Raw genomic sequence first — 141,701 nt, 5'->3', positions numbered from 1 at the left:
GACTTATGTCAAGCCAAGTCTTATGAAGTAAAAATATAAGTAGCTGGCCCGTGCATTTCTTAAGTGTCCATGTCCAAGGGACGTGGTAGAGCCTTCTTAATAACAATGGTGAAATTCCATTCCAAATATGGTAAAGATCAGTAATGAGCCAACCATTTGTATTGTTTTCAGGCACAGTATGGTGTGTTTGTCAAAATGGTAGAGTAGCCTGATAATCTGTTTTCAGGGGCCTGAAGTCCTAAGTAGGAAGGAAAGAAGACACAGATAACAAGACTGGCCTCTGGAGGAAGAACTTAACAGAAGCTCCAAGATCTTCAGAGGAGGAACCAAGACAACCAGTCCCCAACACTGTTCCACCAACCCTAAGGAGAAAGAAGCTGTAAGGACAAAAATGAAAAACAAGATTCCCTCTTAAATTTGAACACTTGAGGCCCAGGCAGCACCACATAAATGTTCCCTTCACACAACTTCATGGTAGGGAGGCATCTGAGACCATGACCCAAACACCATCCTGCTGAGAGCTTGGTGTGACCCCTCATGTATGAACGCCATGGCCAACACCAGCAGTTGGATGCACAGCTGAACACTGTCCCCTGTCACCTCGACTCTGCCAGGCCCAGGTGTTGGACTAAATGAATCAGAGTCACTTGACGACAGCCACAGAAGGCTGCAGGAGGAAGAATCACAGCCCGCTCCTCTCAGAAAAATGAAACTAGCCAAATTAGGGAAAGTGCTCTGCCCAGAAAAGCAGTGAGAACGTCAGTGTGGGAAATACATGAGAGATCGTCTTGGCTGCTGGAACTTGATAGAAGGTGACAGACTACCAGCAAGGCTTTGTAAGGGTCCACATGCTTGCCTGGTATCCCGGGTTTGTTTCTGTTGCTGTGACAAAACAACTCAGGGAGCGAAAGGACCTATTTGCGTTATATCTCCAGGTCTCAGTTTCTCATTGGGGACATCATGGCTTGAATTCAAGCAGGAACTTGAAGCAGAAACCATGGAGAGACACTGCTCACTGGCTTTCTTTTGGCTCACACATAAGCTCAACCTTGCTAGCTTCTTATACCATCAGGGACTACCTTCCTAGGGAATGGTGCCACTCACAGTGGGCTGGGCCCTCCTACAGTTATCAATCAAGCCAATCTCCCACAGGCTTGCCCACAGGTCAGTCAATCTGGGCAGTCCCTTAGTTGAGACTCCCTTCTCAAGTCACTTTAAGCTGTCTGAAACTGACAGTTAAAGCTACTTAGGACATGACACATAGGCACTGTTTCAGAGCTAGGATAATTTGAGTTACATGTGTATTTTTCCATGGCAAGAATGTTCCTACATGAAAAATAAAAATCTGAAGCCATGACACTTTACGTGCCACTGAGGAAGGAGTGGCGGTTTGGGGGCGCATCACCCATAGGCTCCGGTGTTTGACTCCTAGTTATTGGCAATGTTTGGGAGGTTTCAGAGGAAGTGTGTCACTAGAGGCAGGCTTTGAGGTTTCATGGCTCACCTTCCTTCAAGTTTGTTCTGCTTTGTGCTTGTGGTAAAAAGATGTGATCTCTCAGATTCCTGCTCCTGCTGCTATGGCTCCCCCACATTCTGGACTCTCCCTCTAGAATCAAAGTCAAAAATAAACCTTTCTTCTAGAAACTTCCTTGATTACAATGTTTCATCATAACAACAGGAAAGCAACTAATACAGAAGTAGATGATATTTCCATACAGAAGATATGAAACACAGGCATAGGATCATAGTAGACATCTGCAATACCTACATAAGCAAAGGCAATCAAGAAACACGATGCCACCTAGATACTCGATAGTCTTGACATTTTTGAGGTAGCTGCTGAGGTAACATGCTACAGTCTTTCACAGGAAACTTTTTTTAAGAAGGGGAAAGAGTTTAGTCTAAAAAAAAAAAGAATAAAAGTACATCTTAGCCAATACACAGCTGTAGCATGAATCTTAAATGGTCTTATTAATAAAAACAAACCTGGAGCCAGGTATTGGGGTGAATACTGGAAGGTCAGAGAAGCAGAACAAGCCACAGCCACCTCACCTCACCAATCCCTCAGCTGATCCTGTTTCCTCAGACTGGAAGCCTCTGAGTCCTCATCCAAATAGATCTCAGCTGAACTGCTGCTCAAAAACCTAAAAGCTTAACCAGCTCTAGTTCCTGGTTTTCAGGCCTTATATACCTTTCTGCTTTCTGCCATCATTTCCTGGGATTAAAGGCGTGAGTCACCATGCCTGGCTGTTTCCAGTGTGGCTTTGAACTCTCAGAGATCCAGATGGATCTCTGCCTTCAGAATGCTAGGATTAAAGGTGTGTGCCACCATTTTCTGGCCTCTGTATCTAGTGGCTGTTCTGTTCTCTGACCCCAGATAAGTTTATTAGGGTGCACAATATTTTGGGGAACACAATATCACCACACACAGTCCTTGCCAGCCATTTGCTGTCATATCAGGTAGTGTTACGGAACGAGATAGACGTGCAGCAGGGGCCTTTGTTTAACCAGCATAATCATACACATAAGCAACAAACTGTCACTTGTCACAGTCGCAGTGATGATGTCATTAGGAACTTTTCAGTTCCACTATAATCTGGTGAAACCGCTGTCACACACTGACTGAAAGTTCACCATGCAGGGTATGACTGTAGAATTCCAAGATGCCCTTATTTTATTTAATTTTTAAAAGTTATTAAGCTTCCACTATGCACCAGATACTAATTGTGATGGGTACAACAATGAACCACAAAATCATGAATTCTACTCTAGCAAGGGGATTGGGGACGGACAAGCCCTCACCACTAACTGAGAAGCTATTGATAGCTAACGGATTCTGGGGGAAGGAGCAACCATTTTTCCTTAAGAGTGTGTGTTACTCTGATAGGTTGACCTCACTCCAGTGGTTGGTCTCATATCCAGAAGTATCTGGACAGGGCAAATTAGACTTGGTGGACTGTCTTCAAAACCAGGACACAAAGTTGGAAGGGGTGGGTTGAATCTGGAAGAAGTTAGGGGAGGAATGGAGGAAATAAGATCAAAATATATCACATGAAACTCTCTTCTAAGTGCATGTTCACGTGTGTGGTTGAAGACAGTCCCTGATACGGGCTGTGGAAACGCAGCAATCTGACTTGGGCTGCCTCAGGAGATGCAACAAGACATCAAATTTACTAAACCACAACCAGCCAGTCATAACAACAAAGCCTCCAGCTGTGTGAGCCTGATCTGTGTGAGCCTCAGTTCTGTCAGGATCCGGAGCCTTGCATTTTAGCTGTTTATACCTTCAGAATTGCTCATTTCCCAATGTACTGAAATTTTTATTAGCAAATTTTTCTCCAGTATCATTTTTTTCTTCAAGCCTCGTAAAAATTTATTGCATTTTGTATTAATAAAGCAGTCTAGTTCTTTGGTACTGTTTGCTTTTTTATCCTTTTAGTGAGATCAGTTTGGGTTTTTTAATAGAAAGCTTGTCTCTCACAGAAATCTAGAGTTATCTTGTCTTTCCCTCTATTAGGGTCCAAACTACATTCATTTTTTTTCTTAATTTTTCTAAGGATTACAATATACATCATCAACTTATCATAATTTGCTTGACAATGGCAATAAATGGCCAGTAACTTTGTAACATACACATTTCTACTTTCTCCTGTTGGTCTAATGCTGATATCATTGCATACATCCATGTATGTCGCCAACCCAAAAAAATAACAGTATAACTACTACCTCGTTAACCTTTTAAAAAATGAAGGAGACCTGGGGAGATGGCTATGAGGTCAAGTGCTTACCACACACTCATGACTGAGGTTCAGATTCCTAGAAGCCACATAAATAACTGTTGAGCTGGCATGGCATCCCACCTGCCACCCCAGGCCTTGAAAAGTAGAGACAAAGACAGAGGATCCGTGGAGGGAGCTGGCTAACTACTCACTGAAGCAGTGACTCTGGGTTCAAGTGAGAGACCATGCCTACAATCAGGAGGAGGAGAGCAATCAACTGAAAAAGGTATCTGACATCAACCTCTGGCCTCCACATGCACTCACACACATATGCATGTGTATCTGCACATGTACACACACGTGAAAACGTGCATGCACATACATCACACACACACGTAAAAGAAAGGAGGCAAGGAAGGGGAGATGATGGAAGAGACGGGAGAAGGAAGGAAGGAAAGAGCTGATGTTGGGTGAACTTTTCCTGAGGAGATGAACAAGTGTCTTTGACACCAGATAAAGCTCCAACAACAGAGCAGAGAAGAAACTCCTTCAAGTCCATCTTGGTAAACTAATGCCTCTTATTGGGGTTTCTTACAGGAGCCTTGCCAGGGTTACTTACCAGTGGCTACACCACTGAAGCTGATAACTTTATCTATCCTCAGGAGGGATTACAACATACCATTTACAAGTATTTTGATGAGACAGGCCTTCTCTATCTTACTTTTTGTTTTTTTATTTTACAAATATATGAATATACATACATGCATATGCATGTATGTATATATGTTTCTCCTTATAAGCCTTCCTCTCCCTTAATGATGGAAAGTTAATGGGTCCAATCTTATGCAAGTCTGCTGCAGGCAGTCACGGCTTCTGAAAGTTTCAGAGGACAAGGGCTGTGTCATGCCCAGAGGTCAGCATTCTACAAGAGTAAATAATGGCCACAGGGGCAGTCTTCCTATTTACAGTCAGTGTTTCTCTGCTCTTTTTCCTTCCTGTGATGTGAAATCATCATTTGCATTCATCTCCTCTCAGTCTGAAGTCCTGAACTTCAGAATTTCATAGGGAATTTCTATCTTTATCTAGAAAAGTCTTCTATTCTTCCCTGCCTGTTGAATGATGATTTTGCTGAATACAATAATCTTGGTTGAGACTATGAGCATACTGACTATTCTACTGCTTCTAGACTCTGCATTTTTATGAGACAACAAGTCCTGGACACACAGTTTCTCCACATATAGAATAAGTCACTTACTACTTCAGTTTTTAAATTTTCCATTGTCATTGGCCTAGGTATGAAACTCTTCTTGGAATCCATTGATCTTCCTGGACATGCATATGAAGGTTTTTCATCAAATGTGTGACATTTATAATTTTTTTTCAAAGAAATTCTCTCTCTCTCTCTCTCTCTCTCTCTCTCTCTCTCTCTCTCTCTCTCTCTCTCTTGTGTGTGTGTATGTCTTATTCCTCTTGTAATTCTTATTACAAGTATGGCAATAAGAATTTCCTGATTTTTCAATTAATTTACGTTGTTCTGGTTACAAGTAAATCAATGGCTTCCCTAACCTCCCAAAGTCTTCTGTTCATGCCATCTAGAATATTCTCCACTTAGTTGCTGTGTTTTCCAGATCTAGAGTTTCCATTTGGCTCTTTTGTTGTAGTTCTTATTCCCTTTTTAAATTTCTCATTTGTTGCATCATTGTGACCATATTTTCTTTTGTGTCTTTTAATATGGCTTGTTTTAATTAGCCAAACACATTTAGAATTGATGCTTTGTCTGCCAAATTCAAAATCATAGCCTTGCATTAAGTTCCTAATGAGTGCTTATTTTTGTGTATATGAATGTCACTGTCCTGTTTTACATAAGTGTCATATTTCTATTGAAAGATAGACATTTTATATAATGTAATTTGGCAATTGATTGATTTTTAAAGCCATATATGTATGCAGAACTGCAGGATCTGACTCCCACAGTAGATACAGCTGCTGCTGTTTCTACTCAGATCTGAAATTGAGGTTTTTAAATAAATTTTCCCACTTTCCTAATCATAGCTCATGAATGTGTCACTAATAGCTTAGGAATCAGCTAATGATTTGGGCAGATGTTTACACCTCAGACCCCCAAAACACTTCCATTATTCTCTGATAAATCTGTCTGTGTGTTCAGAGAGATTCAGAGTTCAACCAGTTCTCTGGTGTGCCTGGGTCTTCTGTTTCCACTAAACTCTTTGCCATCTCTTCCAGAATGCATGTGCATAACTCGTAGCTCCCAGGTCAGGAATGTCTGGGAAGTTTATTGAGCACTGCATGCTTCTCTAACTCCCAAGATTGCCTTGAATTTTGGGGTAGCCCACCACTTTCATCAAATGGAACCAGAACCTGTGTGTGTGTGTGTGTGTGTGTGTGTGTGTGTGTGTGTGTGTGTGTGTGTTTGCCACTTCTTCATGATAAAGCACTGTGGGTTTTTGCCAAGTTGTGTTTTCCTCCCCAGAAAGCAAGCCTACTTGTGTTCATGACTTGGCTACTGTCATAAAATGACCACTATCATCTACCAGCCTGGGTAAGGGGAAGCATGGGAGTTGACATATGCCCACAGTTCTTACCTAAAATTCACGTACATTTTTCAAGAATAAATACCTCTCAGCTATTGCCTGTTTGGGGTCAATTTCCATGTCCCCAAAATGTATGTTATTGAAATTTTCATCTGATTTCCTAATTGATGGTTTTGCAGAGAGAGGATTCACTAACATCTTCACACAGTTAACTCACTTCTATACTGTGGCTTCCTAGGATCTCTCCCTAGGGTAATGAGAGGATAGTTCATTGTCCTGTTGACATTTGACTTGCCATGTTTCCTGGTTTACCTGATACTATACTAACAGAGGCTTCCAGTGATGACTTGACTTGGTCATTGCTTTCCTGTCACCCATCATCAAAAGAACAATTGGATTGGGAAATGACTGGTCCTCAAATAAAAAAGTATGGAGCAGATCTACATTCAGTATTCACCTGGCCTAGTTCAGGTCATTTCAGCCTAGTACCAACTGAACCCTACTGGTCTATAAATACAAGACTAAGAAACTAAATATTTGTTATTATGGGCATCTGAGAGTTGAGGCATTGTTGCCTACCCATCAACACTAGCTTACATAGTTGTCTAATGTAGGTGATGTACTATATAGTCTGTTCCACTTTAGCAATAAAATAATATAAACCCTTCCAATAGATCCTGGCTAAGTGATTCTGTCTAGATTACAAGTATCATCATTTGCCTTAAGATAACAAAACACTTAGTATGGATTTATCCATATTATTATGAGAGGAGAAGAAGATGGAAGGTGACTTAAATAATCATTTGCCTCTGAGAGTTATTGACAGTAAGTGAAAAAAAATCTAATTGTGTCTTTTGTAACGCTGATACACCAAGTTTCGATCCATCTGTGAGTTTCTCTGCTACACTAGTATTACAAATCAAAGGTTCACAAGGACATGCTCTAAACTCCTGCTCTTCTCATATAAACCCCTATTCTCTGTCTTTTACACCTAAAATACTAAATACAGAATGAGACATCTTAGAACTCCTTGCTCGCTATTAAATAGCTATTTGTAATGCAATGTCTATGGCTCAGAATAGATGTCTGTGTGTTAGGGACAATACTACCTCACATGTAAAGATGTTAACTTAAAAATCCGATCTCTCCTCCACACTGTAAGGGCCATTGTCAGTCTCAGCATTGAGCCGGTCTTTCTACTGATGCGCGGCTGGACTGTGTGTACACAGAGAATAGAGTCAGCAGGACACTCGGGGAGCTATTGTATAAGGAAGCTGATGTCGGGAAAATCACAAGCAAGGCGAGCAGGATAAATGCCGTCAGAACATACCGAAGCCCAGCAGCAAGCAGGGCAGAGGAGGTTTGGGCTGCTGGGCAATAGCAGCGGTGTACAAAACAGCCTCAGCTCTGAACGATGCAGGTGAAGAGATGAACAATAGACGACACCTGCCAACCCCAGGTCGAATTTCATACAGGTGTCGTTCAGCTTACGTGTGCCTATGAAGCCATCCTTGAGCTTAACAGCTGCGGCTTGTGCCCACACCATCGTCTTAAAGAAACAGATGCCACAGAATAATTCCAGCTGAGCCTATTAATCCTTTATATATTTTATATGATTTTCCCCACCACTGTATGTATGAAGTATAATGTCATTTGAAAATGTCCCAGGCTGCAAATAATAGATTAGTCTTCTGGCAGCCATAGATATCTCACCCATAACAACTAATCCAGGAGTCAAAAAGATCTCTGCCCTACAAGGAAACCAGCTGTGATAAAGGACAGCAGCATTATCTACAGAAGAAGCAGAACGAGCTACCGTGGGCCTGGTGACCTACAATTCTGTAAAAGCCTACAGACGTCACAAGCTGCCTGTCTGCCTCCTCTGGAAAATGGTCAGGTTTACTCAACTCATAAGGGGCATCCATGCTGCCCTGGAAAGAGCATACAGGAATCCCTCCGAAGTAACTGCAAATCATGAGGGAGACAGCCAGATTGCCAGTCATAAATACCCATCAGCCAGAGGCCTTTGCTATGAGATTGACAGCCCTACATGGGTCACTAACTCACACGTTATCAATAAAACACAACAATAAGAAATCGTGCATCAAAATTATGATGCTGGCTTATCAAAATGGCTATATTAAATTGCTCTCTGATTGAGATTAAAAATTATAACATCCTTAAGTGGACCTTCCCATACACATACAGTAACATCTTAGTATTTAAATGTGCCTGGAAAATATAATGTAAAATACTTCATTCGCAGTGACTCTCAATCACCACAGACTAATAAAAATATAAGTCAGAAGTGGTGGTGCACACTTTTAATCTTAGCATTCAGGAGGTAGAGACAGGAGACTCCCTTTGAGTTCAAGGTGGGCCTGGTCTATATAACTAGTACCAGACCAATCATAGTTACATGGGGATAACCTGTCTCACAATAAATAAACAAGCATATGCTGGTGTATGTGGGTGTCACAAATGGAAGTTACACATGTAATCTCTGATTTTTCTAGTAGCCACACTCAAAGGTATTTTAAGAGAGCAAAATTAATTACATTAACAAGTAAAATAGTAAAAAGAAATTAGCATTTAAATTAATTTATATCATGAAAATATTGTTTTTATTGAGAATAATTTTTGTACACTATATTCTGACCATGATTCCCCTCCCTCATTTCCTCCCAGGCCCTCTCTACATCTTCACCCATCCAACTCCATGCCTTCTTTCTCTCTCTCCTTAGAAAACAAACAGGCAAATAAATAAACCAGAGTAAAAAATTTTAAAATCACAAGAAATACACACACAAAAAAAAAAAACCTATAAAAACACAAAATTGGAGAGCATAATATATAAGCAATAGGCCAGTAAGGAAAAAAATACCCAAATGAAGCAATCTGAGGGAGAAAAAAAAAACTCTAAAAATCCCATTGACTTAATTTTGTGTTTCCATTTACTGCTGGGATAGGCCTGCCCTTAAGTGTGGTTTGTGTATCCACTGAGACTCTGTTGGAGAAAACTAGGTTTTCTTTACGAGTAGTTATCATTACAGAGAGCTTCTTGGTTAGAGATGGGGGCTTGTGTCCACTTCCCCTCTCAGTACTGGGACCTCATCTGCCTTGGACCTGTGCATGCTGCCCGTCTCCATGAGTTCATGGTTCATCAGTCCTGTTGTGTCTGGAAGATCTTATTTACTGGGTGTCTTCATAACCCCTCGACTCTTACAATGATTCTGCCTCCTCTTCCGCAGAGTCCCTGAGCCCTGAGGAGAGGGATTTGATGGAGACATCCCGTGTAGGAGCGAGTGTTCCAAGGTCTCTCACTCTCTGCACATGACCAGTTGTGGATCTCTGTATTAATTCCTATCTATGGCAATATTACTTTGACATTTGATAAGCAATACAGTTATTGGTGAGACACTCTTAAATTGTTTTATTTATGCTAAGTATATGACATCTTATGTGTGTTTTATGATCCAGCACATCTCAATGAGTACTGAACATATTTCAAGTGCTCAACGGGCATATTTGGCTAACGACTACCATGCTGGACACACCAAGTATCAAGAAATAAGGCTTTACTGAATAACTGAGATTAATGAAATATGTAATTGCTGCTTTCATATCCAATATTCAGAACCACAGGAAGAAATGCAGATGCCACAGATGTTTATAGAGTGATCTCCCAAAGCTCTTTAGGCTTGAATGAAAGAATTCAATGTGTCTGAAAACCATTAGCAAGGGGAAAGGTTACTACCAATTTCTTGACAGAGGAAATGAAGAGATCTGAACTCTTACAAATTTTAAACTCACAAAGAAACTTTCTTAGAAAAATTTTTTCTTAAGCCTTCCAAAATGAGGTGTAGCCTTTGATACCCAGGTCCTTTTATAATTGGAGAGGAGGCAGGAGAGTTGCAAGCACTTAAGCCAATTAGATAGTCTCCTCTGGCCTTTATTAGCATATCAGTTCAATCCTCAAACATGTAACACAAAAACAGCTGAACTATCCAAGATGGACGTTTCAATCTATGTTAGAACACAGAAAGAACCACCTAAGCAATCATTCTATGAAAGTTAAAAGTGCAGCTCCATCCCTATTTTTATGCCACATGTCCAGTAACTTAAGGTGTTTGATCATTTTTAAGATTTATTTTATTTTTAATTAATGTATGTGGCTGTGGTGGGCATGGGCATGTGAGTGCAGGTCCCAATGGTTACATAAAATGTTATGGAAATTTGAGATCAAAGTTTGCTAATTCTGTTATAAATTGGATATGTATAACTAAAGTCACGTGTAGATTTCGTTGCGTTTGTTCATTTTCTAAAATAGACAAGGGGTGGGGATTCAACTCAGGTGGCAGAGTGCTTGCCTAGCATTCACAAAGCACTGTGTTCGCCTCAGCACTGCTTTGGTGCCTGGGGACACAATCTAGCATTCCAGCACTTGGGAGGTGGAGGCAGGAGGATCAGAGGTTTATATAGGCCCTTGGCTACATAGTGAGTTTAAGGACAGCTTACATGAGACCCTAAAATAAAGTAAAAATTAAAATAAAACAAATATGAATGTAAAGCTTTACTAATACAAAATTAAAATTAAACTTTATATGCAAAAAATAGGAAATACAAAGAACATATTTCTTAGATGAGTGTGTTTTTGCCTTAGTCTAATTCAGATCTTGAGTCATTAGAATATTTTTTTAAAGTCAAAACAGAACTCTAGTCTTAGGATAATGTGGATTGGTGCAACAGGAAATTCTCAAATATTGAGTCCTAAGAAAAAGATGGAAAAGTAATCATAGATTCTGACAATATCATGCTGTGAATAGCTTGTGCCAAGGGGAAAAATGAAAAATGCTGGTAAGGATGGAGAGCAAAGGGACCCATACACTTCTGGAAGGAATGTAAGTTGGTAGAGCCATTATCAAGAACAGCATGGGAGTTCCTTTAGAAAAGCTAAACATAGACCTACCATATCATCCAACAATCCCACTCTAGGTATATACCAAAAGAAAATGAAATTAGTACATTAAAAAGTTGGAATTCCTAACCTTATTGCAGCACTATTGACAACAGCCAGGGCATGAAATGATCTACATGTCTATCAATAGACAAATGAAATTGCAGCCTATCAATACAGCAGGACATTATTGAGCTAATAATGATATGTGAAGACCTATTACAAGTGACTGGGACTGGAAGGTGTTGATGTTAAATGAAATAAGCCAGGTACAAAAAGACAAATATTGCACACTCTGTCTCATAGTAAATACCAAAATAAAGTGTGATAGACAGAAAGACAGGCAGGCAGACAGATAGATCCAGATAGATACACAGACAGACAGATAGAGGTCCAGTGGTAGATAGGAATAACTTGTAGCATTCTACAACACAGTAGGCTGACAGTAGTTCACCACAGACTAGCATACATTCCATGAAGGGCTAGAAGATAGGAGCCCAGAGTGTCCAATGTCAAGGGAGGATAAAGAGATGGAAATATAAATTACCCAAATTTGATCACTGCACAACACATATATTGACATATTACTCTACACCCCGTAAAAATATACACTCTTCATATGCTAACTGAAAAAAACAGCTACTAAAGGACAGAGAGGTTGAGCAGGTAGGGTCATGAGGGACAGTGCTTTGGGGACAGGGGGCTCACTGCTGTAGAAAACAAAGGCCTTAGAAAAGGAAAGGTAATGAGGATGGAGCCCACAAGACCATTAGGAAATTCTATTTGTCACAAATACATATTTTTAAATAAATGAATTTTTAATAAATTATGAATCCTTACATATATTTCTGATGATTTTTAAAATTTTTCCAAAGATTAAATATCTTTTCATATTTCTCCACAACTCTCACAATCTAATGTTTTTACTTTTCATCATATATTAAATGTACACTATGAGTTTCATTGTGACATTTTCACACACGTATATAATGTATTTTGATCCTATTCCTGCCCCACCACTCACTCTTGTCCCCCGCCCATCCCAACTGGTATCTCTCTCTTCCTAACTAGTCCCCTTTTGCTTTTAATTTTCTCCCTTTGGGAACCCAATGAGTTTAGTTAGTTAGTTAGTTAGTTAGTTAGTTAGTTAGTTAGTTAGTTTAGTTATTTGCAAGGGTGTGTGCAACCAGAAATGTCTCTCTCTCCTCCAGCAAGTATTAACTACCTATAGATCGTTAAGGAGAGGCCCCTCCTCCCTTCCCAGGTGGATATAGACAGTTAAATCCTGTGTAACCCTTACACAGGTAAGCGCAGCTGCTGGGAGTTCCAGAGTACAGTGGCCATGTCATACCACACCAGTTAAGGAGATAACTCAGTGGATAGAGGAACTTGCTGGCCAAGCCTAGAGAAGTGAGCTTGATACCTGGAGACCACGTAAAGGTGGAAGGAGAGAACTGACCTTCACGTGTGCACTGGGGCACACACACAACCACAATAATAGTGATGAAAAGATATATGTCAACTCTGTGACATGGGTCCTTTTTTGATGTCTGAATTCAAGATTCTACCATCTTCTGTTAGGTCTCAAACCTGGGACGGGTGGCTGAGGCGCCCATCTAACATGTCAAAGCAAACCTGGCAGTCAGGTTCTCCTGCATCCCGCAGCCCCTGCCTGTTCCAGGGGCCTCCTGGCTGGCATACTCCACCCCTACCCTAAACTTTTCAGCCCAGAGGCTGGGAGGCCCTTCCCCCAGCTGCCCTACTCTACATAATCCAAGCACTTCGGTTACACCCCCACTCTCTTCTGGGCCTCCTTGCTGCTGCACCTGATTCTGCTCCTTCCCCTCCCCTCTCCTCACATGGCTCAGGGTCATGTCCACTCAGGAGTCTCCCAGATGTCCCTGCCTCTGGCTGCCTAGGCTCTCCCATCTATCCACAATAAACTTTCTCCTCCACCATACCTAGGAGCAGTCATGTCCTCTCCATTTTTATTTCTTTTTTTTTTCTCATTCATCTTCCAAAGCAGCAGAGGCAATGCCTACGGTACCAGCGCACCAGAACAAGTTTTCAGAATCCAGAACTCGTATTGCTTTCCCTCCCCCCTGCCCCCTCACCGTCGTAGCAGACAGGCATCTGAAGGGAAATGGGAGTGGGTGATGCAGAAGTCAACTCACACTAAGGCACAAAGTAAACATCAAACGGGCGTTCTATTGATCCACAGTGAGAAATATAACACCCTGTACAAGAAATAGCCACATTAGCCAGATCAAAACTTTTTTTTTTTTTGCGCATGTAGTCCAACCACATGGAAATCAAAAGCCAGATTTATGAAAATAGGTTCAAAACAACAGGAAAGATAAATCAGAATGCAAATGTATTGTTTCCCAAAAATGTGCTTGTTCTGTGAGATATTTTCACATATCTTTCAACAACAGCAAAAGGTTCAGTAATGAAATAAATTTGAGAAATGCTGGATTAATCCAAGTTAAATGGCTTTGATAATTGCACATTGACTTTGGCCTGTAGTTCATTGCGAATCTCCAAGGATTCACACAGGCTTTTCTGGATTGCATGGCTCCCATCTTTTCTATAGAATATTGACCAATCTTATGAAATAAGGTTATTCTACACACTCAGTTCCAGGGTCACTGAAAAGTCTTTAGCACAGTGTGTATTCTTCCCACTCCTTGTGGGGCTGTATCAGTTTTTCTGCAGTCACTATGGAGATACACCTGACATGAACAACTTAAGATTTACTTTATCTCACGGTTTCAGATAAAGTGCCAGACCATCATGGTGGGGAGAACATGGCAGGGTAAGGCAGCTCACATCATGTCAGACAGCAAGCAGGGAAAGAAGAGAATTCTCCAGCTTACAGGATGGGGCCATCTACATCCACGGTGGGTATTCTCCCCTCAGTTAACCATCTGTGTAAATCCTGCCACCAGCACCCACTGGTGCATCTCATCAGCCTCCCGAGTGACTCTCCATGCAGTAAAAGTTGACAATAAACGTTAACCACATGTATATAATTGCTATGACAATAGAGTGTTCAAGGTCTAACATTTGAGTCTGCCCATCACCCTTGAGTGTTTGTGTGCTACCAATATGAATCTTGTTTTCTGGTTTTTCTCTCATTCAACTTGATTTCAGCAGTAATTAAGACATTAAGCAGGTTATGGTCTAGGTTTGCTTTCCAACAAATAATCTCATCTTTTAAAAATTATTTTAAATACATTATTATGTCATGTGTTGGTTTTCAAAGGTGACTCTAGCCGGTGATGGTAGTACACATTTGTAATCTTATCACTTGGAAGGTAGAGGCAGAAGGATCATGAGTTCAAGGCTACCTAACTATGTAATGCATTTGAAGCCACCTTGGGTCACATGAAATCTTGTCTCTGAAACAATCAAGTAATAGGAATCTCAATGGGACGCTCAATGGTGCTGCCCTATTTTAAATTTTTAAAGTCCTACCACAGTAATGTGCCACTCAATCTAGAAAATTGTCTGTCTATTAATACTCATATTCCAAGTGTGCTGGATAGTTTTATGTCAACTTGACATAAGTTAAAGTCATCTGAGAAGAGGGAACCTCAATTACAAAAATGTCTCCATAAGATCAGACTGCAGGCAAGCCTGAAGGGCATTTTCTTAATTAGTGATTGATGTGGGAGAGACCAGCACATTGTGGATGTGGTGCCATCCCTGGGCTGGTGGTCCCAGGTTCTATAAATAAGCAGGCTGAGCAAGCCACATAAAGCAAGCCAGTAAGCAGCACCCCTCCATGGCCTCTGCATCAGCTCCTGCCTCCAGGTTCCTGCTCTGTTTGAGTTCCTGTCCTGACTTCCTCTGATGATGGACAGTGATGTGGAAGTGGAAGTGGAAGTGAAATAAACCCTTCCCTCCCCAACTTGCTTTTTGGTCATGGTGTTTCATTACAGCAATAGAAACCCTAACTAAGACACCAAGGATACGTTATATGGTGCCACAAAAGGAAACTTGCAGAGATCATCAAGGAGTGGAGATGCTGTGCTGCCCTGGTCCAGGTGGGCTCAGTGTAATTGCAAAGGGGCTGGTGAGTGAAAGGACGGCCAGAGACTCAGAGTCACAAAAGACCAGATGGTGGAATCAGAGGTCACAGTGATGCAACCGGCAAGTGGTAGAGCTCATAAGCCAAGGAATGTGGGTTGCCTCTACTAGCTAGATAAGTTAAAGAAAGGGCTAATTCCCTGAAGTCTCCAGAAGGAAGGCAGCCTACTAACACCCCAACTTAGGACCCAGGAAACCCACTGCAAACTTTTGACCTTCCAAACTACAGGATGATAAATCTGTGTTGTTTTAGAACACCAGCTGTTCTGATTTGTTTATTTGATCATCTGGTTTTGGTGCAAAGATGAAACCCAGAGTCTTCTGCATTTGTGCTATACGATCATTACCTAAAGCAAAAATGGAAAATGAACATAGTAACCACAATTGTCCCCTCTTCACCTACTCTCTAGCCATCGTAACCCAATATATGACCCCCTAGGACCCACTGATATTCTAACCCACAGTATCTGTGGTGGGATATTCATACACTGTGTAAAGAAGGAGTTGCTGTGATTGGTGTAATAAAAAGCTGAACAGCCAATAGCTAGGCAGGAGAGATAGGTGGGACTTCTGGGCAGAGAGAGGAAGAGGATAATTGAGACACAACAAGAGACACCAGGGAGATGTGGGGATTTAGACATATAGAATGAAAGAAAGATTTAAAAAAAGCCACATGGTAAAATATAAATTAATATAAGGAGATTTAATTTAAGTTATAAAACTGGTTAGGAACAAGCCTAAGCTATAGGCTGAGCTTTCATAATTAATAATAAGTCTCTGTGCTGTTATTTGTGGACTGGTGACCCAAAGGAAAGCCCGACTACATCTATTCATCCTCTAAAACCATTAGAATATACATGAATCTTCTTTATAGTGTCCTGGAAACTTTAAAGACTCTGAGGACTTTAAATAAACATGAAACCAATCACTGAGTGTCCCAGAAAGAGATCAGCAAAGCAAGGAAAGGGAGGATATTAGCTGAATGTAATAACAAATTGAGGTGTTAGGGTCCTCAGGAGTATGAATTGAGTAGAACTGACCTATCAAATTTACAAGACTTGATATAAATCAAAATGTCAATTTTAATTTGAGTATGGGACATATCTTTCCAGTGATTAAAGTATCTTTGTCTACAAGCCAGGAAGGCTTCTTAGTATCAGATCATCTGATAGACTTAATTAAATAAGCCCAAAGCTACTCAAGTCAGGACAAAAGTAGCAAAGTAAATAATCTGGTATCCTGGTCAGATCCCACCAATGCCTGCCAACTTTACCACCCTTCAGAGATAGCTTTTTTTTTTTTTTTTTTCATTTAGAAAATCTCACCATGGGCTAGTTTTAGCCTTCATCTCATTTGATCCAGTGGAGATACTATCTAGGGATCTAGCAGGTGGGTCTGTGCCATGTGGCAGATGAGCTAGCTCAGACAGATTATAATTCTCTTTGAGATAGCAAGTATAAAACATGGGGGGGGGCAATTAAAAGCTGTAAAATATATAAGCAATGTTTTCAGCAGAAATAGTCATTGTGATAAATGCAGAATATAGTAAGTTTTGCAATATGGTTCACACCAGGTGGGAAGAGAAGCCACTGTAGAAGCTTTGAATGTGCACCTTGCAGCCTCGTGGACAGAAAGACCACAGCTGGGTTCCAGAGGACAGTCACCTCCCAATTCTCCATGAGACCTATAGACTTGGTTCTCCTGCCTGCCTTCTTTCCGCGAGTATTTTAATAACAAATACCACGCATTGAAGTAAACTGTAAAAGATTCCTGTTTCTATGGACAATAAGTTGATCCATTTATCTCTACTCCAGGAAAGCTAGACGAAAGTTCAGCAGCTGTGATGGTGATTTTGTGAGACACATTGACTGAGCCGAGACACTGACAGCAGGAAAGCATGGTTTCCAAGTGTGTCTGCGGAGGCGCTGCTGGATGACTTCAGCAGCTCTGTCATCAGACTGAAGGAGGAACTCGCCCAGACAGGTGAGCTTCCGCCAGTCCTCGGGTCCACATGGACACCTCTTCTCTCTCCTTGAGCTGAAATAGCCAACTTCTCCCACCCCTGACGCGGGAGCCCCTGGTTCTTACCCTTCAGACTGCACCAGTCCCAAGCCTCTGCTTCCATCTGGGAGGGACGTCACAGGCTATCCTCTTCTCGGGTCTTCAAGGTGCTCCAGTGTGTGGGTGAGGTAACTGTTGGATCATGGGATTCCTCTACCTCCAGAACCATATGAACCGATTCTCTAGATAAATATCTTGTTATAATCTGTATATGCCCTATTGGCTTTGCTGTCCTGGAGAACTGTGATCAGGTTATAATTCCATAGAGAAGACATATTATCTGAAGACCAATGTGCTCCTCGGGTCGCCTGGCTACATCCTAGATTCTCTGGATAATGCTAAGGATTATAAAGATGCCATTTTATGAATTTTGTTTCCTGAGTTCAGCACCATATAATAATGACAATCAACAAGATCCATGTGCCCAAACAGGAGGGCAGACAAATGGTCACTCCAACACTCTAACCTCAATACCAGATGACACTATTCAGCTTGCCCATCTGTTTCCTGGAATGGTTTGGTTATACCTTAAAAAATTCGGAACTACAATAAAACTAAAAATATATCAAATTTAAAGGTTTTTTTTGTGTGTTCATTTTTTGTTTTTATTAAATAAATCAGTTGAGGACTGGAGACAGAGCTTCACTGGCAGTCTGACTCATTCCTGAGCATCAGAAAGAGGGGGAGAGGGAGACAGAAGGAGACAGAGGGAGAGAATGGGAGGTGGAGAGAGGGGGTAAGGAAAGAATGGGAGAGGGAGAGAGGATGTGTGTGTTAGTCAGTCAACAGAGTGAAAAGGCAATATACGAAATGGAGAGAAAAATTCAAATCATTTATCTATTGAGGATGTAATGTTCAAAGCATCTGAGGAATTCATACTTGGGAGGGAGACTTGGAAGGATCAGGAGTTCAAGGTCATCTCCAGCTACACAGTGAGTTCAAGGTCAGTCCTACATGAGATCCTAACTTAACAGGATAAATAAACACAAACAAAACCAACACATTGGTAAAAGCCTGGGGAGAGGGCTCAGTGGGTAAAGTACTTGCTGTATAAATATGAGGGCCTGAGCTTGGATACACGGCACCTGTGTGAAAAGCCAGGCATGCTGGCATTCACCTGGCACACCAGTACTGACTGGTAGACATAGGAAGGTCCAGGGGACTGGCTGGCCAGCCAGCCTAACCAACTGGTAAGCTCCTCAGTGAGGGACAGTCTCAAAAGATGAGTTGGACAGCAAAAGAGGACATCGACTGTGGACCTTTGTACTCCCAAAGTACACAGGCACACAAACCTGCACACATATACACCACACATACATATACGGACACACAAAATAAATAAATAAATAAATAAATAAATAAATAAATAAATTTGAAAGATTTGTTAAAGATTTGAATAAATATTTCTCCAAGCACTTGTAAAGACATTAAACATCACTGTATACATCACTGTATATACTTCACAAGGAGGCAGGAGAGACAGCTCCGTGGTTAAGAGCAATTGCTGCTCTTGCAGAAGACTGGAGTTTGTGTCTTGACACTCACTGGGGCAGCTCACCACTAGGGGATCTGAACCCTATTCTGACCTCTCTGGGTACCCATAAACATGTAAATACACACACAAGTCAAATAAATTAAACAAGAACAAAATGAGGGAGTATGTCCTTCCTCCTAAGAGAGTTACTAGTGAAAAGAAAGGGATGGGTATGTGGAACTAGGCATACATGTGTGTTGCTGTGGGGGCATAAAACGATGCAGCTCTTATGGAAAAGTATGGTGTTTCCAAAACATACAAGCCAGCAGCACCACTATTGGTTATATATCTAAAAGAATTGAAAGTAGGCTTTCTCTTAAAAAGAAAAGAGAGAGAGAGACATTTGTCACCTGGGCTCAGATTTATACCCAACTGCCAACAAGTAGGAACAACGAAACTGTCCCCTGATGATAGATGGATGAGTGAACAACAGGTGGTACTGCAGACCACGGAACAGCTTGGCAAACACCACAGCACGGGGGACTCTTAAGGACATTAGGCTACATGAAATGATACAGAAGGCCAGTTCTGTATCATTTTATTTACCTGGGTATGCAGCATTGTCAAAGTAAACAGATGAAGCACAGAAGGGTGGGTTAGGTATGGAGAGCCGGGGAAGGATGAGGAGTGAGTGGGTGGGTAGAGAGCTTCAGTTCTGTACTGTGGAGCGCTCTGAGCGTCAATAAACCGTAGACCCACATTCAAAAATTTTAAAGCCAAAGAAAGCAATGGGACACCACGGTACCTTCTAACCCTATTCCCAGTCACATGACTTGTCCAATGCTGACTCTTGATTAACCCTTGAGGTGCACACATTTTAGGGGGGCTGGCCTCACCCACTGTGTGTGCAGTTTGAGTTTTACATTCACGAGTTAATCTTATTTTCTTCATCCCACATGACACACTTCATTGCCCCTTTCTGTGCCAACATCAACATCTTCCTTATTTCACCCCTGTTCATAAAAAGCTGCAAGATTTAAGGTGAAGTACACAGTAAACTTCAGGCAGAAGTAGGATTATAATATACAAATCTAGGCATCTTTCATCAAATATGGTGTTATTTATATTCAAAGGAGGAATAAGAAATCCAGAAGGCTCAAGGAATTCGCTAACCTTCTTAAAATATTCCACAAATAGTGACCATATGCGAGGCCAGAAGTGGTGGGCAGTGGGTTGAAGCAATGGCCACGGTGTTTCCAGGGAAAGAGAGCGAACTCTTAACACCGAGAAAACTATGATGGTAGAACCCGGAAGGTGCTGTGACTCCCACAATGAGAAGAAATCCTACCCAGGGGAGAGGGAGGGCAGTATGGTAGAACAGGACAGCAAGAGGGCACTATCAAACAGCCGCGGGCCCTCTGATGCCGGCGCAGGGCTGCCGCGTTGCCCCCGCCCTGGCTTAAGGGCGGCTTCAGAGGGTGCAGAAGACTCTGAACTTCAAGGCATTGTTTCTAACTGGGAAGAAAGGGCTGAATGCTGTTCTTGGATGGCACCTGGACAGGGTTCAGTTTGCCCCACTTTCTTGTCACAGGAAGCAGGCTGCCCTAAAAATCCTTTAGAACAGTCATTCTTTTTGTAATAGTTAGCAAAAGAATCTTTTTTTTTAAATGAAAAAAAAAATTTTTTTTGAGGAACATCAATATATAAAAATAGTTGAAAGCCTATCGGCTCTGAAACAGCTCAGAGCTTGAACACATGGTGTCTCCCACTGCGTTCCATCCCCCACGGCAGCCTCTGCCACCTCTCTGTGGAGCTACTGGGATTGCTGGGACACTGTGTGACAGCAGCTACCTCAGAAGGCCAGGCAGGCTGCCTGTGAGAACCAGAGCATAAATGCCAGGCAAATGTAAAAAAATAAAACCACACGTCATTCGACAACCTGAAAAAAAAAACCTATCAAATGAGTGGGTCCCTGGGAAACCCCAAGTGTCAAGAGCATCCTTAAGTTCCACGCCATCAGTCTGCTGCTGGAAAAATCCTTACTGAGAGGTACCCAAGGGACCATGTGGTGCTATGAAACAGCTTCCAGACTCCTAAGCCCAGAACTTACGTCACCCATCTATGTGCTGGCTCTGAGACCCTGAGAAAATATTTTCAGTTCTCTGTGCCCCAACTTTCTCACCAGGAAGACGAGGATAGTCATTTCCTGACACACTTTACACGGTTATGAAGATTGAATAAAAGAATGGGTCAAAGTCATATATGAACTGTCAAGCTCTGGGCCTGACTCAGGGCTTAAGAGCTGATCTTGAGAAACCTAAGTTTAGTTCCCAGCACCCATGTAGGTCAGCTCACAACCATGTATATCTCCAGCTACAAGGGATTCCACACCCTCTCCTGGCCTCTGTGGGCATCTGCACTCATATGCACATACCCCAACATAAATACACACAAGTACACACAATTAGAAATAAAATAAATTTCTAAAAAGCAACTTGTAAAGGTCTGCATGCTTGAAAGTTGTTTCTATAAAAACCTATGAGCTAGGCATGGTGGTACAAACCTTGAATCCTTGAACTTGTTGTGAGTTCAAGACCAGCCTGGTCTATATAACAAGTTCCAGGCCAGCCAAGGCTACATAATGAGATCCTGTCAAAAGCAAAAAGAATCTGCCTTGTAGTTGAGCATCTCACTCTTTCACTCACTCTGAACAATACCCAGGCAGCTACTGCATGACAAAATAATTGAAAAGATTTGCATGTGACTTTTCAGTATCCAACAAGCAAGGCAACAGCAAGCATACAAATGGCAGCCCATGCCCCTGAGCATGGTGAGACCCAGCACACCTCCAGGGGCTCCTCCCCACTCTCGCCTGCCCTAGCATGCCATGTGGTCTTCTCGCGTGTCCATTCCTCCCATAACTGCTACCCTCGCTATTATCTCCCCATTGCTGAGGCCTTCGGGATCCCCAGGCTGTGGCTCTCCGTAGAAAATTCTAGAGCCAACTGATCAAGTCACGCATGACAACTAGTTCCAACTTTCACTACTAACTAGACTTTGGCAGCATTATGTAAAGACAGAAATGTTCTGTTTAAAGATACCCTACAAACTTCAAATGCATTATGGTAGAAGAGCATTACCTGGTGCATATCAGGCCGTAGGTTCAATTCTCAGCACCAGAAAAAAAAATAAGCAAAATAAAAAATGCTCTCTCACCCGTTACAATACAGGTTCTCTGGATGAATGCATGCTAAGTTAAAGGTTAGGGATGTGGCTCAGTTGGTGAGCCCTTACCTAGCATGAACATGCCCTGGATTCAGTCCCCAGCTCAACATCAATCTGGTATGGTGGTACATGCCTAGAACCTACACCCAGGAGGTGGAGGCAGGAGGATCAGAAGTTCTAGGTCATCTTCAGCTATGTGGCCAGTTTGAGGCCAGGCTAGAATACGTGAGACCATGCATTTTGTCTCACAATGCATCTTATACCTAACTCACATCACTGAGGGACACACACTGTAGACAGAGCATGGTTTGGGTGCTGCAGCTCAGCTCACCACTGCTGTCCATGTTGCCCTCCAGAACATCAGTAGCCTTGGGAAAGCTGATGACGGGAAATGTACTTTATACTGATGCTTACGGTGTTAGCGCCAGTTAAAGGCAAGAACAGTCTGTCTACATTCCATGGGAGGGAGGCATAAGCCACATGCAGCTCTCAAGCCCTTGAAATGTTCCTGGTGTCCCTGAGTAATTAATCTAATGATGGACTTAGCTTTTAAATAGTCACAGGTGACTGCTAGGGAACGGTTCTGAAGGGGTGGCCATGCTTGATCTCGTTGATGAAACTGAAAAAATGTACTTGTTAAATGTATCTGGGGCCAGTGAGATGGGCCAGCAGGGAAAGGAACTTGCTGCGAACTTGATGAGTTCTGGGACACATGGGAGATGGGGAGAGAGCCATATCCTACTGATTGGGGCCTCTCTGACCTCTGGCTTCCACTCACTCACTGGGGCCCATGCACCCACACACATTCACACACCATGATAAATAAATAAATAAATAAATAAATAAATAAATAAATAAATAAATATAAATAAATAATGGATGGATGGATAGGTAGATAAGTAGATAGATAGATAGATAGATAGATAGATAGATAGATAGATAGATAGATAGATAAATGAAAATCTAAGTGTAACTGTGTCATTTTCCACACACAAATTCATTGTTAAATAATGTTACCATGTCCACATGATCTTGACAAGAGCGAACTGAGGGTTCAGTCCTAATCCAATGAGTCTCTATGAGCTCATTTGTCAGTTGTGGAAGTTGTGAGCAGGCACTCAGCTTGGGCTAGAAGACCAGACCGAGCACACAGCTGTGGGATGCAGCACTGTGAGCAGATAAAACTTAGGATGAGTTGAATCTGACACCAATTAATGATGTGCATAATAACTATGGCTTTCACAATAATTAGTTATAAAGGGTAAGTCTTTCTCCCAAATTACTAAAATTAGCATAACTTTTACACTGTTTGTTCTCTGGTGTTATCAACTGCATCTATACCCCCGGGTTCCTGGATTCTTTGTCAGTGTTCACACACTGCCCACCCCAGCCCCACTAGAAGGGTAGAGTCCCGCTCTCAGGCTCCGGCTGCATATTGTCCTGGTTGTTCCTTCTCACCTAGCACAGCCCAAGATGTGTTTCCTGCTCCTGGCTATGCTACTGAGACATAACCACTTTCTGTCTCACTGAGGTAGGCCAGGGTAAGGATTCCCTTTGAAGAATGTGTCTGCCCCTTCCGGGCAGACCGTCATGTAGCTCCTCACTTCCTGTACACAGTTTGGGGTCAGGCATATCCTAATAAGTGGTGAGATAAACAAGGTGACTTACTCCAGTCAACTTAGACCTGTCATTGGATGAATCTGCCCTATCAAGGGGGAAAGCCTTTTCAACCATCTCATGTATATTCATGATGGGGCATACCTGTTTAAAACTATGGGATGCATGGCCCACACATAAGCAGAATATCCAAAGTTATATAACAACCTATCAATCATGGCAAGGATCTACTCTATCCCCAACCCTGGGATCAGCTTCTCTCTCCACCTAAACTTATAAGAACCCCCAAAGAACTCAGGGATCTTCAGCCATGTGCTTTCAGAGGTCCAGTCCATTCTCTGGAGTGTGCTGTGTACACTCTGACTGGTTGTAAATCTCTACTTCCACTACTGTCCTATGCCTTGTCCAATGCATTGTTTGAAACACAAAGAACCTAAACAACCCTTAGAAGACACCCCTAAAACCCCACTGGAAATGTCACTGGGCATGTCACTGAACATGGCAATGGTCATTGCTCTCTTCCCAGGACAATCCGGTAACTGTGGATAGACAGCCCTACCCAACTACTGTATATCAAACCAGGTCAGGGAGAGGAGAAAGCTGAGAGCTGACGCAGCCACTGGGGATATGCAGAGGACTTGTTAAAAGTAAATTTAATAATGAACATCTTGCAGAGAAGGAGAATGAGTGAAAATAAAAACAAAAGCATGCTAGGTAAGAGTGCCTATACTTGGGCAGAATTGGAGTCCTCCTCCCGAGGGCACCTGGCAGAAGCCATGGCCTCAGGCAGCTATGCTGAGCTGAGCAGAACAGTCCTTGGCAATGTGCTTCTTGGGGCTCTATCTCTGAGACTGTGTTGACATGAAGAACTAAATTAGCTAATACGGTCCATCGGAAGAGGAAAATCATGAGCAAAAGGTCCCTGGAAATCAGCAGCAAAGACGGGGAGGGGCAAGGCTTGAAGCCCTAGGGAAAAGAAACCTCATTGTTTTCCTAGGCATGGGGGTAGAGGGAGGCTACACAGGTCCTGCTATATTTAGAGCAGGCAGTAATTTTTATTTTATTTGTTTGTTTGTTTGTTTGTTTTGCAGTAGTGAGACTGAACCTAAGTCACCCCGGCACAGGGCTACGCGTCCACTTCTTTCTAACAACTTTTCATTTTGAGACCGAGTCACACTAAGCTGCACAAGCTGGATATGAATTTGCTCTGTAGCCCAAGCAGGTCTTCAACTCTCCTGCCTCAGCTTCTTCTCCATAGCTGGGATTATGCATCTGCACCAGCAGGAAACAGTAACTTCTGTGGCATATGCTGTGATATGTATTTGGCCCGTTTAAGCTGGGCTGGCCTCCAGCCTAGCTGACAGGATTTTGGGGTGAGGAGGTCCGGTGAGGAGGCTAACTGAACCATGCAGTTCCTCACTGGAGTTTCTCCATCAGGGGTCGAGATCTCCTCCTCAAGCTATGCTTCTGAGTCCATGCTGCCTGGTTCTGCTTGATTACTTCAAAGCCCCGGTTAGGGAGGAGCACACAGGGACTTTTACTGACCACAATCTTCTCTCTGCAGGGAGCCTTCCCATCTTCAGTTTACAGTGTGACTCAGAAATGGAAGACCAGTGACCACACTCACCCAGGGCTTTATATAAACTGAGCTACATATCTACACACACACACACACACACACACACACACACACACACCCCTTACAGATTCTCAGCCATCACAGTACATGCTGCTTCTCCAAATCCAGTTTTGCATCACAGTCATGTCCTCCTCTGGAACTCTCCGAAGCCTCTCCTTCCCTTGAATCCGGACACACGAGGCGAGTCACTAAGTGCTTGGCCTCTCCTCTCCTTCATGCCTGCCTTCACATACTTCATTTGGTTATAAATGACAGGATGCGGCTTTCCCCTGTGCTGACGTGATGAGTATCCAGGAGCCCAGACATGGCATCTTTCTCTCTGCACTTCTGTACATGTTCTCCCGCTCTTCCTCCCCCCATCACCCCAGCCCACAGCAGGGCTGCTACCCAGCCTTTGACATCGTTTTCCTTCCTACATCTGGCTTGGATAGAAGCGTCATCTCTTGGTCTAGACTCAGTAGAGATGGAAGAACACCTGGCCCGGCTTGAGCCAGAATCAAGCTTTGGTTGAATCCCAGGTTTTCACAGAACAAAGATGTATAGTGGGGGAGGCTGGTAGAGGGCATCTGGTAGGGTATAGAGGCTGACCGTTCTCAGGAAGAGGGTCCTGAGCTGAGCAGACATTGGAAACACGTGTATTGCCGTACCCTGCTTCGCTGTAGCCCATAGACCTTGGGAGTGGATGAGCATTACCAGAGTTGAGAAAAATGCAGGCACAGGGGCCGAGGTGTAGTTTCACCTATACCTGTCTCCAGTACTTCCAACTGGCGAAGACAAATGGAAGCTATACACAACAGCTCTTTCTGGCCACATAACACGGGGAAACTGAGTCACAATTGCTTTTAAACTATTTTTATTCCTCTCAAGTCAGGAGATTCCTTGGGAAGGAGATGCCACCAATGATAAAGTCCTGGAAGAGAGAAGTTACCGCATGCCTCCTTGCTCTAAGGGGATCTCAGAAAAGGTGCCAGGGAGTGGCACACAGGGGAACCGGCCTTGGAGAATGTATGAGGACGAGCTGTGCTTACGTCCCACCAGGTTCCTCTCCTAAAGCATAAGAGGTAAAATAATCAGAATCCCTGCTGCAGTCAGCATTGTAGTTCCCTTCTTTAGACGATGGCAGAGAAAGCAGGGACCCGAGAGCCGCGGGTGAAGCTCCCCTCAGAAAGGCCCTGGCGTAAAGCAATTCTGAGCTGCCTCTTCTGTGGTACACCCTTTGTGACTAAGAAGACACCAATGCAGAAGCCTTTCTGTGGGAAAACTTTAAATAAAGAGGAGCCTTATCTCCTAGGAAACCAATTCACTCCTCCTCATTCTCTGTGCAAAAAAGATGGCCAGCTTCCCCTTCTCCCATCCTCAACCCCATTACCATTTCCTTGTTCGAACACTTTACAGTCCAACAAAGCAAGCATTCTCAGGGAGTATATGCTTTATGATGATGAATAGTATCCAGCCAGGGTCCAACACGGCTTCCAAATGCATAATCCATTTGAAAAGATATTTGGGATATAGGAAAACAGACAGCTGCAGAGTCATCTTTCAGATTGACAAGGAGTCCGGGCTGTGAATAGGAAGACAGCTGGGGCCTATGTAACGCTGTTTTCCATTGGGTGGAATTTAGAAAACACATCTCTATTACAAAGCATCTGGTTCCTTGTATCACTATAAGCAATTTTGCCAATGTCATGACCTCGAGGCACGGTGCCCTACAGAAGCATTCATCCGCTTACGTGCTCCATGTGAGTTTAGACAGACACTAGGTGGGGCACGAAGGGAAGAGAAGAAGAGACCATCTAAGAAGCTCACAGTGTAGGAGAGGAGGCAGACACGTGGATGGACAGTGTATCCTCTAAAGAGATGAATGAAAGGTTTGTTGAAGGCACAATGGGGGGTCGGAATTACCAGGTGGGATGAGGGACCCATGAAGAGAGGATCTTGAGGACTGAAGAGCAGGTGGAAGGTGGGGAGAGGGCTCTGTCAGGAAAGGGTTTACCATGAGAGCACAGGAACCCAAGCTTGATTTCTAGACCCCACGGGAAAATGCCGGCATGCTGGCAAGTGCTTGCAATCCCGGTGCTCAAGAGGCAGAGATGGGCGTGTCCCTGGGGTTCCCTGGCCGGCCATCTGGGCACATCTGGTGAGCTGAAAGCCAGTGACAGACCCTGTTTCCAATAAACAAAGTAGACAGCACCAGAGGAAAGACGTCTTTTCCACACCTGGACAAAAGCCCATGCAATGATATAGAATGTGAGATCACTGTCCATGCTGTAGTTGAATGTGGGATGTCCCTCTGGGCTTATGTTTGAACACTAGGTCCCCATGTGGTGATGCCCTTTCAGGAAGTTGTAGATTTTTAGGAGGTGGAGCCTTGTTGGAGGACACAGGTCAATCAGGGCAAGCCTTAAGGTTTTACAACTTAATTCCTGTTAGTTTTCTTCTTCCAGACTGTGGGCCTTTCTCACTCCTTCAGCCATACTTCCCACCATAATGTACAGACTGTGTCATCTTGAACATAAATCACAATAAGCTCATTCCACATCAGTTGCTTCTTATCCACATTTGATCACAGCAACAAGTAACTAACAGTCATTCAACAAGTCCGGTGCATACATCCGAAAGCCCAGCACTTGGAAGCCTGAGGCAAGGGGACCACAAATTCATGCTGGACCACAAAATGAGGACTTTCCTCAAAGATCAACCCATCAAAATAAGACTGTCACTAAGGAGACAGGAGAGACGACAGGTGACTGGAGAAGGACGCTCTCATTTCATGAAGGACATGGCTTGTCTGTTCCCAGAACTCTGCATTTGTTTTTTTAAATGTGTGTGCTCAAGTACCTGCAGAGGCCAGAAGGGGGCACTGGATCCCCTAAAGCTGGATCATAGATGGTTGTAAGGGACCTAATGTGGGTGCTGAGAATTGAACCTGGGTCCTCTGAAAGAGTAGCCAGTGCTCTTGATCACTGAGCCATCTCTCCAATCCAGTTGGATTTTTTTTTTCTGTTTTTTGAGACAGGGTTTCTTTATGTAGCCTGGGCTGTCCTAGAACTAGCTCTGTAGACCAGGCTGGCGTCAAATTCACAGACATCTGGACATCTGCCTGCCTCAGCCTCCCGAGTGCTGGTCCTCAGGGCTGTCCTTACCCTGTGTTCTCTCTCTACTGTGTTGAACTAGTTGGAAACCTGGGACTGGGTTTCCCGATGTTTCATCTGCTACATTCTAGTTTGATGTTCACCAGTTTGGAATCCAGATTCCAAAAGCAGAAAGAGGTCAAATCCCGTGGTCATTCTTCCCATGGAGGCAAGCAGATGTGTGAGCGTCGAGTCGTATTAGCTTGTTCTCATTTGGCTGTGTCTGAAGCATCCATATTTCGTGCACCAGCATCTATGGCATCCACAGTGACTTTCCAAGGGCTTAACCTGGGCTGCAGCAGCTGCTTCCTGTGTCCCCAGAAAGCTACTCTCAAGGTTTAGAGCTACTGGCCAAGTTCAAGCTTTTCCTGACCTTCAGTCTTCCGCAGGCTGTGGAAAGCGCACACACATGTACACACGGATACACACTTTCTGAGGTTTCATAAACGATGTTTAACAATACTGTCCTAAAACATTTCTGTGGTTCTGTTCACCTAATCTAGACTCTGAGTGGGGGCATTTTAGAACTGGACTCTTGTGGTTTTTGTTTAAAAAGAGAGAGAGGGAGGGAGAGAGAGAGGAGAGAGAGAAAGAGAATTGAAGAGCTAGGAAAGCAGGAGATGGGTTATTTCAATAATCAATGGAGCATTGGTGAAGCCCGTAGTTAAGATGGCGGTAATGAGAATGGAAGAGAGAGTGATGGAGAGATATTTGAGGTGTGTGGCCACTCAGAAGAGGAGCAAATGAAATGTGCTCAAAAGGCCTGTGGCTGCTGGTCCAGACAACTGTACCAGTGATGGGATGAGAGCACTCAGAGCAAGAGGAGGAGGAGATACTTGGCAGGCAGCACAGATGATGAGTTCCATGTAGGATGTGCTAAGTTTCTGATCTAGATATTAAGCAGGCTAAATAAATCTGGAAGTGGGAGACTTTTTTTTTTTTTAACATTGGGAACATAGATGTGGTCATTAAGCCAATATAGTTGATAAAATTGGTTAAGAAAAGTATATGGAACACACACACACACACAAAAGAATTCCTTAAAGAACAATCCTAGGGGGGAAGGGAAGTGTCGTATCAGGGAAGGGTGTGTGCCACCAAGCCTGACGACCTGAGTTCAACCCCTACAAGCCCCATTTTGGAAACAGCTGACTTTCACAAGTTGTTCTCTACCTACATATATGCTGGGGTGTGTGCACACACAGACACATACAAATAAATCAATGTAAAAGGGGCAATTGCTGGGAAACATTAGCTTTAGACCACAACTAGAGGAGAATAAAGTGTAAGAGATCGAAAGTGCATGGATTACTTCTTTGTGACTGTGAGAAAACACCAGACACACACCAGTTAAAAGAGGAAGGGCTGATTTGTGGCTCGTGGCCTCAGAGTGTTCATTCCATGGCTGTTTGGCTCCATGCACTTGGGAAGAACATTGTGCCTGTGGGGAACATAGTGAACATCTATTCGTTCTACCACAGACCAGAAAGCAGAAGGACAGAAGATGGGCGCTTGGCCAATTCCCTCCTGTTTTTCCTTTATTCTGGCAGGGTCCTCAGCAGAGGGCAGTGCTGCCCACAGTCCGTGGGATCCTCTCCCTCCCCTTGGTTCTCTCTAGAAATGCTCTCGTGGACACCCAGGAGGCACATCTCACTAAATCTCCCAGGTGATTCTTGAGTCAAGTTGACAAAGAAGACTAACCATCATGAGTGGAAGAATCCAGGCAGAAGAGCAACAGATGGAATGAACTGTCTAAAGTCATGGATAGGGGGCTGACAGCGACATGAGTTATAACTGATGGGAGGAACTTGAACATATAGGCAGGAGCCAGGTTTGGTGGTGCACGTCTTTAATCCCAACAATCAGGGAGGCAGATCTCTGTGAGTTCAAGGCCAGCCAGGGTTGCATAATGAGATCATGCCTTAATACATACAATATAAATAATTAAATAATTAAATAAAATATAAATAAATAAATCTGAAGTGTTAACTTTAAAATAAGAAAGTAGAGGCAGGACTCTAACAGACCCTTCCTGTTGCTCAGATGTTACCGCCAGTTTCTCTTCCACATGGTACCTGTTCCATACACTGTGGAGATGGGGAGGACGTTCATGTGCTGGAGCTGTGCCGTCCATGAGGTTTCCTCTCATCCTCTACCTTCTCCCTCATCCTCACAGTTGTTTTCTGTTTTCTCATTGTTTCGTCCCCTCATCTGATGCCTGTGTTCCTCTCAGCATGGAGCTGATGCATTTTTGCCTTGTCAAATGGGTCATCCATTGCACAGTCTGCAGAGTGTGTGTGTGTGTGTGTGTGTGTGTGTGTGTGTGTGTGTGTGGTGTGTGTGTGTGTGTGTGTGTGTGTGTGTGGTGTGGTGTATGTGTGTGTGTGTGTGTGTATGTGTGTGTGTGTGTGTGTATGTGTGGTGTGTGTGTGTATATATGTGTGTGTGTGTGTGTTATGGTGTATATGTGATGTGTGTGTGTGTCTGTCTGTGTTCAGATCAATACATAAATATGTGACAGGGCATGTGCACATTAAGCACATACATGTGGTGGGCAGATGTCAGCCTCTGGTGACATTCCTCGTGTTGTTTCTGTTTGCTTGTTTGTTGGTTCTGAGTCTATCCTGACCTGGAACTCACCAAATAGTTAGGCTGGCTGGCCATCCAGCCCCAGGATTCATCCAGCCTCTGTCTCCCCAGCACTGGGATTACAACCATATGCCGGCTTGTCTGGTTTTTCTTGGGTTCTAGAAATCAAGCCCAGTCCTTACGTTTTCAAGGCAAGTGTGCCCTGTCTGGTTGATCGTCTCCCCGGCCCATCTGCACTCCATTAGCAGACAATTCATTCAACCTTGCGGAACCCACATTCATGCAGCTTGGGCTTGTGGCAACTCATAGACATAGGGGTTCAAAGGGTGGCTAACAGTCCTTTACGGGGGCTAAAATCATGTGACTAGTCATGATCAGACTATTTCACAAATTAATACTAGAGAAAACAACACAGAAAAGCTTTAAAAGAGAGCTGTCATTTCAGGAAACATTTGTCTCAGTCAAAAGCCTCAGTTTCATGCATGGAGAGTGTGATGAGTCACAGAGAAATAAGCAAGATCCCTTACATGGAATATGAAAAGGCCTACCAGGGGGATTGTATTCTATTTTAGTTCTCATTTCCCCAAAGGTAAACAGGCTTCACATGCAAGCAGCTTTTCTGCAAAGTAGTTCTAGGGAAAAGTGAGTGAGAAGACAGAGAGAGGGGGAGGGGCCAAAAGCCGCCAACATGGCAGCACTGGGGGCAGCTGAGGGCATCCAGGTCTCCATCATGCTGGCAACTCTCTGGGGAGCTATGTGAAACTGTGCCATCAGAGCAGAGGACGGCAAACTGTCCCATCAGAGCAGAGGACGGCAAACTGTCCCATCAGAGCAGAGGACGGCAAACTGTCCCATCAGAGCAGAGGATGGCAAACTGTCCCATCAGAGCAGAGGATGGCAAACTGTCCCATCAGAGCAGAGGACGGCAAGCACTCTCTGCAGAGGGCCTGGGGTTACATATTCTCTATTTGGTAGGCATGCCACCTGTACCTCCTAGAATAAAAGCAACTACAGGCAATACATACATAAATAGCAGAGTCTTCATCTGCAGGAACCAGCAGGCTGCATTTTCCCCACAGCCCCCATCACTTGAGCACAGTGGACTGAAGCATTGCTGTTTCCACAAGAACTCTTGCCACGGTGACTGGCAGCCCTCGGGAGCAGCAGCCTCCCTCAGTTTCAGTACGGTGCTTACCAAGCACATAGACAGATCTGAGTTTGGAACCCCAGAACTCATGTAAGAAGACAGGTGCAGTAGCACAGGCCTGTAGTCCTCATACTGAGAGGGTGGAGACCAGAGAATCCTTGCAACGGGCTGGTCAACTAGTCTTGCTGAACTGATGCTCCAGGTTCAGTAGAGACTTCGTCTCACAAAAGTAAGGTCAAGAGTGGTAGAGGAAGATGCATGAAAACTACTTTGACCTTTCCACATGCATGTGTGCACACATACATAGGCACTCACCCATGCATATACATACATAAATATATAACAAATGTCCCTGCCACATATTCGCACACATGAAAATTGACATCTGGGAAAAAAAAAAAAAAAACACAAGCCGGGTGGTGATGGCGCACACCTTTAATCCCAGCACTCCGGAGGCAGAGTCTCTGTGAGTTCAAGGCCAGCCTGGTCTACAGAGTGAGATCCAGGAAAGGCTCCAAAGCTACACAGAGAAACCCTGTCTCGAAAAACAAAAAAAAAAAAAGGCATCTGGTATGTTCTTGAGTAGGATGGTGTCTCACAAGGACATGACAAAGTAGACTACAGTCAGGTGAGGTGGATATCTCACGGGTATCTGCCAAATGGCCCAAGAGAGGTTATGAGGCTCGAGGCGCACACTCACATTTTCATCTGTTTCAACTGAGATGACGTCATGGGGCTGTCCTGGGTCCTGACACTTTCTGCCAGTGTTACCTTTCTTTCCTCTGGAAATGCCAAGAGCTAGTGTTTTGTTTTGTTTTGTTTTGTTTTTTAACTTCTCGTGATTCCTTCCCTAATGAAATTAGCTGTTGCATTTGGGGAAATGTTTCCTTTCAGTTCTTGAGACTTAGCCATGTATTCAGCTCTCATTCCTAGCTTGGCTCGCACACACACTACCATTTCAAATAATTTACTCTGAAAAGTGTCCGCACAAAGGAATCACACCTAATTATTTCTATGCAGCATAAGAGACGTGGTCTGTGTTGTGCTTTTAAGTTCATTTTCATTTCCACATGCTTGCCTTTTCTTTTCCTCCCAAATGGATACATCTAATTACTCCCCTCTTGGCTGTTTTAATTTCACACATTTTTGTACCCTTAGAAAACCAGAGATGAACTAGATTCACAGGCAAGTCATCAAATAGCATTTAGATGGGAAAAATGTTTGCAGAAACATGTCTTTTGTAGCTACACAAGTCTGAGATTATTCCATTTTAAACTACATCCTTAGTGGAGGGCAGAACAAGGCTTCGTGATCTGAGTTACTTTTAGTGACTTTTTATTTGCATTTTATATGTCCAAGAGTTCCCTACCATGATAGTCATATGACTGACATGTTCTCACATGACTTACAAGGAACATAAGGCTTAGAGGTTCAGTGTGTGGAAAAATATATAGAGAAAGTAAGTCATGACATTGCCCCCACCATTGAATCCCTCTGTCTCCGTCCAGCCTGCTTTCTCATGTACCTAATGTACAACTCTCTTTTGAACTATGAAGTGCAAGAGGTTTCTTTTGTCTCAACTTCTCATAAGGACTTTGTGATACATACCCATCTACTTTATAAGACAGTATAAGCTTGATTTTTTTTTCTTTTAAATACAAGCAGGTTTCAGGAAGATAGATTATTTGCAAAGATAGCTATACTAATCCCTCTCATCTACATGTGCTTATGATGTTGCCGCTGCTCCTATAGATAGAGATAGATGAAGAGATAGGTGGCAGACAGATAAATAGACTGAATTAGGAATAGGGACAGAGTTAGAGTTAAGAACTGGGATAGAAAGAAAGGAATAGATACAATGATAAGGATATGGATGGGAGCAGAAATAATAGAGGCAAGGAAAGAGAGACAGGGACAGGTGGAGGTAGAAAGAAGTGTGGCGATGGCGTTAGAGGTAGGAATATGTGTGAGAGAGAGAGAGAGAGAGAGAGAGAGGGGACTAAGGTTACTAGTAAGGATAGAGGTAAAGTTAGAGATGTGACTGTAGAATGGCCAGTCTCAGACTGTCTCTTGAAACACACTCACCCCCTGTGAGTAAGCCTAGGCTCGCTCCAATGGTTGAAGCTGAAGGGGGACCGTGACCCAGCAATAGACAACACCAAATGCCAGGTGAGTGAGTAAAGCCCCCTTAGACCATTGTCTCATTTCAGCCACCAGTTACTGAGCTACATGAGTGACCCTAGACGATGCCAATGGAACCGTCCTTCTGGGCACATCCCAAAAGGCTGACCCACAGTGCTGAGCAAGCGTGTGTCACTACTTTAAGTCACTCTGTTTTGAGGTGATTTGTTATGCTGGAACACACTAGCAGTGGGTGACGTCATGGTCCCCAACTCTGTGGAACTTGAGATTTCCCAAGATCTGACCCCATCATTAGTGCTTTAGGGAATGGTGAGTTTTTCTTCACTTTTGAGGCATTTAGTGTTAGATCCCAAGAGTTGCTTAGGTCCTCCACAGCGTGACCTCACTCTGCAACTTCCTCACACACTGATGCAAGTTCTCCAGAGGGCTGGCTCTGACAGCCCTTCTTCACGTTGCTTGGCTCTCGCTGCTGGCTGTAGCTAATGAGCCAAGAATAAGCTCACCTAGGAGTAGCCGGACAGCTGGGGTTCCTGGTGATTAATAGAAACCACTCCGCTGAGCGACCCGGAGGTTGAAATCTTTCAAACAATCTATTTCACTGTAGTGCTCCAGAAGGAAAACTATCCCTGCTGATGTGCCCAGAGCTGTGCTGGCCTGCTGGCCCTGGAGAGCAAGTGCAACCCGTCATTAGATGTCATGGCATGGCCTAATAGCCTCCAATAAACCTCCTTTCCTACATCAGTTACCTTGTACTGTTCTTGAGCTCAGCAGCTAGTGAAAACAAGCACTATTTAGTTTAATAATATAAATTAATGCAGGCCTTGTCCCCTCCTTTAGTGAGCTGGAACCCCAAGGCTGGTCCCAAAGATCTCTTTTCTACTGTGTGAGGGATAAAGGGGTGTAACTATCCTAAAAGATAATCCTGTTTCCCTGGAAAGTCAGAAGAGCAGTGTCTTGTTGTTGTTGTTGTTGTTGTCGTTCCTCTACTGCCCAACTCAGCGCACATATCAGATAAAAATGAATTCTCTCAATAAAGATTTAACTGATAGAGCTAGTCTTCTCCCTACTACTCCATGATTTTATCACATGGTCATCAACTGCGCTGTCAGGATCAGCTTGATCGTGGCAGCAGGAAGAAGAGAAAGCCCAGAGGATGTTGCCTGTAATGTATATCTCAAGAAACTGGGTGCTGTGTGCAGGGTCTGCTCCCAGCTGTCAACCAGAGCAGGTGTGGCTATTATATAACCTCATCTCCCACGACAGAAAAAAAGAACTATATTCCTCTACAAATGACTGTAATATCCTAATTTTATATAAGATTTCAAAGAGCTGGAATCTTACATAATTTCCACGATTCAGGTCCCAGCAGGAAAAAAAGACGACAGCAGGTAGCAAAGTCACTTTCTGTTACACTTGTACGCGGAAGGTGAGTGCTGCTGGGAGGCTCCTGAGGGCATCTTGTTTGCGGTGAAAGATCAACACTCACAGCATGGCAAGCTTCCCTGTGCTCTGAGGAGGCCAGGAACAGATCCGGTTTTGTAACTGAAAAGAAATAAATGTCCAGCAAATTAGAACTACAGGAATTTACCATGTCACAACAATTTTTGCTAAGAATGAATGAATCAAGAGGGAAATGACATGTCCACCTGGCAGGTTCTGTGAAGGCAGGTGAACAAGGCATTTGAGTGGATTTCAATCTTAGAGAACTTGGTGTCTCTTTGTAAGTGGTTTTCCCACTGACGGGTACCAATTATTTACTTCTGTTAGAGCAAAACTCTTAGTTCTAATTAGAGAAAAATTTCCCCCTCCCTCCACTTTCAGAAACCAAAATGTTGGGTTTTCCACAAGTTAGCAATAAGAGAAAGATCAGTTTTTCTTGTGGAATGAATAAAAGGGGCAAAATTATACAAATGTAAAAGTGGAGAATCTCTCTTCATCCCACTTTACAAATCTAAACGTTTAAAGGAGATTTCTTTACATTTATTAAAACATACCTAGGGGTTTAGTTTTCGTCATCTTAGAACAAGCATCTGGAAACTGGACAGACAGCTCGGTGTCTGAGAGCCCTTACTGCTCCTGCAGAAGGACCCAAGAGTCTGTTCTCAGCATCCAGTGGTGGTTCACACCCATCTCTAACGCCAGTTCCAGAGGATCTAATGCCCTCTTCTGGTCACCACTGGTACTGCATGTACATGGGACACACACACACACACACACACACACACACACACACACACACACACACTTTAAATAAATATCAAAGAGGGAGAGGGAGAGGAGAGAAGAGGAAGGGAGGAAGGGAGGAAGGGAGGAAGGGAGGAAGGGAGGAAGGGAGGAAGGAAGGAAGGAAGGAAGGAAGGAAGGAAGGAAGGAAGGACCAACTAGTTGTGGTGGTAAACACCTGTATAACTCCAGTGCTCAGACAGGAGGATTACAAGTTTAAAAGGCGAGCCTGAGCTATAAAGAAAGACTTTGTCTCAAAGAAATAGACCAAAAATGAAGGAAGAAAAGAAGGGAGGGAGGGAGGGAAGGAAGGAAGGACTTTATTTTCAGTACCACATGAACAATGTGGTGGTACATGCCTGTAATCCTGGTACCTGTGAGGTAAAGACAGGAGCATGGATCAGAAGTTCAAAGTTATCCATGGCTTTGCATCAGGTTCAAGGCCTGCTTGGTCTACAGAGTAATTCTAGGCCAGCCAGTGACACACAGTGAGACCCTGGAGAGAGAGAGAGAGAGAGAGAGAGATACTGAACTTCAAACTCTGTTCCTAGCATATAAATTTCAACATTTAAATATCCCAAGAAAAGATGGAATACAGTGGCAGCTGCCATTCTGCCAACAACCTGTGCCCATGGCGCTCAGAACACTTTCTTTCACTCTTGCACGTACTCACACATTCATTCAGAAACATTTACTGATATATTCTGTATACCAGGTGTTTTAGCCAGTGTTCAGTTGCTGTGAAGAGACACTATGACCATAGCAACTCTTATAAAAGAAAGCCTTTGATTTGGGCTTTCTTGGAGTCTCACAGGTTAGTCCATATTGTCACTGCAGGAAGCATGGCGGTACCCAGCCAGACACGGTGCTGGAGAAGTAGCTTGGGAGTTCTACATCTGGATCTGTAGGCAGCAGGAAAAGAGAAAGCCTGGGCCTGGCTTGAGCATCTGAAACTCCAAAACCCACCACCCGTGACACACTTCCTCCAACAAGGCCACGCCTCCTAACCCCTGTCAAGCAGTGCCATTTCCTCATAACCAAGCTTTCAAATATATGAGCCTGTAGGAGCCGCTCCTATTTAAACCCCCACACCAGGCAATATGCTAAGACAAAGAGAATTCACATACAGCCCCTGGGGCTGGAAAGGTGGCCCATTGGCTAAGAGCACATACTATTCCAAGCAGAGGACCCCAAGCTTGGTTCCCAGCACCCATGTTGGAGCAGCTCACAACTACCTGTAACTCCAGCTCCAGCAGGATCCAATGCCTTTGGCCTTCACAGGCACCTGCACTTATGTGCACATAAGTACACACACACACACACACACACACACACACACATAAAATCAATAAAAAGAAATCTTTGAAATACAGTTGTCATAAACAAGCCTACAATATTTTGGAAATTTTGTGTTCTTTTATTCCATACATCAAATAATGAAAATGAATGTAAATTTTTCCCTTCCATCTCCACCATGGTCAAGGTCATCACTTCCTGAGGGGATCACTGGAATTGTTTTCTGACTGGAATGTCTATATCCAGCTTAGTCTTTGTCCATAGATTTCTCTTTATTACAATTGCATTTTAAATTTATTTTGTGAGCACATACATGTATCTATATGTATGGATGCTTGCATACATTTGGAAGTCAGGACAATTGTAGGAGTCATTTTTCTCCTCCACCAGGTGAGTTTCATGAACTCCTTCATCAGACTCAATGGCAGACTCCTTCACTCAGCAAGCCGTCTCACAGCCCTGTCCGCAGATTCTTTGTAGGATTTTGTCACTGACCTACCAAAAAGACTCCTTTGGTCTTTATCACACTTCTGCTCAAAAATGTCATATGGTTTGACAATAGACTCTCCATAGAGTCCAAGATGGCTGCAAGTCAGTTCTGGAGGGAAGGAAACAGAGGAGCTTGGGATGTTGGGTATACGTTCTTTGGGAAAGAGCTAGTAACACGCCCACCCTGTGGTCTTCAAAATGGCTTTACGAATTCTCATGTTACTTCAGTCTCTGTCAACTCGAGGAGATGGCACAGGTAAGTTGCAAGTGTCCTCCATTCTGCACATGTGGAAAAAACAGCTGGAGATCTCACCGCCAGTGACTCTCCAACCCAGGTCTGCCACCTCCGACCTCTCCTATTTCCCCTAGCCACGGGGCCACCTTAGGTCCTTGACAAGGACTCGGGGACTGTGACACCGGTGTGTTTGGTTTGATTGGTAGGCTTGAGCACTTGATTTTACCCTATTCTTTCAATCCTGCTCACGTTTTCTCCTTTCTGCTGGCAGCTTTGTCTGAAAATCTCCCATTTTTACAGCTAACCCACAGGGCTCAGAGATTACAGAGGTATGTCCTCAGACTGCCTAGTGCATGCTTCCAGCGCTGGGAGGTTAATTACTTCCTTGCTTTTTTTTTTTTAATAGAAGAGAGGTGTTAGGTACTAAAGAGGGAGACAAACTGAATAATTCCAGAACCAACTGCCATTGTCTCTCATTAAACAATCCCATTGAGACCCCCAAATCATTGCATCCCAACCCTTTCTGGAAGGGTTTATTGTTTTGTTCTTTTGTTATTGTTTGTTTTGAAACAGAGTCTTGCCTTGGAGCGCAGCTGGCCTCAAACTTATGCCATGGCAATCTTCCTGACTCAGCACCCCCCCCCAAGTGCTAAGGGATCACAGGCATGCACTACCAAGCCTAGCTTTCCCACTGTGTGTGTGTTTGTGTGTTGTATATATGTCTTCGTGTGGATGTGTACATGTACATGTAAAAGCATGCATGTGTATTGTGTATATGTGTTCATGTGCAGGTATATATGTATAAACGTGTGTGTGTATGTGTGTGTGTGTGTGTGTGTGTGTGTGTGTGTGCGTGCATGCGTGCATGCATGTGCACACATGTGGAGGCCTGAAGTTGATGTCAGATTTCTTCCTCAGTCTTTCTCCAACTTATTTTTGAGGCAGGGCCTCTCACTGAACCTGGAACTGTCTAATTTAGCCAGATGGCTAGCTAATGAGCTCCAGGGATCTGCCCCATGTCTACCCTATCAGCTCTGGAGTTAGAGATGTGCCTGGTCTTTCTGTGGGTGCCGGGACCTGCACTCAAGCTCCCCTGCCAGTGAAGCAAGAACTTTACAGACTAGTCTCCCCATGGAGGTAAAGAAAGGAATTCACCCTTCCATTTCTTATCACCTGCTTAAAAAAGAAAAAGTACCATGTTTCACACCTTCAATTTTTTGACTGACAAGCCAGAGACATTCTAGAAGTAGACATCCTGGAGTTGTGACTGTTTGGTCTCTGACAGATGAGTATCTTAGCATCCAATCATCAGACAAACAGCAAAAAGAGAATCCCAAGCCACCTCGTCTTCCCGGCCACACTGTGAGTGAGGCACACTGGGGAGGGGACAAGGCTTGCCGGGAGCCATCCATCCATCCATCCATCCATCCATCCATCCAGGAGCCTCTTCCCTGGCCCCCAATTCACACCTGTGCGTGGGTTGCCGGGATGGCTAAACTTAAATACTAATTCCTCCTCCTCTGGGGCAGAAAAGTTTTGGGGTTGATGTGGTGGAGTCCCTGAGTTGGTCCTCTGAGTTTTCCACATGGAAATTGTTCACTGAGCTCTCGCATGAACCTCCACTTCCACCAAGATTCTTCAGAAGAAAAAGTGGCGTCTCCATCAATGGAGATTTTGTCCCGCGCTGAATGTCACTGGGAAGTCTTTCTGACCTGTGGCTGTCAGGCTGGCGAGAAAAAAGATTTGCTGCTGTGGACTGAGTAAATAAACATGCCCAGGAAACAACAGTGGCAGCCGATAACTCAGAGAGAGAAATGAGGATCGATGCTATTTTTAGTGCTAGCTTCCTGATTATGATTGTGCTTGAAGAGCAACTAGCATGAACAATATACACACAGAGTTCATTTCAGACCCCAAGCCCGCCGCACCGTTCTTGGGTTATTTGAAATGCGCTGTGATCTACAGTCATTTTTCAGCTGGCTGACAAGGAACGCAAGTGTAAGTAGCTACTGTAAGGCCCGTGTGCAAAGGTGATCTGAGGAAAGCTGATCGGAGGGAGGCGATTTACTTGTGGAAAATCTCCTAGGGTAGGCATGGTAGCTTGCTTTTATAATCCCAGGCTTGAAAGGCTGAGGCAGGAGGAGTGTCATGAGTTCAAGGCCAGCCTGTGTTACATAGTTTCAGACAGGCTGAACCAAAGAGTAAGACTCCCATAATCAATCAATCAATCAGTTCTATTGTGTGTATCCCATTCTCCCTCTCAAGCTAACATTTACGAAGACTTGTGGTATTCCAAGTACTGTGCTGAAATTATCTCTTTAATTAGACAACTTTGTGATGTAGGTAGTCTTATTGTATCCATCTTACAGAAGTCTTGCAGCCTAGAAAGCTAGCACATTGACTGGAATGCATCTTTGAATTTACAGTTAAATCCGCATGTCATTATAGGTACAGAAACAAGCTAACATATCCTTCTGCTCCTTGTTCTTTCCTGGAAAAAAGGAGAATCATGTCTTATAAGGTGTGCATTTTCCCCAGTGCTGGGGATTGAACTCGGGACCTCACAAATGCAAAGGAAGTTTCTACCATCAAGCTCTATCCTCAGCCCAAGAACTTGGCCTCCTCTGTTCTTCCCTCCCAACCCTTCCCCACTCCCTCCCACAAGAAGGCAAGGCCTCCCATGGGAAGGTACATTCAGTAGAGGCAAGTCCAAGCCCTTCCCCCTGCCTCAAGGCTGCACGAGGTGTCCCATCATAGGTAGTGAGCTCCACGTAGCCCACTTATGCACCAGGGATGGATTCTGATCCTACTGCCGTGAGGCCCCCCAAGCAGATCAAGCTGCACAACTGTCTCGCCATGCAAAGGGCCTAGTCCAGTCCCATGCAGGCTCCACAGCCATTGATCCAACTTTCATGAGTTCCCTCTAGTTTGGTTTGGTCGTCTCTGCAGGTTTCCCCATCATGATCCTGATGCACTTGCTCATAGAATCCCTCTTCTCTCTCTTTGACTGGACTCCTGCAGCTCTGCCTGGTGACTGGCTGTGGTGTGTAAAATGAATGAAAAAAATTTCTTAATAAAAAATATAAAATAAAAACTATGTCCTCTGAGGGCAGAGCCCAGAAAACTGATAGGAACAGAGCTGCCCAGGTAAGCCAGGAAGAAGTGCAGTGGCCATGCTTGGAACTCCTCCCCTCCCGTCCCCCTATGCTGAGTCTGGCCCCGAGAATCACACAGCTGCTCTTGTCATTTCCCAGACCTGAACTAAGTCACAGGTACCAAAGTCCAGCTCTAGCCACCAGTTTCCTACCACACAAGGAGCCAAGTAGCTGGGAGGGTAACTTCTATGCCCCCCCCCAATATAACTGCCCATCCTTCCTTCTGCCTTCAAGCTAGATGGTCACTAAAAGGTGTGGACACAAACCACCTTCAACTATATAAACTCTACTAACGGTGGGACCTTCAGGCCCAGTGAGGCAAGAAACAAACGAATCTATGTTACGTGACACTCTGAATGTCCGTGTTGGCAATGTAATACCATGACACTATGTCTGTGTGGAGCTTTCTCATGTTTCGTTTTGTTTTTAAATGCGTACGAGTATTTTACCTGAATGTACATTTGTATACCATGTGCATGCCCGATGCCTCCCAAGACCAGGAGAGGGCATCAGATTCCCCAGAACTGGAGTTAGAGATGTTTGTGAGCCACTGTGTATGTGCTGGAATTGAATCTGGGTCCTCTGAAAGCAAAGCTGTTAACCACTGAGCCATCATTCCAGTCCCTGGAGTCCCACTGTTAACCCCTGAAACTATTACTAAATATTTGCATATTGAGTATATATAGAAAATACAGACTAAAACAAGGTAAAAAGCCAAGTGGCCAATTTAAAGGACTAGATATCTGAGTTCTACTAAATTTCTCACACTCGCTGACAGGCTGCTGGCTGCTGTGGTAAGGTATTTCCAACAATCTATGGAGATACCCAGCTTCTGCTCTCTTTCATGTCATTTCTATGGCCAATGTCCACTTGAGGCAGAAATGACCATCCACACTTCTATCCTAACACACAGGCCAGGCCCAGCATTGGCAGGCTTGATGTTCTTCACAGGCTCATCGTCACTCACATTCCTGAGGCCCAGAGGACAGATGCACACTGGGGTCAAGTTGAATCACATGCCGCCCACAGACAGGAAGGGTACACATGGAAAGTTAAGGAACTATTTCTGCAAGAAAAGGGACAGAAGCCTGAAAACAATAGATGTTCTCTTAGCCTCTCTTTATTAAATCAGAATTACTTGTGATCCTTTACTAAAATTACTCAGCACTGACACATAAAATATGTAAGCATGAATATAGTTAAGCTTTCCCCTTCACAACACAGTATTTTTAGATGGACCTAATAATAGTAGCACATATTTTAGAGATTTGGGTATCCACTGGTATATAAACGCCTCCTGTTGACATTCAAGCCAAAGACGGAGACCAAAAATCTGTTATTCCTATAGACTGAATCCTTGCTCCTAAGAAGGTGTCCTGATAATTTTACAGAAATGTTTAGTTCCAGTTCTCAGTATTTCCAGTTGTCCTACTTCTCAGGAAGGGTGTGCCTACATGTCACATCTCATCTATGGTTCCTTCTGGGTCCCTTCTCATGCTTCTCCAATCTTACTGTTCCCTGATGAGACTAACTTACATTAACTGTATCCAGGAGCTCTCCTGACCTCCGGCTTCCGTTGGCTAGCCAACAGGGAGAGCCAGCGGGAGGTGAGGAGGGACAGGAGAGTAAAGAGGAAGCTGTACCCCTCGATGGGTGGTTCCAGTGCCTGCTGAAGACACCCTTTCCACACCACGGTCTGCATCACCGTTCCTTCCCAGCCCTGCCCTGCTCCTGGACAGCTGACACATTCATGGCTCACTGACATACTTCCCACATCTTTGTAAACAATCTCTTTATTAAACTCTCCTCCAGTTTTCCTATTTTAAACATATTGCCTGTTCCTAGTGGGACCTTGGTTAATGTAATTTGCAAAAATTTAATAGAAAAGGATCAGAAAGAAATAGAGAGGGTGACTACAGACTATTTCATTAATTGCCTGGTTATTGCTAAAATTTCTTCCCTTGAGGAGACTAAAAAATGCCCACCTCACTCCTTCTAAGGTCCGAACAACAAACCGAAGTTCATCCTGGGAAACCAATGGGTGTATTGGGCTTAATTACAGAGCATGGGTGAGGGGTGCTGACAGGACCATAGATGACCCCAAAAAGCAGATGCACTGAAATGTCTGCATCCAACCTGTCATGAATGATGGCTTCCCCATAACTGCATAGATGGAACCCCCACCAATTAACCTCCCCAGCTTATATAATCTAGCCTTTCCCCCAGACCACATGCAATTATGGCAGAATTGCATAAAATGGCTTGGAGGAGGGACTAGATGCTCCCCAGCCCCTTTCTAGAAAGAATGGCAGCTGTCAACAAACCAGGCTATGATGATCTTAGGCACAGCTGGTCCTGTGATAGTAGCACTTGTTCTGCTCTAAGGATGGCCCTGTCCAACAGCGACAAAGAACAAAATGCTAGAAATGTTCCAAGCAACTTGATGTTTGGATTCATATACATTTTCACTCTAACTACCCTTAAAAACCTACACATTAGAAGTGTAAACCAAGGCTGATATCAGACATTTTCCACTTGAGAGAGAGTTTTTTTTTTTTTTTTTTTTTTTGGTTTTTCGAGACAGGGTTTCTCTGTGTAGCTTTGCGCCTTTCCTGGAGCTCACTTGGTAGCCCAGGCTGGCCTCGAACTCACAGAGATCCGCCTGGCTCTGCCTTCCGAGTGCTGGGATTAAAGGCGTGCGCCACCAACGCCCGGCTTGAGAGAGAGTTTTAGGATATAACTATTTGGAAATCTCTTCTCTATTTATCTTTTGTTTTGTTTTCCCTTTTTTTTTTTTTTTTTTTTTTGAGATAGAGTATTGCTATATTCTCTAGGCTGGCCTTGAACTCACAATCTTCCAGACTGTAATTGTAAGTGTGTGCTGTGATGCCTGGCCCTTAGATATAGTTTTGATAAACACAAGAGATAAAAGAAGGTGATGCTTTGGGAAGATGCCAAGGAAGGTGGAAGATTTGCTATTTAAACTCTTCCTTTCCAGTTTCTTCTTTCACAAGTACTATTCACTGCCAGCTCAGAGGAAACAGCTGTTTCCATTGCAATCATTAACATTTTTCGGTGTTTGTTCCGTTTGCCAAGGTTCTAGAACAATTATGATGCCGGCGGGGGGTGGGGGGTTAGAGGAATAGAAGTTGTGAGAGAAAGAATCGGGAGCTTGAGTAGATAGAGATGACACCCCACAGTGGGAGACCTCTGGCCGATGAGAGTGTGGGGTAAGGGACAGAGGAGAATGGAGCAGAGGGACCAGATGGTTGGATCACTGGATATTATGCAAGGAGATTAAGGGGGGAGGGGAGCTGGCCAAACTTCAGGACTGTCAGTAACCAGACAACAATAACCTGGAAGCTATTTAGCCTACATCCCACTGAAAACAGGGTTCCTATCTAGTATGGTTCAATGAGCATACTCTAAGGATGGCGGGCTTCCTCATACTTGCCTGCTTTTTGTCAGATCCAATGATAGTCTCTGTTCATAAACAGAGGGAGCAGGGCTGTTGCCTTAGGAGATCTCCTAAATCTGAGAGACAACAGAAGAGAGAGACTAAGAAGGAAAAGATCAGAAATTAGCCTTCAAACTCCCATGCTTCTAATTTACATCAAATTTCCTGTCGAATTTCAGAGGGTTGACAAGATGGCTCAGCAAGTAAAGGCACCTGCCACAAAGCCTAACTACCTGGATTTGATCCCTGAGACCCACATGGTAGAAAGAGAAACACAACCCCCATAAAGTATTCTCTGACTTCCACATGCACACATGTGTATATGTATGCACACACTCGGATGCTCCAGTGGCGCAATCGGTTAGCGCACGGTACTTACGTATGCACACACTCAAGCACACATGCACATGCACAAAAGATAAATAAAGATATAGCTAAAAATCAAAAGGAAAAATTCCTATCATAGTTTACTGTCCTTTGGCTGAAGCCCTAGGGACTGTCTCAGATAATGAGACTGGGAGTTACTCCGTTTCTGGTCCCCAGCTCCCTGCTGCTGGGGCTGGAGCTGGAGCCCAGTGGTAGAACACTAACCTAGAAAATGCTGAGACCTTGGGTTCGATCCCTAGTATAGGGGGAGAATGCCTACTGTTATTCTTGATTATCTATCTGTTTAAAATATGTTTAAAGATGCTTGTAAAGAATCCAAGGAGTGAAAGAACATATTTGCCTTTATAGTTTTGGCTTTTGGGCATTCTTAAGTCTAAGATTTTTGCCTGGGTGTGCACCCCCAAGACTGCTGCTTTTAGTTGCTCAATTGATTCTGCGATTTAATGGAAAGTACTATCCTCTTTCCATTCAGTTGGGATAATTGTTGCCCAGGCAAATCATTATAATTAAATTCAATTTAAAAGTGAGAACCCACCTGCAACCATATGTTAAATCTGCTTTTGGATAAAGAACTTGGTATTTTCACTTCGTATTAAATGCAAAGGTGTGTGACGACAGGAGATTTTTCAATGGAGGTAGTTAGGGAGCTTCGCCTCTTTTTCAAATGATTAATTATAATTTACATGTGTCTGAAAGGAAATTACTTAAACCTTAGAAAAACATTTCCATTAAATAGAATCTGCCATTAAATGGGCTTCTGGCATGTCGATTTGGTATTGACACAAGAAAATAAAGAAACAGAGATGAGAAAAGTACATGCAGTGTTTTTAGAGGATGCTTGACTAAAACACAGAGGGTTCTTGGAGAGGACATTTGGCATGGTTTGACTCCCAAAACATCTTCTATCCCCTATTTCCACACTGGGGGGTGGGGAGATGGAGGTGGGGGCAGTCTTCCTGATTCAAGCCAATATTCTGTTTTCCTGGCCTTGGCGATTTCATTAGATCAGAGTCAATGGCAGATTTGCTAGAACTTCTGAGAAGGAAAAAAACAATCTTTCCTTTGGGAGCTCCATAAAGAGATCCCCACATACTTCATGGGGGGGGGGGTGTTAAATGTAAGACTTACAAGCTGTTGCCCATCAAGAAGCTTTGCCCCCACTGACTATGATTCATGGTGCGGGAAGATACTCTGCATGACAGTAGGAGAAAGGCAATCATCAGTATCACCCAGTTAGAATCCCCGCAACCTGCAACAGTGACCTTCCTGTGGGATATACTAGCGCAATAGTGGCATAAACGTTTCAAGAAAAACCAACCACTGTTTTTTATTTAAGACCCACTCCATGAGACGACACCCATATCCAGTACTGCTAAAGTGGCCAAGAACCTGAGACTAGGTAAGCCATGAGCCTAGGGGACAACCTGTTACTACTGTTCTGCTAAAGGAACAGAGCCACTGAATGACTCCTTGGCAAATGGAACATACTGCTACACCCATGGATCAGCACTTCTCTCAACCCATATCAGAGACACTCCTTCTTGAGTGGTTGACAACTAACACAGAGACCCATAACTTGAAGATGTGCAGATAGGGAAAGACTTCGGAGCACTCGGTCTTAAATGGAATATCTTTACCAAACCTCCCCCCCCAAAGCTCAGAGATCTATGCAGAAGAGGTGGCAGAGAGATTGAAAGATCGAGAAGTAATGGTTGACTTCAAGGAGAAAGTGTCTTCCAGACACAACAGGACTGATGCATATTTGAACTCACAGAGAGTGTAACAGTACACACAAGACCTGCACAGATTCAAGCCCGACAGGGTCTCAGAACTGAGAGGGGAAAGTGGACATGGGATCCCACCCCTAGCCAAAAGACTTATCTATTTGCAATTGGTACCAGCTAGCAAATGGAAAATCAGTTTTCTCCAATAGAGTGTCCTTCAACCACACTCCAGGGTAGGCTCCATACCCTGCAGTAGTTAGCCAACACAAATGATTTGTTTTGTTTTGCCTTTTGTTGTGTTTTGATCTTATTGGTCTTTTGATGGCTTGTTTTGGATTGGGGGGGTTGAAAGAAAGTTAGGTGGGGAAGGAGGGAGTGAGTACCTGAGAGGAGTTGGGAAAGGGAACAACATGATCAAAATGTATTATTTTTAAAAATTAACTAAAAAACAGAAAATATGTGAGTGTTAGGTCTCAAAGAAGCTCAGGACAAATGACTAACTGAGGTATGGACTCTGGCCACCAGTCATCCTCAGTCCCTACTCACAAGTACCAGGTACAGAGTCATTGGAGCTGGCATACCCTCACGCCTACCCTAAACCTCTCCAGCCCCTGAGATTCACTTCCCTTCCTCCAGCTTCTCCTTTCCTATAACCCACCCATTTTGGACACACGTCCTCTTGATTCTCTTGGTGCTCTTGGCTCCTGGTTCCTCTTGTGGCCTCTCTATCTCCTCTCTTCTCTTCCTCTCTCACTGCCCACCCTCACCCCCACCTGTCTGTCTCCTCTTGCGGCCCAGTTCAGTTTGAACCCTTCCAGAGGCTTTTTCTCCCTCATACCTACAATAAACCTCCACCTCCACCATATCTAGGAGTAGTCATGGCCTCATTTTTCATTCATTAAGTAACTCTGCCTTTCTCAATCAAGAAGCGAGGTCTAGAGTAAGCAGGGTCACTGATGACTGTATTAGCTACTCTTCTCATCAAGGACACAAAGCATCTAACAAAAGCAACTTAGAGGAATGATGTAAGGCCTGGTGGTGAGAGCGTGAGGCTGCTGGTCACACCTGTATCTACAGCCAGGAAGTAGAGAAAGGTCAGTTTAAGTACTTAGCTTGTTTTTTCCTTATTGCCTTTTTTTACTTATCTATCACAGTAGCTCATGCTGTGCACATGTAGGGTGGTCTTTCTGCTTCAGTTAAATCCCTCTGGAAACACCTCCATAGACACACCCACACATGTGTCTCCCAGGCAATCTTAAATTCAGTCAATTGACAGTGATGATTAACTATTATAAGTCTACTCTTGTCAACTTGACACCCATTTTAGTCCATAACAGCCCACTTCTGGTTCCCTAAGAGGTTTTTGGCTAGCTCAAAGAAAATGGCATTTAGCTCATCTTCAAGAGTCCCCTAAGTCTTAACAGTTCTAACACTGTTCAAAAGTTGTTGTTGTTTTGTTTTGTTTTTTAAACTCATGACAATCTCTTAAGTGAGACTCATGTAAAATTAAAACTTAAGTAATATTTGTCATATACAATGTCACAGAATAAATATCCCCATTCCAGTAGGAAGAGTCAAGTGTAGTAAGGAAAGATCAGGCTCAAACAAAGATGAAGGCCAGTAGGGAAAACTACAAATCCTGCAGCCTTGTGTCTGGAATCCCCTCTTAGTATCATCATCTGATCCCCAACAGTCTAGGGGAGCCCCAGCCCTCCAGCCTTGCAGCCCACCACACACGTAACCTCCTTTTCAGGTCAAACCCATCCTAAGTGCTGTCCTGTAATCCAGAATCTCCATTAAAACCTGGGCCTCACCTTAACAGCTTCAGATAAGGACCTCTCAGAGCCTCCTTGCGGGAAACGCTACCTTGCCGCACACTGTCCGGTCTTAGCAGCTGTCTGGAATCCCGTTGCAAGCTCAGCCACTGCTGTAGTGTCCTCGCTCCTTAGCTGACGCAGGAAAATACTTTCCAGGACAGTTGTCTTCCAGCAGTGATCGCCTTCAGCAGCAATCTCGATTTCGTCTCTCTGCTTTCAGCTGAATCTGTATTTCTAGATGCTGGAGCCTTGGCTGGGGAGGGTCTCACCGCCCATTCTGCAGATGCAAAGCACATGGTCTCACCTAAAAGAGTTAATGACTACAGATGCTGTCTGCACCCCATGGTCTGCAACTGACCTCATGCCGTGTTCATTAATAAATCCCACATTTTTCATCTCTTTCTAATTTGAATTCTCATTATAAACTCAGTAAAGAAAAACCATACCACAGCCAAAATGTTACACTATCTCTACCACCAAACAAATTAGTACACTATTGGGTTCAGCCTGACTCAAATTTCTATAATACGGACAAATTGCAGCAAGATTCCTTGACAGAAAACAATCTTAATAACTTCTGACCCAGGTTTCAGCAGAGACCTTGTTCCTCTCAGAAACCTCATGAGCTGAACCTCCACTTCCCACATTCCTCTCAGTATTCTGTTCTTCTGAGCTCACCAGAATAGCCCGCCAAATTCTGCTTACAGTATGCCATGGCTCTGAGGCCTGTAGCTCTATACTCTCACGAATTTTCCCACAAACTGGCTGTAAAGGCCTGTGAACACTCCTCAGTATTAATTTCCTGCTTTCAGTCACTCTTCTCATTGCTCTTACCACACCCCTGACAAAGGCTACTTGAGGGAGGAAGGATTTATTTGGCTATTTGAAGGGCCAGTTCATTCTAAGGAGAACGCAGTGGTGTGAGCATGAGGTGCTTAATCACATCATGTGTCCTTGGGGAGACAGAGGTGAGTGCTAATGCTCAGCTTGCTTTTTCCCCCTTTTCCTTTTCATTCTACTCTAGGATTCCAGCCCATAGGATGATGCCATTCAGATTCAAAGTGTGTTTTCCCTCTTGTGTGAAACTTCTCCAGAAACACCCACATAGACATGCCTGGATGTGTGATCCTAGATGACCCTAGGTGAACCTAAGTGATCCTAGATCCAGTCAAGTTGACTGGATCACCACAGAGGTATAATTTAAGTCATTCTGAGAAATGAGAGACACTTGTAGATCATTCACCTGTGAGTACTCATCTTCATGCTTTGAGCTAATTTTGGTTTCAGATTATTTCAACCACTAAGATTTTGACCACATTGAAGCAAAATGTCTTCCAGTGTGTGACTCAGTATGGCACCGGTCAACACCTGCAATATTGAGATGGTGTTTGGGATCTGGGGCTCCTAGGCCTGACTGAATCACCTGAAAATTTAATAAACATGCATGTAAAACTTGAAAACCAAGCCGGGCGGTAGTGGCGCATGCCTTGAATTCTAGCACTTGGGAAGCAGAGGCAGGCAGATTTCTGTGAGTTTGAGGCCAGCCTGGTCTACAGAGTGAATTCCAGGATAGCCAGGACTGTTTTACAGAGAAACCCTGTCTTCAAAAAAAAAAAAAAAAAAAAAAAAAAAAACACCTGAAAACCAGGCATGGGGTACCATTAATAAATATTAATATTCAGGATGCTGAGGCATGAGAATATCATTACAAGGCTGTACTATGGAGTGACACCTGTTAACCCTCTCCTTCTCCCCCACCAAAAAGAAGATAGAAAATCCCAAAGACCAATAACTTTAGGAAATTACTTTTTAAATAGGTGATTTGAGAATAGGATCTCATAAAAAAAAAATTAGCCTGAGGGAGAAAGAAACAGAAGAAGGTAAAAACAATTGAAGAGGTAGACATGGGACTGGAGAGACCATTCAGTGGTTAAGAGCATTTTGTTGTTCTTTCAAGAGACCCAAGTTCAATTCCAGTGCCCAGGCAGCTCACAACTACCTGTCACTCCAGCTCCAGGGGATCCAATGTCTCTGACCTCTACAGGTACCCACCCCAACACACACATACATGCAAACACCATTAGTTTTAAAATACATATATATCGATATATATTGTATTTTATACAACATCAGTTTAAAAAAATAAATATTTTTAAAAGCACATTTAATTCTGTTATTCAGCTTTTAATTAATTAGAATCAAATTTTTAAAGTACTGTGCCAGACCTTGATAGGATAGATTACAAGGCCAAATAGCACGAACTCTACCCTTCAAGGGTTTGTTGTTTTTTTCAATCCAATAGGTTTTGCATTATTGAGAACAGAAAGTCTGACATAAATAACCCATGCAGATCTGTTTACTTTAGCTCATGTTGCAGAGGTCTCTGTCCACAGTCCTTGGGTCCACTGATTTGGGCCCATGTCAGGCTGACCATGTTGGCAGTGGGAGTGTGTAGTGACAGGCTCTTCACTTCGTGGTAGACAATAAGCAGGAATAGGAGAGGACTGGAGTCAAGGTATAACCTTCAAGGGCACGCTTCCCCGACATGATCTATTTCCCCCAACTAGTTCTACCTCTAAAAATATCACCACCAGCCAGGAGCCAAGTGTTCAACACAACACGAGAGCCCATGGGGACATTTCCTCCTCAAACCATAGCAGTGAAGGAAGACGCTTGTGTGCGTCTAAGTCCAATGCCCCCGGAAGGCAAGTGCTGAGAAATCCTTTCCGTCACTTCACAGCTTCCTCAGAGTGTTCACACTCATCCCGTCATTTGATTCTCACAACAGCCCTTCGAGATAGGCAGCTGCACTGCCTCATTTGGCATAAAGCAACTGAGCTCAGAAGTGTGCAAAGATAAATAAATGTAAATGAATGTCACCGTGGCATTATTCAAAGGGGGAAAAGAACCCAAAACTGCTCACATTATCTATCAACAGTGGAGTGGCTAAACACATTCCGTTCTTCCAGAAAAGGAAGTAGTAGGCAGCTGTGGAGATAATGCGGTGAAGTTTCTCTTCTAGGTAGAAGGGAGTAAGCATGTTCTATCCTTTCCTACTGATGGCATTGCCAGGTTTATACACCAAAAGTGCAACATGTCTAGCAAAATTTCTTTTTCAGATAAAGCATTTTTTAATAAATTATATTTTTTGAATTGGCATACAAAGTATCAGGTATCATTAAGGAATTTTCAAACACAGCATGTGTTAGTAGCTATTTCCTCTCTCCTTCAACAATGAATGTTTTTAGTGTGTGTCCTGTGCAATATTTAAGATAGAAAAAATGATGCAGGGTGACTTGTATTTTATCTGGCAACCTGATACTGAATATAACCAAAATCACAGCTGAAATGCTCTTAGTTACTAAAAACTGAAGGTCCTAGCAACAAAAGAAGATCATGAACCAGCTGATACATTTCTTGAGACCTTGTTCGATTTTTTTCTTGTCCCGGGGCCTGTACTGAAAATCAATCCAAACCTAAAAGTTGTGAACTCAGACACAAGAGCCTAAGACAAGTCCTCCCTCTCTGACCCGAGGAATGAGAATAGGGTCCTGTATATGATCGAGATAATAAAGTAAGGAATGTCCTTTTTCCTCCTCTCCCTCCCCCTCCTTTCTTTCTTAATCAAGAGTCACAGCAAGCCACATGCCAGAGCTCCAGCGCAGCCTAGGAGTAGCCAGACCACCACCATAGTGATGGTAAATAGACACCCAAAGCTCTTAGGTGACCCTTTTCCTGGACAAGAGGAGCTATGAGCTGACTTCATGTAAGGGACACCTTATGTGTCACTTAGGTGTGGAAGTCAACTCAACTGCAGGACGTTTGTGGCCAGCTCAGCAGGACAAATCTCCTGGTTTCCATCAAAGGACCAGAAAGGGCAGAGGACTGGAGAATTTGAACAGGGAGAGCAGTTAAGAAAAAATAACCTGTAAGGGAATTCAGGGCTCAGTCTTGAAAGGCACATGATCCCAAACAATGTTCTAAAGTGTAAAAACTGAACTGTAGGATCAAACTCCACCCGGGCTCCTGGTGGTTCACTCGGTAGTACATGCATGGGGCAGATTCAGAAAACAGTCCGAAGTATATGGAAACTGAGCTGATTTGGCATAGCCTTGAAGAAACAGGAGGGATTAGCACACTAAACACACCTGGGTTGGATGCCTCGGCTGGCAGCCAACCTCCAGGATGATCCGCAGTGCCCTGGCATCCTGGTGTTCATACCCTTTCTTCCTGTACCATTCTGGAGTAGGACAACAGTGAGTCCTCATGTTTTGTGAGAGTATAAAGGCTGTGCCTTTGGTGTTGGGTTCATTTACTCTTCATACTCTACTGAAAGAAAGTCATGCATGAATAATCCTAAAAAGAGGGACCAAATGGCTGAAGTCCAAGCAGCATCCAGTGAATGAACTTAGAAGTGGGCTGTCAAGACGCAGCAAGGTCATGCACCATCATAAGAGAGCCTAAGCTACAACCACGCCATGCAGCCATGTCTTAAACTTCTAGATGTCAGGGTTTGTGAGGTATTTGCTGTGTCAAGATACTAGGTTTGGCATGTTCTATGGTACAACCATAGAGGACAAAGGTCCGGGCCAAAAGCAACAATCCCCACAAGGTTCAAACAAGCTACAGCATCTCAGAGGAATCAAGCTCTCAGTGATGCAACTCAGACTACTTGAGTGAGAAAGGAATCACGGTAATTTCAGATCTACCACATAATCCCACAATTTCAGTGCTGGATATAGACCCAAATGACCTGAAATCAGTATATTCATGTAGCTCATTTCTGGCCTCAAACTCACTATACAGCCTAGGCTTCCACTGAACTCCTTGATCCTCCTGCCTCTGCATCCCAAGTACAGAGATTACAAATATATGTCACCATGCCTGGCTAAGTCTAGAAATAAATATTTTATTTGTTACCATATGCTTATATAAAATGTATTACATTGCTTAAATTAAGATTTGTAAAACTGAGACTCAATCTGTCATTCTGTCCACATTCACAGTAACAAAGGGTTCAGACTCCAAAGAACTCTTACATGCCTAAGTTGTTTTGTTGTTGCTATTGTTTAAGATTTATTTTTATTTTACATATTTGGGTATTTTGCCGTATGTGTGTATGTGTGCTGTGTGCACGCCTGTGCCTTTGGAGGCCAGAAGAGCTGGACCCCCTGGAACTGGAGTTGCCAATAGTTGTGAACCACCATGTGGGTGCTGGGAACCAAACTTGGCTCCTCTGCAATAGCAACAAGAGCTCTTAACCACTGAGCCGCCTCTCCAGCCCTGCCTAATGCTCTTTTTAATAACCATGAGAAACAGAAAGCCAGATAGGAGAGATAGGATATTGAGAAAGGCTTTACAGAGATAGGTCTTAAGACATGGAAAAAAGTCAAAGCTGGAGATAGTGGATAAGCCCCTCTGATGAAGAAAACACTGTGAGGACAAGAGCAGGGGCATGCAGCACACACCTGTAATCCTAGCACTTGGGAGCCTGAGGCAGGAAGATTGTGAGTTCAAGGACATCCTAGGCTACATATGGAAACCTTAAAAAAAAAAAAAAAAAGGTGGGGGCAGAAAAAACACTCTTCAGAAAGTTCATATCCATTAGCTCCATTATACATATATAGATGTCACTAGTATAAAATGATACAGAGATATTATAGGGTGTGGGGGCTTAGACAAGCATGGCGGTATGCACCTGTTCCTTAGAACTTGGAAGGAAGAGGCAGGAAGAACAGGAGTTCAGTCATCTTCAGCTACACAGTGAGTTTAAAGCCAGCCTGAACTACATGTGATCTTGTCTCCAAAAACAAATAATAAGCAAAAGGCCCTATGGGTTTTGAGAATTAGGAATTCTCAAACATTCACAAACTTAAGAAAAATGCCAGGAAAAATGGAGGACAAGGCAGGTGGGAGATTAAGGCAAGAGTGACTCCTGCCTCAACGAGTCCAGGGAGAATGAGAAAGAAGACTACGGCAGAGGAAAGGGGAAAGGCACCAATGAAAGAATTTAAGGGGGGGGGGGCGCGGATCATGATCATGGACCAGGATCAAGATTCAGGCAGCAGATAACATGGGCAAGTGGTAAAGAAAAAGAGCCCTGGCAGTGGGAAGCTCTCTGACCTAGGTCAAGGACTACGTTGAATTTGGGGAGGTGGTAAACACAAATGACATAGAAGGGCGTATTTTCTTCCAGCGACTACCGCAAATATCTGCTGTCCACCTGTTCTTACAATTTGATTTTGTACTCTAACTTGGAAATGTAAGGGCTCTGGCCCTTTTCCCTTGAATACGAGTGGAATTCTTTGCCCTTTCAAGCAGCACTGGGCAGCAGATACAGAGTCTGGGAGAAGCTAGTGTCTAAAGGGCAGGACAGCGGGCTGGTGAGATGGCTCAGCAGGTGAGAACACCTGCAAGCTTGTTTCCCAGCACCCACATGGTGGCTCACAACCATCTACAACTCCAGTTCCACTGGGTCTGATGCCCTCTGCTGACCTCCATGGGCACCACACACACACGTAATGCAAAAACAAAACAGGCACATGAAATAAATAACTCTAAATATATATGTGTCTGTGTGTGTGTGTCTGTGTGTGTGTGTCTGTGTGTGTGTCTGTGTATGTGTGTCTGTGTGTGTCTGTGTGTGTATATGTGTGTGTGTCTGTGTGTGTCTGTGTGTGTGTGTGTGTGTGTGTGTATAGTTCTGGTTTTGTTTTGTTTTGTTGTTTTTCAAGACAAGTTTTCTTTGTGTAACCTTGGCTGTCCTGGAACTAGCTTTGTAGACCAGGCTGGCCTCAAACTCACAGAGATCTGCCTGCCTCTGCCTCCCAAGTGCTGGGATTAAAGGCGTGCCCACCACCTAGATAAAAAACGTATTTTTAATTTAAAGGGAAGAAAGACAACTTCTCCTTATTCACTGGAACACTTACACACAAAGCCATAAACCCCACCATTGAAGACTTCCAAAGGCTTTGAGTCTTCCATGCTGTGAGAAAGCCAACCCATAGGCAGGAGCCGTGTGAAGGCTTCCAGGCTTGCCTTTATTTTTCCTATCATGTGTATCAGACATGCACGTGATCTTCCTTGTCTTTCCAAATAAACACATGGATATCACGGGGCAAAAATGTGATGGTTAATCTTTATTGCACACAATATAATCAGCCACTTCATTCCTGTCACCACACCTTCCCCAACGTGGTGGACTGTAACCCTCAAACTGCAAGTCAGAATAAACCTTCCTTTCCTTAAGGGCTTTATGGTCAGGGATTTGTCACAGCAGTGGGAGAGTATCTTATGGTACAAGTGGTAACTCACACTCGCTGTGCCCTTCCTGAATTCCTGACTCACAGATAATGGTTGCTGGTCTACACCAATAAACTTTGGGGTGGTTTGTCATGGGCAATAACCAGAACAGGCAACCTTTACTTACCAGCAAATCAGTGTTCTGTATTTAATGGGTGTTGAGCCAGGTTCGAAGGGGACAGTAACGAATAGTCAAAGATGGGGAGGTTTCCAATCAGAAGGCCAAAATGAGACATATCCCTAGACCTGGTCATGCAGAAGTACCTAGTGAGGAACAGTCAAGCAGTGAGACATTTCCCACCAGCTTAGCTGCTGAGGGTAAGGCAAGGTAGTGTGGACCAGGGCTGTGATGAGTTAAAGTACGTGGAATAAACTGGGGCTGTGAATGTTCTAGGAAAGCAACATGATCTCGTTAAAAACAGGCTGCTCAGTTGCATGAAGGCCCAGCTGGATTTAATGGCATGAATTTGGAATGCGTCATATCAGCCCAGTAGGATCGTGTCCTCCAACAATGTTTAACAGCTTGGAAGACAAAGTAGGAAATTCAGTAGTAGGAAAGATCTTAGCTTTATGTGGCATGACGACTACCACACATCCCTTAAGTTGTTTAGTAAACAACTACTTAATACCTACTATATGTCAGAAAGTATGCACGATGGAGTAAAGGGGAATGTATAACAGCATAAAGTACATAAAGTGAAAAAGCCTTGAAGGAGATAAAGGTTTTTCTCCAGAGGAAATAAGATGGACACTCCCTTTAGTATTTGCATTAAAATGAGCACAAATATTACAGCTTTAAAAAAGTAAGTCTTTGGGTCCAGAGAGATGGCTCAACAGTAAAGAGTATTTACTGGTCTTGTAGAAAACCTGGGGTTGAGTTCCCAGCTCCTACATTAGGCAATTCTCAACCTTCTGTGGCTCCAGTTCTGGGGATCCTATAGCTTCTGCTGGCCTTCCCAGGCACCTGCAAGCAAGTGGTGCACATAGACTCATACACACACAAATACAAGTAAGTAAATAAATCTTAAAGGAGTCAGGAAGCAAGCCTCAGACAAAAGAAGACTCCCTGAGAGTTCTTAGCTGAGAACTGTAATGAGGGAAGAGGAACTGTAACTCTAACTTAAGATCTTCAGTGGTACCCAAACTTTGGTCAAGTTATTACTTCCTCTTCACTCTGACATTGTTTTGAGATACTTAACATCTAGTTAGATTGTCTAAGTGAATATCCACGATTTTGAGAATAAGTAGCCACTGACTAAATAATATATTTTGAAGTTCAGCTGGATTTCCTCACAAGGAAATTTGGGTTTGGTTTAGCTAAACACTGATGCTTTACAGGTCAAGGACCAAAAGGGTATGTGATGCTCTCAAAGCGAAAGGAGCTATCCCAATATCACATTTCTCTTGGTGTCTGAAAATCATCTTAACTGTGTCAAAGTGCTCATCTCCAAATCTTCCTGATACTTGATAGTGACCTCTGTCCCACATTATATCAACTAAAAGTGAATGAGGCTATAGCCATGAGCCTATGAGTTGTTTGTGGCCATGATGGATCAGCCTGTCAGCATTTAAAAATAAAAATAATTGGATTTATGGCTTCCTTGGTAGCTTTGACAGTTGGGTTCTAAGTTCTTCCATTGAAACCAGAATCTTGGGTTGCTCATATATAAAATGACAAAGTATTTATTTATATATAGTGTGACATTGATTCACCATAGATACAGGGGTTTATTTCTGGACTCTCAATGCTAATTCACTGATGTACATACCTTATTTTCTGTATACTTTAAATTCTCTTTAGATGCTGAAGTTAGGGTATAATGGCAAGAGAAGTCTGCATATGCACAGTAGAGATGTACTGTTTTTATTTTTTTCAAATAATGTCCATCTACAGTTAGCTAAATCCATGGAGTGGAATCCATGATATGTGTAACCTGAACTTAATTTTAGAAGAGCCAGGCAACTTGAGAGTTACGCTTGATCACATGACTCTAATGTATGGCTAGCTCCTTCTAAGTAACAAGGTCTTGGGGCAGTGCACTAGACAGTTTTATGATGGGAGAGTGTCTTTCTGTATGCTGTGAAAATGTGTTGCTCTGATTGGTTGATAAATAAAGCTGTTTGACCTGTGGCAAGGCAGCTTACAGGCAGGTAGGAAATCCAAACAGATAGACAGGAAGAGAAAGGAGAGGAAAAAGCAGACACCAGACGCCACCAAAGGAACAACATGCCGGCAGACCAGTAAGCCATGGCCACATGGCAACTTACAGATTAATAGAAATGGGTTAGTTTGAGATATAAGAGCTAGCTAGCAAGAGGCTTGAGCCATAGGCCATGGCCATGCAATTTGTAATTAATATTAGCCTCTGTGTGTTTACTTGGGTCTAAGCAGTTGCAGGACCAGGTGGGACACAGGAATTTTATAAATGGCTGTGGGACCTTGGTGCCAAGCGAGACCAGGAAAACTTCTAGCTACAGTTTTATGTCAACTTGACACAAGTTAAAGTCATCTGAAAGGAAGGAGCCTCAATTAAGAAAATGCCTCCGGGGCTGGAAAGATGGCTTAGCCGTTAAAGGCTAGGCTCACAACCAAAAATATAAGAAAATGCCTCCATAAGAATGGGCTGTATGTAAGTCTGTAGAACACTTTTGTAATTACTGATTGATGTGGAAGGGCCCAGACCATTGTGAGTAATGCTGTCCCTGGGCTGGTGGTCCTGAGTTCTGTAAGAAAGCAGGCTGAGGCCAGTGGTGGTGGTGGTGCACACTTTTAATCCCAACTCTTGGAAAGCAGAGGCAGGCAGATCTCTGTGAGTTTGAGGCTATCCTGGTCTACACAGTAAGTTCCAGGACAGCTAGGGCTACACAATGAAAACCCTGTCTTGAAAAAAAAAAAGAAAGAAAAGAAAGAAAAAGAGAAAGCAAGCTGAGCAAACCATGTGGAGAAAGCCAGTAATCAGCACTTCTTCATGGCTTCTGCACCAGCTCCTGCCTCTAGGTTCCTGCCCTGTTTGAGTTCCTGTCCCAACTTCCTCTAATGATAGACTGTGTTGTGGAAGAGAAAGCCAAATAAACCCTTTCCTCTCCAACTTGCTTTTGGTCATGATGTTTCTTCACAGCAACAGAAACCCTGAGTAGGACATGCAGCCTCTGAACCTCTTGGTATTAAGGGGCTTTCCAGACACAATGACTACGGCTCCAGAGCCTGAGACAAAGTGTGTCTTATTTGACCCAGCCAGGAAAGGACAGAAACCTGAACATGAAATCTCTGGATTATTTAAATATATGTATCCTTCTCTGGACACTGTCACCCTGTATTCTTGCTTGCAATAAAACTGCTGTGTGGTTATAAATGGTCTGAAGTCTGTGCCCAGTTTCAGCAATCAGCAATGGAACACTTAAAGTAATTGATACAATTAATGCGCAGAGCATGGAGGACAAGCAGATAGAGATCTCTTGGGGGAAAGGCTTATTTATTTATTCAGTCTTTATTGAGTGTTTACTGGTTTAAAAAATCTTACTAGGCAACTGGCAGACAAAAATAACTCAGGCGTAACCCTTGATCATAAGAGGTTCACATTGGGAAGAAAAATATATAGACAGATAAACCAAAGCTCACAATCCGTGATAACAACTGCCAAAGAAGGGGTTTGCAAAACCGAGGAGAAAGAGTAAATTATTCTGAGGGAGTTTTTACTGCTTTTGTATTTGCACTTAGAGAAGATGGGCATGAGTTACCAAGAAGCAGAAAAGATAACGCAGGGAGACATGCACTCCAAAAACAGGAATTATAGCTCTTCATCAATAAAGAGCGATTTAAACAAACCACATATGTGCAACTGAATACTGTCTAGATACTGCCTTAAAATGCACTGAAAAGCAAAAGAACGTTCTCTAAATTATCTACATTATGTGTATGCACGTGCATTTGTGTGTACATATATGTGCATGCATGTGTGTGCAATGCATATATATATATATATATATATACATGCATGTGAGGGTATGGGTGTGCATATATGCATGTGTGTGTGTACGTGCATGTGTGTCTCTGTGTATGATTTTTAGTCCTATTCAAGAAATGACTTAATTATAATGACATTGTTTAACCATACTCAATTAGGTAAAAGCAGTAATATGAAAACACATTGAAGGCAATTTTCCAAAGGATTAAAAACATGAAGTCACAAATTTAAAGTGCTTATGAACACCAAACAATAAAAATAAAGAAATCATATTACACATGTAAGATTGGTAAAGGCAAGGGATCAATCCTTAAAGATGACATCTAGATCAATAAAATAGCATCAAAAGACCAGAGATCAACCCTTGCATTTATGATAGGTTGATTCACAGGAAATGTCAGGAAAATTCAAGTGAATATTCTTTTCAACAAGTGAGTTAGCCATCCATATGCAAAAAAAAAAAAAATGAATCTGAGCCCCTCCCTCACACCATATGCAAAAATTTACTCAAAATGGATCATGGTTCTACCTACAATAGCTACAGCTATAACATTTTAAAATATGAGTAAATTTCATGATCACATGTCAGCCGGTGACGTCCTAGGTAGAACACCGAAATCAGAACAGGCAGAAGACAATACAAACGGACAAGATGTCATCATGGGAGCATTTGTGTTTCAAAGGCATCAACAAACTGAAGAGAAAACCAACACAATGAAGTGAATGTTTATAAATAATGCATGTGGTAAGAGGCTTGAATCCAGAATACTTAAGGAGTCTTATACCTTATAAAAAGACAAATAACTTCTAAGTTCTTGATATGGAAAAGAGTTTCTCCAAAGACAGTAAGTTTGCCAGTAAGCACATAAAAAGACGCCCAAGCACCATCGGTTATTGGGAAAGAGCAATGAAAACTACAAAAATAAATAAACAAATAAATAAATAAATAAATAAACTTCACATCTAGCAGGATGGCTAAGATATAAGGTTTGTGGGAAACCGTGACCTTCAAACCATGCTGGCCATAGGTTTCTATTTGCCAAAAACAGTTCATACTATTAAACCTAGGGGTGGCATATGGCCCAGCAACTCTATCCTAGGTATATACAAGAAGAAGAAGAATTACAGTATACGTGAGCACAAACACTTGCATATGAATGTTCATAGTAGTGCAAAGTTCAAAAACTGTGGAAAGTCCCAGCATATGTCCATGACTAACGGGACAGCAGAATTCTCAGTGTCCTTTTGATGGATCACTCGACATGAGACGCTGATGGCAGAAAGAACAGGGGCTTAAAAGGCCACACTTTGCATTAATCAATTGAGATGAAACATCCAGAATGAACAAACTCGGGGAAAGCAACACACCGGCCTAGGGCTAAGTCAAGGGGCGGGCAGGGTCCCTAGATGCAAACAGGTAGTCTCTGCTAGGCTAACAAAAAAAGTCCTGATATGGCTGGAGAGATGGCGCAGGGTTGCTAAGAATGAATAATGATCTTGCAGTGGATCTAGACCTCTTCTGGCCTTCACAGGAACTTGCACTAATATGCACATACATACACATACATACATACATACATACATACACACACACACATACATACATACACACACACATACATACATACACACATGCATACATACATACACACATGCATACATACATACATACACACACATACATACATACACACACACATACATACATACACACACACATACATACATACACACACATGCATGCATACATACACACATGCATGCATACATACATCCACACACATACATACATACACACACATACATACATACACATACAAATACATACATACATACACACAAACATACATAAATACATACACACATGCATACATACGTACATCCACACACACATACATACACACACATACATACATACATACATACATACATACACACAGTTAGAAAATGTATGAGAAACATTGTTTAAAGTCATGAAATTAAATATTGGTACTGGCTGCTCAACTCTGATTATATTAAACGTTGACTCACACATTTTACAATTTTATGACATATAAATTTTGTGGTATGCTAACATGATCTCAAAAAGGTGATTACTGAAAAAGAAAAACTAATTAAGACAAAAATAGAAATGATGTGCAAACAAAATTAATAATAAAAACGTCAAGCTATAATAGATCATCAAGATATAAAAATTCAATCAAGTAATATTTTTAAAACACTTTATGGTAATGCATTTAAAACCGTCAGTGAACTGCACCCGTATTTGGGGAAACAAGCCTTACCCGTAACGGTACGTGAGGAAATATGCCCAAGACTGACCACCTGAGTGCAATCCCCAGGACACAGGTGTGGGGGAGAACCAACTCCTGCAAGTTGTCCTCTGACCCCCACCCCTGTGCCCTGAAACATGCAAGTCCATACATACACACTAAATACAATAAAATAAAACTTATAAGGGTTGAGAAAAAATAAAATTTGTTGATAATATGATACATATCTAGAAAACCCAAATAACTTACAAAGAAGTCATTGAATTGATAACAGGAAAAATTCAAGAATAAAGGCTCAAGCAAGAAGAAAAACAAATGTACGAACACAGCACGGTGATAGTTAACAATGCATTAACTTGAGCAGGTCACAGGATAGCAGATGGTTGTTAAACACTGTTTGGGGGGGTGCTCCTAGATGAGATCGGCATTGGAATCAGTGGGCCCAGAACAGCAGTTCCTCTCTAATGTGGACCTATAAATCACTTATGCATATGGTGAGTTCTAGGCTAGCCCAGGCTATATGGTGAGTTCTAGGCCAGCCCAGGCTATATAGTGAATTTTAGGCCAGCCCAGGCTATCTGGTGAGTTCTAGGCCAGCTTGGGGCTGCACAGTGCAATCTCAGGGTGGGGTCAGAGGCAGAGATGAGGGGGCCAGGTAAGAAGTAACTGTCACAAACAAGGGATCTCTATTGGACTATAAGTAAATTTTACTTTTTAGCAGAAAATGTACAAGCTACAAGAAAGCAAAATGATACATTCAAACCAGCTAAAAGATTTTGAAGTTTTTTTGTAAGACAGGCTTTATTGCCTCTTGTTATGCCATTCAGTTGCTATCCCCGGGAGGCCTGCTCTTTTCTGAAGGGGAACAAACAGAGGAGCAGTGGATCTTGGGAAAAGGTGAGGTGGGGGGAACTGGGAGGAAGGCGGGGAGGGGAGAATGTGGTGGGGATGTATTGTGTGAGAGAAGAATAAATCAAAAGGAAAACGGAAAAAAAGAATAGTTTGGTGGTGTGTACCTGTAGTGTTGGGAGAGTGCCTCCAGCAGCACCTGGGAAACCACGCCAAGAGGATCAGAAATCCAAGGGCATCCTCATCACTTCCTAGCCTTCTGACTAAGAGCCAGAGCAAGTCTGATCTCATCGGTTTAACATTGGTTGGGTCCTCTAGCCAAAGACAACATATGAAATGATTTTTAGAGCTAATCAATAGAACAGAAACTGGTTTTGTCCACTATACCCATTGAACTGATACTGCAGAACCTCCAGGGATGATGCATACTCTAGGGGAAGACTAATAGCTTAAAGCAGTATTAAAGATATAAGAAAAAAACTGTTTAATGCCTTTCAAAAGAATGCAAGAGAGCACTAAAGCTAATGATCATATGCTATGATCTAATGATCATAGTCATGGACATATGCTGGGACTTTCCACAGTTTTTGAGCTTTGCACTACTATGAACATTCATATGCAAGTGTTTGTGCTCACTATACTGTAATTCTTCTTCTTCTTTTTGTACATACCTAGGATAGAGTTGCTGGGCCATATGCCACCCCTAGGTTTAATAGTATGAACTGTTTTGCCAAATAGAAACCTATGGCCAGCATGGTTTGAAGGTCACGGTTTCCCACAAACCTTATATCTTAGCCATCCTGCTAGATGTGAAGTTTATTTATTTATTTGTTTGTTTATTTATTTTTGTAGTTTTCATTGCTCTTTCCCAATAACCGATGGTGCTGGACGTCTTTTTATGTGCTTACTGGCAAACTTACTGTCTTTGGAGAAACTCTTTTCCATATCAAGAACTTAGAAGTTATTTGTCTTTTTATAAGGTATAAGACTCCTTAAGTATTCTGGATTCAAGCCTCTTACCATATGCATTATTTGTAGAGGCAGGAACTCACTCTGTGAGTTCGAGGCCAGCCTGGTCTACAGAGCGAGATCCAGGAAAGGTACAAAGGTACACAGAGAAACACTGTCTAAAAAAAAGACTTCCAGAAGACATTAAGGACTCTTTATAGTGACAAAACTATCAAACCATCAAGACAAAACAATGACAACTATGTATGTACCCAGTGCAGAGTAACAGCTGGGTGGCTGAGAGCAGGGACTGTTCTTCAGTCCCCAGCCCCTCATGGTGGCTCACGCCGGGCTGTAACATGTAGTCAAAACACCTATGCACACAAAATAAACAAAAAAATTAATTTAAATTTTAAAAAAAAAACAACATTGAAATAAGCCAGACATGAGGTGAGGACCTATAATCCTGTCACTCTAGAAATTAAGACAGAAAAAATGCCAAGCGTTCAGGGTCAGTGGGACTTCATAGTAAGTACTAGGCTAGCCAGGGTTACAGAGCAAGAAGTGTGAGTGTGTTTGAGTATGTGTGAGTGTGTGTGTGTGTGTGTGTGTGTGTGTGTGTTGTATGAGAGAAGTATTGTATGGAAGAATAAATAAAAGAAAAAAAGAAATTAACCTAACTAGAGGTTTAATTTTGAAGAAGTTGATGAAATAAAGGGATAAAAATAGGCATTGTGTTTGTGTCTGTGTATGTCTGTGTCTGTGTGTAATCTCCACCTTGACATAACTTTAGAACTTAAGACAGAAATATTTAACAATATAGTATTAGCAGGAATTTCAGCTTCCCGAGCTCAATAATAGCTAAGTAAACCAGAGCAGATACAGGGCACTCATAGATCCAGGATACACAAACTTCCAAACAACATCAGAGTCAGAATGTGTAATCTTAAGTGCACATGGAACCTTCTGTAGGATAGAGCATGTTAAAAACAGAGCAGTGCGCACCAGAGCCCAAGAGAAAACAGAGAAACGAAACAGGTAAACTCCTGACTGGGTGGCAGGAGAAGATTCTGGATGAGATGCACAGCCCTTTATCTGGGGAGAGCAATACTATGCTCACATACAGCTTTTCAGAAGGCAAAGCTCAAATCTTCTTGCCAAACTGGAAAAACCATAATAGTATTGAAGAAACAGCAACCTGCTGTGCTGTGTTATACTAAAAGTCAGAAGTTCTGTTTTTCAAATGAGCCAGGAGAGCTAAGCATGGTAGTGCACACCTGTAAACCCAGCTCCTGAGGGGCTGAAGCTGGAGGATCAAGAGTTCAAGGCCAGTCTAGGCTACATAGTGAATGATCCTGCAAGAAGGAAGGAACAAAGGAAGGGAGGAAAAGAGGGAGAGAGGGGGAAAGGGAGGGGACGGAGGGAGGAAGGTTGGCTAGGAGTGAAAGGGAAAGATCTAAAGAAAACAGCAATAGGGTATCACATATTAGAGTGACCATTATAATGCAATTATATTTCTCCCCTCCCTTTTCTCCCTACAAACCTTCCCACGTAACTCTCCTTGCTCTCTTTCAAATTCATGGTATCTTTTTCATTAATTGTTATTTTACACACACACACACACACACATACACACACACACACACACACACACACACACACACACACACACCACGTGCATGCACAAACTCTTATATACCTCGATATACCCTGCTCAGCCTGTATACTATTACTTGTGTGTATGTTTTCAGAGCTGACCATTGGGTATTGGATAACCAAATACTGAGCTTTTCCCTGGAAAGGACCACCTTTCCCGCTCCCAGCTTGCCTCGGTTGCCTGTGGTTCTTTGTGTAGGATTGAGGCTCTGTGTGCCTTTCCCAGTCCACTTTGACGTGTCCACTGTTGTCCTTGTTCAGCACACACTTAGACAGTCACACAGGTGAGACTTCAGTGCTGTAGCTTCTGATTACACAATCTCGCCACAAAACCCCTGGTTTTCTGGCTCTTATAACCATCCCATCCTCTCTTCCATGTGTTCCCCCAGCCTTAGCTACAGAGTATTTGTAAATGTATCACTTGGAACTGGATTTCACGACTCTGCATTTTGATTGGTTATCATTTTCTGTAGTGAGCTCCATCTGTTGCTAAGAGAACCTATGTAGTTAGAAGCTTTCCTGTGTCCCACAGCTGCTTATAAAATAATCACTCAGAAGCTTATATTAATTATAACTACTTGGTCATTAGCTCAGGCTTATTACTGACTAGCTCCTACACTTAAATTAACCCATAATTCTTTTTTTTTTTTTTTTTTTTTTTTTTTTTTTCGAGACAGGGTTTCTCTGTGCAGCTTTGCCTTTCTGGAGCTCACTTTAGCCAGGCTGGCCTCGAACTCACAGAGATCCGCCTGGCTCTGCCTCCCGAGTGCTGGGAATAAAGGCGTGCACCACCAACGCCCGGCAACCCATAATTCTTATTTATGTTTAGCCACATGGCTTGGTACCTTTTCTCAGTTCTGGCTTGTCATCTTGCTTCCTCTGTGTCTGGCTGGTTGACTCCTGACTCAGCCCTTCCTCTTCCCAGAATTCTCCTCATCTGCTTACTTCACCTATACTTCCTGCCTGGCTACTGGCCAATCAGCATTTTATTTATCAATCAATCAGCGCAACACATATTCACAGCATACAGAATGACATCCCACAGCAAACCTTTGCCAGGCAGTGGTGGTATAAGCTTTTAATCTCAGCACTCAGGAGACAGAGGCAGGCAGATGCTGTGGGATGGTCTGTATGTCAAATGCTCTGATTGGTCAATAAATAAAACACTGATTGGCCAGTGGCCAGGCAGGAAGTATAGGCAGGACTAACAGAGAGGAGAAAAGAAAGAACAGGAAGGCAGAAGGAGAGACTGCCAGCCACTGCCATGACAAACAGCATGTAAAGATGCCGGTAAGCCACGAACCATGTGGCAAGGTATAGATTTATGGAAATGAATTAATTTAAGCTATAAGAACAGTTAGCAAGAAGCCTGCCACAGCCATACGGTTTGTAAGCAATATAAGTCTTTGTGTTTACTCGGTTGGGTCTGAGCAGATGTGGGACTGGCGGGTGACAAAGATTTGTCTTGACTGTGGGCAAGGCAGGAAAACTCGAGCTACAAATCTCTGAATTTGCAGCCAGCCTGGTCTATAGAGCTAGTTTCAGGACAGCCAGGTCTACACAAAGAAACCCTGTCTAGGGGTGAGGCTTCCTTGATAAGTGGTAATGGCCACCCTTACCTTTGAGTATAAAGAGGAATGTTTAGCATGTTAGGATTGTGAGAAGAAGAAAAAAAAAACTTGTGGTTAACGGTGAATTCAAAGATAAATGGTCTGTAAAATGTACATTATATCTATGAGGTCCTCCTATGTCTCCATCAAGATAGGTGGGGTTAAGTCTGGTCATTCCACATAATGTCATGGTCATGAAGCCACTGAGGGACTGTGAATTGGCACAGTGGCTGTGCTGGCTAGGCTTGCAACTCTCTCATAGAACCCCTGACCAAAGCCACTTCAGGAGTGGACAGCTTTGTTTTGGCTCACTGTCCCAACGGCTCAGCTCCAGGGTCTGCTGAACATACTGATTTCTGTGGGCCTTCATCTAAATCATGGTGAAGAGAGCATATGGCTGAGCAGGTTGTTCACCTTCCAACAGCAGGAAACACAGAGAACAAATAGGAAGGAACAGGGGCAAGATTTACCATTCAAAGACCCAGCCCCCACCTCCTAACTGTGGACCAAATCACCGATCAATAGTGCCTCCAACTGGGTGCAACTCAATCCTCAAAGTGAGTCTTTATCATACCCAAACCACTGCAACTGCTGAGAAAAAGAACTTAGCAGAATCTACAAAATTAAGCACAGAGTAGCTATTTGATGTAGCAATTCCATTCTTAGGTATGTGGATAGCCGAGGGGAATGCAAATGTACATACCAAAATACATGCACAAAAATATTGACAAAAGCATTATTCGTAACTGCTGAATACCATAGATTACACAGACGCTATACAAAAGAGGTGGCTTGTTACTTTTAAAGTGCTGCTATCAGGACAATTAGGGGAAATCAGACGATTACAGGACATTACAGAAGTCTGGCAATGGAATACACAGTGTGGTCCTGGATCACATAAATGCCTTTATTAATGCAGTCGAGTCACGGCCCTTCCTTAACTTACCAGTTGCTGATGCTTTCGTTAAGCCCTAAGGATTTTCTGCTCAAATCCACAGAACAGTCTTGTAAGCTTTGCTCCCCTTCATCCTCACTCTTGGAGTGAGCTTTCTAAACACAAAGCTTTTTTGATGTCCCAGTGCCTGATTGGTTTCACTTCCGTCCTGACCTGGCTAGCCATGTTCAGCCAAACTATCTTCTGACCAGAGAGACAAAGGAGACCAGCTGAGACCAGGATAACCAGCCAGCTGGTCACTATTCCCAGTGCCAACCCACAGAATTGGGAGCTAAATGCAGTTGTTTAGTCGAATAAGCTTGAAAGGGCTTTATAATGAAACGACAGCCAATGATGGCAATTCCCTCATTCAAGACACTGCTGCATAGATCCAGACTCTTTCCAGAAGCTGTACCTGTGGCGGATATTGGGTACAGAAAAAAAAAAAAATATATATATATATATATATACATACTGTTATATAAACAAATAGTATCTAAAAATAAAGTGTTTAAAAAAAACACTTGCCGGGCAGTGGTGGCGCACGCCTTTAATCCCAGCACTCGGGAGGCAGAGCCAGGTAGATCTCTGTGAGTTCGAGGCCAGCCTGGACTACCAAGTGAGTCCCAGGAGAGGCGCAAAGCTACACAGAGAAACCCTGTCTCAAAAAACAAAAAAAAAAAAAAAAAAAAAAAAACACTAAAGGTAATAAGTCACGTAAAGATGGCTACCACACAGAGAATCTGGATTATGTTCTCTTTGATATCCGTAACTGAAGAAAAACATTTGATTGTAAAAGCTGTTCAGTTATGCCAAAATGTAAATTTTAAAGGTACCTTGACTTCAAAATTTGGATATAAGGATATGTTACTTTGGAAAAGAGGTTCTACTTTTGTTTCCACAGAAAGCCAGAGGCTATGGATTTGTTCCAGATTAAGATACATCAGGTTTCACCAGCCAAGACCCCCTGAAAGGTCTCCGATGACACCATGGCCCAGATGATCAACATCCAGAACGGTTTCAAGGCAACTGGTTCACACAATACAGCCTCATGGACTACCCCATAGGCCTAAAATTTTCTTTGCATCCCCATAAGATACAGTGCTCCCCTCCATCAGGAAGTAGTAAGAGATGCTACACCCAAGTTCCCAAATATACCAAGCTGGCTTTAGAGGTGGAATTGGCTCACTCTCCCTCTAAACCCAGACATATTAAAAAAAAAAAAATGGTTGAGATTCTTCTGTCCCAAATCAGAAGAGCCCTCTGGTGTGGGACAGACAAAAATCAATATTTTTATTTAAAACAAGTTGATTATAAATGCGATCTCTTTCTAAAAAAGAAAAGGGGATATGATATAGATATATAGGATATAGAGATGATAAGATAAAAAGGTAGATTAATGAACCTACTTTTAAAGAACAACTTGTTTAAAATGTTTTACATTGGTATAAATTTTAGTTTATTGATACAAACTTGAAGTTAATTTTGTTATACTGTATGTATATATATATATATATATATTTCTATTCTTATTTGAGGTATTATGTTTATGTAACTCATTTAAAATTGTAATGGATAATTAAGAAATAGATTAATAATTAGTCATCTATGATAATCATAATTGTAGCCATGTTAGTTAAGTCTTCTAGGTATACATAGATATATTTCAGATAGATAGGTAATCTTCAAACACTTCATAGACCTAGAGAATATGGCATTTAAATAACTTAGAATTCTGTTGACATGAGACACAATTGCTCCTGGCTGCACCAATTTGATCACGAGAGAATATTGGGCTTCTAAGACATTTCCATTTGGAAGTTTGTCTTTTTGGCACAAAATGGCCTACTGGCAAAGAACTGCCCTTGCCTTGATGGCTGACAGTACAAATGCAATGCTGTCCTTTCTGGACAAGCGGGACACAAGGAAAGCGACCACTGTACTCTGCCAAGACAGGGTAAGATGGTCTTTCAGAATTCCTGCTTCTGAAAATGGTCTGTCAGATACTCTAGGCCTGTAGCCAATTTGAATGCACCAACAATGCTGAGAAACATTAGGTGACTGTCCAGGCTGCCAGCTGTCTTGGTCTACTCTTGCAAGATTCCCGAAGTTGCTTGCATCCGTCTACCATTTCTCAGGTACCATTATGTTCCTTCTCAGGTCTTTGATGTGGTTGAAAACTAGATAGTTGTAATTTCCTCAGTTATGATAAAAGATAAGTTAGATATAAAACCTTAAACTCACAAATATAAGATAGATAGGACATCTTCTTTAATATTGTAGCTGTAATTCTTGCTTGATAATTGTTTTGTTATATGTAATTTTACCATGTTAAAGTTAAAACCTTCCTTTTAAAAAAAAGGAAAAGGGGAAGTGCTGTGGATATCACTCTATATAAATAAAACACTGATGGCCAGTGATCAGACAGGAAGTATAGGAGGGACAAGGAGAGAGGAGAATTGGGGAAACAGGAAGAAGGAGGAAGAGACACCGCAGCCACCGCCAGGACAAGCAGCATGTAAAGACACCGGTAAGCCACCAGCCATGTGGCAAGATATAGATTTATAAAAATGGGTTAATTTAAGATATAAGAACAGTTAGCAAGAAGCCTGCCACGGCCATACAGTTTATAAGTAATATAAGCATCTGAGTGATTATTTTATACGTGGATTGTGGGACTGCAGGGCTTGGTGGAACCTGGAGAGAAGCCCTCCAGCAACACAGCCTTGTACCTCCATGCTGGGATTACAGCCTTGTACCTCCATGCTGGGGTTACAGCCTTGTACCACCATATGTACCTTTAATGCAACACTATTTATTAATACAAGATTTTTTTTGAGACAAGGTCTCACTATGTAACTCTTGCTGGTCTAGAACTCGCTATATAGACTAGGCTGGCCTTGAACCTCTGCCTTCTGAGTGCTGAGATTAGACCCAGATCAAAATTAATTCTTTAAAACCTATACTGAATAAAATATTTAAATTTGAAAGAACGCCTAGATCATACAGAAATATAAACATCTTTCTATTTAACATTCAGAGGTGCCAGTAGAGAGGTCAAGAAATAGTTAAGTGGCATTCAAGAAAACCGTGAAAGCGTGTACTCTCTTTTACTCAGACTGCTTAACTAAAAGCACATGACTATCATGTTGTCGGATGACACTCAAGTTTCACCACACAATGCAGCAGACGATCACGAAGCCGGCCGGTATCTCCCCTTCTTCCTTCACCACCTGACCGAGAACCTCACGGGCACATCAGTCAAGGAAGAGGAAGGACAGCTGTTGAGACAGCACAGATGGGGTTTGCAAAGCCACTAAAAAGCAACTTCAATTTAGACATTGCTTTCCGCTTCAAAATTACAGAGACAAGATTACATTAAAGAACCTGCTAGAAGAAGCAGATAAAATGTGTTCATCTCTAAGCTCTATAACCAAATGTTTTTAATGGTCTTACCACACGCTCACTAAAATTAAAACAAAATCTCAAAATGCTGTCCCTGATTATCTTTCCTAAATGGATTTGAAGCAAATCATTGGGGGGGGGGTAATATGCAACACGCTCGTTCTTTATGCAGCCTCTTACGTATTTAGCAATTAATGAAGGTTCCGTTTCCCTGAGGAGCACTCTCAGGCCTGCATATGCAGAGGAAACACTAACACCTCTGTCCCTAACTGTAAAATCACCACCCAACTCAGCTACGGAGAATGACATTGAAGTGGTATAAATAAGGGAAGGAGACTGGAATACATTAAACTGGAAAAATGCTCTAAGTCATAACAACACCGTGTCTTTGTGGGTTAGAATAGCTATTAATACAAGGCTGGAGAGATGGCTCATGGTTAAGAGCGCATACGGCTCTTCCAGAGCACAAAGTCTGACTCCCAGCACCCGTGTTAGGTGGCTCACAACTGTTTGTAATTCCAGTTCAGGGAGAATCTAATGCTTCTGGCTTTCATAGGTACCTGCCACTCATGTTCGAGAGCTCACATGAGTGGATGTTCACGCACGTGCGCGCGCGCGCGCGCACGCGCACACACACACACACACACACACACACACACAGGAACATGCATATGCACAATTAAAAATTTAAAAAACAGTCTTTTAGAGAAATGATAATAATACTGGGTGCCTTCTAGCATGAATATACCACTGTGTCCAAGCTATCTGCCATACATGGTATGAAATTTAGTATTACATATGACTGTGGCCATATAATTAAAGAGGCATATTTTCCTCTTCCCATAAAAGATGAGCAAAAGAGAGTTTCTACATCCTGTGTATATAAAAGAGTAGTCAACATACTGAGCACTGTACGCACTGTGGCCTTCCAATTTAATCCCCAGAGTTTTCCACCAATTACTAGTCAGGGAATGTGAGCCTCTGAGTTCATCTTCTTCCTTTATCTCTTGCCCAAGAATATTAAGAGCAACCAACCATCATCATTATATTCTTAATTTTCCAAAACTGTTCAAAGGGATCATGTACGGAATCACCCAGCTCCTTGCTTTCCCAGTGTTTAATCAGGAGCAAAGCTATTGTGTGTACCTCTCTAAAGAGGGCTTACTTGGATTATTGCAGCTTTCTTCATGTTGGAAATAGAGTCATTAGCATCTTTAAGTTACTCAGATCTAAGATGCAGTTCCAGAGCTAAGGTTTGATACCTGTGACCCATGTAAAAAAGAATGTAGAAGGAGAGAACCAACCCCACAAAGTTATCCTCTGATTTCCACACATGTGCCACGGCACACTAGCTCGCCTGTGCATGCGAACATACACAACTAATAGATATGATATTTTTAATAATAAATATGATATTTTTTAATTCCTGAGCATGCTCAGTCTACAACCAGGCCACTGTTAGTCATGTGAATGAAACCAGCTCATATGAGAACAGTCAGGACGGCCAATCTCTAGCTTGCAGACAGAGATGACATGAATGACTGAGGTTTAAGACACTGGTTTCTGGAGAGATGGTACTTCTAGGGAGTAGGTTGTTTTGACAGAAGGAGGTAACTGGGGCAGACTGGCTTTCATACTTAGGGGGAACTATGGCTTATCCAAAAGTCAGTGTCCAGAGAAGTCAGTACAGCTCGTCTTGTCTCAGTTCTGTCTACAGTACACCGTCTTGCCCAACAGAGAGCTCACTGGCTCAGCAAAGCTGGTGGGCCAGGGAGCTTGGGGGAGCCATCCACCTCTGCCTCCCCAGCACTGGATTACAGGCCCCTACTTTTCTTTCTGTTGCTGTGCTGAAAGACCAAGTAAAATCAACTGGGGAGGGGAAAGGGTTATTTGACTTGCAGGTAACAGTCCATCATCAGAGGAAGCCAAAGCAGGAAGCTGGAGGCAGGAACTGAAGCAGAGGTCATGGGAAATGCTGGAGAATGTCATGGGCAAAGACTAATAGCAAGAGTGTGTTATTCAGCTATACGTCACTATTACAAAGTGCCTGAGGTAGATAAAGAGAAAAAGGTCTCTTCAGGCTTTCGAAGTTTATTATTATTATTATTATTATTATTATTATTATTATTATTTATTGTTTGCCATGGGTGTCAGGTCCCCTAGAACTGGAATTACAGACAGTTGTGAGCTGCCATGTGGGCACTGGGAATCGAACCTGGGTCCTCTGTAAGAGCAGAGCAGTCAGTGTTCTTAACCACTGAGCTATCTCTCCAGCCCCCAGGCTTGCTTTTAATTTTTTTTTTTTTTTTTTTTTTTTTTTTTTTTGGTTTTTCGAGACAGGGTTTCTCTGTGTAGCTTTGCACCTTTCCTGGAACTCACTTGGTAGCCCAGGCTGGCCTTGAACTCACAGAGATCTGCCTGGCTCTGCCTCCCGAGTGATGGGATTAAAGGCGTGCAGCACCACCGCCCGGCCAGGCTTGCATGTTTGAGGCTCCAATCCACTGTCAGATACACACCCATCTCCTTTAGTTCTCTGGAAAGGATGCTGGATGTCAGTGACAGGAAGCATGTGACAGAGTAAGATGTCACCACATGGGGGGTGGTGGCGCACGCCTTTAATCCATCACTCGGGAGGCAGAGCAGGTGGATCTCTGTGAGTTGAGCCGCCGGGCTACCAAGTGAGTTCAGAAAGGCGCAAAGCTACACAGAGAAACCCTGTCTCGAAAAACCAAAAAAAAAAACCAAAAAAAAAAGATGTCACCACATGTCAAGAAACAAAAACAGAACAGGCTAGGGTCCCATCAGGTCAGGGTTCCATCAGGCCAGGCTCCCAGAATCTCTGGAGGGCTTGTTCCCAATGGCCTAAAGACCTCCCACAGGACTCTATCTCCTGAAGGTACCATCCTTTCCTAAGAGCATCACGTGGGGAATGAGACTTTAACTCTGGGGTCTTTAGCAGACTATCAGAAACCAGGCCCTAGCTGGGGGGTGGGGGGGCAAAAATGAGCCTAAAGGAAAATATCTCATGTTTTATAATATACATAAAACAAAAAATGTCACATATATACATTTGTATGGATTATATATGTTTATATATAATCCATAATATATAATACATTGCTATTCCGTACAATGAGATTTATTTTAAGGAGCTAGTGGTATGACTTCAGGGACAAGCCAGCACAAAGCCCGTGGAGCGGGCAGCAGCTTGGAAGTCTTAGGCAAGAGTCAACTTTTCTTTTTCTTTTTCAGATTGTTTCATTTTATTTAATAAGGAAGAGTGCTTTGTCTGCATGCATGCACATGCTCCTCCTGCATGTTGGTGCCCGTAGAGCTCAGAAGAGAACGTTGGATCCCCAGGAACTAGAACTAGAGTTACAGATGGTTGTGACCCACAAGTAGGTGCTGGGAACTGAACCCCAGGACCTCTGCAAGACCAACAAGTACTCTTAACTACTGAGCCATCTCTCTAGCCCCTCAATTGTATCCTCTTGAGGCAGGATTTTTGGCCCCTCAGGGTAACTGCCGCTTTGTTCTTAAATTCTTCAAGTGATTAGTTAAGGTCCCCTCACATTATTGAGGGAAATGTCAAGTGTTGTACATGTTTAATTAAAGTAAAATGTTGTAAATGTTAACCACGTCTACAAAATCCCTTCATAACGCCACACTCATCTTCCTGCCTGATTCAACAGCTGAGCATGCTAGCCTGTCCGTGGAAGCATAAAGGCTAGCCATCAATGGGGAGATGCACAAATTAAGCTGAGACCCCTACGAAAGACAGAGCCAAGGAGAGATGAACTGAAAACGGCCATGCAGGCAGGAGGAAGAGGCAGTGCTGAGACTCCAAGGCGGAACTGAGCTCAGGAAGCAAGGGGGAGTCCCTGGCAGGGCCCAGGAGGCAGGAGGGCACATCCAGAAAATCAAGCCAGGGCCGCTGCATCTGTAGCTCGTTATTTTAAAAGGTGCAGTGCATTCTAACTACAATAGGAAAGAAGTTGACATATAATTTTAAAGACCACTCTGGTACCAATAGAGAATTGATTCTAAGCCCCAAAGAACAGGGCAGCCAGGAGACAATTTAGAAAAGTATTGATTTGTCCAGGGCAAAAGTTATACTAAATTTGACTCCTGCAAAAATGGTCAACGTGGGAAAGCAAATTAATCCAAACGTGCTTCGAGAACTAAGAAGTCTTGCTGATGGTTGGGCTGTAGATGGTGGGAGCTAGGATGATGTATGAGACTGGGACTCCGGAAAGACATCAGGGCTACGGGTATAAATGTGACCCAAGTATGGTGGCAGCACACAGGTGTACTCCGGCACCGGAGAGGCAGAAATAGAAGCCCTGGGGTGTGTTGACCATCTAGACTAGCCAGTCAGCAAGCTCTGCATCCAGTAAGAAACTGTCTCAAGAGAAATTATAATAATAAGGTGAAGGGCTGAAGAGATGGCTCCATACACAAAATAAATAAGTGAATACATCTTTTAAAAAAAATGAACCTGGAAAATGAAGAGCCATTAACTCAAGGCAAGAAGAAAAACAGAAATAGTAAAGGTAAGGGAAAAAATCAGTAAAATCAAAAATAGAAAGTCAATACAGAGAAATCAATGCCAACACACTTGATTGTTTGAGGAATTAATGAAATGCATGAACCAAGACTACCGAAGAAAAGAGAGGGGAAGAAGCCGTAAATGAGTACCGGGAAGGAGGCACTGCTTCCTCCGGGCCCGGGGACACCAAGGAGGCAGCAATGTGGTGCTGCAGACAAGAGTAAGCACAAATTAACACTACTGACACTTTAAACCAGTGGTTCTCAACCCCCCAGTGCTGGGGCGACCCTTTAATACAATTCCTCATGTCATGGTGACCCCAACCATAAAATTATTCTCATTGCTATTTCATAACTGTAATTTCACTACCGCTATGAATAGTAATGTAAATGTCTGTGTTTTCCAATGGTCTTATACAACCCCTGTGAAAAGATCATTTGACGCCCAAGGAGGTGTAACCCACAGGTTGAGAACCACCGCTTTAAAGGCACTGTACCACTGCCTCAGAAAAAAAATAACTAAGAAAGCACCACAACTCTCTAAAAATAAAATGAATAATGTGAGCCTATATATAACCATTAAGAAAGTCAAACATGAGACTTGAAAACCACACACACCCCAAAAAGAAATCTCCAAATCTGGTGAGGTTCATGGAAAATTCTGCCAATGAAAACAAGGAGTGGTAGTGGGCAGCTGTAACCCTGGCATTTGGAAGATGGAGGAAGTAGGATCAGGAGGTCAAGGTCATCCTCTGCTACACAGTAAGGCTGAGGCTAGCCTGGACTACATGAGACCCTGTTTCAAACAAATAAACAAAACAATGATACTAATCATTTAAAGAAAAATTCATGCTGATTCCATACAGTCCAGAGCCTACAGGATAGACTATTTCCCAATTCATTTTATGAAGCTGGTATTTATCTAATAACAAAACCAAGAAGAAAAGCTGGGTAGTGGTGGCGAACACCTTTAATCCAGACACTTGGGAGGCAGAGGCAGGTGGACCTCTGAAGGCAGGTGGCCAGCCTTGTCTACAGAGTGAGTTCCAGGACAGCCAGGGCTACACAGAGAAAGCCTATCTTGTAAAACAAACAAACAAACAAAAAAGACATTTTGAAAAAAGAACAAAAGCAAATTAAAGACCAATGTCCCTCATAAAAATAGACATAAAATTACTGAAAGGGTCTAGCAAATAGAATGCAGTACTTGTAGCAGAATCAAGCTCCATGACCCGCTATGGGTCGTACATAAAATGTCCTCCCAAGGTGTTTGAAGACAAGGTCTCCAACTAGGGGTACAGTGTGGGGAGGTTTTGAAACCTTTTGGAGCAGGGACCTAGCAAGGAAAAGTAGGTCACCATAGGGCAGGCTGCTGCTTCCTTATTGGCCCAGGTTTAAGCAAGCTTCCTTGGCCACAGCCCAGAGCCACCCCGGCCACCGTCTCTTGCTGTCATGGTGGATTGTTTCCCCTCAAATCTCTCCTCCCCTTGCATTCTCCCTTTCTGTTATTTGATCACAGTGATGAGAACAGTAGCTATAGCTGACAGAGGGAATTGATTCCAGAGGTGCAAGATAGAGGTAATGTTTGAAAAACAACTAGCACAATTCATTAGCTGGGTGACTGAAGAAAAATGACATGGTATACAATGGATGAAGAAAAAAATTTCACAAAATTCAATACCCATTCTTGATTTTAAAAAAAAATGCCACAAGCTCAGAAATATAGAATAGCGGCCATCTTCAACTTGAAAGGGAACAATTGCAAGAACTGCTTCAAATGACATGTTTTCTGGTGAAGCACAATGATTTACGCTCAAGGTCAAGAGCAAGCCAAGGCTGACTCTTGTTGCTGCTCTTTGACACGATGCATGAATCTCTAGCCAGTGCAAGTAAGGCTGGAAACAAATAAACAACATACAGACTGTAAAAATAATACCAAACTGCCTGTGTGTTGGCAGATATCAGCATGGACTCGACAAATCCCAGACAACTTCACAAAAGCATCATCTGAAATTAATAAGTAAGTCCAGATAAGCAAATAGCATATGAGATAAATACACAGAATTCAATTATAAGTACTAACAATGGACATGGACATCAAAAGCAAAATGAACATATCAGTTACAATTGCTAAAACTTAAAATAAATATTTAAGTGTGGGTCTCAGGGAAAATGTACAAGGACTTGTTGGCTAAAACTTAAAAAACTCAATGAATGAAACCAAAGACTTAAGAATGTTGAAAGACACATTGTACTCCTCACTTGAACAAGCAAGCACAGTGATGACACTAATTCCTCTCTCCATTAGCATTCAAGTTTAATGCTATCAAAATTTCAGCAGGTTTTGTAGCTCTCAATAAGATTACTCTGAACCATAACCGTGGAAAAGCAGAGGAACTAGAATTGTTCACAATTCTGGGAAGGAGAAATAAAACGGGAAAAGCCAGGTACCTTTTCCCTGTTCCCTGTATATTTACAGTGTATTGACAAAGGGATGGACACTCAGACCAGAGGGATGAGAGATAACACAGAAGTAAGCCCCACAAAAGCACCCACCCAGTAACTTTCCAACATTATGAAAGTCAACACAATCAATGAAAGGTGACATTCACAACAAGTGGTGTCAGAGTAGTTAAAGATCCATGAGTAAAATATAGTATCTATAGACCTTGAATTAAACCTCACTCTTCAGGCAAAAGAAAGAAAAGGACAACAGACTTCAATGTTGACCAGTTACAGAGTGCACACCTGTAACACCTGTAATCCCATCACTCAGGAGGCAGACACAGAAAGATCTCTGAGTTCAAGTCCAGTGTTATCTACACAGCAAGTTCCAGGCCAGTGAGAGCTACATAGTGAGATGCTGTCTCAAAAACAAAACAAAACAAACTTAAATGAAAAGCAAAACAACATAGAAATCTGATGCCCTCTTCTGGCCTCCAAGGACATTGTATCCATGTGCACAAACCCACACTCAGATACACACAAGTTGTTCAGTTAGTTTTTGTCAGCTTAACACAAACTAGAGTCACACAGAAGGAGGAAACCTGGTGTTTTATCACAGCAAATGTATACATCCCAGTGACCCTGTTGTCCCTTTGACCAGTGATCCATATCTTTGATAGGGGATGGGAGAGATGTGTGAGGCACTGTTACCTTCCGTATTATGAAGACACATATGTACTCCATGTTGTAGAAAGGAATCTCTAGGTATATGTTATAAATAGCACAATTACATTGTTGATGATTTGTTTGTACTGAGGGAACACACACACATACTCATACATTTTCTCTCTCTCTCTCTCTCTCTCTCTCTTCTCTCTCTCTCTCTCTCTCTCTCACACACACACACACACACACACACACACACACACACACACACACACACACACAAGCACATGTACGTCCCAGATGCCCCTAGAGGAACACAAGACTGATACCAGCTAATCTTGTCCATGAATGAAGCTGCATGAGGAGAATTCTAGAGGCTTGTAAGAAAACTCCAGGAAAACAAGACAAGAGTTCTGGTTCCTCAAATCATGAGATTGTTCTTGGAATGTGCTTTCATGCCCCTCCCTGGTGGAGTAAGTAGAAATGGGTTTACTTCATTATCTTACTATTCAGATGATGTCTTCAAGCACAGTTATCCTCATGACTGTACACAGCCTAAACTCATGTGCCCTTGCCCTTGTGACTGTCCACAGCTGGAAGTCATGTGAACTTTGCTCATATGACCTTGCTTAACCCTCAGAATGCCCTCAGAATATAAACTATCTGACGCTCTGCATGAAGTTGGCTATTGCATAAGACTTTAGTCTTCCTCAGTTTTAGGTTCAACTCTCCCAGGTTCATTCTGCCAACTAGAGTGGTGACACACACTGACTAGACTCATCAAAAGGAGCACAAGGTTGATGCCAGCCAATGCTAACAAGACTGTGCCAAGAAGTGCCTGCGCCCAAACATCCAGAGAACGAAGAGTGCAGGACCATGAGAGAGACATCACAGTCTCAGGGAAGTAGACCGTCTGACCCAGGAGGTGAGCCTGAGCTCCAGAGTGACTGACTGCCTTTGTCCCGCCCACCCCTGCCCCCTTCTCCCTAACTTTAGGACTGTTACCTATTGCCTTCTCAGAAGGTCAACTCTGTAAAGTACAGCTTCAAGTCAGTGTCTGTCCCCACTCATTGGCCTTTGGGGTGCCAGTGGAGGCAGAACTGATCCCTCATACTCTGGTTATAGTTCTTTGGGAAACCCACCCACCCACCCTGATTTGAGTCATGTCATTCTGGTAGCGATTCATCTCAGACATCACCCAGCCAACTCCATTCTTCCAGCCAAAGTGAATGTCCAAGACCATCATCCATCTTGCACTTACCCACTGAGCCATCTCCCTAGCCCTTATCTGTCCTTGGGTCTTAGAAGGTAGAAAAGGTCAAGTAGAGGCCACGTTACCAATCCAAGAAAGCCACTTGTAGGCGAGAACAAAGCCACTCAGAAAAGAGTTAATATACACAAGTTCTGAAGCTACTGGGTCTCTGAGGTTCGCCTGGCCTCTCCTACTCGTGTGTGTGTGTGTGTGTGTGTGTGTGTGTGTGTGCGTGTGTGTGTGTGTGTGCACTGCACATGTACGGAGGTCAGAGGACAAGGTCAGTCTTCCCCTTCCCCTTTCTTTGAGGCAGGGTGTCTTTGCGGTCCTTCTGCTGCATGACCAGACCAGCTGGCCCATGCACTTCTGGTTTCCTGTCTCTGCCTCCCTTCCCCCTGCAGGGCACTGGGTTATACATCCTTCCTCTGTGCATCAGGCTTTTATGTGGGGTCTAAGGACTTACACCCAGCTCCTCACTCAGGTTTGCATAGCAAATGCTTTTTCCACAGCCTCCTGCCCTCACACCCACCCCCCCCCCCCACCCCCCCCCCCGACCTAGGTAAGCCCAGGCAGGATTTCTCTCACTGCAGGTAAGGAATTATTTCCCACTAATACACTCCCATTCAGCTTCTCATTCACACTTCATCACCCTAATAAGCAATAAAGATTGGAGCCTATCATGCGTCACTTTAACCTATTTGGATCCATTGAACACATTTTTACATTTTGATTTCAACCTGATGAGCTATCCAAGCACCTACTGAGCTCTTCATGAAAAGAACAGAGAAGTATTTAGATGAAAAGTGGCCGGGACCAGGAACTGTGTGCCACATGAGGCCACAGGCAGTGGGAGGGGGAGCGGGATGAGGACTATGCATAGAAAATAAGATCAAAAGAGAGACAGAAGAGGGTGGTTCCCGCTATGTGAGTGAAGAGCAGGAGAGGGTGGCCCCGACAATATATGTGGCATTTTTAAATTACCGACTAGCTTGAGACAACCTACAATAGCCAACCAGACAAAAGGGGATAACAGAAAGGGAACACGGGGTAAAATTAACCTTTATTAAGTGTCTAATTCTAGAAACCACACTGATGGCTTTCTGCATGCTCTCTCTTCTGGCCATACGGCAAGCGCACAAGTATTAAGTAATTTTCACCCAAGATGGTGGCTGGTGCAGAATTCAAACCCAAGGCTGTTTCCTTCATGGCTGTATAAAAAGGGCTTGTGTCCGAGTCTGGAAGCTGCAGTCTCGGAGAGGGTGGAGCCTGAGGTGACCACCTCAGAACCAGGCCCACTTTAAAGCAGTTTAGCTGGCCCTATGTGTGGACCTGTGTGCGTGTGTGTGTGTGTGTGTGTGTGTGTGTGTGTGTGTGTGTATGTGTGTGTGAGTGTGTGCACTCATGTGTGTGTGCCACATGGGTGTGCATGTGTATGCCTGAGTACATGCATGTGAATTCAAGTACACACAGGTGTAAGTTTGTACATGTGTGCACATATGTGTGTACATGTGAGTATGTCATGAAACTACAAAGGGGCACTTGAGAGGCAAGGAAGAGATCTGAAGGGAGTCCAGAGAGAGAGTAATGGAATGTGTGTGACCAGAAAGCTGAAGGGAAAGTGATTTTGGATAGTAAAGGAAAGGGTGAATTAAAACAGAGTTTAATGACAGGTGCATCTGGAAATGTCGTAATGAAAGTCATCACTTTGTATGCTAACTTTAAAAATTAATTATAAAAAAATGGAGATGTATTCAAAAAAGACACTTACATAAGTCAAAAATGGGTGTGGTCATAATCTTTGGATTCCAGCAAAGTCAACTAGCCCTGGGCTGTTTGGGGAGGGGGTTACACAAAGAACAATTTCATGAAGACAGTTTGATGCCGGAAGTAAGAAATCTGGCTCTATATTATATAATCTAAAAATGCCCCCACCACCTACCCCCACCCCACGCACAAGAGAAGGAAAGGGGGAAAGACTCCCAGAAATCACAGTCAAGGCAAACGCAGTGAAATGGCTCACTGGTTACTGTGGTAACCGACTCTCCTTGCTCTGGCTGCTTATCCCACGATCCCTCTGTCACCCTATTTTTAGACCGGAGACAACGAATGAAAACGGCTTTAAGTTTTTTTTTTTTTCTTTTCTATGTGATTAAGACATGCATAACCTTTTGAAAAAGACCCAGAAGCCAGAGCTCGGGAGTAAGGGACAGGACCCTACTTCCGATACCACATGGTCCGTGTCTTTCGGAGACTTGGGCCACTGGGTTCTTAGGAGTTCAGTGGCCACAAATGAGGAGAAGCACTGAGGGATGGAACCGAGCTTGGGTAGTGTAGATATGCACACCAAGGCAGGTGGAGAGCAACGGTCACTGAAAGTAGGTGAAAGGACCCAAGTGCGATGGTGCATGTCTATAATCTCTGCCCTCGAGAGGCTCAGGAGTTTAAGGCTAGCCTCTGCTACATAGTTTGAGGCCAGTCTGGGATCCACGAAATCCTGTCTCATATAATAATAATAATTTTTAAATGTATATTAAAAGTAAAGAAAATAAAATAACAGTTCTGGGAAGAAAGGACTGTGGACTATCTGGTAAGAATCGCCATGGGGATATCAGTGATCTCCAAGATGCCTCAAAGCCAAAATCTCCCATCGAATCACTTTAAATATTTATTTTACCAACTCTGCCAAGGAGCCAAATGCTAAAAACCTACCAGCCCTTTCCTGAGAATGAGCTCAAATCTTCTTACCATTTTTTTTTTCCGGTTGTGATATTTTCAAATGTTATTATGGACTATCTGTCTCCTTTCTTTTTTAACTGAAGAAAAGATACTGTTTTTAAAAGCTTCCTCTGCCAGATCGTGAATGTTCCCAACACAAAGAACTGATCTATGTCTGCAGTGATGGATATGCCAATTACCTTGATCTGATCATTCCACATGGCATGAGTCTATTGAAATGGCACACGGTGTTCTGTAAATATGCACAATTACTATATCTCAATTAAAAGGAAAAATGCACCTTTTACCATTTCTCCCCTTGGCTGATGAGGATTAGCAACGGAAACATGTCTCTGCCTTTGCCTCACAGAAAACACTGAATGTGGGCCACATGCTCTCAAGCTGTTTGCAAGAGAAAGGTGGCCTCCCGAAATGCGATGGGAAAGAAATTGACACTGAAACTGCTGAGCACTGGATCTGCATTGCAGCAGAAAACAGTCCTGACCTGGAGAAGTTAAAGGAGGCTTGCTGTGAGGGGAGAGAAGTCTAAACCAGACCCAAACAACTTGTTTTATTTAGTTGACTCAGCTCAGGGATAGAAAGGGGCCTCGTGTGTTCAGATGGGTAGAGAGGCTCAGGCCTGAGGAGCTTTCTGCCCCATGTGGCAGGGCAAAGGGCTGATGTCCCCATCAATGTGTGCTATGTTAATAAATTGCTGTTGCTGTTTGAACTCACTGAGAAGCTGCTCTGGGAATGGGGTTGTGCCCCCTGGCCCATTTCAAACTCAAGCATATTTGGCTCAAAGCCATCCAAGGTCTGGAAATGGGCTAGCCCCCCAACTCTGTTACAGAGAGGGAAGAGAATAGAAAATCAGTAAGGATGCTATGTCCTTGAGGACAGCTAGAAGATGAACCATTTCCAGCAGATGCTCCCATTGTTTATCCCATGAAATAAAGTTGCCTGCAGCAGGGAAAAGATGCAGAAAGTCAGCTCTGGGAAGTTCAGCCATGAAGAGGAAGCTCAGTCAAGAACCTGAACTACTGTCTCAGCTTCCCCAGTCAGCTTCTGCTAGGCATTTTAATTACCTGATTTGATAGTGTTTGGCTACCTATCTACCTGCTACCTGCTGTTTATTTTTTTAAGCGTGGATAGCTACACACTGAAGAAACTCAGCTCATTCAAAACCCAAAGTACGGCTGTTGTAGATCATCCAGACCATGCAGAATGCCCCTGTAAGTGACTGATCAGCTGGGGTCCCTGAGTAGGGGATTCTCAGTGTCCAGCATGCTTGACTATTCCTGAAATGCAAGTCTGTTTGCAGTCTTCTGTCTTTATATTCGTCACTTGGTATTCCATCCACAAGGAGGTCTTTCTAAGCATTCTCACCACCTCCACCACAAACTTTCTACATCTCCTTTCATGTGAGATAATCACCTTTGGTGCTTCCTCTGTCGGTTGTACTACATATGCAACCATTGCACTCATGTAGACGATGCCAACTGTAAACCCCCATATAGGCTATGAATCACGCCTTTCTTATTCATCACTCTACCCGTAATTACCAGCATTGAATTTTACCTTCAAAAGTATCTGTTGAGTAAAAGATGACTGTACCAGGTAGAAAGTGTCCCTTAAATTCATGTGCACTCAGAATCTAGAATGTGACTTTCTGTAGAAATAGAGTCTGCAGATATAATTAGTTAAAATGAAGTCATACCAGGTTTCGGGACTTCCTCAGTCTAGGGACTGATACCCTTATAAGAAAGATGTATCAGCACACACAAGGAAATTCGTGTCAACAAAAGAGGCAGCAGTCTTGAGAGCGCATGCATAAGCTAGGGAATGTCAAGGGTATGGTGATATTTTATTTGTACTGAAATGTGATTTTATTTGTATGTTAATAAATAAAGTTGCCTGGGGGTCAGAGCTAACAGCAAGCCATAGCAGAAGTTGGGCGGTGGTGGCACACATCTTTAATCCAGATAACATGACAGACAGATCTCTGTGTGTTCAAGGATACAGCCAGCATGGAGACACATGCCTTTAATCTCAATACCAACCATAGAAGACCTGGAGGTCTGTATATACAGGCAGTGACGAGGAGGTCATGTGGTTGGGTTTACAACCAATGAGAAGGCAAAACAGAAAGTCAATAAAAGGACAGACACACAGGAAGTAGGTCTCTTTCTGAGGGGAAGGACGACAGCAGCAGCAAAGGGTAAGAAAGGGTTTTTAGCTCTTAGTTACTACTCTGACCTCTTGGGCTTTTAACTCTGCATTTGGCTCTGTGCTTCTTATTTAATAAGAATTACATCTACACAAGGATCCTGGTCACAATTAGAAGCTAGAAAACAAGCAAGGAATGGACTCTTCAGTGTATTCATTAAGACCCAAACATACCAGTGACTTGATTTTGAACTTCTGGCTTCCAGAATTTGAGTACTAAATTTTTTTGTATTAAGTCACCCAGTTTGTGGTAATCTGAGCATCCCTGGCAAGATAATGTAATAGGCTATTTGTATTAAGTATAAAGATCAGTACAAAGGATCACCTTTCTATCCATTAATTATTACTCTTTGTGCTTGTTCTAGCATGCAAACTGTTGTCTATTTAGACCACCAAAATTGTCAAATGTCCTACTCCAAGCAGACAAAAAAATTACACAAGCCCATGTTAGACTTTACAACTGCACTTGACCAGTAAAGTACCAAAATAAGGTTGACATCATTGAAGAGAAATGAAGAGTCAATTTCTTTCCAGTTTCATGGTTTGCCTTCTAAAATGGAAGTTCCATCCAAAATTCTTTCCCTCCCATGGTCACAAGATGCCTTCTCATGGCTTTCTAGGATCCAGCTTTGTCCTCTATTATTGTTATTATTTATATGCACAAAAATACCACACCAAAGCTAGTACCTTGAAACCACAAAGTTATCTGTCAACTTGGTTGCTATGGATATGGAATCCTCCTAGGATTTGGTTGTGGGATTCTGGTGAGATCATTTCTTATAAGGTTGCAATCATATGTCAATCAAAGCTGCAGACACTGAAGACTATACCAGAGCTAGAAGGCCCTCCTCCAAATGAGGTTCATGTGCAAGTTGATGCCTGCCTATGTGGACTTCCTGGTGTCTCCAGCATCTCTATGACACAGCATCTGGCTATTCCCAGAGCAGGAACATAAGGACAAAGCTGCAATATCTTTTAGTCATCAAGAACAAGGCAGATGCCGCTGGCGAGATGGCTCAGAGGTTAAGAGCACCGACTGCTCTTCCACAGGTCCTGAGTTCAATTCCCAGCACCCACATGGTGACTCACAACCATCTGTAATGAGATCTGGCACCCACTTCTGTATACATAATAAATAAATAAATCTTTAAAAAAAAAAAAAAAAAAAAAAAAAAAAAGCCAGATGCCTTAGTGGCTAAAGGTACATGCTGTCAAGCCTGGTGACCTGCCTTCAATTCCCCAAACCCAAACATCGAAAGGAAAAAAAAACAGCTCCCTCAAGTTGTACTCTGGCTAACAGGTATGCACAGACATGTGCAGTCATTCTCTCCCCCCAACTTGGAAATAAATGTAAAAAGAAAAACCATTGAAGTCACACATCATAGTGGAATGTGGTGCACACCTATAACCCAGGAACAGCTCTAGTAGGCGAGGAAGAAAGATTGTGAATTTAAGACCAGCCTGAGCTACATAATGAAACTTTGTCTTTAAAACAATGTAAGTCACACATCATTACTTCTACAGTATCCTAGTTTCCACATAGATCGGCCCTGATTCAACATAGTTTGCCCTAGGCCATGGAAACTGAGACATCATCTTAGGTTCTGGCTACCATGTCTATGGCCCAAAGAAGAAGAATTTGTTTTCCTCTAGAAGCCTCCAGAAAACTTGCTTCCTGCCAAGCTGGCCCATCTTCAAACTAGAAATTATAGTTAGAGTTTGAGGCTAAGAAATAGGGTCTGAACCACAGACCCCATCATTTGGGCTGCGTGAAACACAAGCATGCGGATACTTAAGTGCAAATCTGGGTAGATTCTAGAAAAGGGGAGACGTGTTTTGGTGTGGGGGCAACCAGAACATAATGCTCATTAAACCGAGAAACTTGATTCCTGGAACTGCTATTTAAGTAACAATCCTAGTGTGTTTATCCAGATAAATAAAAACTTTAGAAGAGGGGCTGGAGAGACAGCTCAGCTGCTCTTTTTTTTTTTTTAAATTCTTTTTTTGTTTGTTTGTTTTATTTTATAATATAATTTAATTCTACATATTAGCCACGGATTCTCTTGTTCTCCCCCCTCCCGCCCCCCCCCCACCGCCTTGCCCCCCCCATTCCCATCTCCTCCAGGGCAAGACTCCCCCGAATATTGAGATCAACCTGGTAGACTCAGTCCAGGCAGGTCCAGTCCCTTCTCCCAGCTGAGCCAAGCGTCCCTGCATAAGCCCCAGGTTTCAAACAGCCAACTCATGTACTGAGCACAGGACCCGGTCCCAATGCCTGGATGCCTCCCAAACAGATCAAGCCAATCAACTGTCTCACCTATTCAGAGGGACTGATCCATTTGGGGGCCCTCAGCCATTGGTTTATAGTTCATGTGTTTCCATTCATTTGGCTATTTGTCCCTGTGCTTTATCCAACCTTGGTCTCAACAATTCTCACTCATATAAACCCTCCTCTTTCTTGCCAATTGGACTCCCGGAGCTCCACCCGGGGCCTAGCCCTGGATCTCTGCATCTGGTTCCCTCAGTCATTGGATGGGGTTTCTAGCATGACAATTAGGGTGTTTGGCCATCCTATCACCAGAGTAGATCAGTTCAGGCTGTCTCTAGACCATTGCCAGCAGTCTATTGTGGGGGCACCTTTGTGGATTTATGTGGGCCTCTCTAGCACTTTGCTTCTTCCTATTCTCATGTGATCTTCATCTACCATGGTCTCCTGTTCCTTGTTCTCCCTCTCTGTTCTTGATCCAGCTGGGATCTCCCACTCCCCCAAGCTCAGCTGCTCTTGAAGAGAACCCAGAGCTGATTCCCAATACCCACATGGTGTTCACAATCAGTCATAACTCCAGTTCCAGGGAATCCAATGCCCTCTTCTGAACTTCTCTACACCAAGCATACACATGGTACACATTCATACATTTAGATAAAACACTCACACATAAAATAAAATAAATTATTTTTAATTTAAAAATAACTTTAAAAGAAAAAAATCATAATACTGTTATTGTAGCTTTAAAGTTTAGCATTTGGGGGCTGACAACATGACTCAGCAGGTCCACCAATTTCCTGAAGACCTGAGTTGGATCCCTGGGGCCCACAGTAGTAGGAAAGGACTGAGTCACAATTATTTTCCTCTGACCTCCACACACACTCACTGTGGCACACCCACATTCACACACACACTGCACACACATGCATTCAACAGAAGAATACTTTTTAATTAAAAAATTACCATTTTGTAAATCATTCAATGCCCATAATTACTTGATCACCCTATGTGTTCACATTGGTTTAATTCATTCTTAAATAGAATCCATGCCTATATCCCCAACACTTGAGAGAGTAAGGCAGGAGAATTGTCATGATTTTGAGGCCAGTCTGGGCTACAGAGTGAGACCCTGTCTTGAAAAATGGGGCTTGGAGTCTGCAGAGATGGTCCAGCAGGTATGAATACAAACTGCTCTCACAGATGACCTGGGTTCGGTTTGCAACACTAAGAGATCCATTGCCTTCTTCTGAACGTGGTGGGTACTGCATTCATACATGCATGGACTCACAGACAGACGTATACACTGTCACAGAATTCAAAAAATTGTTCATCTAAAACATAAAAATAAAGCAAAACTAAAACAAGGTTCAAGTCTCACCTACAACTATATGTCTCAGGCCTATATTTTTCAACCCCAACTTACTAAAGAAAGCAAGTCAACCCTGTAGCATGTCTCTGGGTTCTGCAGACTGCATCCCCTATTGACCATGTTCTCAGTCTCCTGTATGGCCAGTCAACAGGCCAAACCACCGGCTCCATTGGACCCAAGTTTGGCTTTTTTGGTTGGTTGGTTGGTTGGTTGGTTGGTTGGTTGGTTGGTTGGTTGATTGATTGGTTGATTGGTTAATTGGTTGGTTGTGGAGTGAGTATAACACACACACACACACACAGAGAGAGAGAGAGAGAGAGAGAGAGAGAGAGAGAGAGAGAGAGAGAGAGAGATTGTTTCATTTTGTATGTTGCTTCCTGCTAAGAATACTTCATACGTGATGCTGTTTATGGCAACCTGTGTTGTAAAAGATTGCTATTTTCCAAGCATGCTCTCTCTAAGTTCCTGGAATTGACAGCAGACAGCTTATGTGGGGAGGAGAAAAGTGTGAGTTGTGGTTATGAAACTCCTGTATACGTCAGATCCAACTGGCAAGATATTGGAACACATTGCTGGCCCCACACCAGAGGTTTGACTCAGTGGATGAGAGGTAACACTGGAGAATTTGACGTTTGGTGAGTTCCTGCAACATACACCTTACACACCATCGTTTCAGGAGACAGTGCATGGTATTGGAGTACCTTAGATGGAGTTCTGATTTTGCAAGTGCCAGATGAACAGTCTTGGGAAACTCCATACAATAAACTTCTCCAAGCCCCAATTTCATCTGTAAAGTGGGGCCCAGAATACCTCACATCTAGGAGAGGGGAAAGGGCAAATGCCTTAGCATGGGGCCTTGCTTCTGCTTGGCATGTTTATGACATTAAACATTTGCCATTTTTGTTTTTAAGTTTTTAGTTACACAAAAATGGTACATGGTAATGTGTTTCCTTGTGACATTTTCATATCTACTGTACTTAGCTCACATTTGTACCCTCTTCCTTGTCTCTCTACCCCTACCCGCTGGCATCACTCCAAATACACATCTTTCTTCTTTCGTGATCTCTGTGTGTGTGTCTCTGTGTGTGTGTATCTGTGTCTGTGTGTGTCTATCTGTGTGTGTCTGTCTGTCTGTGTTTGTGTATCTGTGTGTGTCTGTCTGTGTTTGTGTATCTGTGTCTGTGTGAGTCTGTGTGTGTGTATCTGTGTGTGTTTGTCTGTCTGTTTGTGTATGTATGTGTGTGTATCTGTGTGTGTCTGTCTGTCTGTCTGTGTTTGTGTATCTGTGTGTGTGTGTCTGTGTGTGTCTGTGTGTGTGTCTATCTGTGTGTGTGTGTCTGTCTGTCTGTCTGTGTTTGTGTATCTCTGTGTGTGTGTGTGTGTGTGTGTGTGTGTGTGTGATGCATACACATCACTACACCTGCAGAGGCCACAGCAGGATGTCAAGATATCTGGTGCCTTTCTCTTGGCTTCTCACTTTAATGCCCTGAGGTAGGGCTCTCACTAAACTGGAAGCTCACCATTTCACCTCAGCTAGTCTGGCTGGCGTTTGAGTTCTCAGTATCTGCCTGTCTCAGTCCTCCTGTGTTGGGGTTACAGACACACATAGCCATGCCTGACTTTGTGTGGGTGCTGAGGATTCAAATTCAGGTACTTATGCTTACAGAATAAGCACCTGTTCTGGTGTTTTCTGTTTTTGTTTTTGTTTGTTTGGTTTTTTTGTCAACTTGACACAAGCTAGAGTTATTTAGGAAAAGGATCTTCAGTTCAGAAAGGGTCTCCATCACATTGTCTATAGACAAGTTTGTAGGGCATTTTCTTGTTTAATGATTGATGTGGGAGGGCCAAGCCCACTGTGGGTGGTGTCACCCCTAGGCAAGTGGTCTTGGGAGGTATAATATAATAAAGCAGACTGGGCAAGCCATGAGTAGCAAGCCTATAGGCAGAATTACTCTATGACTTCTGCTTCAATTCCTGGTTCCAGGTTCCTGCCTTGACTTCCCTGTGACCTCAGATATGTTAGCTAAACAAACCTTTCTTTGCCAAGCTGGTTTTGGTCAATGTTTTATGACATCAGTAGAAACCCTAACTAATATAGCACCTTTACCCATGAGTCATTCCCCTCGCCCCAAATTCACTGTTCTCTATAACTTAATAAAACTCCATTTTATACATGTAGCCCAGTTTCTTTTCCATTCTTTATCAGCAGGTAGTTCTAGTCTGGTTCTTCCCTCGCTATTGTGAACAATATCACAATAAGCATGGTTGTGCAAGTACCTATTAGATCCTTCATAGGACATACCCAGGTGTGACGTAGATGGAAATCTACTTTAAACTTTTCAGGCAAGTCCCACATTGGTTTCCATAATGCAGCAAGTTACATTTCCCCAGCAGTGTATAAGAACCCCTCTTTCTCCACATCTCAGCCAACATTTGTGCTTGTTTCCTTTCTTGATAATGGCCATTCTAAATGTGGTAAAAGAGATGCATGCTACAATTTTAATTTGCATTTCCTTGATGGCTAAGGATGTTAAACATTTTGTCATATATCTACTGTATATATTCATTCTTTTCTTTGGAGAATTGTCTATTCAATTCATTACCTCTTTGTTGATTAGGTAATTCGGTTTGGGGCTCTTAATCTTTTTTCAGTTCTTTATAGATCCTAGATATTAATACCTTACCAGCCATATAGTTGATGGGAGATTTTTTTTTCCACATTCTGAATTTTGTCTTTTCTTTTGAAAAGAATTTATTTTAGTATTTTTAATTATATGTATGTGCATGATCTGTGTGTGGGCTTATGCAGGGGAGTGCAGATATCTTAAATGGTTGGAGGTATCAGATCCACCAACACCCCCTCCTACCCTGAGCTGCCTGACATGGAAGGGGGGACTTGAACTGGGGTCCTCTGCAAGAGCAGCACACGTCTTTAATTTCTGAGCCACCGCTTCAGCCCCTGTGAACTGTTACTCACTCTAGTCATCATTTCTTCACTCTGCAGAAGGTTTTCATCTCCTGCCATCTCCCTGGTCATTTCCTCTGATGATTTCCTCTGCTGCCAGAGCCCCTTAGAAAGTCTCACCTGTGTGTCTGTGTCCTGAAGTGTTTCCCTGTATTTTTCCCCTGGCATTTTCAGAATTTTCAGATCTTTGATTGAGGACAGGGAGTTTGGCAGGGGTAGGAAGGAGATAAGAGAAGGTAGGGGTGAGATTAATCAGAATGCATTGTATTCATGTATGAAACTGTCAAAGAAAAGTTAGTATCTTTAAAAGAGTCTATAACATTAATGAAAATGGGGGGGGGTAGTGTGATTCATTTTGAATTGATTTTTGTACAAGGTGAGAGACAAGGGTCTAGTTTCATTCTTTGACACCTGAAAGTCCAGTTTTCCCAGCATCATTTGTTGAGCAGGCTGTCTTGTCTCTACTGTGTTCTTTTTATAATGTCAAATATTAGGTAGTTGTAATTGTTCATTTCTGGGTTTTCTGTTTTGTGCAGTTAATTGTTTTTGTAGCAATGGGCTTTGTCAATAGTCAGTATCCAATAAATGACGGTAATATCAATTTTTCTAATTCTTACTGTTGATATTATGTGGTGAGGGCATAGGAAACTATTGCACTGTAGTGGTCCTGAAGAATCTTTCTGCCTAGAGTAAACGTCTCTGATCCTGTAAAGCTGCAGTGGACCACACACTTGGAGTAGGAAAAGGAGTCTCAAATGCTGTACAGAGGTGTTCGTGCTACTCAAAAGTTAACATGGACACTTACCAGAGAGTCTTTATAGAAGACATGGGACTGTATTCCTTACCCAGTAACACCAACATCAGGTCTCCTTGTTTTCAAATCTAACCTGATTGGGCCAGATGACACCATCACACATGGGGGGGGGGCATCTTACAGCACTTGGGAAGTGGAAGCAGGAGGATCAGAAGTTCAAGATCATCCTTAACTACATAGAGTGTTCTAGACCAGCCTGGAATACCTAAGACCTTGTATCAAAAAAAGGAAATAAAGTATATGAATATGATTTACAATGTATAGCACCTGGAAGCAAGGCTCCCACCAGCCATTTCAATTGTTTTTTACTGAGTTAGTTCCTAATCAAAAGCCTGATTTTGATTATTAAAGTTTAAAATGGACTCCAAGAACTGTAACTCTTTTCAGTCCCTAGGACCACCTAAACCAGGCTAGTGACAGTCATCACTAAGCCCTGCACTGCACAGGTAGAGAGGGAAAGGCCAGGGTTTTAAGATCACACAGCACAATTTCAATTGAAAGCAGCTAGGACATGTGAGACCTGATTTTGGGGGTGGTAATTTTCAGCCCAGCTTGATGGCTCAGACCTATAAGCTTCTCAGGAGACTAAGGCAGGAGAATTATGAGTTCAAAGCTTGCCTGGGATAACATAGATCCTGTCGTATATTTGTTAGAACTTTAAGCAATATGTCCTTTCACTAGGAAACTGTACACCTGGATATTATTCTATCCTTTACAGAAATGTCTCCAGAAAATGTGTTTTAATACTGTGCCTTTATTTTCTATCAAAAATGAGTTTACATGATACAAAAAAAAAACACTTTATTTTGTTAAATATATAGTCACTATCTTGGCCAACACCCCTGGAAATTCACATTTTTTTCCTTAGGGTTGAACTCCAGAAACACATTTTCTGCTGCTCTTCTTCACATTAGGAGTCAGACCTGTGTGACCTCATATGATTCATTCTGGGGCCTGGCTAAAAGGAAGCCCAGAATTACGTCTTGTTGCTAAAAAAGCAGACATTTTCACCAAGTGTGGTGTGTGTGACTTTAATCCCAGCACTCAGAAGGTAAAAGGCAGTCCTAACTCTAGTTTGAGGGCAGTCTGGTCTATACAATGATTTCTAGTCACTGCACAGACACATATCATCTATGCAAGATCTAGGATGAGTCTGGAAGCTCAAATGTAGGTCATGAAGCCCTCTGGGGCAGGGAAGGGACACACCTACACCCAGACCATAACTTTTTGCCCAGCTCTGTCTTCAGCAAGTCAAAACCACAAATGATTGTTTATCTGTTCAGTGAAAACTCTGACCCTCAAAGACTCACAATCTCCTCCAATGCTACATAGTTAAACCCAGCCTGGAAATTAAAAAAAAAATTCCTCTGCCCAGGTTTGTAGGCACAATTATTCAATGCCTTTCATTCCTTGGTCTTTACTGGTATTTTTCTTCTGGGGTTTTAAAGAATTACAGTACACTGTCTCAAATCATGTTTTAGAAACAAAGTAAAAATAATAAATGTGTGAATGAGCAAAGCTACCCAAGATTATGTTTTTAGTTCATTTGTTATTGTTAATATTTTGCCAAAGTGCCCAGAAAGTTTTTTTAGTTGAAGACATAATCCTCAAATTAGTTTTAGGCTTACAAAATATAAATCAAGATTCCAATAGTTAGTTAGTGTGCCTTATATTACAAATTCTCCTGACGGTGCTTTTATTAGGGTTTAATCAGAGAGCATTGTAAGGCTTTCTAATCTGAGTTCTAAGCATTTGACATTATTAAACAGCTGAATGAGAGGGAGGAGAAGAGTTGCAAAGCAGAAATACTTTTATTTTTAAATTGAATAACATTATAAATGCAATAACGCTGAGTGCTAAGAAGCATTAGGCAATGCTGTTGGCCTCTGCTTCATAAAGCAGAGGTGAAAATGGGGAGCATTTCTGAGAAGCCAAGAGTTAAGGGTCTGGTGCCTCACACAGGGTGAGTCCTGGGAATCACAGAGAGATTCCTAGGTACCAGTGAAAGACAATGTAAAAGTCGTATTGCTGATGCCTGGCCTTACCCAGTGTGACAGGCTAATCGTGAGCCAGTCACAGCACAGACACACATCATCTACAGAAGCCCTAGGATGTGTCTGGAAGTTTGGATGTGAGTCTTGAAGAACCTTGAATGACCACAGCCAGCCCAAGACTTTTCATCCAGCTCTGTCTTCAGTGACAACCACAAATGACTGTTGGTTGCTCAATGACCACTCCATTCCTCAAAGACACACAATCCCTTCCTGAGACCTTATATCTACGTCTGTCACAAGTGCCCTAAATGAGGATGCCAACTCATCAACCACCACAAAAGGCAACAAACATATCTTTTACGACAGAAAGAGACCCACCACTGTCCACCCATCCTTGTTTACATTGTCTGAATCTCAAGCTCCATTTGAGAATTTAAAGAAGAAAAAACACTCAAAAAATTCATTTTAATACTTCCATCCAAAATTAAACATTGATCCAAGGAGCTATTGGCAATCAGTGGTTGCCAGTGGCCGGGGGGGGGGGGGGTCCTTTTTCTTCTGTGGTTTAGGACACTAGCAAGTTGTCTATGCCCCAGAAAATAAACAGAAGCACCATAGGGAGAGAAAATGAAAGTAAAGTATTTGGGATGCACTGTGCGGCAGACCAGAAAACCAAAACCCAGTTTTTAAAAAACCAGTAGCCTGGTGAAGTTCGGTTAGTAGAGGGCTTGCCTGGCATGCAGGAAGCCGTGGAAGGGCTGCCACCTGTAACCAACTGCAGCACCCTGGCTGTGGGAGCAGGAGGAGCCAGTGCTCATCGCTGGTACACCAGAAGGCCCTGGCTTGTGTTCATTTGTATCTGGGCCACTCTGCTGTAGTTATGAGAGGTTTGGGTGGAGTCTACAGGGTCTCTTATGTGTAAACGGCATTGGCATATGGAGACACTTTAGCTCCTTTTCCTAAGTGTATCCCTTTTATTTACATCTCTCCTCATACTGTATAGTTACATCTTCAAACAACAGCACTAATTAGAGGGAGGGGCGTTAATACCATTTTGTTAAAGAAGACACAAAGTTAGAAGGAGATGGTGGAGAGTGCCAGGGAGAGTTAGAGGGAAGTGCTGGTAGATAGAAATGACCAATATACTTGGTATAAATGTACGAAACTTTCAAAGGAATGAAAAATTAAAATAAAGAAAGAAAATTTCAAAGTTCAAGGGAAGCTCCAGTTTGAGGCCAGCCTTGGCTGGGAGACCCTATCTCAAAAAAGAAAACAAACAAATGAAAGCCTGTAGCCAACTTCAGTGTGGTGAGGAGGCAGCCAGCACCCACCCTCTGCCTGGCAAAGGGAACACATGAGCCTTCCCAGCTCGGCTGTATAAGACAATTGATAAACGGCCTTATTAATAAGTAAAACTCAGAGCCAAATATTGGGGTGAAAACTGAGAGATCAGGGAAGCAGAAAGAAGCCATCCACATTCTTACTGCTTGAAATCCTCAGCCAAAAAGAGAACTACTTCCTGGATACCCACACCTATAGCCTTTCTGTTCTGCCAACTCATTTCCTCTCCACTCAGCTACATCACTTCCTCTTTCTGGCCAGCTCTATCACTTCCTGTCTGTCTGTACACATCTCCAGGCCTCCATGGTAAGTACCGGGATTAAAGGCTTGTGTGCCATCACGCCTAGCTCTGTTCCCAGTGTGGTCTTGAACTCACAGAGATCTGGATGACTCTCTGCCTCCCAAATGCTAGGATTAAAAGCATGTGCTACCATTGCCTGACTTCTATGTTTAATATAGTGGCTGGCTTTTTTCCTCTGATCTCCAAGTAAGCTTTATTTACCAGAGCACAAATAAAATATCACCACACACCTGAGCTGGGTGGTAAAGTGAGCCCTCTGGAGAGAGCAGTAGCTTCCAGCCTGGAGCTGGAGTAGAGAAACATAAGGAGGACAAGAGCAGAGTGAGAAGTCAAAGCTGGAGCTCGCTGGAGGCTTGCAGCAGCTGTGGCTCAGAGCACCAGGTTAGGCAGGCAGTCCTCTGTTCCAAGCCATACTTCCACTTCCAACCCAAACGCAGCTTCAGCCGACCAGGCATTTGCTTGCTCCTAGCTCTCTCTGCTGAAGATGAATCTTGTAAAGTGTCAGCAGAAGCAAGGCAAATTGTAGCCCTTTCATGGAGATGTCTGGATTTCAAAGGAATCCTCTCGAGACCTAAGATGTTTTCCAGGTTCCAGTGAGTAAGGGTTAGTTAGAATTTATTGCCACCTGTGAGAGAGATGTTCCAAGTGCGCTCTGGGGGAGGGGCTTTCAAATGGCTCTTCCCAAGCTTGGGACTACTCAAGACACAACAGGTAACTATGTGTGATAGGATTTTTCGTAAATATTATCCCCACTGGAAAAGAGAGTGTTTCATCTAATGATCAAGTTAGCATCAAGAGTTGGCTGGGCTAGGGCAGGAGGGGGGTGCTTGGGGATACTAACATCTGTTGCTCCTGCAGAGGACCTGCGGAGAGATTCCCGGCACCCACAGGATGGCTCACAAACATTTGTACCAGAAGTCCTAGTGGACCTGACATCCTTATCCAGCCTCCACGGGCACCAGGCAGGAAAGTGGTACACAAGACGTACACGTCGGCAAAACACCCATACACTGGGGCTGGAGAGATGGCTCAGTGGTTAAGAGCACTGACTGCTCTTCAGAGGTCCTGAGTTCAATTCCCAGCAACCACATGGTGGCTCACAACCACCCATAGTGAAATCTGGTGCTCTCTTCTGGCATGCAAGGACACTGTATACATAATAAATAAATCTAAAATAATAATAATAAAAAACACCCATACACATAAAACAAGTTAAAATTAATATAGTTAATTAAAAATAAATAATTTTTAAAAGAGAGCCTGTCTCCAAAAACCACACAAGAACAAAAAGAGTTGTTGGTTCTCTTTGACAAATATCCAAGGACATCTTCTTGGGAACTTTAGCATGAAATCCCAGAGCACACAAAAGTGAGTGAGACACAAGGCCATCCTCAAGGGAGACAGACACACAGACAGTAATTTAACCTAGCCGTGTTTTGATGGCTGTGGGCGCTTGTGCCATCAGCCAAGACAGAGTGGTGGATGAGGCTGCTGCAAGCATCAGTCACCACAGACAAGAGGTCTTCATTCTAGAGGGGCTGAGGTCTCACCCAAGCTACATTCCACAAGGCAAGAAAGGGAGAAAGGGTGAGGTATGTAAATTAAGTCTATCCTATAGCCAAGATTTTTGCTACTTAAACTAGAATTCATTTCAGTTGCAGACTTATTAACTATATCACAAAAACAAGAAGTAAATAGAGCACAGACAATGAGCATGCTAACATTCAAACACTAGTGCCAGCAAAATCTTGGCTATTGACTATGTTTAGGGTTAGAGCTAAGTAAGGAACCAGAAAGTGAACAGAAAGAGGAAATTGTGATATGGCAGGAAAGGCCAATGCATGAAGCCAAGGCAGTGACACATAAGGCAGGACCAGGGGCAGGGGACTTATTACCAGACTACTTGAATTGCTGTCTGTGCATTTGCCTATTCCTCCATCTGGACTGGCCATACATTCAACCATCCATTCATCCACCCATCTATCCATCCATTCAACATTCCATTCATCCACCCAGCCATCCATCCATTCAACCACCCATTCATCTACCTATTCACCCATCTGGACTGGCCACCAATTCATCTACCCATTCATCTGCCTGACTCAGTCTTATCCTTCACCTATAAAGCCTTCCCAACCTCACATCTCCCATTGGCTTAAATGCTGGGGCTCAGCCTTCACACACCTCCCTTCTGGCGTTCAACTTGATCCTGAGGCTCACCTCAACTCTGACCTTGCAGCTTGACTCCACAGCTGCAGCTGTATCAGACCTCCAGCAAGGTCCTTGTCCAGTATCTTCCCAGATACCCTACATATCCCTGTCACCCTTCTACTTGGACTCTTGGGAACTCCTTGAACTCTATTTTGACCTCTTTAACCCCCAGTGGTATTCTGTAACCTACACATTTATAGTTACCGTGTGATATAAATGTGTGATCTACTTATTATACAGTTACAATCATAATAAAGGAATCTGAGTTTGCCTTGGCCAGCTACCTAGGGAAATTTCATCTACTTGGCAAATTATAGCCAACAAAACCAACGTCCCTTACAAATTTATCACCATTCAATAAATTCTGACATTGTGGAAAGGCAAAAATGTGTCTATCCTTGTTTCTGGTATAGCACCTTCACAACACATGCATAGTTTTTATTTGAGATAGTTAAGAGTTAACACACATTGAGTTTAGGACTGAATCTGAAGGAAGCTAACATGATATCACATCGAATAGGGAGATAAACCAACATCTTTTCCCATGATGCTCTGTGCTGACTCCCAGGTGGAGTGACTTCACAGGTAAAGAAATCAAATCCAAATGGATTTAGTGACTTGCTTAAACTTGTACAAGCAAGTCTTGAACCTTTGTGGTAACCTACGGAAAGTGATTCTTTAAATCATCTTTTTCTCAGTCTCGGGCTTCACTGACCTTGAGAGAATTAGATGAATGGAGATTTAAAGGAGCAGGGTCGTCCCTCCAGGGCAAACTGCAGTGGTGTACTTCACTCAGGCCTCTCCAGTCAAGGTGAGCTCTCTATGGTAACTCGTACTTAGCAATATATTCAAAAAGACACTTTGTCTTCTTTTTTATTGAAGCATAACCTGTAGGTTGTGGGGAATATAAAATGCTTTAATTTATTAATGTAATTAGCAACCCAAAATGTGAAAATTATAACAAAATTAGTAAACATCTGACTTAGAAAAAAGTCCAGGGCAGAATTAAAGACTGAAGGAATGAAGAAAATCCTCTGAAGGAAATTCAGTGGTCTCTGGCAAACTCAGACTCTACCCTCTGAAACTATAATCTGGACCTGGGAATTCATCCTATGAAAGTGGCTTTGTCTCATAAGAACAGTCCGTGAATTACCTTAGCAGTTCTTACCAGACCCCAGGAGACACCTCTTCTATTCTGCTTTGGGTGTAACTTAGTTGTCAGGTCAAGAAATTTAAATTTTATTTTCATAATTGTTGAGAGGTTTTCTTTGTTTTTGTTTTTTGACTCAGTCTAGCTATTTAGAATAAGAATTGAGGTTTCAGAGGCAAACATTATGTCAACAGTCACCTGTGTATATCAGCACATAGCAATTGAGCAGTGCTGGAGTCTGTGACCTTCACAGACACTATGTCCTCTGAATTGGAGGGGTGGACACCAGGTTACTGATCTATCATCGTACTAGCCTGCATGTGTTCAATAACATCGCATTTTTATCTCAGAAGCTGAGCAGGGTTGGCCCTCTTAAGTTCTTGGATAGGAGGCAGTCAAGGAATGCAGGGTTCTTGGATGACGAAGGAAAGGGGGTTGGTGCTTAGCAGGACTTGACCGACTAGAAACTAATGGTATTTCCATGCATGCTATGCTCAGTCATCTTTTCATTATTATATATAAAATACCTAAGGTGGGATGCTTTTAATGAAACAAAATGTCTTTTGCTCATTGTTACGGAGGAGGGAAAAATAAACAGCTCATGCAGCTTCTGAAAGGCCCCAGCCGCCCCACCTGAGTTAGAAACCCACATAAACACAACTTTATATGGTCTCTTTTCTTCATATAAAAAGAAACATGAGGGCTCCACACTAACTTACCAAAGGACTCACATCTAACTGCCTTGGCTGGACTGCGTGTCTACCCTCTTACTGCCGTCAACAGAAGACTTAAGAGCTGACACCAGGGTGTGGTGGTCCATGACTGTATCCCAGCACTTGGGAGACTTAGAATGAAGGATCAAGAGTTTGAAGACAACCTGAGCTACACAGTGAGTTTCAGGTCAGCCCGTATACATAGCAAGACCTATCTGAAAAGCAAAGAAGTCTTAATTATTTTAAGGCTCCTGCATAGTTCCAGGGGATAAATGGTATTCCAACAATAGCACTGACTTTCAGGGGCCCTGTTATGTGCTGGGGAACAGTTGGAGAGATGGATGTGGGCATTTTAAGATCAGTAAAGCCCCAGGTTCTTAATGTCTAACTCCATTGTCATGAAGTCACAATGCAGATACCAGATGCTCTGTATTTCTCCACTCAAGCGTTATGTCCATATTCAAGGAGGATCATGAGGAAGAAACTGTAGAGGTAAATAGAGCAGATTCTAGACAGCAGTGGGGAAGAATATTTGGTCTTGACTTGGGTTTGTGGGGAGGGGTTTTGAAACAGAGTCTCTCTGTGTTATCCTGGGTGTCCTGGAACTCACTATGTAGACCAGGATGGTCTTGAACTTGGGGAGTTTGCCTTGTCTCTGCCTCCCAAGTGCTGGGATTAAAGGTATATACCACCATGCCCAGTTTAAGAATATATATATATTTGTCCTAGCAGTGGTGGCATACTCTTTTAATCCTAGCACTCAGGAGGCAGAGACAGGTGGATCTCTGTGAGTCTGAGGCTATTGCTGGTCTGCAGAATGAGTTCCAGGACAGCCAAAGCTACACAATTCTCTCTCTCTCTCTCTCTCTCTCTCTCTCTCTCTCTCTCTCTCTCTCTCCTCTCTCTCTCTCCTCTCTCTCTCTCCCTCTCCCCTCCCCCCCCCTCTCCCTCTCCCCCTCTCCCTCTCCTTCTCTCTCTCCCTCTCCCAGTGATGGGGATTGAGTCTTGAACATACTTCCCATGAATTCTGTTACTAAACATCTCCACAGGAAGCACCTAAGGCTCATGATCCACTGTGGAAGAGGGGGCAGAACTACCATAAGATCCAGAAGATCAAGGAGCTTGCTGTAAGATTGTCTCCTAGTAATAGCAGAAGCTACAGCAATAATATCACCAGCATGACTGCCTAAATGTGAGCTGGACAAGGACAACATGAATAGACATGCCAAAGTAGACAAAGAAAAGCCCATGAGGCCTCAACCCTACACAAAGAACTACAGGCAACGGAGGTGAGGTGGGCACAGAAAAGGTGGTCCTCCCCAGGGAAGAGTACACACTAACCACTTGTCTGGTGCCCAAATGATCATCCCCTGGAAATATACATTGTCCTAGTTAGGGGTTTCTATTGCTGTGAAGAGACACCATGACCATGACAACTCTTACAAAGAAAACATTTAACTGAGGTGATTGATGGCTCACACTTTCAGAGGTTCAGTCTATTATCATCATGACAGGGAGCACGGCAGTGTGCAAGCAGATGTGGAACTGGCTACATCTTTATCTGAAAGAGGCTGGAAGTCGACTGACTGTCGCACCGAGTGAAGCTAGAGAAAGGAGACCTCAAAGCCCGCCCCCATGGTGACACACTTCCTCCAACAAGACATTTACTCCAACAAGGCCACACCTCCTAACAGTGCCACTCTCCTTGAGGGCCATTTTCTTTCAAACCACCACATTCCATTCCCTGGCCCCCAAAGGCTTGTGCCCATATCATAATGCAACAATGCATTCATTCAGTCCAACTTCAAAAGTCCCCATAATCTCATATAACAATCTCAAACTTATTTCAAAGTCCAAAGTTCAAATTCTCTTCTGAGATTCATGCAGTCTCTTAACTGTAATCCCCTGGAAAATTAAAATCAAAAAGCAAATCACATACTTCCAACATATACTGGCACAAGATATACATTACCATTCCAAAACACAGGGAAGGGAGCATAGAGAGGAAATACTGGACCAAAGCAAGACCAAAAACCAGCTGGGCAAACTCCAAACTCTGTATCTTCATGTCTGATGTCAAACACTCTTCAGGTCCCCAACTCCATTCAGCTTTGTTGACTGCAACACACGTCTTTCTCTTGGGCTGGCTCCACTCCCTGTTAGCAGCTCTCCTCAGTGGGTATCCCATGGCTCTGGCATCTCTAATATTTGGGCCTCCAAGGCAATCCAGACTTCAACTTCAAAACTTCACACAATGGTCACTCTACCAGGCCTCCATTCAGGGACCCCCCTGACACATGCCTGGCCTCAGCAGCTCTGTTCCGTAACTCTTCTTTTCTATCCTTAACTCTAAATCCAGAACCATGTGGCCAAAGCTGCCAAGTTCTGCCGCTTACTATTCAATTACATCTTCTCCAGCTTTCTGTCCTACACTGCCTAAGCTTGGCTGTCCTGAAGCTTGCTCTGTAGACCAAGCTGGCCTCAAACTGAGAGATCTGCCAGCCTCTGCCTTCCCAGTGCTGCTACTAAAGGTGTGAATCACCACACCCAGCTCTAAATATTTCTTTAGTTCCTTTTCACAAGTTGGAAACTTAGCTGGGTCAGATCTTGCCCTGTATTTCAGTCCTTATATTCCATTCTCAACCCATTTATCTCCTTGAATACAGGACTTAGCTCCATTCCACTTCCTAGTATTCTTTTTCTCCTCAAAACTTACATTTTGTAATTTACCCTGTTCAGTTTGCTCCTTTTCATTATAATTCTTCATTAGAGTCACTACTAATATCCACATGACAGAGTCTATACTAGGCTGTTTTGAGATTTCCTCTGCCAACAGAATTAACCCAAAACTCTTCACTTTAGCCTCAGGCAGACTCTTTGGACAAGGACAAAAAGGCAGCCACTCTCTTTACCAAAATACCAGAAGAACGATTTCTAGGCAACATACTAAAATTCTTCTCTGAAACCTCTTGAACCAGTTTCTGACATTTCAAATCATTATCAGTCGTCCATACCCCTACTAGTATGCTCCATTAAGTAGTGCTTAAAGTATTTCACTGCTTTCCTAACCCAAAGTACCAAAGTCCATATTACTCCAAACAAAAGCATGGTCAGGGCTATCACAGCAATGCCCCAGTTCTTGGTCCCAACTTCTGTCTTACTTAAGGTTTTTTTTTATTGTTAAGAAGAGACACCATGACCATGGCAACTCTTACAAAGAAAACATTTAATTGAGGTGGTGGCTTACAATTTCAGAGGTTCAGTCCATTATCATCATGATAGGGAGCATGGCAGCATGCAGGCAGATGTGGTGCTGGCTACAGAAAGCAGCAGGAAGTCGACTGACCATCACACTGAGTGAAACTTGAGAAAAGAGACAACAAAGTCTGCCCCCACAGTGACACACTTCCTCCAACAAGAACACACCTACTCCCCAACAAGGCCACACCTCCTAATAGTCCCACTCCCTTCTGGGGGCCATTTTCTTTCAAACCACCACACACATATAGGTAGCATTATAGGAAGTGAACATGCTATATTCAGGAATGTATACATCTATGCATGCCATAACAATTAATGAAAAAGAAGCCATGAATTTGAAGGAGAGCAGGGATGGGCATATGAGGGTTTGCAGGGGGAGAAAAGGAAGGATAATCTCAAAAATTAAAACCATTTTCTTAAAAAGAATATTTCAGTTGTACATATTTTTCAGTTCACTAGGTGGGCAAGTACACATCTCTGCAACTGGAAACCCCTCAAGCACTTTGAATTTATTATATTCCAAATTGCATCTATCAGTCAGAAAAACTAAGCAACTTAAATACAACTTAAGAAAGCAAGGGTTGGGAGCTGAAGAGATGGTTCCACAGTTAAAACTGAGTATTGAGTACCGCTCTTGCAGAGGACTGGAATTCAGTTACCAGCTACCTACCTACCTTGTGGGGCAGGTCACAACATCCATAAGTCCAGCGCCAGGAGATCCAACGCCCTGTTCTGGCCTCTGAACAGTCTCTCTCTCTCTCTCTCTCTCTCTCTCTCTCTCTCTCTCTCTCTCTCATCTCTATCTCACACACACACACTCTCTCTCTCACACACATACACACACACACACACACACATACACACACATACACACACACACACACACACACACACACACACACACACACATACACACACACACTTGAAAATTCTTTTAAATAAATTAGGAAAAGGGTTGTTTTGGCTGGCCGTTTGAAGGTATCTCACAGCCAGGAAGGCACAACAGCAGGAATGTGAAGCAGCTGGTCACATCACACCAGCAAACAGGAAGCAGAGAGGTGAGGGCTGGGGCTCAACACATTGTCTCCTGTTTATTAAGCCCAAGACCCCAGCCCGTGGACTGGTGCCACCTACATTTATGGTGGGTCTTTCCTTGTCAATTAACTTAGTCTCAAAACCCCTTCACAGATCCATCCACAAGTTTGTTTCCATGGTGATTCTAAATCTATCACACTGAAAATCAAGATCAGCCCTCATTGTATGTCATTTGTTCCCTCCTCGGTGTCGCCTCTTCCCGGAGTACTCTGTGACTGGCTGAATGCTGCCACCACCAACCTGCTCGAGCTAGAGGCCACGAACCAGCCTCATCTGTTCTCCTCTCCTCCTCCCCAAGCCCGATCAGTCCCTGCACTGTCTGTTCTCTCTCATGAACGAGGCTCCGAGCAGCGCCTCCCTTTCCTCTTCACTGTTTCAGTCCTGGTGCAGAGCCTGTTATCCCTGTCCTGGGTGGAGCGGGACGTTTGCAGTGCACAGGTGTTTTGGCCATGACCTTTGCCCATGTACCCAAGTCCTAGCAGGAAGCAGGTTGTCAACTCCAAGGCACTGACTGAAGACACTTAGTTGGTAGGGTTGTCACATGGATCTGGGCAGGGGACGGATGAAGGGGACAGATAAGGATGGTCCCCTTAATCTGTAGGAAGCAGTTAGTTATTGTACTCATTGGATCTGGCAGAACAGGAGGAAAAGAGAACTGGACCCCAGAATAAGTTGTAGCCATGGAAACTGGGTCACCTCTTCCCACCACAAAATAACGTGTGAGGTATCAACTGTGATTTATGCAATGCACACACACTTCAAAACAACATGTTATACTTGCAATTATGGGTAATTTTTACTTGTCAGGTTGAAGAATGAAAAATTAATAATGAATGAGAAAAGGAACCTCCTAGTAAAATGAGCTCAGGTAGAGTCATGGGCTACCCAAGGCCCAATCAGAGCGGGTCACAGACTTCCTGTCCTCTCTCTTCTGGTCCTCTGACCCTGCTAGTGGTACCCTACTTTGGGATAAACCTAACAAGAAACATAAAGTAAGAGTACCTCGATTGGAAATTTCTAGAAAATCAGCCTCCTGAGGCCAAGCTGCAGGTCTGTGGAGGAAAGGGAGCTTACCCACCAGAGACATCCCCCTGCACTCATTTGCACACCAAGTATTTTTAAGAGACCTCTGGGAAAGAAAAAAAATCCCTTCAGATTTGTTTTCCTGGCTGTTTTCCTGATCTTTCTGAATTGAATCCTGCCCAGCTGCATCTACTTCCTAATTGCAGCCATATATAACTCCTTAAAGCACAAATCTTTACAAGTTAAATCTCTGCAAGTTACTCCCCTGCTTATAAATCTGTCAACAGCTCCCCTTTATTCAGAGGACTGTGTCTCCTAATCTTTAAACTTGGAACCTGTTCCAACATGCCTTCATAGACCATCCCTGTCTCCAGCAACTTAGCCTCCAGGCTCGCTGACCTCCTCCTATGTCCCTAATTCATGGTTCCATGTTATCCTCTATCTGCAAACATCCACAGCAATACAACCAAGTGGACTCTCTTCCTAATGATGAGAACACTGGTTTTTGTGTCCTGCACAAAGCCAACAGGCATCCCTCCAACAGTATTAATGCTTTGTGTGATGTATTTGTCTCAATATTTAAACTGGAGGTTTTGGGGTGTTATGTAGGAGAATGTGTGTTCATGTGCATATGCCTGTGCACACATGTGTAAAGTGCACATGCACACTTGTGTACATGCAGAGACCCAATGTCAACAGCAGATGTCTTCTGACATCATTTTCCACCATTCTTTTTTTGCTGATTTATTCTTTTATTAGTCTGTCGTTATACATGTGTGGTGTGAATTAAAGTGTGTATGTGTAGGGGTGTACATGTGTGTCTGTGTATGTAGAGGCCCAAAGTTAACACTAGGGTATTTTCCTCATTTCCCTCACTACTCTATTTCTTGAAGAAGAATGTCTCACTGAATACAGGGCTCACCAATTCTGAGTAGTCTAGCTATCTGGCCTGCCCTGAGGTGCCCCCCTTCTCTGCTTCTGAAAGGCAGGGACTAACAGGAGCCCCCATACCTGCCCAGTTTTTACATGCCTTTGGGGAATCCAAACTCTTATCTTTCAGTCCTTTACCCACTGAGGCATCTCCACCCCTCCACTTTGTTTTTTGAGAAGAGGCCTCTCATTGAATATGGAGATGATTAATTTGGCTAGCCTGGCCCAACAACGAATGTCAATGATTACCTGCCTTGCCCCAACCCCCAGCACGGGGGTCACAGTGGCATATCACCAAGCATGTCTTTTAGATGGGTGTTAGTGACCTGAACTCGTCTTCTTCCTTGTGTGGCTGCTGACACTTTACTGGCTAAACCATCTCCCATTCCCCCACCCCCTTTAATGCAATCTATTTTTCCTTCAGAAAGGATCTTGTCTATGTAGCCCAGGCTGACCTCAAGCTTATGGCGATCCTGCTGCCCCAGACTCTCTAGTGCTGGGATTACAAGCGTGTGCCACCATCCCCAGCTGAAATTTCTTGACATTTGTGGTTATGGCTGATAGTTCTCTATCCCTGGTACCCACCTCAATGACCAACATATGACAGAGGCCCGGTGACTGTCCTCCTGCCCTGAATCCCTCCTCTAGGTAACAACCACAGAACACGGGCAGAAGGGATACTAGAAATGCCTGTCAATGTCTTGATTTACAGGGATCTTCTCAGTAACTTTATAGCTTTTCCAAGCTCTGGAAAATCTGGAGATTCAACCCTGGACCTCACACAAACTGGGCAAATGATCTTCCATGAGCTACACCCCAGGTCCAGGGACTTTTATTCCTTGAATAGCTCCTGATGCCCTGTCTGTAAATCCCTGTACCAGAAACTATGGGAGGCTCTCTGCTCAATGTGTCAGACATAAGAGTTGTGATGAACTACTGCGCTCACAACAGACTCCACCCTTTTCTGGGGTCCTTGAACTAAACTACTTAAAAATGCATTTTTCCAGGTAAATCTGTGCCATGAAGCAACCAGCCCATAGGATCAGAAAGGGGACCAAATTCTTCTATGTATCCTTGAGAGCTTGGAAGATGGCTCAGTCAGCAGAAGGACCTGAGTTTGGATCCCCAGTACCCATGTAAAAGCCGGCATGCCTCTAGCCCCAGTACTGTGGAGATGGAGGCAGGATGATCTTTGGGGCTTTGTGGCCAGGCAATCCAGCTGAAATGGTGAGCTCCAGGTTTATCAGGAAACACTATCTCAAAAAATAAGTGGAATAGGCATGAGCAACGGCTCAGTAGTTAAGAGCACTTCCAGAGGACAGGAGAGTCCGGTTCCCGGCACCCACAATGGGCAGCTTACAACCACCTGTGACTCCAGCTCCAGGGGTATTCAGTGCCTCTGGCCTCCATTGGAACCTGCACTCACATGTATAACCCCCACTCAGACATACAAGCATACATATAATGAAAAATAATAAAAATAAATATTTTTAAAAGGGTGAGAGCCATAGAGGAAGACATGATTTCAACCTCTAGCTTCTGCAAGCAAGTATACACATTTGGACGTGCGCCTGTGCCAACCATTAAACAAGTTCACTCACAGACTTAGGAGAAAAAGGGAATGGGGAAAAGAGAGAGAACAGCTAGCCTGTCGCAGACAAGACCCCGAACCCCTCAGAAGGGGTAGAAGTCGTTGTCCCCGCCCACTTCAGGTCTACAGCTCACTGTGGTGTAGAAGATGGATGCCATATGAGTGGAGTACAGGCCAGATAAAAAGACGGCAGTGGGAAGGGAGGGGATGACTCAGCCCTGACTCTGCCTGCACTGGCTGTGTGACCTTGGCCAATGGATTCTAATGTTTCTCCAACTGTAAAACGGAGCAAAACGACCTGATGTGGCTACCGCCAGTGTGGCCAGAGAGTGGGCCTGAAAGAGATCACTAACAACTGAGTGTCTCCCTCCCCTGGTCTAACCTTGACTATCTCTTCTTTGGAGGTCACCTGGTTAATTTTAGAAGGAGACAGGTGATGTTTGGATGGGTATAGTGAGGCACGCTACCTTGTTTGTTTTTTTTTAAAAAAAAGAAAAGAAAAGAAAGAAAGAAAAGAAAAGAAACTTAATTTCCAAGCTTCCTCGTGGCAATCCGGTGACAGAAATAAAACCAGGCAGTTGTTGCTATGCAACATCAGCAGCTTGCCCAGGGACCAGATACATCTTTGCTGTTACTTATCTTTACTGGAATCTTGAGTGATATTTTTCTGACTACCCAGCATTAGCCTGTTCTCATTACGTAAAGGCACAGTACAGTGGAGAGCGAATGTCTGGGAGGGAGTCCTGCCCTGAGGTTCGATGAGGTCCACTGTCCCTCGGAACTGGCTTTCTGGATCCTCTTTTCGTTTCTGGTTCTCTTTCCTTCGTTTTTTTTTTCTCCCACTTTCTTCACTGTAGTTAAAATGAAGATTACAAGTAGCCAGGTGTAGTTCAGGCCTGTCACCCCAATACTCAGGAGGCTGAGGCAGGAGGATTGTGGGTTTCAAGTCAACCTATGCTACAAAGCAAGAGCCTAAATTAAAAAATAAAAACAAGGGTCATCAGGTACAGGTGCCCACCAAGCCTGGAGACTTGAGTTCAATTCCCCAGGACCCACATGCTAAGAGGAGAGAATCAACCCAAATTATCCTCTGACCTCCACACCTGTGCAAGAGCAGAGCGAGAGAAAATAAATAAATAACAAATAACATGGGAAGATATGTAAAGAAAGATCTGGTTTTTCTTAGCCTTTTTCTTGGTGGCAGACTTCTTAGTCATGGGTGATTTTTAAAGTGTTCTCTTTCTCATGGTTTGAAAGAGGTTTGTTTTTGTTTTGGAGGGTTGGTTTTTTTGTTTTTGTTTTTGTTTTTTGGAGTTTTGGGGGGGTTTTTTTTTTGTTTTTGTTGTTGTTGTTGTTTTGAGGTGGAGTCTTGCAAAATCGCCCAATATTGGCCCAGAACTTACTCTGTAGCTAAAGCTGGCCAAACACGTGTTGATCTTCCTGCTTCAGACTCCATACTGAGATCACAGGCAAGTGCCACCACATACACAGCACAACTTCTTTCTTTTCAAAACAACAAACAAAGAGACCTTGTCTAAAATTTGGAGCCTACAAGATGCCTCAGCAGGTGAAGACAGCTGCCACCAAGGCTGAGATCTGAGTTTAATCCCAAGATCCACGCGGTGGAAGGGGAAACTGACTTACAAGTCAGTCTCTGGCTTCGTGAGACCCTGTCTCATAAACAATAACAACCGCTGGCATCAGCCATGTTCTCTGTGCATTATTCTTCGGACTTACTTTCTTTCAACACATGAGTTCGGAAATGTGTCTCATCCCCAAGTCCTCCCTCTGCCCGTTTGTCCTAGCCTGCGGAGCTCTCTGGTTTCCGCCGTCTGCGCCTGCCCTCCCCACGAAAGCACGTGCTCCAATTCCTCAGGCCGTGTCTTGGCGTTCTCGTCCCATTGGCATAATGGCAGACATGGAGGGGATGGGCAGAACACACAAAAGGCAGAGCGGTTACTCAACCACGGCTGGATTGTGAGACCAGGCCAGAGGGACAGCCCCAGGAACCTGGGGGGAGGGCGCGTCACGGAAGAAGGTGTGCAGGAGTCAGGAGGACTTTGTGCTAAATTCAATAACATGACATTCCTGTAGCAGGAGACACTGGGCTGTGGTGCTGGGGCCTGTCCTGAATGAAGGTCCTTCAGCCTGCCTCCTGCCAGTGTTTGAATGAATTCCAGCATTCCTGGTACTGGCTGCCAGCAAAGAGAATTGGTTAGAACTGAGAAGGGTCCCCAGAATGTCCGCTCCAACTCTCAGACACTATACAACCCAAAGCCCCAAGCCTGAGAGACCGGCTGCAACCACACAGCTTGATCCTCTTCCGGGCCTTTATATACCTGAGTGCTTACTTCCTTACTTATTTTTACTGCTCTGCCAGTGAGTCACATTCCCAGCTTGTTTTTTTCTAATTTGAAAGAACTTCTCCTGCAGCCCAGGCTGGCCTCAAACTCACTGTGTGTCTGAGAATGACCTCGAACATCTAATCCTCCTGCCTCCACCTCCAGAGTGCTGGAATGGAATTGCAGGCAGAAGCCTGGTTTACACAGTGATGGAAGTTGAGCCCCATGCATGCCAAGCAAGCACTTTACAAACTGAACTACAGCCCTGAGCCAGCTTTCCAGCTAATTAGGACATAAGACCCCACTCAGTGTGCAGACCCCACCTCGAGAGGGCACAATTTAAAGAAAGACCACCTTATTGCCTAATTCATGACTAATTAGTTAATTAATCTCAGAGAGAGGGCAAAGAAGATCCAAAGCAAAAATGAGCATGTTTTCAGGTTATGGGGATTGTTGGTAAATTGAAAACCTACCTCAAAGTGCAAGATAAGCAAGTTCGTGTCTCTCTCCTTGGTGTGTCTTGTCCCTGGCCTCCAACAAACACTCATGTGACAATACAGGTGAAGCACCCACTGCCTGCACATCTGACCCCAGACAGTGAGTGTGGGTAGAAAAGCTCTGCCCAGCCCCCAAAATACACACAGGTCCTGGGCAAGGCCAAGTCTCACATGGAGCAGAACAAAGGCAGAACTATGGGGGAAATTCTCGAAAAAGGGAGACAGAGACACGCACAGAGAGATACACGCAGAGAAAATGATTAATCCTCCCTGGGAGGAAGAACAGATCAAGGGCCTGGTGGAGGTGTGGTTTGGGGTCTTACAGGGTACGTGGGAGGGGAGAGCAGGGTGTTCTGTGATGACCAAGGTGAGAGGTGGGTGTGTGGGGAAGGAATCAGGGATGAGAGGCCGGCCAGACAGGAAATGCACAGGAGAGAGCTGGGAACAACAATGATAAGGGTTTGATTACTAAATTCATTTGCATATTTATGGTGCACTTGAAGAAGAGAAAGATGTTCAGGTATGACATCCGGGCTTATCCTGAGAGCCACAGGGAGTGCTTTTAATAACCAGTGCACCGTGATGGGATCTGCGCTTGTGTGGCAAAGCCTTTCAGATTCTTAGACTGACCCTTCAAACGCTCAGTGAAATGAGCAAATCTTGTGTCTCTCCACGGGGGAACAGACTGTAAAGCCTCGGCTGCATTTACAAAGTCGAGGATGTTTTCAAAGACTCATCTTCTTCTGCCTGCTAAATCCTGACTAACAATGGCTAGGAGTTAGGATAAGAAGGAGGGGTGGAGAACGTGACACTGGTGTCTCTCCAGGCACCCCTTGAAGCTCCCGACGTTGTGAAGCTTTTACACTTTTTTATATATTTATAACACACGGAGTGACCCCCTAGCTACCCAGACAGATAATAGCAGCCACCAACATTTGTAAGGCTCTCCACATTAACAAAAGATGTGTATTGCATTTTCTGTCTTGACTCTCGCAACAACTCCATAGTTCGATGCTATGTTTGTTCCCATCTTAGAGGTAAGAAAACTAAGCTTCAGAAAGACAAGCCGTCTTGGGTAGTTGGCTCTGGATTCTCTGACTGATGACCTTTCTTTTGTATCCTGCCGCTGAGAGCAGTGTGACTGATAGTTACTTTTCTCCTTGCTGTGACCAAATCGACGACAAAAGCAACTTAAAGAAAGAATTACGTTAGCTCACGGTGAAAGGGTATACGCTTCCTCCTGGTGGGGAAGGGCTCACAGTTTGAAGAGCTACCGTCCACCATGACGCGGAAAGCACCATGCAGGAAGATGTGGCAACTAGTCTCCCTGCAGCCACAATCAGGAAGCAGAGGGCAATGATGCTGGTGTGCAAGTTCCCCAGGACCTCAGTCCCTGGAAAGGCATCTCTCACATTTAGGGTGGGCCTTCTCCCCTCCATTAGCAACACAGAGATAATCCTTTATAAATGAGCCTAGAGGCTTGTCTTCTGTGATCCCTGTCAGGATGACAGGATTAACCGCCACACAGACAAATGCAGCAGCCAAGTCACCTGCACAGAGCTGAGAACAGTATTCTGTACTGAGGGCTGTCTCACATGTCTGCTAATGATCCTGGCCATGCCCCTGTCCCATAGAAACAGTAACATCAGATGGCTGGTGTCAGAATGTTGCAAAACCAATACTCCCCTGGGCAAAGCACAGAGCAAATGATGAGCTTATCTATTATCTATTCAGTGCAAGTGCCTGCCTCTCTCCCAAAGCCTAGACAACCATCCATATGTTAAACTTGATGACAAACTATTTTCACCTTGAACTTGCCACTATCGTGAAGACAAGGAGAAAAAACGGGTCTTATCTCTACAGACTGCGTCTTGAGGGCTACAGAGAGACAAGAGTGTGCTTGTGCGGCAGCCACACCGGCACACGCTGCAGGGATTCACACCAGCACAGGCTGCAGGGATTCACACCAGCACAGGCTGCAGGGATTCACACCAGCACAGGCTGCAGGGATTCACACCGGCACACGCTGCAGGGATTTTATTTTCCTTTCTATTTCTTTTTTCTCGGTTCTCTGAGGCAGGGTCTTGCACAGCCCAGGCCTGCTTCCCATTCATCATTCCCCCTGCCTTCGCCTCTCAATCGCCGGGATTACAGGTATACAGTCATGCCTGCCTCTAACTCAGGAACTTGGAAACCTCATTTTAAGCTAGACTATCAATGGCCGAAGTTACTTGACCTTGCAGACCCTGAGAGGCCTTATCTAGAAAAGAATGGAGCTCAGCCAGTGCACTCTAAAATCCTTTTCTGTTCACAGGGTGAATTATTGTTTGCATAAGTGAAATAGGCATGAATTTGAATAGATTGACTGTTTTCTGCGTAGGATATTCTGGCACACACCTGCAATCCTGTCACTGGAGTCCGAAGTAAGAGAATTGTATATTCCAGGCTAGCTTGAACCACATAGTGAGAGCCTGTCTCAAAAGCACACACAGACACACACAGCCTCCAGGGAGATTACCAGGAGCTGTTTTTTCTGTTTGTTCACTGTGGTTTTGTTTTTTTGTTTTTCTTTTTCTTTTAAGAGAGTGTCTTTGTAGCCCAGGCTATCTTCAAACTAGCAGCAATCTTCTACGCATGAGCTACCACACCCAGCTTAATGCCTATTTCTTCATTTCTTGCTCTGAACCTTGAATGACCACTTCCCACCTCCAGGAGTAAGAAGGCTTGCACTGATTCACCAACAAGCAACCATAAGAAAAAGGCCAGAGGCACAGGGAGTGATCTCTTGAATGGCACAGCTGCAGGAAGAGAAGCCCTGTTCCCTCTTCTGTCAACAAAAAAAAAAGAAAGAAAAGAAGAAGTGGCAGAGATAGGACACTAATTGAAATTCCAGTAAAGAACTTCAGGAGACATTTCTCCAAAGAACAGACCCAATGGCCAATCAGCCTATGAAAAGATGCTCAACACCATTAGTCATCAGAGAAATGCAAATCAAAAATGCCATGAGATATGTCATACAATGTCACACCTGCTGTGATCAAAAGTACCTGGGAAGTGGACTGGGGATGTAGGAGGTTCGCTTGCCTGGCACGCAAAACAAACAAACAAGCAAACAAACAAAAAACCTGTTTGATCCTCCCAACTACACAAAAGGAGGTGTGAAGGCACACACCATTAATCTCTGCACTCGGAAGGTAGAGGCAGCAGGATTAGGAAATTCAAGGTCATCCCAGGCTCCAAAGTCAGTTCCAAGCAAGTCTAGGTTACCTGAAACACTGTCTCTAAAACAAAGCACCAGCAACAACCAGAACTAAGAAGCCATATGTGTCAGTGAGGTCATGGAGAAACTGGACCCGTCGGCCACTGTGACTAGTTAAAGTGGTGTGGATGACCAGAAGAAAGGTAGGGATGTGCCACCACGTTTCCCACAGCTCTGTGTCTGACTCAGTCTCCAGGAGACACGCAGGAGAAGAGGGGAGAAATGGAAGGTATCAGTTGTCCTTTCCTTCTGGACCCATGGAACCACCAGCCTAAGATGAAACATGCATGGAGGTTGGACCTTTGAATTTGATATGTCTAGTGTTTGAACCCTTGTGTCCCTCCAGAATGTACATGCTGGCACTTCATAGCCAAGGTGACAGTATTAGAAGACGTTATCGTTCATATTTACTAAAGGGATTGAAAGAGGGAGTTCAAATCTTCAGTCTCCTCCACTGTGTGAAGACACAGCTTCCATCCTCTCCAGAAGACACCACAAGACCCATCATGGAAGCAGGGCAAACCGTCCCAGATAGCAAAGGTGCTGGCACCTTCATCCTGGACTCCACCACAGTGAGAGACAAATTCCTGCTCTTGATAGATTACCCAGGCTGGGGTAGTTTGTTATAGCAGCAGGAATAAGCTAAGATACAGCTTTTAAAACTGGAAGGAGGTTATCCTGAATAGAGCAGAGTAAGAGGAATGAGAACAATGGAGCAAGCAGTTAGGGGAAGCAGTTCTTAGAGGCAATGGCCCCACATAGACAAGCTGGTGGGTGTTAGTGACCAAATAAATCTCTCATATCTACATGGTAGTGAGTTCAGTTGGTGTAATAAACAAGTCGAACATTAGAAGAAACGTGTGCCAGGATTCTCCCATACCCATTCTCCAATTTCTTTCTTAGTAAGAAACTTGTTATGGTCAGCTAAGCAATGGTCCATTCAGACAGGCTGGTGCTAACACCTGCAGCTTAATTTTATGTGCAGCAGATATAAATGATAGTATCACAAATAGCTGCAAGTTCAAACATAGAAAAAAAGAACCTGTTCCCCAACGGCTGTGAAGGGAGATCTTACACCAGAACTTTTGCTAATGACTTCTGGAGAGTTTCTTTTGACTTCACAATAGCACCCCTCCCTCATCAGTATTTTTGCATCTTCAAGATGAGAATCTGGGTCCAGTTTTAAAACGTTGAGAAACTTGTCCAAGGTCACACTGCCAGTGACTGCATCTGACAAAGCTAGTCTGTCTCATTTCAATGCCATGTTGTTTGCTTTTTTAATTTGTTTGGACGTGTTTTGGTTAGGTGGGGTTTCTATTGCTGTGACGAGATGCCATGAACATGCAACTCTTATAAAGGAAAACATTTAATTGGCTGGCTTACAGTTTCAGAGGTTTGGTCCATTATCATCATGGCGGAACAAGGCAGCGTGCAGGCAGACAGGGTGATGGAGAAGGAAGTGAGAGTGGAGAAGGAGCTAACATCTTGATCCAAAGGCAACAGGAAGTGAATTGTGTCACTGGGTGTAACTTGAGCATAGGAGACCTCAAAGCCCTCCCCCACAGTAACACACTTCCTCCAACAAGGCCACATCTACTTCAACAAGGCCATATTTCTGAATAGTACTACTCCCCTTGGGGGCCATTTTCTTTCAAACCACCACTGGATGTGTGTGTGTGTGTGTGTGTGTGTGTGTGTGTGTGTGTTGCATGTGTGTTACATGTGGTTATGTTCATATATGTGAGTATGGGCACAAGCATGTCACAGTGCATGTACGGAGGTCAAAGAAAAACCTCAAGCATTCTCCCACCTTGCTTGAGGCAGGGTCTCTATGTTGTTTGCCAATGTGTACAAGACTAGCTGGCTGGTGAGCTTCCAGGAGTTCCCCTGTCTCCATCTCCCATCTCACTGGAGGAACACTGGAGTACAGATGCACTACTGCACCTGGATTATGTGATGTATGAGGGTTCCAAATTCAGGTCTTCCTTCTTGCACAGCAAGCGCTTGACCTACAGAGACATCTCCCCAGCCTCAGCACTGTGCTCTTACCCACTACACACCAGAGTCTATTTGTGTGGCCCTCTGTGATGGCTGAACTGTACCAAGTCTCTTCGAATTATTGAAGTGTATAGAAGATGATGTTAGTGTTGGGTAATAAAGATGACAACAAAATGCTATGAGATTTGCTGTCTTGGTTGTCATCACTCATATCCCAGGTCTACCATAATTTTTCTGAATAAGATGTAAATGATTAATTCTCGGGTTGCTTAAAAATTGAGTAATGCTGCACTCTCACATGGACCTAAGATCATGTTGGACAATATCCATTGAACGGATGTAGAGCAGGAAGAAATTCTGCAATAACAAACTCAAGTTTCTCACAAAAAGAAGGCAAAGATGTTGTGATTTGTGATGGGTCTATTAAAGTGGGTTGCAGGTGCTTAATCTCCATTGCAACCACATCAAGTAGGATGCTCTAAGAATATATGAAGAAGAGGGTTTCTTACTGGATAAGGAAACCCATCCCAGGAGCTCCAGAAGAGTTTTCCAATCTGCAGTTGCTACTGTCCTCACTGGTCCTGTGGATGTCATCGCCATGGCTGCTATCCTGTAGCTCCACCCAAAACCCTCACCCTGGGTTAGCCCCAGATCACTTTGTTTCCCATCCAGCCAAAGGTTGGATGAAGCCAGTCTCTCTTCATTGCGCCAACTCTGGTAAAGGGTCCCTTTCCTCTCAGCCTCCTTCCAGTTTCTCATTTAGAGCATGTTTGGAATAAGTTCCCTTGATATTAAATTTTAGGGCATTAGAGTGATTCTCCTAGAGCCCAAATATTAGTTCCAAGGTCATACTTAGCATTTCCTCCAGCCCAAACAATAGGCTACATGGGATTTGTGGCCAGTATTCAGAAGCACCAGGGATCCATGACTGAGTCAAAAAATTAGTCTCCCATTACCTTCAAATCGAACCCTTCATGGAGATGTATTTGTAGAATTCATTAAAGAAACTGCTGTGTGTGTGTGTGTGTGTGTGTGTGTGTGTGTGTGTGTGTGTGTGTGTGCACTGTGGAGGCTGGCCTTGAACTCACAGCCCACCAACCCCCACCTCCCAAGCACTAGGATTATAGGCACACATCATCACACCCAGCTTGTGTATGTGTAACTTCGCAGTGATGTATGCCTCAGAAATCTCAGTTTGCAGAGAGCACAAATCCACTCTGCAGAGCCTGATAGAGTCTCCTCAGAAAGCGCAGCAACACGGCTAAGCCCTGGGCTCAAGGGAGCCTAAGCCTTGATTACTTTCCTCGCAGGTCTTGCTGCATGATGGAGCAGAGATGTTTCCTCTCTGCTTCACCAAAAAAGGCCTGGACGTCTGTGTTCTCACGTTTTCCTCAGGTCTTAACCATTGCTTCACTGGACACTCACATTTTCACTGGGGCTATTTAGACACCTGACGGACAGACAGCACAACTGACTGGAAATGTGTAGTCCATGTGACCATCGCTGTACCTTCTTTTCTGTTTTGGTCTCATGTAAGTAACACAGGGTGGCCTCGAACTTACTATGTGACCAAGGATGACTTTGAACTTCTGATCCTTCTGCCTCCACTTCTTGAGTACTAGTATTACAGGTATATCCAACCACACCCAATTTTGGAGGTGTGGGGGCTCAAACACAGGGCTTCATGCATGCTAGGCAAGCACTCTAGCTGTATTCCCCGCCCCACCCTGTACTTTCATATGGTGTCACACGATGCAATACAGAACAAACAAGACTGAGTTTCCGGCCCCTGAGCTCTCGTTAAACAACCCTGTGATCTTGAAGTCATTTCATTCTTCTATGATTCCATCTGTTGTTAAAATGCAGAAATCTATACACAGTATCTCTGGAGACCCTTTTAAAAATAACGCTTGATATGTCTCTTATGTGAAAGGTACTTTATTCAATGCATGCTTTTCTAAGTTTTTCTACAGAAAAGAAATATCAAATCTGCCTTATAATTATAATAGATACTAAGAGCATCGGAATCCAAGCATAGATATATATTTTTTAATACCTAGAGCCTCAGCACTCAGGAATTTTTAAAGGGAAGATCATAACTCTGAGGGCATCTGGGACTATTTCAAAAGAGCAAAATGAAACAAAAAAGCTTGTGTGGGGACTGGAGAGATGGCTTGGCAGTTTAGGAACACTTGCTGCTTTTGCAGAGGCCCTGGGTTCAGTTCCCAGCATCCACATGGCAGCCTACAACCATCTGTAATTCCAGTTCCAGAGAATGGGATGCCCTCTTCTGGCCTCTACAGGCAACTACACACATGTGGTACAAATATACACAGGCAGGCAAGTACTCATAAAATATAAACGAATAAATTTTATCACTCTGTAGACTAGGCTGACCTCGAACTCACAGGGATCTGCCTGGTTCTGCCTCCCGAATGCTGGGATTAAAGGCGTGCACCACTGCTGCCTGGCTAGAATAAATCTTTTTTAATACCCGTGTTAGACCATTTTAATTATGTGAATGATCATTGTCCACTCATCAATATCAGGACAGAAGAGAGAGTGAGTAGAGGCCGAGATGAACAGCTCCACACCCTGGCAGAGACAGCAAAAGAAGCATTTCTCTCAAAGTCTGGCAGAGAGTTTGCTGCGTATCTGCGACAGTCAGTTTTATGTGTCAATTTAGCTAGGCCACAATACTCAGGCATTTTGTCAAGCACGTCTGCCTGTGTCTGTGAAGATGTTTTAAAATAAGATTAGCACTTAAATCAATAGACTTGCAGTGGAGGACATTGCCCTCTGTAAGGTGGGTAGCCTCATCTAATTAGCTGAAGGCCTTAAGAAAAAGTGTGGGATTCCTCAAAGAAGAGGCATTTTGCCAGCAGTTTGTCCTCAGACTCAAGCGGCAGCATCGAGTGCACCCTGGCAGCCTGGGCCTTGGACTTGCCAGTTTCCATAATCCTGGAATAAATGAGAGAAGGGAGGGGAAGACAGATATATAGATGGATAGATAGGTGATAGATAGATAGATAGATAGATAGATAGATAGATAGATAGATAGATAGATAGTAGAAATAGCTAAATATGACAAACGAGAGATTAATAATAGAGAAATAGATGATAATTATATAGAGATAGATGGGTGGTATGATAGATACAGAAAGCATAGATGGAGAGAGGGAGGGAAGGAGAGAGGAAGAAAGAGAGAGACTGAGCCTGGTTCACTTCTCTAGAGAGCCCTGACTTCTGTGAAGATGGAGGGAGGGTGGCCCAACCATCCCACCCTTATCATAGCTTCTCCTTACACTACATTCTTTGATTCGGGAAGCTCTGTCCCTGGTGAGAGGATCCACTACCTCAAAGCTAAGTGCAAGGGGAAGTGCTCTACACACTGTAAAGTGTTGTGCACACGAATGCTCCCCTAATGGCACAGTCTTCATTTGAGCTATTTCCAGCGGAAACACTAGGTGTGCTCAGCATTATGTAATGTGAAAGGTTGAGGTGCTGAAGGCAGGCAGAGCGCACAGGGCAGGGTGGTGATGTGTTCTGCTTCCCCAGCCCACAGCCCAGCCACACACTGGATCATTAGAACTATCCTGGGAAAGAACAGAATTCGTTGATCATGCATTTGCCCCACATAGCTCTTGGCTCTAGCAATTCTCTACACCTCCAGAGACCGCTCATCTTCCTCGTCTACATTATCCAGAAAAGAAATAAAGCCAGCTGTCAGAGGGAGTGAGCTTTTTAGCACTTTAATCAAAACCAGCCTTCCTGACTCCCTGACTTCCTAGAATAAATGCTGTTTGCTCCCCAAACCTTCCTGGCTTATCAGTGTGCTGACTCCACCTAGTGACAGACGGAGAGAATGCACCCAAACTTGATTAGCAAGCCTAAAATCCTTCACATCTAAAATTCAGGTAACACAGGTTTAAATTCCAGAGACTCCCAGGGAACACCGTACATTGCTCATTTTAAGACTGCTTAGAGAGCTGGTGAGATGGCTCAGCGGTAAGAGAGTGTACTGCTCTTGCAGAGGATCTGGGTTGGTTCCCAACATCTACGTCACTTGGCTCACAACTGCTTGTTAACGCCAGATCCAGAGGACCAGGCACCCTCTGCAGGCACCGGCATGCACATGGTACACATATTTTCAGACACACATACACACACACACACACACACACACACACACACACACACACACACACACACAAATAAAAAAATTTAATCATTTTATAAAATACTACTTAAGTGTATGGACCTGGCATTCAAATATCTCTAGGCTTAATTCCCTATTTTAACTCCCACTGTTTTGCCCATATGACTTTGGACTTGTTACTTTAAACTTTATGACACTGTTTGTAAAAAAACAGGGTCAGTTGTGAAAATTTAATATAAAGTTTCTAATAACTAGTGTAAATATAGACAGAATACTTAATAAACTAGTCTACCCATAACACCCAGAAAATTATGTGGAATTTCCACAGAATATCCTTTTGCTAGACTTGATGGTTCTCAGTATAGTGATGAGGTTAAATAGGAGGTGGTGAGTAATTTTTAAATCTCTACATTAGGGCTGGCAAGATGGCTCAGCCAGTGTCCACTGCCAAGCCTGAAGATCAGTGTTCTCTCCCCAGGATCCACAGAGTGGAAGAATAGAACCAATCCCACAAGTTGCTCTCTGTGCACCACATAATCACTGTACTATCTGTATACACACATAAACACACACACACACACACACACACACACACACACACACACACATACACTATCAATGATGTAATCACACTGTGAAATATGTGTTTACATTACTACAATCAGATAGAGAAAGATTTTCCCTACAACAAATGTGAATATTTTTTCTATACTACTGTGTAAAAAATACACTCTAATTAATCGAGGATGACATTAAATGTTTTTATTAAATGTGTGTTCTGTCCCTTTTTCTGGTTCATTCTCTCATCTAAACCTTGAAGTGACCCGTGTCCATCCCTCAAAACCTTCCTCCAACATAATTTGTATTCTGCTCTGAGTAAAAATCAAGACACTGCTTTTTTAAAAGATTTATTTTTTTTTAAGATTTATTCTTTATGTGTATGTGTCTTACCTATCATGTACATACGGCATCACGTATGTACCTATAGTGGCCAGAAGAGGGCACCAGATTCCTAAGATCTGAAGTTACAGACAGTTGTGAGCTACCACACTGGTGCTGAAAACTGAACCCAGGTCCTCTGCAAAAGCAGTTGGTGCTCTTAACTACTGAGCTATCTCTCCAGCCCCATCCAAATCACTCCTTAGTGCATCAGGAGGCTTTGCTCAATGTTAAGACACAATTGTTTGACCATAACAAACACTATTCCATTCCATACCCAAGCCCCACCTCTAGAATCCGTCCATTTCAAACACTACTCTCAGACAGGGTCTAGCTCCCAGCCCTGGTCTTCCTTTTCTTTGCTCCTAGTGAATGTATGCTTAAGGTCTGGTATCCCATCTGTCATCATTTGAATCTAAAAGACTCAATTTTTCAGTTTTTTACTAGCATATATTAATTATATAATAGTGGATTCCATTTTGACATCTTCACGCATGTGTACAGTGTGCTCTGAACATGCTCGTCTCCATCACCTCCTTTGGCGCCCTCTCCCCACTCACTCTGATCTCTTTCCTTCTCCCAAATTGTTTCCCTTCAGTTTCCATGTCTTCCTTGTGTATCCATGTGACCTGGGTTAATTAGAGTCACTTACAGGAACACAGGCAACTTAACAGAGGCTATACCACTAAAGAAACTCTCCCTCCCCCCTCCCTCCCTCCTCCCCTCCTTCCTTCCCTCCCTCCCTCCGTCCCCCTCTCCCTCTCCCTCCCCCTCCCCTCTCCCTCCCTCTCTCCCTCTCCCTCTCCCAGCAACCATTAAAAGTATACAGCTCCTCAGAGAGTGCAGAAAGGGGCAGGGACTTAGGAGCCCTTCCCCCATCCATGATGGACTATTGATAGGCTCAGTCTTGCGCAGGTAATCATGGCTGATGAGAGAATGCATTGTCTACATCCTTCCCAGATGGCATTCCACACACTCTACCTCTTCTTCCAGATCTTAAAATCCTCCCACCCCTTTCTACAGAGCTCCTTCCACTTTGGAGGAGATGTCCCATTTAGGGGTGACCATTTAACAGTCACTTACTCTCAGCACTTAGACCAGTTACTTTCTGAAATAACTGTTGCCCACTACAAATACGATGCTTGTCTGACCACAGCAGCAGTAATATATAGGTATAAACATGAACATTTAGAAGCCAAATAGATAAACACATCATGTTCACTTAGCAAAACAATAGCAGTTGCTTCCCTTCTAGGGCTTATGACCTCCCCAGATGTGGGCTTTTGATCGGCTTTGCAGGACCAGACGTAAATTCCCTCCTCTGAAGCAGGTCTCAAAGCCGATCAGAAAGTGGCTGGCTACCCTCATCATAGCTGTGCTACTATTGAAGCAGTGGGCATCTTACCTGGCAGGTAGTGTGGCACGTAGGGTGGATGACTGAATGAGACTGGTGATCCTTCCCCAATAGCCTGGATCTTCCAGTACTGCGAAAGCTACACAGCAGGAGGAACTTACGGCTTAGTTACAGCCAGATTCTTCTGTGCCCTGCAACCAAAGTTTGTGATATCTTCAGCAATGATTGTGTTTTAAACCAGTGGTTCTCAACCTTCCTAACGCTGCGACCCTTTAACACAGTTAGTTCCTCATGTTGTGGTGACCTGTAGCTAGAGTTTTCCTGCCTTGCCCACAGTCAGGACAAATCTCTGTCACCTGCCAGTCCCACAGCCACTCAGACCCAACCAAGTAAACACAGAGATTTATATTGCTTGCAAACTGTATGGCTGTGGCAGGCTTCTTGCTAACTGTTCTTATAGCTTAAGTTAACCCATTTCTATAAATCTATACCTTGCCACGTGGCTCGTGGCTTGCCAGCATCTTCACATGCTGCTTGTCATGACGGCGGCTGGCAGTGACTCCTTCCGCCTTCCTGTTCTTTCTTTTTTCCTCTCTGTTAGTCCCGCCTATACTTCCTGCCTAGCCACTGGCCAATCAGTGTTTTATTTATTGACCAATCAGAGCCCCACGTTGGGTGCCAAATGTAGATGTAACCAACCATCTTATTAAATAAGAAACACAGGACCAATGTAAAGAAGAAAGCCAAGAGGTCAGAGCTCAAAGCTAAAACCTTACCCTTCCTCCTGCGGTGGTCCTACCTCTCTGAAAGAGACCTACTTCCTGTGTGTTTGTCTTTATATAGTCTTTCTGTTCTGCCTTCTCATTGGTTGTAAACCCAAACACGTGACTGCCTCATCGCTGCCTGTAAGTACAGCCCTCCAGGTCTTAAACGCATGTGTCTCCAATGCTGGCTGTATCCCTGAACACACAGAGACTTACCTAGCTCTGCCTACCAAGTGCTGGGATTATAAGCGTATGCCACCACCGCCCTGCTTTCCAATGGCTTGCTAATAGCTCTGATCCCCGGGCAACTTTATTTATTAACAAACAATTAAAATCACATTTCAGTACAAATAAAATACCACCATAGTGACCCTCAGCCCAGCCTTCCATAAACTATTTTCTTTGCTACTTCATAACTGTAATTTTTCTACTGTTATGAATTATAATGTAAATAGCTGTGTTTTCTGATGGTCTTAGGTAAACCCTGTGAAAGGGTCGTTTGACCGCCAAAGGGGTCACGACCCATAGGTTGAGAACCACTGGACACACTCAATTTCCAGAGGGTAGCACAATTTTCGGAGGCTTTGGAAACTGTCGAGCAGAAGTGGGTGATCAGGGGCTGGAGCTCTGCTTCCCCATCCACCATGATGAGATGGTGAGTCTGTGCCACAGGCTCCTGCCGCCATGAGCCTCACTTCCTGACATGATGTGCTGAGACCTGAAAACATGGACCAGGATCGGTGTTTCCTCCCACAAGCTGTTTCGTGGGGCATTTCTCCAAAAGGAACTAATATGTCTTCTTCCTCTATTCTTTGCCCCGATACATTTTCTTTCTTCGTAGAACAGAAAAGAAAGTATTATACACAGGCCATGTACCAGCTCATACATGAACTAATTGAACCAGTTTAGTTTAACTCACTGGAGCATATACAAGTCATGGCCCAAGTCCCGCTTTTGCCTCTGAAAAACAGGAGTATTTTTCTATTTCACCCTATAGCCTTATGGATGACATAATCAGTTTAAAATTCTCTGTGACTTGGAATATATTACAGAAATACAAAACTAGAGTGTCCCATCCAGCATCACCACTATTCAAGATCTATTACCAATCTTTATTTGGGGTGGGAGGGGTAAGGCAGTATCTCATGTAGCCCAGGCTGGCCTCAAAATCACTACAGAGATGAAGATGACCTTCAGCACTGGACCTTCCTCCCTCCATTTCCCAGAAACTGGGATTACAGGTGTGTGTCACCTCACTTGGCTCGGCCAGTCTTAATTATAGAAATCGTCATACACTTAATTATATTTTCACTTTCTACTCATTGAGAATATACAGGTTTTAATTTGGATTAGTCCCAAGGACCTCCTAAGGGTCATGGTTCGATATTTAGAACCATTGCCCAAATCAATAAAAATACTAAGATCAGCTATAATGGCTCATACCTTCTGTCCCAGTGGAGGCAAAGATATGATGATCACAGGTTCAAGGTCAGCCTGGGCTACATCATGAGACCTTGTGTCAAGAAATCAAGCGCTGGCAATGTAGCTCAGGAGTCAAGAGCTTCCCTAGTTTATGCAAGGCCCTGAGCTTGATCCCAAACACCAACAACCAGTCAACAAATAAATGTAAAAATGTAATCAAGAGAAACTTCAACACTTTGGGATGCTCTCTTCTCATTCCCATATTTCTCTAAACCAATTACTTCCTTCTCCTAAATGCCCTATTACTTGCTCTAACTCCTTGTCCCTCCCCTGCTAATTTCTGATAGTATCCCACCAGCCATTTCATCTATAACCAATAACTATTCTACCTTTTAACAGTTATGCTTAATTAAACCTACTTAGGCATACACCTCAATAGAAGAAAACAAATTGAATGTCACACATGAGGATGGAAAAATTTGAGTCCAAAATACAAAACTACTCCCTTCCCTACTCGTTGCATTATTAATTATCTTGAGGTTGCAGTTTGCAGACATCTGCTGGATAGAAGAACAGATTAGAGAGGCAAGAAGATCTGCCAAGACCTGAGGCAGATGCCTCCTCTTAGATTTGGACCTGTTTGCAAAGCTACATGTTCTGACTCTTCCTTGGCTCTAAGTCCTAATATCACATTTCTCTAATACATCAAAAATAACTCCAGAAGAGGTAGAACTTGACCGTGAGTCTCCAGCATCCCTGGGATACTTCACACATTTGCAGAGAGGCAATATTAATTGAGAGCCTGCTCAATTAGGTAAGCTATTCCAGGGCTGAAGATTTGGGGATAAAAGAAACCGTTCCCACCTTCCACAATTTCTCTGTCTCTTCTGGGGATTCAGTTTACAGCATGGTGTCCAAAGTTCTGTGGTAAAAGGAATCCAAGGTTGCCTGGACTCTCGGATCAGTATTCAAACCAGGAGTGATTGAGAGCCAAGTGATTTTCCAGGGAAGGTGGTGTCTGCAAGAATATTTGAAACCCAGACTCATTGGAGAAAGGAAGAGTAAGGCACTCCAGGCAAACAGCAGAGTTCAGAGAGTTGAAGGAAACCTGAGCTGAGGATGCAGACAGAGCCTGGGGACATGGCTCTGCAGTCAGAGTGCTCGCATAGAAAGCAAAAAGGACCAGAGCTCAGGGGCAAAAGAGATGGCGTGGGGCGTGGGGATTAAGATCACTGATGGCTCTTCCAGAGGACTCCCACAAGTCCTCTGACCTCCATAGTCATGCCATGACACATGAGCATGTATATACACATAAAAATACAAATGAAACTGTAATACTCTGCTATTGAGACTGGAGAGATGGCTCAGCAGTTAGGAAAGCACAGTGCCATTGCAGAGGACCTGAGTTCAATTCTCACCTTTCACGTTGGGCAGTTCTCAATCACCCATAATTGCAGCTCCAAGGGTAATCTAACATCTCTGGCCTCACGGACAGTGGTATTCATGTGCACATACCCACACACAGACGCATAATTTAAAATAATAAGATGCATCTTTTAAAATAAACAAATAATATTCTACTTTTGTTAGCACACATCCAAGTGAGATCACTGTACCTATGGAAAGAATTCCTATTATTGTAGATTGAACTTGAATCCCAGGTCCTATGACACAGAAATCATAGCAGCATGGATCCTTAAAAGGTTGTGTGCCTTGGACCCTGCCTCCATGGCTGCTGGTAGAGACCAGTAACAGAATCAAAGGGCTTCTCAGGCATTTAACTTGCATGTGATCCTAACATCAGCACACCACACAGAGGCAAATGCCTGTCCTAATAGTGATGGAGTGAATTGTCAGTATCTCATTGGAATGAGAGTTCAGAGTTAGGATTAACTTAACTCATATAACTATGCAAAAAAGGTGGAAAGCAAATTTCGTGTCCATCCATAAACAGCTGGTGAAACAAAATCGATCTTGTGGTGGATAGAATCATACTGACATCCACTACCTGAAGCAATATTACGGATCTGTAAGCTCCTTGCAGCATCAGGATGGGTAAGGAAAATATCTTTCCTTCTTGACTATGGGTCTGTCCAGGTAAGTTGTCATGTGATGGCCAATAAGATGTTTGTAGGTGTGATGTGAGCAGAGACAGTGTGTTCACGTGTGTGTCAGCATCCCCAAAAGAACAACAGAGCCTAATGCCTCCTGCCCGAAGTACAAACCTTCGTCAGCTCACTTACAGATCTGTGACCCAAATCACAGCCACTTCAGTTCACCACACATGTACAGGGGGAAGCAAAGGCTCATTTGTGTATGGTGCTGTTGGTCAGTGATTGGTTGTTGCCCGGAAAACCTGACTGATACACAGCTCATCCCTGTAATGGAATATTCTCTAGCTGTAGAATAAGGCAGATGTTGATGAACCAATATAAAATGATCTTTTACAAGGTACACAGCATTTTTTGTCATGTCTGGATGGGGGAAAATATGTTTATGTTTTTATTTGAATGATTCTAGACTGCATCTAGGAAGATGCTCTATTAGAATTCTCTAGAAAAACAGAACTGGTAGAATAAATATGTTTTAAAGAGTTTTGTTTTTGTTTTTTGTTTGGCTGGTTAGTTGGCTGGTTGGTTGGTTGGTTGGTTGGTTGGTTTTGGCTTTTTGAGTGAGACTGGGTTTCTCTGTGTAGCACTGGCTGTCCTGAACTCACTCTGTAGACCAGGCTGGCCTCAAACTCACAGAGCTCTGCCTGCCTCTGCCTGCTGAGTGCTGGGATTAAAGGCATGCGCCACTATGCCCAGCAGAATAAATATATTTTATAAGAGGATTTATTAGAGTGGCCTATTTCTGGAAGGGGCCAGGTAGTCCACCTAATATTGGCTGTCTGTATCCTGGGATGCTGAGTTGCTCAGTCCACAAGGCTGGATGCTTTATCAGTCCCAGGCTGGTCCTGAGGACCAAGATGATTCCTGGAGAATCATCAGTCCCCATTAGAAGGCTGAAAGAACTGAGGATGGTGGCGTCAGCAGTAACAGGGTAGATGCACTCACCAGCAAGAGGGGAAGGCAGGCAGGCAGCACTTCCTTTCCTCATTGCCTCCTTATATGAGGGCAGCACACACATACACACACACAGACAGACACACACAGAGATGGACACACAGAGATAGACACACACATGCATGAGCATGTGAAGGTGCACACAGACATGCACACACAAACACACACACATACAGACACACACAGAGACTGACACACACGCATGCATGAGCACATGCAGGTGCACACAGACATGCACACACACACAGATAGACACACACAGAGAGACACACACACACATTCATGAGGATGTGCAGGTGCACATAGACATACACATATACACACACGGAGAGATGGACACACAGAGAGAGAGACAGACACACATGTGCATGAGCACACACAGGTACACACACACACAGAGTGCTTCCCACTTTCAGGCAGGAGCTAAAGCAGAGGTCATGGACTTCTCCCCCTTGGCATGCTCAGCTGCTTTCTTATACCATCCAGGACCACCTGCCCAGGAATAGGACTACCCACAGTGGCCTGGGCCCTCCTCTATTAATCACTAATTAAGAAAATGACTGCAGACTGGCCTTCAGGCAAACCTTACAGAGGCATTGGCCCAAACTGATGGTCCCTCTTCCCAGACAACTCCAGATTGTGTCAAGTTGGCATAAAACTGCCAGCACAGTGGTTAACCATGATTGTCACCAAAGACCAACGCTGGCTGGCTGAGGGACAGGAAGAGAGTGATGTAACGGGCCCTCAGACCTTGGCACGGCTAACTCCTTGGTGGAAGTACCATTCAGGCCTTGGAAGCCAGCATGCAGACAGCAGCACCTGCCAAAATGGAAACAAAGACCTAATCCATCAAAGTCCGCAATTCCGGGACAGTCTCGGAATGTACTAATCTTTTTGGCTACTGCAGTTGTACTTCTGGCTAACTGTTCCTGCTAACTGAGGTGCAGCACCCCATGATGTGGTGTTTGCACCCAAAAGTTCACAAAGGCTTGGAGCTGCATTCGGTCCCAAACACCCAGTGTACTCACCAGCCGGCTAATAAAGACTTTTTATTGGCTTGAACCTGTGTCCAGGTGGTCTTCTCTAGTGGATGCCATCACAGTGACAAGCCACTAGTATTTCAGTGCTTAGCAACCAGGAAAAGTGGTACAACCCAGCTGAGTACCCATCCTAGACGGCCACCATCTAGAAATAGCACCGATTCCCACACATTTCCTTTTTAAAACTGATTCCTGCACAGCATTCTCTCATCTTTAAAATATATTTATTTATTTATACTTTTTATGTATATGCATGTGTCTGTGAGTGTATGCCACATGGGGGGTGTCCACGGTGGCCAGAAGAGGGTGGAATCACAGGTACTGGGGACCCTGTGGAAGAGCAGCCCGCACGCTTACCTGCTGAGCCACCTCTCTAGCCCCATGAACGATTTTCAGTATTGTCTGTCTAGATTGTGAGGTAATATCTAGGTCTAAGGAGGATTTAATTGGGTTGATAAAGATCAGAATGGGAGCATGAAGGGATGAAAAGGAAATTGTGCTAAAAATGGGTTGCCATCCATATTTCTTAACAAGCCACCTCCCTCATTCCCTGCTCCCCTCGATCTCTAACACTGTTACTAACCAGGAGGCCATCCCTAAAGCTGACGTCATTCTAAGTCACAGCATCAGGAAAATGGATTCAACTACTTAGAATAAACATGATTAGAGAAAAACGTTAGGTGACCAGAGATACATTTTTTTCTCTCACAGTGTGGGGAGAAGTGTGTATATTCCTTTCCATATTTCACATAGCCCAAGAACCACTGTGAGAATAAGTGTGTGTTGCCATGGCAACTAGATGTCATCATTACCATCATCACCCGTTACTAAATGCCTGTTAGTGCTGTTCTGAGTTACTTCCTACTTACACTGGAAAAGAAAGAGATGATGTTTGCTGCGAGAGAATTTCTAATTATAAAGACTTCCAGAATAGAGCATGCTGGGTAAGGAAAAGATGAACCTTTATCTATCTTTCATCACTGCTGGGGATGAATAAGAGTCACCTCCTGTCCACAGAGTCCAGGGTGGGGGAGACAGAGTAAGAAATGAGTGGTTACTGGACAACATGGAAAGGCTGACCTGGCCCCAAGTCATCAAATCTGAGAAGTGCATGCTTGTTCAAAAAAAAAAAAAAAAGGAACTGTGTTTATATAACACACCCCTGCCTCATCATTTATCTCTGAACATAATGTCTTAAGACTCATAATGCAACAGGAGAATTCCCATGTCCTCCCTCTAAGTCCCTTCACCAGTCCAAGTTGTTGCCTTCATGCGGGAGAGTCCCTCCTGTCAAAGGCAAACAACACTCCTATAAAAAGTGTACAGAATGGAAGTGTGGCTTCAGCAAGCTGTTAAGTCACAGAACTCATGAATAATTTAGACCCCACCAACTGCCAATGAGCCTCTGATCCAAAATTCTGGGTCCAAGGAGCCGATGATGGGCAGGGTACCTGGGAGGGATAATATGGTGCCCTGGGGAGTGATTAATCTCTATTTATTCTGTGTTGTCAGCAAGCCTTGATGCAGGCTGCTGACTGCCTGTCTGGAGCTGCAGTGCTCTTGGATCACCCTCTAGGGCCCTACTTGTTGCCAACCTTCCATTTGTGACTTCTTGCCAGGCCTCTGCATCATAGCCAACTGCCTCACCTCCTACATCCCATCCACACTGCCCGTCACCTCCTGCATCCCATCCACACTGCCCGTCACCTCTTCCCTTCCATCCACACCTGCTAGCACCTCCTACCCCCCACCTATGCATCTACCACAAATAAAGCTCACCAAGCAACACTGATTCTCAACCTGTGGATCACAAGCCCAGCAGAGCAGATGTTTACATTAAAATTCATAACAGTAGCAAAATTACAGTTATGAAGGAGCAACGAAATAATCTTATAGTTGGAGGTCACCATAATATGAGGAACTGTATTAAAAGGTCACCACATTAGGGAAGTTGAGAGCTACTGCCCAACAGGGTAGCTTTTCTTCTCCTCCTGCTGTGGCTACCCCTTGACTCACCTACTAGAATGAAATGAGAATGATAATATTCTTTCACAAAAGTGCGTTTCTCCGGAGAAGTGAAAGCAAAAGGTACAGGCTAGTGAGCTGCACAGGCCAAGCTTGTGGAATATTGCAGCCTGACCCATTTCCACGGCTTCTGGAGTTCTTAAAAGAAATGTAATCCTGAGAACATCAAGCCCTTTAGGCCATGAACGCTCGTCTCCCTCCTAGGCAACAGTAAGGAGATATTTAATGGTCTCTAACAGTCACATCCTGCTTCCTACAGGGAAAGGATGGCGAAAGAAAGACCCATAGTTCCCAGTGTCTACAGTGGGTTTAGAGAAAGAACTGTTGAGCTGACTAGAGGCCTGCTCTGTCTGCCTCTGCAGCTAGAACTCTGCTTCATAAACTGTGCTGGGGGACGGGCTGTATGTCAAATGTGTTGCTCTGATTGGTCAATAAATAAAACACTGATTGGCCAGTAGCCAGGCAGGAAGTTTAGGTGGGACTAACAGAGAGAAGAACTGAGAGAACAGGAAGGCAGAGGGAGACACTGCCAGCCACTGCCATGACAAGAAGCATGTGAAGACACTGGTAAGCCACGAGCCACGTAGCAAAGTATAGATTTATAGAAATGGGTTAATTTAAGATATAAAAACAGTTAACAAGAAGCCTGTTGTGGCCAAACAGTTTAAATTATATAAGCATCTGTGTGTTTATTTTATAAGTGGGCTGTCAGACTGCCGGGGCTTGGCGGGACCCAGAGAGAAAACTCTCCAGCTACAAAACTGAGATGTCACTTCCTTAATCCAGAGCCTCTGTGTTCTCCTCTTCCCCTACGGTTTATACACACAATTCAGTGTCCCCTAGTCAATGGTACTTCACCTGGTAACCTTCCCTCATCCAGTGTCTTACCTTTTGAGATCTAACATGTCCCACCCAGCCTCCAGGCCTCTGCCAACACTTCCAACTCTACCTGGGCGTGAGTGCTGCTAAGTGTACATGCAGTCTTCCATATCTGGGCCCACAGTGCAGAGAGAGGAACCCAAAGCAGTGCTCCAGGGGGGACATGAAAGTATTCGGGGGGAGCCAGGGTGGCCAGAGTTCTCTAGCAAAGCAAGGAACTCCACTGATGTGTAGAAGGTCCTACCAAACGTCCCACTGAATAGGAATAGGCTCCTCCTGAAATAACTACCCCCAGGAAAGGACTAGAGAACTGAATGTCTGGCCAGCAGCATGGCTCAGCAGGGAAAAGAGCTCACAGGTGTAGACGAATTTTAAAAGGTCTTAGTAATAAAAACAACACTGGAAGATCAGAGATGCAGAACAAGTCACAGCTAAACTCACCTCGCCCACTTCTCAGCTGATGCTATTTCCTCAAACTGGAAGCCTCTGAGTCCTCCTCTGAATGGATCTCAGCTGAACTGCTGCTTAAAAGCCTAAAAGCTTAACCAGGCTCTAGTTCCCACACCTTATATACCTTCCTGCTTCCTGCCATCACTTCCTGGGATTAAAGGTGTGTGTCACCATGCCTGGCTGTTTCCAGTGTGGCTTTGAACTCACAGAGATCTGGATGGATCTCCACCTCAGGAATGCTAGGATTAAAGGTGTGTGTGCCACCATTTTCTGGCCTCTATGTCTATCTAGTGGCTGTTCTGTTCTCTGAACCCAGATAAGTTTATTAAGGTGCACAATATATTAGATCTCAAAAGGTAGGATACTGGATGAGGGAAGGTTACCAGGTGAAGTACCATTGACTAGGGGACACTGACTAGGATGAGGGAAGGTTACCAGGTGAAGTACCATTGACTAGGGGACACATGGGTGACCACCATGACCTGACCATGAGCACACTCGCTTCCTGACAGGGAGGCCCAGGCTCTGGGCTGTTCCACACTTCTCACTCTAGGAGCCCAGGTACTAAATTGTGAACCAGATTGGCTTGGGTTTGACTGCTTTGTCCAGGATGTGTAGTGAGGCTGTCATGTATACATACATACATACATACATACATACATACAGAATGTAGTGTGGTTAGGTCTGAAGTAACAGCACTAAGGGCGGGGGGAGGGGGGCGGCCAAGATTCCATGCAATACTGTGGTCTGCCCAACTGCATATTGTCTTCAAAGTAGCAATTCTGTTGTAGGGGCGGTCGGGGGAACTGGCTGCAGATACTGTAGCAAGTGACACTAAGAAACTTTTAAGTTTAACTAAGCACATTGGCAGGTTATTATAGAAGAAAGCCAAGAAGGGGTGAGGGGAGACACGAGGGAGGGAGAGAGCACAAAGGGTCAGGAGGAAATTGTGTTCAATATCCCAGTGCTGTGCTTCCACGGGTGTGTTTATGTCAAGACTTAAATTACTTTAAATTTGATTCTTTTTCCTTGTTGTTTTTATTGTTTTGTTTTTGTTTTTCGAGACAGGGTTTCTCTGTATGTAGCCCTGGCTGTCCTGGAACTCACTCTGTAGCCCAGGCTGGCCTCGAACTCACAGAGATCTGCCTGCCTCTGCCTATGGAGTGCTGGGATTAAAGGCGTGCGCCACCACCGCCCAGCTTAACATCGGTTGTTTTCTTTCACGTCGATTATCATTGAGCTGACTGTAGTATCGACGACGACCACTGCGTGCCTGTGGCACAGACAGAAGTCAACAGAAAACCAACGACAACAGTAACTCGGAGGAAAGACTAGACATACCGTGGTAGCTTCTTCACAACAATGTGCTTGAGCACACCCCCACACCTCAAAAATCCTGTGCTGGGAATTTGATCCCAGTACAGCAGTGGTGGGGTGAGGCCCAGTGACAGATATTACAACACAGTGACTGGATAAACAATGGTAATCACCAGGCATGAGGACACGCTTTGTCTCTTGGTCTCTCTTACCCTCTTTAACCCTCTATCTGAGCTGTGGGGTGAAGACGCAAGGAAGTTGTAGTCTTGTTCTAGTTAGCTACAGCAGTCAGCTAGACACAACTCAGAATCACCTGGGAAGAGGGGACCTCAAATGAGGGATTGCCTGGATCAGGTTGACCTACAGTCATGTCTGTGAGGCATTTTCTTAACTGATGATTGATGGAGGAGGACCCAGCCCACTGTGGGTGGTGCCATCCTTAAACAAGTGTGTCTGAGCTCTATGAAAAGTATCCGTGGGGCTGGAGCAATGGCTGAGCAGTAAAGAGCGTGTGTTGTTCTTGCAGAGGACCAAAGTTCAGTCCCAGCACCCACATGGTGGCTCATGACATTCTGCAACTCCACTTCCAAGGAACCTAAGGCCCTCTCCTGGCTTCCGTGAGCACTGACATGCACTTCCAAGTGCATAAAAACAAATCTTTTTTTTTTTTTTTTTTTTTTTGGTTTTTCGAGACAGGGTTTCTCTTGTGTAGCTTTGCGCCTTTCCTGGAACTCACTTGGTAGCCCAGGCTGGCCTCGAACTCACAGAGATCCGCCTGCCTCTGCCTCCCGAGTGCTGGGATTAAAGGCGTGCGCCACCACCGCCCGGCAAAAACAAATCTTTAAAATGAAAGAAAAAGAAAAGAAAGGTAGCTGAGCAAGCCAGTAGGCAGCATTCCTCCATGGTATCTGCTTGAGCCCAGGCCTTGACTTCCCATAGTGATGAACTTTTACCTGGAAGAAAAAAATAAACCCTATCCTCCCCAAGTCAGTTGTGGTCAGTGTCTTATCACAGCAACAGAGAAGCCAAACCAAAACAATTAACTTCCTTTTTGCTCTGACCAAATAACTGAGAAGCAACTTAAGTGGGAAAGGATTTGTTTTGGCTCACATCGAAGCTCCATTCCTAAATGTTCCACGGTCTTCCAAAACAGCACCACCATGTGGTGACCAAGTGTTCAAACTCACAAGCCAATGGGACATTTCCTATTCAAAACACCACACAGGTCCGTACCAAACACCAATGCAGCGGACTTCTCAGTCTGCAGAGATTAGGTGATATCTGTGCTGGGCAGCCTCCAACACTGGGAGAAATAAGTTTCTTATCTTTATAAACTATCCAACTGTATTCTAACAACACAAAACAAAGACATATATAATATGTGAAATGATATATTTTAACTAGACTCTGAAATGTTTATTTATATACATGTCTATATGTGTACATATGTATATTCATAGAACATTCATTAGCATTTCTTTTCAGGACAAGCTCTCACTATGTAGCCCTGGCTAGACTAGAACTCAGAGTGATCAGCCAGCCTGACTCTACCTCTTGAGTGCTGGGATTAAAGATGCAGCACACTGATATTTTTTAACGTTTTTAAATATGCATGGGTGTTTTGTCTGCATGTACATCTGTCCAATGCCCAATACTGCAAAAAGAAAAGAAAAATTTGAACTCACAGCCCAGAGTGGTGACATGTGCTTGTAACTCCAATACTTAGGAGGCCAAGGAAGGAATATGGTGAGTTAGAGTCCAGTCTAAACTATGCATCTAGACCCAATCCAGGCACGGTGGCACAGGCCAGCAACTCTGCTAGTTGGGAGTTTGAGGCTTAAAAATCAGTTCAAGGTCGTCTCTGGCTACATATCAATTCCAAGGTCCAGCCTGGACTACAGGAGAACTTGTCTCAAAAACAAAGAACTAAATAACAACCTCCCACAAAACAAACAAACAAAACAAGAAGCAACCACAGACCCATGCACCCACACAAACAGAGCTGGAGAGGTGGCTTGTGTTGAGAGTTTGGATCCCAGTACCCGCAAAAAAGCCTGGAGCCCCAGACTGAAAGGCGTGGGGCCGAGGCTCTCTGACACGGCAGGAGTGTAGCAGAGACCTTAAAACTGCTGCATCAAGATGGACATAGGAAAGAAACCAACTGTTAAGGACTGGAAATCTTTCTACACGAGGGTTTCAAACAACCAACAAAGCACGCCCAAGACAAGTTGAAGTAACAACACTGGAGAGAATGGACTATAAAGGGTCCCGCAGCTTGTGGCCCGGCACTTGCAAAGCACAAGCTTTTCCCTGCTCACAGGCCCACACTCACGCTCAGAAGTGCTTTCCCTTTAATAATGTCTCTGTTTCCACGTCCACCCCTGTGTCCCTGGTCCGGGTCTTTGCCCCGGAACACAAGGAACTGGCTACTTCAGCAGGAGGCCTGGGACTCAGATCCACTCCTGTAACGCTGGGGCTGGCTGGCGGCCATTTATCCTCAAGGACAATGAGTACCAAGTTCAATAAGAGACCCTGCCTCGAAGGAATAGAGGAGGAAGCGCCCAAGGAGGACTACTGACACCCTCCTCTGGCCTCTCCAGACACCCACTAGTGCATGCACCTGCACACACAGGCACACGTGTGTGTACATACCACATACATTCACACACACCACACACACACACACAGAGCACACACACACACACACAGCACAAGCTTCCCAAAACTAACAAGCTTAATTCCGGTGGGGCATGGTGTCATTGCCTATAATCCTCATGGCATGAAGGCTAGGCTGAACTCTTTCCAAAACAAAACCAACAACCAAATCAAACAACAAGGGCCGCCGAGCCTGTGGCCAGGCTTGCTGGTCTGTCGTCCAACAGGGCCGGGTTGAATCATGTTGAAACTTGGTAATAATTTTATCTTTTGACGCTGACAAAAACTTGGACTGGCATTGCCTGCCTTTATTTGCTTTCTACTCACTTTAAAAATAAATATTCCATTAAAATACCAGGGCTGGAAAAACAAGTTATGATAACAGACAGCTGGTCACAGGCCTTCAGAAGCAAAGCTTCAGGGCACACTGTCGCTCAGCTTCTCCCAGTGCTTTGGCTGGAGGCTGCCCCACTTCTGGAGTCCCGCTTGAGGGGCGGAGCGACATTCCTGCGTGCCCCTCCCCTCTGGGAAACTGGACGCACACAGAAGGGCGCCACACCACCCCCACCCCTCTTCCCTCTTTCGTCCTGTCTCACGATCCCTTGGATGGGGAAAGGTCATCACATGGTTAACTCCATTCTGTCTGACTGAAATACAGTCCATCAGATTTGGCCTCTCATATACCTAAAGGAGTTTTCAAAAATTAAAAGAGGCCTTTCTTTCTCAACGCTGCCTGCTCCCTAATCTATTGTTATGATATGGAATTCTAATGAATAAATGCTTGCTTTTTAAAAATTCTTGTTGAACAACCCCAACTCAAAATTAATCTCTCTCCCTTTTTTCTCCCCCTCCCTCCTCTCTGCTCTTCTTCCTCCCCCCTTTCCCCTCTCCTACACCCGGTCCTCTCACACCCCCTCTCTCTTCTACCTCCCACTACCTCCCAGGGTTTCATATAGCTCAGGCTAGCCTTTAACTCCATTAGTAGCTAAAGATGATCTTGAACTCCTGGTCTTCCTGCTTGGGTTAGTCCCCCACATGCTAGAAGATTACAAGCATACACCACTACACCTGCCTCCAGCCCCCCACTTCTCTCTCTCCCAGGATGCTTTGGGAAGGAGGCATTGTGTTTCTAATACAGACACTGTAACCATCATGTTTCAAAATCTCTCCTTGGATGGTGCTGACATGGGTCACATGTTAAACAGTCCCATTCCCCTCCCCAGAGATAAGGGGAACCCTGTCACAGAGCCTAACTCATACTCTTCTGTCTGTCTCCACCATGGAGCATAAGCCACACATTAACAAGGCCTACTTCACCGTTATGCATTGCCTCCCCTTTCCTTGAAAATCTTAAAGAGAAAGTGCCTGGCTTCATCTTCCAGGGCCATACTGCCTGCTGTCAGTGTTCAAAAACCTCTGGCCTGAAGGAGTATCCATAAGACTCAGCATCTTCTCTAGAACTTTCTCTCCTCTCCCTCCCTAAAACCCAACAATCCCCTCTTCCCACACAGCTTAGTCTCAGCCCAAATGTCACTTCTCAGACACTTTTTTTCTCAGTGTGTATGAACTCTTCTAATTAACGTTGGTCTCCCTGGTCTGCTCATTTCACACACAGTTTTATCAAAGCATTATTATTTCTGTATTTGTTCACTCACTATCCTCCCTACAGAAATGCAGGTCCACAAGGCCGGAGATTATATTATTGATTATATTCATTATTACATGCCGAACACCTAGCACAGAGAGACAAGCCTGTGACCGGTGTTTAAAACTCTTTGCTAAGTAAGTAAACTTAATAGGCCCTATCGGATCTTGGGATGGCAGGTGCCAGTTCAGTCAGAGCTGAAGATATACTGCCACGTCTGCCCTGAACTCCCAGAGTCGGGGAGGCACATCTCACTCCTCTTGAACCTGTAGCGATGGTCTCAGCCTGGCATGATCAAATTCCATAAAAGAGGCTAAGTCTGAGGAGAAGACCCATTCCACACACATCTTCCGTGCAAGCATGTGGACCCGGGTTTGATCTCCAGGATCCACGTGAAACCCCTGGTGTGCTGGCATGCACCAAGTCCCAGGGCTGGGGAGCCAGAGACAGGAGGATCCTGGTGCTCACTGGACAGCCCAACCTAACCTAATCAGCAAGTCCCAGGTCCCAGTGAGAGACCGTGTCTCAACAAACAGGGTGGATAGTGCCTGAGCAATGACACACAAAGTTAACCTCAGGCCTTTGTGTGCACATGCATGTGTGTGCACCTGCACACACGCAATCATGCACATACACATACAATAAAGAAACAATACAAAAGAATCTAATGGGAGTTGGGGTTGTCAGGGAGAAGTGAAGTGGCGAAGGGAGGGGAGGGGATGGCTCCAGAATATGGTAGCAGAGGACTGTAATCCCAACCCTTAGGAAGTGGAGGCAGAACAATCAACAGTTCAAGACCAGCCTGGGCTACATAGATCCTATATTCAAAAAGCTAAACACATAGAATTTTTTAAATTAAAAGAAAGAAGAAGAGCTAATGGGACCCTTAATGAAGTCTGAAGGAAGCTGGCCCTGCTGCTGACTGTGTTAATCACTTGTTCTGGGGAGTATTTTTGTATCCGAGGAGCTGTCTGAGTGAGTAATCAAGGGAAATGAATACTGAAAATGAACTACCTGATGGTGACCAGGTCAGTAGCTAGACAGAGTGGACAACCCAGCAAATGCCACAGGCCAGGATAAGCTGGCCTGCACAGGCTGCCACACTCCAGACAGCATGCCACTTGAAGATTGCAGCTAAAGATGGTACGTGCTCTTTCCCTGAAGTGTCTGTGAGTCAGAGACTCGGCCACCACAGCTGCCACACTGCAAGGCACCCCCTCCAGAAACACGGGATGCAGCCCTGCCCGCAGTCGTTGGTAACCATGTACACCGGTGCCATCTCCCAAGTGTGTCCTGACTCTGCAGGACTTTTCTCTTTCCTTTTTCTTGTTTCTTTTTCTTTTTAAAAGCAAAACCAAAAATAAGGCACTGTAGATTCTAGGAACTAGGCAAACAGAGAAAACCTAACTCATTCAGAGGAAGGGTAAATCAACTGTCATCCTTTCCTTAATGACTGCAAGAGCTTGCTGCAAGTCACAGCCAAGTCAGATCTGGTTGCCTCAGTCTGACCTTTCACACCTCAGTCAGTGTGATCTTAATATTAAGTCCCACCCCAGGGTAACTGTCACAACACTTGCTCCATAATTCAAATGTGCCCATCTTTCCTTAGACATGCTCCTGTCCTTTTTTATTTACTTTTTAAGGTTTATTTCTATTTTTAATTCTGTGTACATATGTGGGGAGGTGGAGTGTACATGTGAAGGTGCCCTAAGAGTTCAGACAAGAACTGGGTTCCTTGGAGCTGGAGTTGTGCACCACCTGATGTGGATACTGGGACTCAAACTCCGTCCTCTGGGAGAGCAGCAAATGCTCTTAATCACTGAGCCATCTCTCCAATCCCTTTTCTTAAAAAAAAAAAAAAAGAAAGAAAGAAAGAAAGAAAGAAAGAAAGAAAGAAACGAAGGAAGGAAGAAAGAAACGAAGGAAGGAAGGAAGAAAGGGAGGGAGGGAGGGAGGGGGGAGGGAGGGAGGAAGGAAGGGAGGGAGGGAGGGAGGGAGGGAGGGAAAAGAAAAAAAGAATATTTTAATTATATGCATATATGTTTCTGAGTGTGGATGCAGCGCCTGGGGAAGCCAAAAGAGGGCATTGGTTGGATCCCCTGGAGCTGGAGTTAGAGGCTGTTTTGAACCACCCAATGTGGTTGCTGCAACTCAAACTCAGGTCTTCTGCTGTAGCAGTAACGCCTGCCCTACCACCACCCGTTCACCATGTCCGAGCCAGGGGCTGTGGATCAAAAAAACAGAGACAAGACAGCAGGTCATTCGCTGTGGTGGTATTCTAATTGTACTGAAATGTGATTTTGATTGTATGTTAATAAATAAAGTTACCCAGGGGTCAGAGCTATTAAAGCCATAGCAAGAGTGTGGCGGTGGTGGCACACACCTTTAACCCCATAGATCTCTGTGTGTTCAGGGATACAGCCAGCATTGGAGACATATGCCTTTAAGACCTGGGGGGCTGTACATACAGACAGTGACGAGGCAGTCACGTGTTTGGGTTTACAACCAATGAGAAGGCAGAACAAAATACTATAAAAAGATGGACAGACAGGATATAGCGTTCTTTCGGGAAGCTGAGACACCGGAGGAGGAAGGGTGAGATTTTAGCTCTGAGCTCTGACCTCTCAGCTTTCTCTTTTACATTGGTTCTGTGTTTCTTATTTAATAAGACTGTTGGTTACATCTACAATTCGCCTCAGCAGAATGTCGTTTATTGAAGGAGGGAAGAGGCCTTAAATACAAGCTTACAGCACAATGGGAGAACCCCGGAGGGCAGAAGTTTGCTACCAATGTTTTACAATCTTGCATCTAAGCGGTTAACGCCCAATATGCAGGATACACAAACAAGGAATTAAGCATTCAGGAGGGTGGAAACCAGCAGGAATCAGCATAGGGAGGACATCAAGGTCAAGGTCAGCAAGCAAGGCAACAGCTACCCAAATCAG

General features: G+C 43.7%; 1 long non-coding RNA gene and 1 other non-coding gene across 3 annotated transcripts; one reads left to right on the top strand and one right to left on the bottom strand.

Moving 5' to 3' along the window:
• Nucleotides 1-37,026: 37,026 nt before the first annotated feature.
• LOC119087651 lies at nt 37,027-123,681 on the bottom strand. Of its 2 annotated transcripts, none has more exons than XR_005091157.1 (3): nt 123,546-123,681; nt 49,126-49,405; nt 37,027-37,064 (listed from the first exon to the last, which is right to left on the bottom strand). It is a non-coding gene; the product is annotated as an uncharacterized LOC119087651 (long non-coding RNA). The 2 variants fall into 2 exon arrangements; XR_005091158.1 differs by lacking the exon at nt 123,546-123,681 and adding an exon at nt 99,899-100,071.
• LOC114695071 lies at nt 63,761-63,949 on the top strand. The gene has a single exon (XR_003734798.1). It is a non-coding gene; the product is annotated as a U2 spliceosomal RNA (small nuclear RNA).
• Nucleotides 123,682-141,701: the final 18,020 nt, after the last annotated feature.

The sequence above is a fragment of the Peromyscus leucopus genome, chromosome 3, assembly GCF_004664715.2.
Source record: "Peromyscus leucopus breed LL Stock chromosome 3, UCI_PerLeu_2.1, whole genome shotgun sequence".
Lineage (NCBI taxonomy): Eukaryota > Metazoa > Chordata > Mammalia > Rodentia > Cricetidae > Peromyscus > Peromyscus leucopus.
This window is presented reverse-complemented; position numbering and strand designations above follow the sequence as displayed.